Below are 144,179 nucleotides of genomic sequence, written 5' to 3'. Positions count from 1 at the left end.
TATGTATTTGGTAATGGCTGTCCACCGAGGCTCATTGACGTACGTGAGTAGAGTGCAGCTAAAGGCCCAGCGCAAAGAACCTCCGCCATGCTGTTGTTATAAGCACGTCAGTAATGTCAGGTGGAAAAGATGGCTTACTTCCTCTTTCTCTGCCAGGACCCAATTGAGAGAGACAAAGTAGCAAGACAAAGCACATGCTCGGGGTCTCTTAATCATGAAAGTTCCGGAATTAAATTACATATGCATTTCTTCCGCTGTCTTTATTTGTCTGTAAACACAATAACATTTTTTTTTTTATTATCTGTTGTTATGTATGTACTATTTGTTTATTTATTTATTCTTTTATTAATTGATCACATCAAAGCAATATTTTTAGATATATTCTCACTAAAATATGTTTGGTAGTGGACCCCTTTAAAAAAAAAAAAAAAAAAAAAAAAAAAAAAAAAAAAAAACAGCTGCTTTAAGTTTTATTAAACCATGAAGCCTCAACAAATTGCTAGGAGTATCAACATAATCTGGCAGCTATTAAACCCAATATAAACCCAGTTTCCCATGCATTGGGAGTCTAAATAGAGACATATAAATGCATAACTACACTATGAAGTGTTTTACTGCATATTACATTTTTGTTCTTGTTTTATGCCTAAAGCTCGTTTGGTATCTGTTTACAGTGAAACTTTATGTCGGAACTGTGGTTCCTAGCAATACGTGAGGTTAAATACAGGTTCCAGCATTAAAATCTCATTCCAAGCTCGATAAACACAGGCCCATAAACGTCTCCTGCCACATTATAATGAGCGGCAATTTCTGATATTTAAACAGCCATTTATGGGGGGGAGAAATGCCAAATTTACACTCATTCTCTTTGAATCTAAAACATTTAAAAGCGATAATGTAAATTTCAATATTTGCTATAATAATCACATATGTAATTTTTTTTACATTTGGAATAAACCTTGCACTTATTTTAGATTTCTTCCTCTTTTTATTGGATCTCGGTTCTCAAGTGTATACTAGAGATTTCAGTCAGCAATTTTCATGTCCGACAATTAATACTTTTGAATGATTTTTTTATGGTTTTTCAAGAATACTAATCTGCTGTTGCAAAATTGGCAATCCATAACACTCGATTGTTCTTTCTTTTTTATTACTTTATTTTATTTTTCACCGAAAACAAAAAAAAAAAAAAAATCTCGAACAGGTGAATTATCGCATAAACAATATCATGTTCATACAAAGGGAATAAGCCTCAAGGTTCAAGCATGTAGTATATAATCCAAAAAATTCAGGTCAAGAGAATCCAGAGGCAGCAGAATATGTTAATTTGGCAGAATATTAATGTAGCAGTTTTGTTGGAAGCTACCACATTGCTTCAGCCCAAAATTATATAAAAAGAAAAACTTTTTTTTATATATTTTACTCACAATTAAGTCCGGGTGACTCGCACTCCCCGAGTTGAAATAAACCAAGGCTGGCACTGTTGTGGCCATGCCGTGGTGGTCCTCACAGCCAAGCGTTCACCTTAGGCCATACAGAGCGTCCATACATGCGGAGACTGATCTCCACTGAGCAAAGCTCTGCTCTACACTCCTCCTCTAGTCAGACTCAGGAACTGAAACGGAGGCGTACACATCATTCAGAAGTTTGTCTTTGAAAACCACACCCATCCCAGAGCAGAGAGAGGAGGGGAGAGGCTGCCTTTTCCTTAAATAACACCAGAGAGGGGAGGAAACTTATGTTTTCAGCCTCAAAAGATCAGGCAGGAGGCTGTGTTTGAAAAATAAAAAGGAAACAGAAAGTTAGTGATATCTGAGGTCACGTAGGATGTTTCTTTTCAAGAGAGGAATACCCCTCTAAAATGAGGCTGCTTTGGACGATTTACTCATTTCACTTTTTTTTTTTTTCGTTTTTCGTTGACTCCACGCCCATAGGTTTTATTGTCATTTACGTGCAGAAGTTCTCAAGCTATCAATCTACCACACTTGACAGCATATCATGATCATCTCTAATTATTCTGTCTTGTATCATACCTTATTATCATCCAAAATGAGAGCAAAGATTTAAATACGCATGAGTAGTGTTCTTTATGTTTGATGACCGACTTGTGTTTACAGCATAACTGTTTGTGTTGCTAGGTAACTGGCTTCTACGTTATCATCTTAATCCAATCAGTCTCCATCACAGCCCACTAGCACTGAAACTAGAAACCACGTATCCACATCCATCAGTTCTTGTTGTTTAGCTGTGTAAATGATGGCTCGAGTCATCTATAGCAGCGGTTCACAACTGGGCCCAGATTTTTACATTGGACACCATGTGGCGACCCACCAATTTTACCAAAATTAAATTTCAGTGTTTTATGCTCTTGGCAGCCATTTATTCACTGCATAAAGCTCATTGTGGTCGGCACAAAACCATGCTGTCGTTGCAAATTAACCCATGTTTTATGCATTCTGGGTTATGTTGCCTTTTCTTTTCTTTTTTTCCCCTCACTATTCAAGGATAAGAAGGATGTCACGCAACCTGTCCACGTTGACATCTGCCTAATTTGCCTAGTGACAGATGGATTTGCAGAAAAACACAGTATTTTGATTGGAATCACAACAACTATAGGGAAACCTTTTCTTAGAAACTGCTTATTTTATTGTTTGCATCTATCTTTGCTTTTCCCAGAAAATACTGAGACTGCAATGAACCTCTTATAATGCACATATTAAAAAATATTTGCTTTCTAGCACATATCGACCATAGTGGATACTGTACTTTAGTTAGAGCATGGCTTAAATGAACCATGTAAAGAACAACTGATTGGCTCTCACTTAGCTAAATAACGTAACAAACAAACAAACAAACACACACACACACACACACGCACACACACACACACACACACACACACACACACACACACACACACACACACACACACACACAAAGTTTGGTCACTTTTTATTTTAAAGTCCAGTTCTTTCTATTAATAAACCATTAACTATGACTTTTGCCTCAACAAGCTACTAATTTGCTGCTTAATATAAGTTAGTAAGGTAGCTGTTAAATTCAGGTATTGGGATTATTAGAATATGGTCATGCCTAATATGTAATATGTGCAATATGTGCTTTATATGTATTAAAAAAACGAATATGTTAATATCAGGCATGCTAATAAGCATGCAGTTAATAGGGAGAACTGGTCCCTATACTAAAGTGTTACCTTATGATTTTATTTTATTTTTTTGTGTGAAATTGCCAAAAAATGCCTCATGGTTCATTAAGGGAATCATTTACAAACTCAAATAAACTCAATACATCTAAATATATTTTAATTTCAGCAGACTGAGTCTTATTCAAACTTCTAACTAATGAACAAGTTCATGACTGATTCATGTCTTTTGGACTAACAAATTAAAACGCTAATACATAAAAGTAACTTGTGGCTCATTCTGTATTTGTTGTTGCATTATTGAAGCATCGGTGCCTATTCTTGCCTTTTTTCACAAAGTTATCGCAACTAGATATTTTTGTGTCCGATTTTTGACCATAGTAATCATTGTCTGGACACTTGTTTAGTTACCAGGGGCAGCCTTCAGAGATGTTCCTGCAGGTTATGGCTTTGACTAATCAGAGCACTATACCATGGAAGAGGAAATGACACAATTAACAGCACTGTGAAGACTTGCTTACAAAGGAGAGGTCTAGAAACAAAGTATAAAAGTCCTATTTGGTCTGGCCGGTTGCCCGGACAGCAAGTGAAAACAAAGTTTGCTCACACACTCCCTATCGGGGACTTCAGACAGCCAGACAGCCAGACCTTCATGAACACTTTCACCTGTAACTCCCTGAAAAGGAAATCTACTGTAGCAAAAAAAAAAAAAAAAAAAAAAAAAAAAAACCTGTTCATGTCTATGTGTGTGTGTGTGAGTGTATGCATGTATTAAGTTTGTGTATGTATGAGTCATACTGTATGGGAGACTCCACCCTGCGTAGGAGGGCAATTGAGCCTGTCACTTACTCTGTCCTGGGAAGAACTGCCCAGACAACAGCTCTCTTTGTTCAAATGTCAGTTAAACTTGGGTAATGATGAGATCTTTCCAGCTGTCCAATCCCAAAGCTATTTCGCTTGCTTTATACAAATTGACCAATGTCGTAAAAGTATAGCAAACTCAGAAAATTGAATGTTTATCCTGTATGTTCTCCTTTTTTTTAAATTAGAATTTTAAAAAAATTATCAAGAGATATTTTGAGACTGCACTTAAAAATGTCCATTCGATTCTTATCTGTAGCTTCTCTATTTTAGCACATTTATAGCTTCCCTTTGCAGTCACGCAACCTTAAATTACACTTGTAAGAAACATAATTATTTTGGTTTGTGAATGTGTGTTTATGTGTGTTGCCTAATTTTGGAGTAGAAGGGAATCCAGGACATGGAAAGTTTCTGGGTTCACCGTCCTGTCTGATTAAGTCTATGAGCAAGGCAAAGTTTAGCAGAGCACTACTTCACTAACCAAATGTAAGCAAATGTGTGACATTGTCCATGTTAATTCCTTTGCACAAAATGTTGGATGATCTTGCTTCCATTAAAGCTTCAAAAATTCTTGATATTTTATATTTTCTAAATGAATTAAAAATATTGCAAATTAAATCATATTTGTGCAAAATTTTTATTTCTTTTTATAGTTCCATTATGAAAGCCATTTTTTGTCCAAAAATATTTTTTTAACCTTGCAATTTAGACATTGATTCTCACAATTCAAAGTTTGTATTATACTTTTTTCTTGAAATTATGAGAATGTATATTTCACATTAATTGAAATGTTTTCTTAATTCCAAGTATGCATCTTGCAATTCTGACTTTTTTCTTTTTTACATTTTACAGTTGTGAATTATGGGCTTGGATCTTGAGTTTATATCTCACAATTTCTTTAGTTTATATCAGTCAAAAAATCTGAATTATTTATATTGGCTATTTTTTTCTTTCTGTGGCAAAAAAGACAAATCATTTGTTTAATATTATTTGGCTATATATATATATATATATATATATATATATATATATATATATATATATATATATATATATATATATATATATATATATATATATATATATATACTATTTACAAAATGTACTATTGAAAATATATGGTGCTAGTTTATATTAGTCAAAAAATCTGATTTATTCATATTAACTTTTTATGTTTTGGCTATTTTTTTTATTTTATTTTATTTTTTGTTTCTGTGGCAAAAAAGACAAATCATTTGTTTAATATTATTTTGCTATTTTGAAAATAGTAGAATTGAAAATTACACTTTTTTCCCCTCAAAAAATAAAATAAACAAATTATTTTATTTATATGTATATATATATATATATATGTATATATATATATATATATATATATATGTATATATATATATATATATATATATATATATATATATATATATATATATATATATATGTATATATATATATATATATATATATATATAATTATTATTATTATTATTATTATTATTTTTTTTTAAAGTGTGATTTTCAATTCTTCTATTTTTAAAATGGTGCCTTGGTCACTAAATGACCCCTGTTCCTCTGAGTCTCTGTACATAGATCTGTTAACTGCATGAATCAAAATTAATCCTGTATTCAATTTAAAATGAATCTGAGAGAAATAATACTCTGATATTTGCTTTGAAGTCTCTGAACACTAGGTAACTTTAAGTCTGAGCTGTAGCAAAAGAAAATAAGGCCCATGTGGTCATGTGTGCCACTTAATAGGGGACATTGGGTTTTGCTCTATAATCTGCCAGCTAGCTGGAAAGCCAAAATCAAATATTTTGTTTGCTTGCAGCTCGGTCCAAATAAAGCATGTCTTCGCCCTGCCGCCTGCATCGCCTTCCCACAGCAATGGGTTTGTTTGCACCAATTAAGAATCATTCATGTTGAAATCTGTTCGCCATTTCATTCAATGTGGCTCTTGGGGTTTTTGATCCTGTTACGATGCACAACATTTGAAACATATAATTCATGCAACATGTATATAACATGCAAACAAACTATTTATGCATTACCTTTCATAATCACTGATTGACATTACACCTCACTGATGTATTCGAGTTGGGTGTGGGAACAAGGGGGTTTTGTTTCGAAGGGAACTGTAAAGTAGGAATGGCGTCTGGAAGCACTTATCCGGGGGCCTGACTGATTATGCCAGGGAGAGACTCCATGTGCGCTGTGTAGTTTTATTTAGCGCGACAATTAACTAATCACTACGGCCTTGAAGCAGGTGATTATGCTTCATCTCATTCATTCATACGTGCCCCCTCTGTTCATACGCTCCGAATGTTGTTTTGCAAACTTTGTCTTCTTTAACCATGTGCAGTGCAATAATACTTGCTTTTGTAATGGCGATTTTGTTGTTTTATGTGATATGAAGACCAGTCATCACTGAAGTACATCTATTGATGAGTGATTAATTCTTCCTTTTGGTCGGTTGGAAATAGGCTAACTATTATCTAAAGCTTGCCCATCACCACATCTGTATTAGTGAATAAACCGACCCACTTCATAGAGCGGTTTTGCCCCTCGTACATGCAAAACTAGCACCTGGAGGCATCCATTAAGGGATTTTATTTGCTCATTTAACAAGATCTGACTGTACGACTTCATATAATAGGCATGTACGTTGCTATCTCTGGCAAGTTCTGACAGTCTGACAATGAAACGTAGGTTCAGATGGATTTGGACACACCCAATGTTAGTCTCTTTATCTGTTCAGTGGCTGGTGTTTCTTTCATTCAGCGGGAGAAGAAAAACAGCTACGGAAGCGTGCAAACAGTGCATATCAAGCTGCTAAAGAAAAAAAAAAAAGCTAAAAGCTAAGTCAAATGAACTCCAGCAAAGGTCAGCAGCAGTGAGCCATTTGGTCTTGTCTAGTTGAAACTGTAATTTAATATATGCTGTAGTAGTGCATCAAAGACAATCTCCAGGGGAAGTGACTTACAGGGCAACAAGATGTGTGCTAGTGCATGTTAAAAAAGGGTGTTTTCACAGCGATGCCATAGAAGAACTGTTTTGCGTTTCCCCAAACAGTTCCTAAAGCCCCTTCACTCGAAGAATGATAACTATATTAGCATCCGCACTAATGGACGGTAATGGCTTTTTCATTATAAGCATGCTGCTTGAGCGCTTGAAAGCAGAATGGATGCTGATTGGCTGTCAATGTTTTTATCGATCATCAGCTGAAAAAAAAATAAAACACAGCAAAACAAAAAGCTCTGAAAGTGACTCCAATAATTTTGTTCCTCTGTGCAGTTATTCATGGTATAGACTCTTTTACATAGGGCCAGATTTACTAACATATTGCGTCAGCGCAAACCATCTTTTGGCTTTAAAATAGTATTGTCAGGATTTACTAAAGACACGCAGTGAAGAATTAGAACTGAAAAGGCGTGAACACAGTTATTATTTATTTATTTATTTATTTATTTTTACTAATGTTTACACCCATCAAATTACTGGTTCTTGCATCATTACTAAACGCCCCCAAAAATACATGTCTTAAACCAGTTATTGTGTCATACTGATTGCGATTATATTTGGCCCTTTGACCTGAAGGGTTTAACCACCTTGCACACATGCTTCTGCTCAAAGTTACACCCAGAAAAGTGTGCAGCATAATTAAAACCATAAGATGTGAAGATACTCTGGCATATTGTTGTGCATTTGTGGCTGATTGGGAAAGCGGCAGACAGAGTCATCTGCTTTTCTCAGCGCCCTGCGTCTTCAGTCCTCTAATCACTGTGACCTCACTCATCAAAGACCTGAGGACTAAAACAAGAGCTAAAAAAAGTTATTTAAAAAAAAAAAAAAAACTGAAGAGAAATGGCTAATTCTGTTTGTTTTATTATTATTATTATTATTATTATTCTTTGTTATCATATTTTTATATACTTCTCTTTTAAACATGACACTTAATAAAAAATAATAAGAATAAGAATAATTCTACAGTCTGAGACTGATAGACAGCCTCATATTGTGACCAGACCTGTTTGTTTTCATTTAGATTAAATCATATTTCGGAGCTCCATAAACAGTTTAGCTCTGATCTCCAGATGAACTTCTGACAGGATCCACTGGTTCTAATTTCAGGGCAAAAGGCAGAGAACGTTAGAGCGCACTTTGTTTGTAATGCATCTTCTTTAGTCCCCTGAAAACTCCAGAGCGTTTATTAAAACACCTATGTGTAATAATAATATCACAAGAAAAATCAGGTGTGCATGCATGACAAATATTCCTGCTACACTTCAATTTACAAATTCAATTTACAAATGAAATGATAAAATCAGTTTGTTAATATAATTAATGTTCAATCAGGCAGTCTTCCTTGATGAGCATGTTCAACTACATAAAAATAACTGTTATTTATTATATACAAAACCTAGAATCATTGTGTGTTTGTACCGATTATATTTAAGTAACCATATGTATGAATTGTTTTCTTTTTCAAAAGTGCTTTTATACTAAATAGCAATAAATAATTAAATGAATTAAATCATGAAGAAATAGAATAGAAATAGCATGACCATTTTGATGATGACATAACTTTCATTTTGCCCAGATTATGACAATGTACATTTAATTATTGTGATTTAATTTGTCACTGGATATGAGTATTCATTTAGCCGTTCTTTGAGAAATCTTTGGGCAAAATTGAATTGAGATAGAATTTACTTTAAAGAAGCAAAACCTAATTTTGTGCTAAACAGTAGAGGACATACTTAAATGCAATAACAAAAAGCATCTCCGTTAAATTTGTTCTTACTGGCTGCAGATGTTCGATGTTTTATTTTGCATAAATTGTTGAAATTGTTATTTGTTTCACTGGAGGGCCATGCTGTCCTATTCAATTCTAACATGCGTTTGCTGTGTTTTACCAGTGAGGGCTTGCCACATAGCTGTAGTATTAGAGAGCCGCTTTAATAAATATGTCTTTAATCTTAGTACAAGAACACCTTGTGTTCCCGACAGTACTGCAATGCTTTTACATGATGACATGATTCCTTTTTTTCCCTTTTTTCCTCATGACGACATTTTTCATGACCTACTTTTAAGGTTCATGCACTTTCTTGCTCGTTTCTATCACATATATCTGAATTATAAAGAAAGAAAAAAAGAATGTGAATATACAATGGTCTACGAAAGTCTAATTTAATTCGTGAAATGTTTCTTTTTAGCATTAAACCATTTATTTGTGATGATTATTTTTATCAGCATTACATTTTTTATTTAAAACTGAATTATAAGTCAATATAAATTTCAGAAATCCTTTCTACAGTACTTTATTTTCTCTCTCTCTTTAGCAACAGCAGCATTCAAGCCGACCTAAAGCCTACTTATCAGAAAAATAATCCAAAGAGCATCTTACACATCAGTGGAAAAAAACCCGACCTTTTATACAAAGAAATTCATGATCAGTGTCATAACATTTAGTTTATTTGCTTATTAAACAAGAAATGTCTTGTATTGATAGTTGTATCTAAAAATCCCAAAACATGCAGTTTTTTTTCTCCAGGTTTCAGTTAGATTTAGAAGATTTTAACTGTGAACTTCTGAACCCGACTGAGCGTGGTTGTTACATTGAGCAGACTGAATAACAGTGCTGATTTAACACGAGGATATAGATTCCTTTTCTTGTTCTCACAGTTTTTCTCAGTAACTGTAAAATTAGGTAATTATTTGCATATTTAATTCAGCGCAGAGCGTTTTGTTTGTGTTTTTAATTTGTTGATGTTCAAAGCAGGTTTTTCAGGACTCCTTAAGGTAATCAAGTAATCTCAGGTTGACACTTTGAAATTCAATACAAATGGATTTGTCTGGGTCAGACCCTGATGGGGGAACAGTCAACATGAGTGCCATCAAAGCATGTGTTTCTGGCTATCTTGCGCCATCTGGATCCAATTATCGCCTTTCGCTCTGTCGCAAAAGCGAAGGGAAGCTTTTGCCATGAGTCACTGCCCTGAGGCACTCTGTTCGGTGGCTAGCCGTGTACACGGGAACCAGTTGTAAAGCAGCCATTGTAATCTCCTCTCCTCTGAACACAAACCCAAGAACTGGCCTGAAGTTGGGGCCGTGTCTCTTTCCCACAGTTGCTGCAGCAGTCTGGCTTGGGTGAGACAGACAGCTGGAGCTTACTGTTAACATGCCTCTCTCTATCTCTCTCTCTCTCTCGCTCATGCGCTGATAACCACCAGATGGTCGATAGTGAGTCTAGGATCCACTCTTGGTCTTTACCTCATTTGTCCTCTCCAGAGGTGCTCTGATGTATTTTAAGGAGCACTGAGAACACTCTTCAGATGCCAGTTACATAGAGTGGAAAGCATTTATTGTGCTGCCTGCCTTTACATGTGTTACAAGGAAGATCATCGTCATTGCTTAAAAAATAATAATAAAAATGATGTAGATTGCGATTCAATATTGCCACTCATACTGAACATATTTTATTTTATGTTCCACAGAACGAAGAAAGTCATAAAGGTTTGCCATAATATGAAAGTTAGTTTTTTATTTTATTTGTGGAGCTTTAAAATAACTTGCTTTATAAATTAAGTGGTAGGTTGCAAATTAACTTATACATTAAATTCATTTTAATTGAAGAAGTTATTTAATGTAAATTAAAAATGAATAAATAGCCAGTTAATATACTTTTAAGACCTTTTCCACACACAAAAAAATATATATATAACTTCAGTATCAATGACTACACAGATGTTTCATGCCCATTTAAATGATCTGTCTTAGATCTTTGTATTTTGCAGTTACTGTGCATTAAAACTGTTTGTTGCAGAAATGTCCACCTATTTCACACCCATGTACATGTCTAAGTCCTTCCGCAGCTCATTTGCTTCAAACTGACAATTCTGTCAACATTTACCCTCCCTTATATTGAGTGAAACTTGTATTTTCCCATGGAACACAAAGGGAAGTCAACAGGCTCATATTTTCCATACAATGAGAACGTTAAATAATTGTTGAATTTATTTATTTTTTAATTATGAGGATTTACAGATTCTAAGCAACTAATTTCTTTTGGTCACGTCTTCCAATCCATGTCTTTACCCAAATCATTTAATTCAATTCAGATATTGCAACACAGTTCATTAACATTTATTTAATTCTGGGTTTAAGATGTTTATTACTCCATTTGGTGGAGATTACAAGAATAATTTTTGCTTGTCCTAACTCGTTGTGAAAAAATAAAAAATAAATAATGTTGGAAATGGTTTGAGCGTAATTTTTAATCTAACATTGTCCATTTACATAGTGTATTAAACTAATACTCTAAATTAAGATATGGCTATGTCTTTATTTCCTGTTGGGGCTTTAAGGCTTAAGACGTGCATAATGAATGATTTTCTGTAAAACTGCTTTAAATGACGAATATTGTGAAATCTTGATACGGAATGACGTGAAATGATTTGTCATATCCAAAATATTATGCTATTTTGGTAGAAATCCTTCAATTGTATGAATGCATTAAAAATTGTAGCAGAAAATATTGTGGTAAATGTCTTAACTGTGCTTTTTAAAAGTTATTAAATTAGAGAGATTTCATCAGCAGGGTTTAGGCACTGCATGTGGTGTTTGTGTGTGTGTGTGTGTGTGTGTTTCAAATTCCGCTGGCTCATTCTTATTTTCATTGCATAACTAAATGCACTCAAGTTAGAACACCAATTAGAACAAATCTATTCAAACTAATTATTTTTGCTACAAAGTCTTAATCTAATTGTGTAGAAAAGTTTCATTTAATCTATTTTTTTTTCCTTGATTAAAAAAGAAAGCAAGTCATGCTGGTTTTGAGCGCCATCAGGGTGTAAATAATGACATATTTTTTTTTACCTTTTTTTAAAAAAAAAGTTATGTAACAACTGTTCACTACACTTTTTTTAAATCACTCCCTTCCCCCTGTTTTACTTAATGGTTTCCACTTCCAAAACTGCCTTTGAAAATCATTTGTTAATTTGCTAAATCAAATAATTATAATTTCACTCTTTAACATTTAATAATAATATTTGTTTTGACAGGATCCTGGTGGCCTTGCTGTTATGTTTCAGTTGTGTTTGGGTTCTCTCTCTCTCTCTCTCTCTCTCTCTCTCTCTCTCACCCCAGTAGCGGTGTGCCGAGGGACTAAATGTAGCTGTAGGACCTAAGTGTGAAAACAGCTCCATTTTCATTGCCTGTCTGTTTTCCTCTCTTTCTTTAGTAATAATGGCTGCCTGACTGGTGTTGAAAACCTCTGGTGTGTTGAGAGTAACTGTGTGTTCAGGCCTCTCTGCATTTCTGTCCACATCTCTGGAAATGACCTCATTAGTTTTCACATCCTATGCATTGTGAGTGATGGAGAGGGTAGTGATTGAGACTATGGATTTAGCTCACATGGAGGGTGATGTGGTTCCTCCATTTCCTGTTTGGATGTTTAGCGATGTGGGGTTTTGATAGTTGCTAATAACAATGAGTCATTTCAAAATAAACCCTTCATACCACAGAGGGGCACGTTAGTCTGAGGACTGCAAAAACCTGCTCATCTTTTAATCTGGGGTTATGTTATATACGACTAAATAGTATATATTTATTAAATAGTATGGTTCTGATAATTTTACACAACATGATATCCGTATTTTTGAAAAAAAGGTGAATTAAAGTGATTAATTAAAATTACATTTGGTCCATAAATAGTAAATGTTTTAATAAATAATACATTTTGACTTTTTGGACTCTATCCACTAATTTTACAGACACTTCCACATACCATAAAACAAAACACAGTGAAGTGCATAAATATACAGGTGAATCATCTATAATAATAAATAAATACAGAAATAAATACAGAAAATTCCTTGATATCAATATAGTGTATTGTGCCCTATTGTTTTTAGATTTTTTTTTTACAGTGTGTGTGTGTGTGTCTGTATGTATTATATATACTATATATTATATATAATAAGTAATGTTACTATATTACTAGCACTTGTTATATACTGTATGACAAATATTTATTGGTATTATTGTTATTGTTATTTTCCATGACTCTCTTTATGTTTGTTTTGAAATGACTCATTGTTAGTAGCAACTAAATCCAACATCACTATACCAAAACAGAAAGAAAATAAGAAAGAAAAGAAAGAAAGAAAGAAAGAAAGAAAGAAAGAAAGAAAGAAAGAAAGAAAGAAAGAAAGAAAGAGAAAGAAACAAAAGAATTGGAACAACATGAGACTAAATGATGTCAGAATTATTCTTATTCTTATAAATACTTCTTTTTTAAAAAAAATCAGAAAATGTTTTTGGAAGAATATCCTCTCTTTTCAATATAATAAAAAATAAACGAGGGCTTAAAAAACAGTTTTACACTTTTTTCACTCAAATTATCATATGGCATTTTTGAAGTACACACAAGTAAAATGTACTTCTTTAATATTACTTTAATAGTGCTTTAGCATGCACCTTTGAAGCTTGACAGCGTCTATTCACATTCACTTTCATTATACTGAAATAGTGGCAAGGATATTCTTCAAAAATTCTTCTTTTGTGTTCCACAAAAGAAGAAAAAATCATACAGGCTTTGGGCCGGTATGAAAGTGAGTAAAGACTGACAGGATTAGAATTTCTGGGTGAACTATTCCTTTAAGCAATGGGAAAAAACAACATTAAAAAGACAAGTTCAGTCAAACCACCATGCACATTTGACAACTGTGCATGGTTTATTATTTTAGGCTGCTTAAGTCTTTCTGATTCCCTCCTCCATTCACTTCATTTGGGTTAATGTCCTCCTCTGATTTCCATATGAGTCATTTTGTGGTTTGGAAACAGGTCAGTATCTGACTGGAGCTCCCACTAGAGAGTGGAAATAGAGTTAGGGTAGAGGCTGGCGGGTTATGGGTGGGCAGGGGGAAGTGCACACAGTAGCCTTGATGCATCTGTGCTCACGGTTGAACTCAGGGGTGGTTCCTGCGTGTTCCCGGCTGGGGCACTGGGGGTGGATGTGATGATAGATAACAAAAAACAAGAGAGTCCGTCTCAGGTGAATGATAGCCTCATTTGCCCTTTTGCTGAGAGCTGGATTTATTGAGATCTGCTTTTCCAGCCACTGCTCTCCTCTAAGAAGCTTTTGTTCTTCTGGAACATGATCATTAATCTTTGATCATCTAAGAAAACAATTCTAAGAAAAAGATCCATTGCAGATGGACATCAGGCATTAAGTTTCTTTCTTCGCAAAGCATTAAATGATTTAAAGAGAAGTTTCAGTTTCGATATTGAAGTAGCAAAGAGACATTCATATAAAATAATATAAATATTAACATTAAAATATATAAATAAACAAAATATAATCAAAATATATTATTATATAAATGTGAACTAAAGGATTTTTTTTTTCTTGGGCACTGTTTCTTTTTTGGTTTTCAAAAAGTGCCTTTTTTTTCTTATTACTTTCAGACAGAGTGGTATACGGTGGTCTAGTAAGCTGCTTTATCTGGGATGGATCACTGTCATCATTACCACTCAATCCTGGCAGCCACTGTACTCCGGAGACTCATTCATTTCCTCCTAATTGGGGATTCAAGGTGGGTGCCATGTGGAGATGCAGGGTACTGTTTTTTTTTTTTTTTTTTTTTTTTTGGATGTGCATCAATAAACACTCCCTCATACAATATTGCGAGCTAACAGAAACCAGGACGTGATGCTACTTTCTATGCCAGTGATTATTACTGTAAGTTCACTAGAGCCTCTCCAGACTCCCCTTGCAATTGCATTCTTGTTTCGCACAGAATAGCATGATGGCATTTCTTTTCTTTTTTCTTTTTTCTTTCTTTTTTGTGATGGTAGAAATCATATATACCATACTGAATGTCTGAGTTGTTTTTTTTTAATCTGTCCTTGTTGCATTTTATTTTATTTTATTTTTCTAAATAAAATGAAACATTTATAAAATATAATTATATTTAATATTTTATTTTGAATTTATTTAGTTTTACTTTTATATATGTGAATCAATAATAATAATGAAATATATTAAAATGTTAATCATTTAAAGTAACATGTTTTGGTCTTTATTTTTGTTTTGTTTTTGACCAGTACTGCTCTATGATTTTGGTAACCACTTCAAACAGGTGTCAATGACGCATATGGGGACATTCTGTCCCCATTTAAACCTCGGAAACGGTAATTGTTCCCAGAACATTAGGGAATAACTGTGTGTCGGTGCGTGCAAGGAAGAGAGGAAAGTTGGAATCAGCCTTCAATATTAGGCTTTGGCAGCACTCATGTCTCTCTCTCTCTCTCTCTTGCTTTTTCTCTTCCTGCACTTCTCTCTGGCCTATGTGGAATAAATTATGTTCAGCTTTGGTATGGGTTACCCAGTCCTGATGAATCATAAGCTTGTGATTTCAAAAAGTAAAAATATCACAAAGAGCTACATTGTTTGAACAGGCAACCCCCACTTCACGGACAGCAATTTTCTTTTCTTTATTTTGTCTATCATTTCTCTCTCCATGTAGTAAATCAATGCTGGTGAATGTAAATCAGTTTAGAAGTCACATGTTATTAAACCTATGAAAATGTCATATTATTCCGCTCAGATTTATGTCAGCTGTAAATCGTGTTGTGTATATATGCCAGTGAACAGTTAATTATTTAGTTGACCAGTGCACAGAGTTCTGAACTCTTTACGATTTTGCTGTGTAATCAGAAGTGCGATTAAGAAAATGAAATCAACTCCTTTGTCAGGCGCCATCCGCACCCATAGTTTCTTCATCACTTGGCCATTTCCCCGCACAACTCTCTAGATGGCAATGAGACTGGGATGCCAGGCTGGGCTGGAGAAGCCATCAGACTGCATGTTTAATCCAGAATGGTGTAAAGTTTATTATTTTAATGTCCAATTGTATGGAGAATGAAGTGAACAACCCGCTGTACCTTTTAAAGTTTACAGACACAGCCAAGTTTACCATTCCCATTCTCAGCCCTTCCAGTCATTATGGGATACCTGAAGGCAGGGGCTGATCAAGGCAACGCTGCATTATGTTGCAGACATGGCTTCCCGCTCTGAGAAACTTTGATATTAGTCACTGACCGGATGACTGTGTCTCTGGAGAAAACTAGTTTTAGTTTCCCAGATTTTCTGGGTATTTATTGACAAAAGTTTAAAAATGACTTTGTTTAGACCATGAAATGTAATGCTTTGGGAATGTTTTTTTTATTTTATTTTATTTATCAATGTGATGCTAAAGTGATGTTGAATCACATGTTTAGATGCACTGTTCATGCAGATTTAGATTTAGATATGTATTCTTCTGTTTGTGGAAAGTCTAAATTAGAACAAGGATGAAAACAATCTGATATTAATTTCTTTCCCCCTATGTTGTTAATTGTTTTTTGTTGTTGTTGTTTTTTACTCCCCTCGTCATTGTTACAGGTTTCTGAGAATCATTACAACCAAATGCTGTTTGCATTACTTTACTAAACAGGGAAAGCAAAACTTTATACATTCTATACATAAATAAACAAATGTGTGTTTGACTACATTTATTTTTTTCTTTAAAACACACACACACACATTTATATATGTGTGTGGGTGCGTGTGTGTGTGCGTGTTATGAATAATATGTATTTCTTTAATAAAGACAACAGGAATATTGTGTTTTATAATAATGTATTTTATTAATGTTATTCCTGTGATGGCTAAGCTTAAATTTAAGCAGCTATTACTCAGCTATTACAATCTTCAGTGTCACAGGATCCTTCAGAAATAAATGTATGTATGCATCTATTTATTTCTGAAGGATCCTGTGACACTGAAGATTGTAATAGCTGAGTAATAACTGCTGACATTTAACGCTGTTAAATGTATATATATATTTCCTCAGAGACTGTATTTCACAACTAGGTTATTATTCAACCATGGTGACCCTTCCCTCTAAATATCTGTCTATTCCTACAAAGCCATGTAACTCAGCACCTGCAAAATCTTCACAGACGTGTAATCACAAACAATTAACTGATTATTTATATCATCAGGTCTTATGAAACTTAATTTATCCATCAGTGATTTGATTAAAAGGCATCATCTTTCTTTTAATGACTCCTCTTTTAGAGCACAGAAAAATTAGGTTTGACATCATACACATAATGTATGCCGGGGAAAGTGCATTTTCTACACCCGGACTAAAAGCATTATCAGTGGGATCAGCGCTCTGTCTGAGGGAAGAAGAGAGGGTGTTTTCAGATGCATGTTTCTGGAGATTAGACGATTAGTCTCTGAATCTCCCGCTAAGGTACAAGGTTGATGAGCGCTATTTTCCCTCATGTCCATTTCTAATTTCCCATTCTGCAAAATAGCCTTTCAACATGCATCAAGAGGATGTATTGTATTAGATGACATTCCTTCTTTTTAAACTTGTGTGCACGTGTTCAACCGCAGCCAGTGAGTTGAAACTACTTTTAGCTCCAACCAGTTTTCTTTGTGTACAGAACTAACAGGATTTGCCATTTAATTTTCTCAAATGTTGTTTTATTCCCTGAGAAAATAGTTTCTAGAGAAAAAGAGTTGGGGTGTGGAAATATAGTTGCAGCAGCATCAAACTGCTGCAGAGAAACTGGTTGAGTTACTGTTGCCGAGGGTGCAATCTTGATGACTTGTCAAGGGGTGTAACCTCAGTGACTCAGATGTGAAGTATGTTCCCATTCAAGGTGAATGAGTCACTGGGTAACAAGAATACTCCTCCTTAAGTCAGCACGGCTCTTATTCTTCCATGCTTTTTTACTCTAATGTGAAGTTTCAGAGGATAACTAATTATTTATGAAGGAGCTTTGGGCCAAAATATTGCAGTATGGATTTGTTTATTTATGAATAAGTTTTCATCTGCAGGCACATTATGCCTAAACAAATATGTAGGATGTGTGTAAGAATATAGTGTGCAGGTGTGAAGCTGAAATGATTATATATTGAACAATGTGTGCAGCTGCATGAGTGATGAAACTATCAGAGCAGTAAATAGTAACCAAGGCATTCAGGGTTTTTTTTTTTTTTAAAGCACAGCACTGCTTCGGAAAAGGTACTTCCTATTTTATGCATTTTCATACAATGAAAATTATATATATATATATATATATATATATATATATATATATATATATATATATATATATATATATATATATATATATATATATATATATATATATAAAATCATTATTATTTCTTTTTTTTTTTTGGAGTGGGTCGCCTCATGAGGGATGTCATAACAGAATGCAATAAATGAATCATAATGACTGTGGATAGCGCATTTCTATAATGACTTTGTATATGAAACCTTTTATTTGTGCATGATGCCTAAAGTGCAATTCCGTCAGTTCTATACAAATACAAATTGAATGCTTGGTGGAGACTAAATAATGCATCAACTGGGCAAAAATCATTGTGGTTCACTTAATCCAGAGGGCACAAGTCAGGCAGCTCATAATGAGACTCCATAGTGAAGTACAATAATTCTACACAATGACTCACACAGGAAGGAACAAACAATGATCCATGAAGAATGACTCCCCTCCATTCCACAGCATGAATTCAACCAGCAAATGTCTCAAAACAACAATCTGTGGATTATCATGCAAAAAGCAAGAAGCAGCAGTAGGTCTGATTTCAACCAAGCTGGGCTCAGGAGGACACTGTGCAAAATACGAGTCCTTATATGAAGTTATACATGAATTTGATCTCCACTGCCATAAGAAACTCAATTACATGAAAATGTGTCTGTGCGTGTGCGTGTGCGAGAGTTCGTTATTGATGTGAAGAGGAGTGTCGTTTTCAGCGATATGAGACTTGCCTTTCTTAAGTCTGCCTGACAAACATGATTAATCATTCCCCGCATTTAAACCCTATTGTCCTTAGCATGTGAAACAGTTGGAGGCTGTTAAATGTCAGCCGCTGTGGCACCTTTAAATAGTGTGCTTAAGAATTAGAATAATTAGGAGGGTATGTACTGGTTGAATAAATAGGTTTTATGTGCACATCAGGCAGCTGTCTCTGTTCTCCGTTTAGGCGCCTGACTTCCTCCTCCTCTCTACTGGTGCTCGGCATATACAGAAATCCGCTTATATCCGTATGCATACTGTAGGAGCTAATAATATCCACTTCACAGCCATATAAAATGAATGAAAAGTGTGTAAACAAATAAAAAGGTGTTTTAATCTAACTCAAGTTCAGAAATTGGCTTTATATAATAAGATGTAAAAAGCTTGTGCAAGCATATAAATAGAAAATATATATATTAAATGTTATTATTATTATTGGCTATATTGTATAAAATGTTATTATAAATTTGCAATTTGTATTTAAATTATTACATTTTTTCATTAATTCGTTTTTTTTTTTTTATTCAGTCATTTTATTCAGTCATTTTTTTTTATCCAGTTCTTTAGAAATGTTTATATTCTCCAAACCTGTAGATCTTACAGTACACTTCTCAAAAAATATCATTTAAATGAGCCTTGAAATGTCAACAGCAATTTTAGAAGGTACTTTCATCAAGCAAACAGGTAAAATTTCTGTTGTTGCGTTAACCTCGATTTGAGTTTACGGAATGAATTGTTTCTCCGTGTTTAATGACTCGTAACCGTACAAAAGTTGCTTTTGTTCAACCCTGCTCCTGCGAGAGAAGCTGTTTTGAAAATATATTGGGCCTGTTTTTGAAATGTAAATTATATTAACTTGATTTCTTGGAAGAGGATATAGAAAAAGGGACCCTCAAAGCATCTGTTTATTAATGAAAAATAAAGACGGCCAATCTGCAGTACTCTCCCCTTCCCCGTTTTTCAAATATAATTATCTGATATAATCACAAAACAGCTGAATGTTTTTTTCCCCTCTTGGTTTCATACAATAGAAATAACAGATAAAATGAATATACATTTTTTATGTGTGTTTTATGTTTGCCTTTGTTTTAATCAAGTAAGAAGCCTTTATTCTTTATTAATTTAAAGCTTTCTCAGTTTACAGTATATGCCTATGTAGATTTGTTCAGTATAAAATAGGCAAAATTATATATATATATATATATATATATATATATATATATATATATACACATAAAGCATTTTGCATCTAGTACAGATTTTTTTTTTTTAATTAACATAAATTTAAGTCCACAAAAACAGGTGTGTGCCGTTGTTCTCAGTACACCCAGATGGAAATCTGATTCTGGAGTAATTTTTATATGATCAAAAATAGTGGCTGAAGTGCTATTTGTCATCTCAACAAGTAATCAAACATGGTTATTTAGCTGTATTATTTATTTGCCGTCTTCTCTTATGATTATGCCTCTATTCTTTTATAAATGGTCACTGCTGACCTCTTAGTGACTTTGAAAAGATTAAAGCTTCACAAAATGTTGCTACCTGGGCTGTACCCATAGCAGAGTGTTTTTTTCCACGCACTACCCGTATTCCAATGCCATGTTTGTTTTTACTGGAGATGGAGGTGGTGTTGTTCTGAAAAGGCGGCCAGGCAAAGTTTAAGCTGAATGGAAGGGGTCACTGGAGAACATCTCTCCAGCTCTGAGAGGAAATCCACTGCCATAGTAAATCTGTTCACCATTCACTGTTAAATCTGGCCTCGGTGCGAGTCCAGCTGCATTGTCACATCTTTTAGAGCGCTGTTTAATTTCACGACTCAAAAACTTCTGTAGAGAAAATTCTGCTGGCAAGGAAATGTTACATTTGCAGCAGACTACTATAATTACTCTACTCCTACAGATGCTTGGCAATGAGTTTGAGTCTTGCTTTTGTGAATTATTAGCATCCAAGGTTAACTTCTGACGATTGTGATAGACAGCCATTTTTATGTCATCTTTTTCAAAGGGAGTGTCGTAAAGGATGACAATCAGAAAATCCAACGCCCACTCAACAGCCTCATCCATCCCCCATTCTTTTCTGTGGCAGGCAGTTGTCCGTGTCTGACGAGTGCCTAGACGAGCGTGTTTGTGCTAGACTGAACGACTGCACTTTAAGTGTCTCTTGGCAGACACACAGCAAATAGCTGCGCCAGGTGGATCGGCAACCCTAACAGACATGCACGTGCAGCTCAGGTGCCACTGCAAGCCCTACAATTCCTAAACGGTCAGCATGGAAAGAGGATAATAGCCTAGGGTTAAAATAGGGTTGCAACTAGTGATTGTTTTGCACTGAAGCACTAAATATTTTTGACGGAATGACCGTGCTCTCTTTTTTCCACACTCAATCTGACTGACGGGCAGCCTCATGCTTGTTCAGTGTGAAAACACTACTTTCTTAAAAAAAAAAGGGTTTTTGCAAAGTGAGGCCATAGTAAAATCATGTAAGAACCCTTCAGTCAACAGTTCTTAAAAGAGCCATTTTTTTCCTTAATGTGAAGAAAATTTCAGTATTCTAAAGAACCTTTATCCACCTTTATCCATATAAATGCTTGTGTTAATTTCTAAATTTTACAGTTTATTGCAAAAAGTGTAAAAAGTGACTGTTTTACTGTAAATTGACTGCTGGATATTTTCCATGCACAGCGCACAAACCTAATTCATTATTTTTATTATCGATGGACTCCATGCACAATTAATTTAATGTTTAGCCCTCATTGCAAGCACACACTAGGACAATTTTGAGAAGTAGATTTCCACAGCAGGGAAAAGGCTATTCAGTGTCTGGAACTCATTACTAAATCATTACATGTAATATACTAAATTGTTATGTTTACTGTAGTTGACTGACAAATTTAAGGGCAGAGTTCAGTTAGCAACTACCACGGTTTACTTGGCGAGAATTTTAAAAGCTCACTATAAAAATGAGGCTCAAAGCACTGCATTAATATTAAAAATTTCTATTTTCACAGGTGTTTCACTGTCTTTTGAGTGAGTGGTATGTTTTAAGGTTAAAGCAAATATCTGTAACTGCAAGATAAAAATTACCAATACCTTATCCATTTTTATACAGATTTCTTTTTGTTTACGAGTTATTTCTAATGCAGGTAAATGTGCATCCCCCAGCAACTTTTTAATGCTACTAATAACAATAAAGAAAGTACTTAATATGGTAAGTTAGACAGTAGTAATGGAATTGTGCCTTCAGGGGGCGCACTATTAATTTTACTGCAAATAAACTTGCAGAAAGAAAAAAAAAACCTCCTTCTTGCCATATGTACATATCCTTACGTTTGAGACCATATGGGTGAGTTTATTTTTAGTTGGGTGCACTATTGGGTTTCATTAAGGCTGCTGTGAGGGTCCCAGACGGCCCGCCTGGGTAAAGACCACGCAGTGGTTTCCTGCCTGTGTTGTGACGCAAAGCGGTGGAGCACACATGCTTACATACACACCATCTCTCTCACACACAAAGAGCATGTAGAATGGGTTCTTTGTGCTGCTGTGGTGCCATGTCTGTGTGCTGACAACATTTTTCCCCTTCAAAGACCAAATCCAACACGACTCCAGCCGCCCCAGCTCATTCCATCTGTCTCTTCAGGCGGGCGAAAAAAGGGTCATGAGTGACGGAGAACCGTGCCATTCTTAAACACTTTACTTCAAATTGTCTACTCTGCCAAAACGGTAGCTTGTGATTAGGCACCGCAGGGTGTTCTTATACACACAGGTCCCCACGGGTGTCAGGTACGGGTTAGAGGTTTTCCAGACCAGCTGTTTCAAAGCTTGGGAAATTAAACATCTCTAACGTTCTTGTCCGTTACCACCATTAAAAAAAAAATTCCCTACTGGGTGAAAGCAATTATAAGTAAATAAAGATGAAAAAGCTCCTCCATGTAGACGTTTCTTTTCATTTATCTCCCTTAGTAATGTTTGCATTTTATTTTTAGGCGTCTCTGACTCTCTGCTTCCCTCTTAGGGCACAGAATGGAATTGCAGAGCTGGTTCTTCAGTGCATTTGCAATTCATTGCTGCTGACAGATCTCTGTCAGTGAACAGCTGTCGTTATGCCGTTATGCTTCAGAATAGAGCAAATAGTTAAAAAGATTGAAATAGAATATGGAATGTGGCAGATTATAGACATATCCATTTAATACATAAAATGCCAAATCTATGAATGTTTTACTATTACTTGAGTCATTATGCACCAGAAAGAGTTTTATTGGTCGAATGTGCTCATATACAGAGGTAACTTCTATTATAACTTTTTTTTTTAGGTTAGATTTATGATATTTGTAAAATTTGTGTGTGTGTGTGTGTGTGTGTGTGTATAGTATACAGTCCTATAATCTTAATGATTTAAGTCATTTTGACCCGTACAGTGTATTTTTGGCTATTGCTAAAAATATACCCAGTGATTTAAGACTTAAGATTAGTTGTGTGCTATGAAGAATAATATATTCATAACAGTACTGTAGAACTAAAATGGAAATGTCAATATCAAATAAGATATAAAAAGATTGTGTATATCACACAGACAGAAGTGTTAGTAAATGACAAAAATTATTTGACACATTTCACTGGAAATGAATGTGTTATACTGTCAAGAAACCTTAGTGGGGACTATAAAATAATAGAGATTGCCTGTGCAAAAAACGGTCGATGGAAAAGATGATTTTGCCTGCCGTTTTCTCACTCTGGAAGTGAACAAGGACAGGCAGGGAAGCACTAATAATCTTTTTTCTCAGTCTTCTTGATTGTCTGTTGTAAGCCTATTTTTGTCTGATTTGGTCACTGAGACAAATGAGACAGCTATAGACGTGCACAGTCTCAGTGCTTACTGAGTAGAACTGTATCAGAAGCTCCTGTGGCACGTTTATCTTTCTCAGCTGCTGAAGGAAATACATGCGATGTTGAAGCTTTTAACATCACTATAAGTCTCCCACAGGCTCAGGGAGATGGAACCCAGAAACCTGAAAGACGCTGCTAGACCGTGATGGAGTTGGCATTGGAGTGTTGAAATCCAGTATTATCTCTACATCCATTTGGTAATAATAATTTATGATTTAATAATAAAAACTGCATTGCTCTTCATAAATTCAGAGGAAATATGCTGTAAAAAAGTGAAGAAAAGTTTGAAAGCAATTTTTTCTCAGCAGAGCCAAATTTTTTTCTCTGCAAGCAATATGTTTTCATTTCTTCTGCAATGCAAATGAATCAACACCAAATTCCAAACACACTCAAACACACACACACACACTTCAGTGACAAGTGAGTGCACTGGAGAGTGATTACAGAGGCAGTCTCTCTGTGCTCACTGAGATGTCGAACCTTTGAATTGATGCATTGAAAAAGAAAGAGTGTTTACCCCCATGCAAGTGGACAACCTCAGCATGTCTGACATTAATATATATATATATATAAATTCAAAAAATGTGACATATGCCTAGGTAATACATAGTTTTAGTAATGATCAACACGTGATCATCTGAATTTTGTATATATATATATATATATATATATATATATATATATATATATATATATATATATATATATATATATATATATATATATATATATATATGTGTGTGTGTGTGTGTGTGTGTGTGTGTGTGTGTGTTGTTTTCATTTTTACTCACTATAGCTGTTACAGTAGATGCAAATGAGGGCTAGGTTTAAAATTACTGTAATATTTGGTCCAATATTCTTACTCATTTACGATTTTTTAAATTATTTATTTCATGTAGTCTTTCATATATATTTCATATATAACATTTTCACTGATTGTTGGATTTATGTCATACCACTGTTGATTTGACAGAATCTGTGTTAGGATTGTAACCTTTATGTACTTTTAGTTTATTTGTATTCCACATTTTATTTTATTTCAATTAAAATTATCATTTTAATGGACACTGAAAACTGCTGGTGACATTTAAAAGATGTCTGAGGCGAAATTTCAATGGTTTAGGGCAGGCTAATTATTTTCTGAATAAATTCGATCGTTTCTTTATGAGTGTAATATAATGAATAGAATGACTCATTGCATCTCACAGTTTTAAAGTGAATTGAACTATTGCAGTGCCTCTGCTCTGTTTACTGACCTTAGGCCAAGAAGAGGACAGATGCTAGTTTAGTGCTTTGAAATAGCAGGACTGATTAAGCATTTCCGGCCCCTTTTCCACTGATCAAGATAATAATTGGCTGCCTGTGTAGGTGGCATCATGGGGTTATTTCCATGCTATTAGTCCATCAGTCCAACTGCTTGATTTTGCCTTGCCATTTCTGGGAGCAATACACTCTGCATGGTAATTAAAGACGCATTATGCAGTGAATATCAAATATCTGTTTGATGTCACTGGAACAAGTCGAAGAATTATTAATAGATTTGGCTAATTTATTTTTGCAAATTCCCATTCACTTGATAAGTACTGAAAGTTCAATGATGATCCATTTGAAAACTCTGATCATACATTCGTAGATAAAAACATTTCTAAATGCAAAGAGTATATGCACTGGAATTGATTATAAGATTCTTTAACAGACAGGACATTTTAGACAGAAACCTGTGTATATGTATTCTACAAAACCATAACTAACTAAATCAATTCTTCCTAAAAAGACGAAGGAATATAGAAATAAAAAAGGCAAAAAAGGAAGAAGACAAACGAAGCTACTCAAGTCCAGTCAGATTTGAATTCATTAAGGCATTTAAAGAGCTAACAGGACCATGCTTGAAGAATACTGAATCATTTATTAATGCCAAGGTTAAACCGACAGCACTTCAAGAAAAGCTTTTAGCTGCTAAAACATTTCACAAATGCTAATGATAAGACATCTATTTCTGCTTTGGGCAAAAGTAATTAAGCAAGCTTTGCGGTAGCACATGCTAGCAAAACAAATCACACTTAATTCCCCTTTGAATTCCTTCTCACTTAGCATGGTAAATAAATCTACCCTGTAGATGTGTTGTATTGCCATTTGTGCATGAAGGAGTCATTTTACAGCAATTATTACATCAAAATGATGGGCACATTTCAGAAATCCTTGGAGGATGCTGTTCATTTACCAAATCCAAAACACTAAATATGTAAGTGACAGTTCATGTGGAATGCATTTTTGCGCTCCACTTCCTTGTTTAGGGCCATTTTAACAGAACAAATTTTTGCATTTCACTAATTTTCAGTTGCTTTTCTATGTGAACATGCACAAGAGGGATGTGTTGAACCGTCATGCTTTTACGCTGTCTATAACAGATGACAGCGTTTTAAAAACATGGTGCTCAAGTTAAACATTTTTTTCTTTTTCCCTTTTCTCAGATTCCACTGCTTGTGTCTTGCCATTTTCAACACAAAAACTCATTCTATGTGAATGGCCCCTTAGAAAAACATGACTGACCCACTGTGTTGTGCTTCTTTTTCAGTGTTTTCAAGATAAAGACAACTTAAGGGCCATTCACACAGAAAGCATTTTTGCATTTCACCTTTCAAAATTGATTTGTTTAATTGTAATCTTGTTAGGACATATTTCACCATTCCACTCATTAAAAAAGGTTAAATTAAAAAAAAAAAAAAATGTGCCTCTTGAGCTGTTTCGTATTTTTCAACATACAAAAAAAAAAATGCTTTCTGTTTAATTCACCTCTCAGAAAAAAATATATACATATCTTGCACACAAGTGTTGCATTTTTACAACAACATATCAAGGGGCTTTTCACACAAAAAACGTTGCTGCATTCCAATGCACTTCTTTTCCTTTGTCAAAATGCACTACTCTAGTAAAAATAAAAAAATACACTAAAATATATTTGAAATAAATGTATTTAATTCTAAATATACTACAAATAAATTGACATATTGTACTTAATTAAAATATTAAGTATACTAAACTAGAATACTTAAAATCTGCTAAATTGAAACAACTTATTTTGTACTTTAATTGTGTGGAAGTAGTGCTAAAGTCCAACTAAAGATACACGGAAGTATATTTGATTGTGTATTTGAAAGTATCACTTTAAATATCTTGCATTTAAAGACCTTTATTATTTAAAGATCACACAATCCTGATCAAGTGATATTAAAACACATTGTAGGCTTAATATTAAGAAATGTGCATTGCGCACAAGTAATACTCCATATAAAGTTTAATTTTTAGTTTTTACATCAATAAGTCTTGAACGGATAAATATGCTAATAGATTTGAACAATACTTCATTTTAAATAAATGTAATTACTTTTTTTACTAGGGTAGATGGACATATTTGACCATTGTATGCCCATCCAGCATTTTTAGCAGCAACTTGTTTTTTTTTTTTTTTTTTTTCCTTGCTTTTTTTCTCACATTACTAAACGCAAAAACAAATTCTACGTGGATCATTCCTTGAAAATGCTCATTATGCGGTATCCTATTTTTTAAAATGCAATAAATCTTAAATTTAACACATTAATGATATTATTTTTATCATCTTCAATTTCATTTAACCTTGTTAACCCTCAGTGTCTATCCTACAGTAATCTCAATTGCCTTGCTGGTAGTTCCAGCATAATTTGCATGCTTTGAGCAACATTCGTTCATTCTTGAGAAGGGGTGTGCTTTGAGAGAGTCTATACCTTGTGAGTACACCTCTTCAGCTTGAGTCATGTGGTAGAATGCTCAGAATATATAAATACAACCGATGAAGGGCAGTTTGGAGTGGTGTTTCATGAGGAAGTGTGCACAGGGAGGTGTCGTGTATATGTCAAACACAATAGATGAGTCAACAGTTGCCATGTTTGATTTAGTCAACATCCTCTCAGGCAAGCTCCTACACATCTCCGCTGGCAGAACATCCGTTTGGTTCCCCATCCGTGAACTTACGCCCTGTAAAATTAGCTTTCCATAAAACATTTTTCAAAAATGCAAGCTCTCGTAACATAGCCAGGCCAGTCATAAGAGTTGTCGGATGCCAGTATTAAATAATACTACTAAACTCCAGCTGTAATTATAAACTGTAATAATTTATGTGCACTTTTGCAGTTATTTGCCTTCTAAATGGCCTTTTGCACCACATTAGAATTTTTTCACATCTCAGCGAACTGAATATAATCCCTATTTATGGGGGAAGCCTGCGCTTCGGCGACTAGACAGTTGGCATGGATTCATGGTTGAGGTGTCATCCGCTCTCATTTCCTCTCAGTGTTGCTCTCCTCCGTTGCTACGAACTTTATTTCTGCATTGGCCGTGCGGGAGGCGACACTGCTGTCTCTCACTTTGTGTCTGAAGAGGAAGGGAAAGGTCTTCCTGAAGGACTTGCGGAAGCTGGCGCCCATAAAACCGTAGACAATAGGGTTGATAGAGGAGTTGGCATAGGACATGCAGTTGGCCCATGTCTTGATCTTATATGTTGCGTAGTTGGCTTTGAAGCTGGGATAGAAAGACTGGAACAGGACAAAGATCTGAATGGGACCCCAGCAGATGGTGAAGAGAACAACAATGACCACTACCATTTTGGAAATCTTACTCCTAATGGAGATAGTTCTCTCTGAGAGCAGGTGGACCTGAAATAAAAAAAGGTTTTGATATGATTGTAGCAGGCAAAGGGTCTGACATGATTTTACAAAAATAAATAAATAAATTCATGTTGATCAGTGATATTTTAAAGAAAATTCCACTGATTTTTTTTTGTTATATATTAAGCAATAGCATTCTGCAAAATTATTAAGAATTTCAGTCATTCTAATGAAGTTGTACACTGAAATGCAGTTCTTTGTAATTTTAATGCAATTAAATCTGACAAGAAAAGAAACAAAAATTGTTTCTGTCTGTTTCTGTCTATGTTATTAACAAATATTTAAAAATTAGTTGAATACACTTCTTTTTGATGAAAACGTTTTCAGTTTCTAAATGAAACTAACTTTGATATTTTTCATTGGGGTTAAAGTAAAAAAATAAGTAAAAAAAAAAGTAATTAAAAGTTTCATAAAAAAAGTCATATTGACTTAAATAGTTTGCATAAACTTTCATTCATATTTACATATTTAAAATATATTTTGTTTTAAAATGTGACTAATATTAGTTATGCGACAGAAAAGAAAGTTACATAATTTTTTTTTTTACATTTTTGAACATTTTAATGAAAAATTAAGGCAAGTTAGGTTAAGACAAGGGATTTGTTTTCATATATTATATTATAGATGGATTTTAATATATTTTAATATATTTTAAGATAATGAGTAAGATGTGTTTATAAGAATATTCAAGGTCTATATATATTTTTTTTGCATATTTTATTTTATAATTGTTTTTTTGTTTTTTGTTTTTGTTTTGTTTTTTTAAGTAAAGCAACATTAATTCAATGACTATGTTTCATCAGTTTAGATATCCTTATTTATCACTGACTCTTAAATATTCCCACAATACAAAACTACAATATACTGTTGTAACTATACCCAGATAAATAAAACACTCACAATTTCTGCTGTAAAAACAGTTGAGTTTGATTTCTGAATTACTAAATTAGCCAGCATATTTTCTGGATTAAGATCCCACAGCTTCTTCATTATTCATGTTGTAAATCTGTTGGCTTCGAAAAATGAACAGTACAGACCATGGCCAAGAATTTACAATGAAGATAAGAAGATAATATGAAACAAAAGCATTTATTGGGAAAAGGGTACTAAGCAAAGTCCAAATGTGATTTTGCAGCACTGTTGCATCAGTTATTCATTCCTCAAAAAAACTCACTACAAAAAAAGAAAAAGACCTTTAAGACACTGTAAGTATCTGCTGGAGCTGAACTCAGCTCTCGTGTGGGAGTTCATTTTTTTTCAGATAAGATATAGTTTTTAGCAGCTTTTAGTCTGATATTCAAAGTTAATATGTGGCAAAGCTATACTGCTCATGTATCAAAAAGTAACTATATTTACAGAGAAGTGTGGTGGTGGCAGAATCAAGCTGTGAGGTGGCTTTTCATTATCAGGGACTTCTTGTCAAAGAGAAAATACTGCAATTCGAAGTCTAATATAGAATTTGTGCCACTGCTTGAAAATTGTGAAGCATAGGTATAGTATGAACCTAAACCCTGTAACAAAGAAAAATAAGGGCCCAAATCACGTGTGAATGTTTCAGCTGTCTGACGTGTCCAAGGCACATCTGAAACTAGTGTATGCGTAAATTCAACTGATCTGTTCAGGTTAGTTTGGTTTTTGTAGGCAGCATATGGTCAGTTCAGCAGTTGATAAAAAAAAAAAAAAAGAATAAAGCAGTTTCTGAAGTAGTGAAAGTATATCTAAAGTAAATCTATTTAAGTAAATGTCTGTTTATTTCAACATATGGTTCCATTTTTATAAAAAAAAAAAAAAATGCTTATCTTCATAGCTTATATGGGGGAAACTTCATACACAAAATGCTACCTGTAAAGTCATGACTTCAGGTTTCAGACGACGCCTACTGGACCACACCTACACCAGATGACCTAATGCTGTTTTTGTTTTGAAAATTATATTACAAAATATAAAAAATCAGGAATAAACACTCAACGTTTTTATTTAAAGTACTTAATATTAACATAGTTAATTTTAATTGTATTTAATTTTATTTCCATTTAAGTGTAGTATGTACAAAATCAAGCTCTCTATTTATTTATTTATTTTTTACAAGGTGCTACATACTGTATATTATTTTGCCCATAGATTATTTTTAATTTTACCTTGTTAAATAAAGGTTACTACCACAACTCCTTTATTTCTTTACTTTTGAAGAGAAGAAAAGGATCCAAGATGTTTCACAACCTCTCGGAAGGATATAAACCTGAATAATAGATTAAAGCACACATAGCCTTTCATATCCATTCAATGGAGTGTCATCACTGATTGCTGTTACCCACGATCATACCTGATGGTTGTTATCCACTGGTTCCACAGAGGCTTGTCCCACTCTCTTCAGCATGAAGGAATAACAGAAGGAGATGGTAATGACAGGCAGTAGATATACGGCTATGAACTGATAGAGGATGAAAGCTTTCTCGTGGGTCTTTGATGGAAACCTCTCCATGCAGTATTTTCTTGGTCCATACCAAAAGCCATCCTCAAGCCTCTGGTACAGGAAGATTGGTATGGAAAGGATGAAGGAACCTTGTTGCATAAGAAAAGGGATAAGGAGTATTTTAATTTAATAGGAGTATTCTGGGTTAAATGCAGTTAGGTATTGTCATGCAGTTACATGGAAGTGGACATGTTTAAAAGAATAAATGTGAAGCATGAATTTCTAGTAAAGCATTTACATAAATTCTTCAGGGGAAAAAAGTTCTAGAAATGTTTTTTTGAATTGTCTAAACCTAGTGAGTGTCACGATTGCTACAGAGAGGAGTTAGGAATGCAGAGATGAGGGATAATCATAAACAACAGTCTTTAAAAATCCAAACACAGGGCAGGCTGTATATACATGTAGCACATCAAGACTAACACCAGACAAAGAACATAGGGCTGACAGCATTTTAAATACAGGACTAAACTAGGTAATTAACGAGACAGATCTGAACCAAATGAGACAAACTGGGAGAAACTGGGTCTCTGGGAGCACCTGGGGAGGAAAACACACGCAGACAGTCCATGGGCGTGACATATATCCCACCTCGCGGAAGGCTCACACGGTAGAAACAACATAGGGAGGGATGGGTGGGAACTTGGCAGGAGGCTCAGGAGGAAGACTAGCACCAAGGAGGGGCCGGCAGACAGAGTCCATGGTTCAGCCCACAGGGGGAGGAGCCAGGTAAGAGACAGGAGGAGCCAGTGCGAACCAGATGGAAACAGGAAGGGCTTGGTGCAGATAGAGCCAGGTGGTACCCAGGCCACAGCCATGAAGGCAACTCACAGTGGATCCAATGGAAGGAGAAGCCAAGGTGGAGGAAGGACTGGCGATTGTCCCACTCTCTTCAGCATGAAGGAATAACAGAAGGAGATGGTAATGACAGGCAGTAGATATACGGCTATGAACTGATAGAGGATGAAAGCTTTCTCGTGGGTCTTTGATGGAAACCTCTCCATGCAGTATTTTCTTGGTCCATACCAAAAGCCTGGCGAAGGACTGGCGATTTCAGTGGGGTGGCCGATGGCGGTGGAGGAGCCCGAGGCGGAGATGGAGAGTCGATGAGCCAGGGTAATGGGGAGGATCCTGAGGGCCAATATGGAGCAGATGGCTCAGGCAACCGAGGCGGAGGCAGGGATCCGGAAGGCCACGGTGGAGCCAGAGTGATAGGGAGGACCAAGGAGGAGCTGAAGGGAAGGAGGAACCTGACAGAGTCGGAGGGACAAGGCACAGAAAGAGGAATAGACTCCCGAGGTGACGGATGGATGATGACAGACCAAGGAGGGTGTGGAAGCCCTCTCTGGGCCATATTCAGGAAAAGGAACCCTCTCCAGACTAAACTCGGGAACTGAGGCCCTCCTTGTGTCATACTTCATACAGGAGCCCTCCTTGGGCTAGACTCAGGATCTGTGGCCATCCCTGGGTCATACGTGGGAACCACAGCCCTCTCTGAGCTTGACTCAGAATCTGATCCCCTCCCTGGTTGGACGCAGGAAGTCCAGCCTTCTATGAGCTCTGGTCAAGTGCTGGAGCCATCACTTAACTCTGGTCAGGGGCTAAAGCCATCTCTCAACTCTGGTCAGGGGCTTGAGCCATCTCTCAACTCTGGTCAGGGGCTCGAGCCATCACTCATCTCTGGTCAGGGGATATAGCCATCTCTCAACTCTGGTCAGGGGCTAAAGCCATCTCTCAACTCTGGTCAGAGGCTCGAGCCATCTCTCCACTCTGGTCTGGGGCTAAAGCTATCTCTCAACTCTGGTCAATGGCTTGAGCCATCTCTTAACTCTGGTCAGGGGCTAAAGCCATCTCTCAACTCTGGTCAGGGGCTATAGCCATCTCTCCACTCTGGTCAGGGGCTCGATCCATCACTCAACTCTGGTCAGAGGCTAAAGCCATCTCTCAACTCTGGTCAGGGGCTATAGCCATCTCTCCACTCTGGTCAGGGGCTCGATCCATCACTCAACTCTGGTCAGAGGCTAAAGCCATCTCTCAACTCTGGTCAGGGGCGTGAGTCATCTCTCCACTCTGGTCAGGGGCTAAAGCCATCTCTCCACTCTGGTCAGGGGCTTGAGCCATCTCTCCACTCTGGTCAGGGGCTAAAGCCATCTCTCCACTCTGGTCAGGGGCTTGAGCCATCTCTCCACTCTGGTCAGGGGCTAAAGCCATCTCTCAACTCTGGTCAGGGGCTTGAGCCATCTCTCGACTCTGGTCAGGGGCTAAAGCCAACAGTCTTTTCCTCCTCATTCTCCTCTTTTGGGCTGAGGTTAAGGAGATTGCTGCTGTCATCATAGGGCTTGGGAGTGAATCGGCCGGTGGGCCGGACATGGGAATGGAACTGACAGAATGCTCTGAATAAGGACAGGGGGTAGGTCGGCTCATAAATCCAATTTGGGACCCCCCTCAGTGTACCACAGTCCCAGATGCAAAAGGGGAAGGTCCTTATGGGCTAGGGAGATGACCAAAGCTGCGAGGGGATCCATGGGGAAACAATGAAAAAAAAATTAACAAAACACAGAAACAAAATGGGGGAAAACATGCCAATAAACTTTTCGCTGGCCCAGTATTCGGTCATGATTACTACAGAGAGGAGCAAGTAATGTGGAGAAGCGAGATAATCATAAACAGCGGTCTTTAATAATCCAAAAGCAGGGAAACTCAGGGTAGGCTGGAGACACACGTATAATATCAAGATGTTTAACACCAGACAAGGGAACATAGGGCAGACAACACTTTAAATAAAGGACTAACTGAATAATTAACAAGACACATCTGAACCAAATATGACAATCACAGATGGGACAATCTGGGCCATGGGGAGCACATAGGGAGAAAAAAACCCACAGACAGTCCATGGACATGACAGTGGGACTACTTTTATATATTAGATAGACCTCTGGTAATTGCATGTTTTGATCTATACAATATTACAATATATACAAAAATAAAATATAAAAATAAATAACATAAAAAAAATATTATAGTAAATATATTGCAGTTCTAAATAAAATACATACAATTAGTTAATATATATTACTATTTTATTTATGCTATATTTATATTTGGTCCCATTTTATGTGGCCTTAACGAAGTACTTACATAAAAAAATAAGTATAATGTACTTATTGTTTTCATATTGTATTGCAATGGGTAAAGTTGGGGACAGGTTTGTTGGTATTGGAAAATTTAGAGGTGGGTTAAGGTGTAAGGGATGGGTCAACAGTGTAATTATACATTTAATTACAGAAATTAATTACAGATATAATTACGTACAGGTTTTTTAAATATATGTACAATGTAAAAACACATATGTACAAAATAAGTGCATTGTTTCAACTGATTAATTTAAATGTTAATACATAGTAGTTAAGGACTAATATAAAGCCTAATATAAACTGTGTGTGTGTATAAATGCTGTGTATGAATACTTATGAGATCAGGCTGAGATAATAGACAAACAACGTTGGAAGGAATATAGAGATTCTATGGACTGGTTCACACAGAGTGCATTTCTGCAGTCTTGTTCTGACAGTTGTGCCATGTCTGGCTGCATCTTGTGCATGAGTGCCATGTTTTTTAATACACTGTGTCAAAGAATTTTTGCATCTCGAGGCGCTGTATTATTTTTCACTGCTTTTGTCTCACGTAGAGAACATTTTCTGTATGAATGGCCCCATCACGCATTTACATTTGCATCACTGTTCCACACAGAACACATTTTGCATCTAAAAACAGAAAACAATGAAATGAAATATTTAGATGCTGTCCATCTAGTGCAAGCATACAAAAATGTAAAAGCAACATGGTGAATTACAAAAATGTTTTTTTCACATCTGGAACATCAGTAGTTGAAGCTATAGAGATTATGGTTTAAAAAGTTTTAAATATGGATATATTTTTTCTTCACTTCGGAAAGCCTTTATTAACCCCCTGGATCTGTGTGGAGTACTTTTATGATAGATGGATGCACTTTTTTGGGCTTCAAATCTTGACTCCCGCTCACTGCCAGTATAAAGCTTGGAAGAGCCAGAACATTTTTTAAAGGGATAGTTCTCCCAAAACTGAAAATTACTTCATAATTCATTCACCCTCAATCCATCCTAGGTGTATATGACTTTGTTCTTTCAAAAGAATCCAATCGGAGTTACATTTAAAAAAAATCCTGGCTCTTCCATGCTTTATAATGGTAGTGGGTGGGGGTTAATTTTCAAAAAGTCTAAATACAGTCCAATTTAGCATAGCCATCCATAATTAAACATGTCCCACATGGCTCTGGGAGGGTGAGGATGACATAGGACACCAGCGTAACATAATACAACTCTGATTGTACTTGTTTGAATAAAGAAAGTCAGATACACCTAGGATGCCTTAAGGGTGAGTAAATCATGGGGTAATTTTCATTTTTGGGTGAACTATCCATTAATTACATTATAACAAAATTATCTTTCTTTATGTTTTGTGTACGTGATATATAATTGTACTAAATGACTTACCGATCCAGATACAGATGCTAACAATCATTGCGACACGAGGGGTTCGGTGGTGCAGGGATTTCAGAGGATACACAGTCACATAGCAACGGTCTCCACTCATTGCCGTAAGAGTGATGCACGTCGCCTGTACGGTCACCTACACATTGCCAAACCCTCTGTTATCATGTGTTCATATCATTATCAGGACATGCAAGACAGACATGCTCCAGAGCACTGGAGTAAACATGAAAATTGGATTTAACTAATCTAAAATCTAACACATCAAAGACACATCTGCATAATGCTTTCAGTACAGGCCAGTCTTTAGCTCATCGCCTTTTGAATTAATTCTAGAAACACAAAAAATAGCCCCATTCACTTGTGGTTTTGTCTGGTGAATTAATTGAACTGAAGTGCCTGATTGCACATCTTAAATTAAAAGAATCAGGTAGGAGGAGAGGCTTTAGAGAATAAATTCAATCATTGCGCCGAGTGTTTTTATGCAAGCTTAACTATCCCTTAGCTCTCTGATGCAACAGGTGTGAACAAAGAGCTGTTCCATTTCATCGTCTTTTGTGCAAGGTATCTTATTAAACAAAAAATATGTGCTTAGTCTCAATCTGAGGAGGCCTGTGTGTCCGACAAGATAAGCTTCTCAGTGCTTTTGGACCAAACCTGTATGAAGAAAACAGGATTAGTTAAGAGCAAAAACACAGCTGGATTTATGCAGTTACTCCTCCCACAGCGATTGTTTGGTGTTTGTATAAGCTGTTCATTTGTTCAGTAATTAAATACAAATGAGAAAGACGACTTGTATATTAACAGCAAACTGGTACTGTACAAGTTACATTTTATTTAGTTCCAACTGCCCTGAAATATTGTTTATTTAAGAATTTGCTTCAAAGTATAGCATGAAACGAGTGTCTAGTCATATATTTGACAGGATGGCATATCTCTTTGGAAACAAGGGTAGTTTTCTTTTCCCTTTGCTATGTTTTACACGCTAGCTTTTATAAACATACTGTGTCCTACTTATTTTGTTTGGCCGATGCAGTCTCTCACAAGGCTATGAATAAGATTGACTCACTCATCTTCTATAATCTACATGAAATGAGGGATGAATCATAATGTTGAAATGTCATACAAAAAGAAGTTCTTCCCTTATGTACACCCAAATGTAAAAAAAAAAAAAATGAATAAAATAAAATGGTATTCCTAAGAGATTTTCTGTTCAGTGGTGGTTTTCTGTTTTGATGTATATTTTGTATAGTTGTTGTAAATGGAACTGTTTGAGTTCTCAGAAGATTATTCTTTTATGTACCACTGCAGAGAGAACACTGTTGTTGGGAAAGCTTTGAAGACTGTCAAGCTACAAGTTACAGTTTTAAAGTGTAGCTATACTATAATAGCTTGTTATCCTTTCAGAAGAAGAAGTTAGATTACTACATTGAGGCTACAGTATGTCAATCTGAAATTCAGAACAAATACTTTATATCATGGTAGCCTATCATCTAATCAGAGCTAAATTTGTCCAGCCCAAATCCAAGGTACTGAAAAAAAAAAATAAAATTCTAGAGAACATAAACTATTGAGCCTTTCAATTGTATTTCATTATAATGTAATTGACTGCCTTGTGAATAATGACCAATCAGGTATTACGATATGGGGGGGGGGGTGAAGAACAAGAAAAAGGAGAAGATAGTATGAGTGAAAGAAAGGAGATGTTAGCTAAATATCTCCCTGTATATGTGTTTTTCGTTAGAAATACCAACATTGTAGTCCATCTTAAGGATATTAGAGTGGACTCTGAGTAAGTGGACTTTTTGAGTTACTGTGACTGCGAAGTTTCTGACTAATTTAAAGTATTGATGGGCAAATTAAGTCTCATGAAGCAATAAGGTCTTCCTCTGACTGTCGATGCATTCCTAATGGGATATATCTCCCTCTGAAGGGTACTTCGGAGTGAAAAAAAATCATGGCCGCCATATGCTCAAAACCGGCTACTTCAAAGGGAATGAAGGATTTAGAAGTGTACAACTGATGGAAACTTCGGGCTCCCATGATCCTTTGCACAGATTCTTTACATGATGATGGTGTGTGAGCATGGAGACGCCCTTCAAGGGCACTTCAAGAAACAGTTGTTTGGTCCCCAACACCCTACAACCCTTCGAAGCTCTCACTGCTGTGATGTGGACTGTAGTGACTTGATTGCTGTCTACTGCTGACCAGAGTTCATAGGATTCAGGTATCGTCCGGTATCGTAATCACAGGTACCTGACCAGGTTGTTGTTTTTTTTTTTTTTTTCTGGCTCGGGATTTGAACAGATTCATTCAGTTTTTACAGTGTTTGACATATTATTTCACTGTAAAAAGATGCTAAACTATGCAATACCTACTGTCTTGCTATTTAAAAATGTAGTAAAGTAGTTTTGCTTCTATTAGTTACTTACCTTGAAACACTAGGAATGCTAGCACTTTTAGCCCATGTAATTTTATCATAAAAAGAAAAGAAAAAAAGACATACATATGGAGCTTGTTATGTGCTTGTTATTAATTTATTATAGCTTGTTATTTTTGGAGTTTAGCAGAAATGTAGGCAAATGCATGTTTTTCCAAAGAGTCTAGGTTGTTTTTTACCTTTTTGTCTAATCGCAGTTCCATGACCAGCATTATCGCAAGTCAAACATTTGGTCATGAATATGAAATAAGTAACATGGCTTAAGCAAATTCATTTCACAGCCATATAGCGATGTCACAATGTGCCCATCTTGAGCTGCCCTCGATTCTAAAACTCATTCTGTCATCACTGCCCAAAACTTGATTTTCTAGTAAGAATAGAGACTATATTATAGGTCTTAGTGTACAGATCCATTTATTGCTACTGGGTGACACTGTTGGCTACTGTACCGAAGTCCAGAATCCTAGCAGGATTGATCTTTACACATTTATTCCTCTTACTTTTCATTTCAAAGTGATTTTGCCGGTATGGCCATTGTGCTCAAAATAATCTGAGATGAAACATTTACACCACAAAAAAGAAAAATAGCGTATTGCAGTGTTGTTCCCTGAGGTGCTCTGCTTACCTGTTGGAGAAAAGCAACAAATTTGCACATGAAGTCCCCAAATATCCAGCCAGGCAGAGGGTAGAGGGTAGCAGTGAACGGCACGCAGCACAGCAGGAAAATGATGTCAGTGGCAGCCAAGTTAGCTGAGGGATTAAATATATGTGAAATGAGCGATCTGTTTCATTTGATTAGAAGGTATGGAAAAAGATGATGTGTAATGTGAGGTGACACTGTTTGTATTAATGTTATCTCCAAGGGGTACCGGGTTTCTGTCAGTGCTTGAAATATTGTGAAGTCTAAAATAATTGGAGACAGAAACGATGGAAATGTGAGCTGAAAATGCACTGAATTAAATGTGAGCTCTGACAGCGACACTGAAAATCAATTTGACAAACTGTGGACCATCTGACTTTATTCTCTTTCATGCACAGACTGATACAATTCACATATAAGGTAACAAATAAGGTAACATTACAACATGCCAACATTTAGTCATAAATTCAATTCAATTCAATTCAAGTTTATTTGTATAGCGCTAGAGACTATGACTTTTTTTGATTGAGTACTTCATTCAAGTTCCATCAGTTTTAAGGAATTTCCTAATCTCACAATCTTGCTCAAGAGGTCCTTGTGCAGTATTCCTTCAGGGAATGCAATCATTTTTATGGTTACATGACAGTACATTATTCTGTGACTAATGAATAATTCACCACAAATATACCGACACGGTTAGTAAGAGCCTTAACTCCAGTTTGCCTCCTGTCACTGCAATGCCTGTGCAAAATTAGATTCATCCGACTTATGGCAAAGTACATCGAAAAAAGAGACTAAAATATATTATTCAGACACTAAGAATTGTTTTAGAAGCTTTTTAAAGGAGCTTGTGTAATGTGGTAAAAGGCTCCAAAGCTTTTGTGCAGAAAAAAGGGAATTGGCTGCAACTCACCAATGTAAAAGTTAGTGGCGGTCCTCATCTGTCTGTGCTTGGAGATGACATAGATCACCAGTGAGTTTCCGATCAGCCCCACTAGCATGATGAGGGAGAAGAAAAGGGGCACCAGCCAAGCATCCGTCAGGAAGGGGTGCTCCTCGTCCTCCGTGTCCTCCATAGAGGAGTTTCCAATGGAGCTGTTAAGCAGCTCACTTGAGTTCCAATCTTCACTTGGAAACATATTTTTAGACTTGGCAGAGACCTTGAAACAGGATGAAAAAAGTCAAGTTTCTTCTTTCTGGCAATGACAAAGTCCTCATGCCCACCAATCCAATTAATTTAAAGAATACGCCTTTAGAATCTGGTGTTTTTTCATAAAATTCATGTTAGTCTCTGAGGCAGTTTTTTGGACAGACGGGTGTCTGAGGGAGACGATTACCGCAATTTCTCTTCAGCTCTTTGAAAAAGGAGCCCTGCGAGCACTATCCAGTCAAAGGCAGAGTGGATTCGCTCCCATTGGCTTTATACGCAGCCTGCACACACGTGGGCAAAAAAATGATTGTAGAATGAAGAACTGATGTCGGGTCGCCTAGCAACACTTTTAGGGCTCTCTCGCTCTCTCATTCCACCGCTCTGTGTGTGCACAGAAAGCAAAATATAAATGTGGTATTTACCCTGCAATATTCACATAGCCTAAAGATACACAAACCTGTGCAATCAAAGAGATCAATGTATTTCAATATGTTCTACTATCGCACCTCATATTTCTAACCTAGAAATTACTGGCCACAGCATTGAAAAACACAATTACCGCTTCTCAGGACTGCACTTTGCATCCTGGCAAATTGCCATATGGGATCTCCTTTGTTGAGTTCAGGTTACTTTTTTCTTACTGAAGGCTGTATATGCTCTCTTGGAGCAAATGGAAACAATTTCAGACTATGAATGAGCAATTCAATAAGACCTAAGGTCTGGGAGAAGGAGCTCACAATCATGGTTGAATCACACACGGACTGCTCTGATAACAGCACAGTGGTCTAGTTGAACACTGATGAAGACATGGAGACCGAACACTCCCATAATTTCTGTTCACTAAAATTCAACACTTCAGTTTGCCTGCTCTTCATTGCATTTTTGACCCCTATGCAATGAAACCTTTAACTGCACACATTTAATGCATGAAATGGTTGTTATAATCTGAATTTTGTTTGTTTGGAAAAGTTTATCAATAATTTTTCTAATTTAATGTATGTATTAAATTATATATTAAATATATATAATATTATATAATATATAATATTATATATTATATTTATATATTATATAATATATATAATATATAATATGTATATATTAAAATATATATTAAATTATAAAGTGCATTCATATCGGAAAGTTTGTATTTATGAATTGAATGTACATGAACGGGACCATAAGTCTTATACAAGTAGAAAACTCTGAACTTTCTTTAAGCCCAGAGTTTGTGAGTTGGAGACAATGGGTGCAGAATCTTTAATGATGGTAAATTTGTTGAAAAAAAGTTGCATGCACAAAATATGATGATGTATTGTACAATTACAGTATAAAAATATAACAATTTACAAAATCAATAAATTGGATAAAAAACATTAAAAAAACAAAACACTGATGCAATTTTTTTCAATAATTTTCTAGATGCAGAGTTTTAAAATCTTGCCATTTTAGATTAGATTTGCAGGAAAGGTACATCAGATTCGGCATCATCCACTGACCAGAGTGACTTGAACACACTTTATGTCAAAATTACAAATGTCATATTCTTAAATATAAACTAACTGTGTTAAACTTGTTAGTGACAATGACCAGCGGATTGCCGTATCTTCCACACTTTTTATTTGAATTATTATTAAAAATACTAGAGTACATTTTTCACCAAAATATTATATTAAATAGTTAATAAACTTAAAATAATGTTTTTTTGTTTTTGTTTTTTTTTTGTCTACAATGGTTTAATAAATGTATTACCTGCTTGGGAAGCATCCACATTGGGAATTTGATATTACAATATTTCACACATTCAAATCTTCAAAAAAAAAAAAAAAGAAAGACAAAAAACTTTTTTTTTCTCATGCATGTGTTTTAAAAGTGTATATACAGTTTTTCTGAAACCTTTACCACACACACTCAGACTCTCATTGAAAATCAAATGTATCGTTCATGTGATCAGTCAGTTAATACTTTAATCACTCTTGAACAGAACATGACAGAATGGCACACCTTACAGCACTAGAAGTTTAGTTGAACAATCAAGCTTTAAAGCTCAGTATGCCTGTCTGGTGGTTTTGAAGGTCGTAGAAAACCATAAATTTGTATTCTGCCGCTGGCATTCTCCGAGTCTCTGGAGACCGAAGCCTGCTTCAGCTCAGCATTCAGATGTACTGGACAGCTCAGATTCAAATGTGTCATGTCAACGGGTCTTGTTCACAAAACTCCTGGGAGGCCAACCTTCAACAAGGTGGACATCATATCTGTTTCTCCGCAGGGATGGAGTGTATTATTTGTAAGCACTTTACCACAGAAATAATTGGCACAGGTTTCACTGCATAGATACAGTTTTTAGCTATCCAGTCATGAAATATGTATGCCCTGCAGCAAGCAAGACAATCAAAATATTTCAAGAGAACATACAGAGCGGAGCCTAAGGCTGGAAATGTGCCCAAAGCACATTTTAAAATCGAATTATCTTGCAAATGGGCATTATATTTTAGTATTTTTTTCTTTGCTTTTATTTTTTAACCTTTGTGGGAAAGAGCATTGCTTTGACCTTTTCTCAGTAGTCACAATCTGCCAGTGGAATCTAATCTAAAATGTGCCAGGGGATATAACAGCTGTGGAAATACAGACACTCTCCATTCTGCTTTGTGCCATTGCATAAACACTATATTTCATTTCTCCATCCTGCAGTTCGCCCGGCGTGGCACAGATGTTGGAAGGAAGTCACTTAGCTAAGACTTCGCATGGGATTGGTTTCAATTTGTCATTCAGAGAAGCCTGTGGTCATGGTTCATGGGACAAAACAATTAAGAAAACTGAGGGGGAAAGTAATTGATGCTCCACAACTTTTTCATTTTATAAAAACCGTATGTGTTGGCACTGATAGGATGCCAAATATTTGCATAGTGGTAACTGAAGCAAGGGAAAAAAAACAAATTCCTAAAGGCTATTTAAAATGTTACATTTCATAAGCATATATCTGCTAAAAAAAATAATAATTTTGTCATATCTTGTAGTATGTTATATACACAGATGGCCTCAAAGGTAATACACATGAGCTAAAATACAGAAAACTATTATTTTGTTTAAGCATTTTAACAGGCTTGAAGAAATATAGTGGACAAATAAAGTGGTAGAAATAAAGAAAGGGAAGGTGGAATAAACACAATATTGATAAATGAAAAGTGTGTGTGTGCGTGTGTGTTTGTGTGTGTGTATGTGTGTTAATAAGTTTAAGTGTGCTATTTATAAGTTTTTACTAAAAAATGGTAATATTGAGAAATATAATTACATTTTAAAAATAACGTTTCTATGGCAAAGCTGAATTTTCAGCATCATTACTCGAGTCTTCAGAGTCACATGATCCTTTAGAAATCATTCTAATTTGCTGTTTTGGTGCTTACGAAACATTTCTCATTTTGAAAACAGTTGTGAAAATAGAAATCGAAAATAGAAATCGAAAATTTAAATAGAAATCTTTTATAACTTAAGTTGATAATACATTTAATATCACTGTCTTGGTCTTTTAGCGTGTCTTGGTTATAAAATCTTAATGGCAGCACTGAAGGACTGGAAGGGCAAAAAAAAATTATATATATATATATATATATATATATATATATATATATGTTGCTTAATATAGGTGTATAAATTGTGGCCATTATGGTCACTTAGAACCAGGTAAATATACCAGGGGTGTCAAACTCAATTCCTGGAGCGCCAGAGCCCTGCAGAGTTTTGTTCCAACCCTGCTCCAACATACATACCATGTAGTTTTCATATAAACCTGAAGCACTTGTTTAGTTGAATCAGGTGTGTTTAATTAGGGTTTAATCTAAACTCTTCTCCAGCCCTTCAGGGATTGAGTTTGACACCCCTGATATATACCATATGGGTCAATCTTTATTAACACAGCTCTGCAAGAGTTTACACATCCCTCATAATATTTTTTATCCCTCCGTTATGTTTTTTTTTTCTGATATGGTGAGATGGCAGCTGCCAAAGTCACTTTTAAAAATGTGTCACCCTATGGAGTTTCCTCTGTAATGATTGTTTGGAGAAGACAAAAACATCAGCACCCCAGGCAACAGCAATACTGCCAGCTACTATTCCTTAGTGAGTCTCGCTTCAATCTCAAAGCCTATGCCAAAAGAAAATCTATCCACCCCATTAAGGCTAAACCCTCGCTTCCAGCCTTTCCTAAACTTATTCATCAGCATCTCCACATGCATCCCACTGAATTCAATCAAGCCGTTCATGATGAGCCGAGCAGACTGTTGGCATATCTGTGGGACTTGTGCAGCCAACACCATGAGTGCAGTGTGCTGATGGATGAGGTGATTCAGTGCTTTTTACATTCTTCTGACTGTTGTGGCATAAGGATTGGTGAGAAAATATGCAGGGAGGAAAGGTGATCTCACCCGAGTGACACATCACCAACATATGTGCATAATTCAAATGACAAACTTAATACCTATTAAAACCTAATAGATTACACGTATTTTCCAAGGTTAATGTTATACACTTTCTTAGAGTATCACATAAAATATTTCAAATGAATGATTGTTTTTATATCCAGTATGTAAAACACATAACGTAAGCCGAATCATTTTTTGAAGTTTCTTTCGAGGGCAGCTTTAAAAAAAAGAAAAGAAAAAAAAAAAGATGGTTTGAAGTGTGCAAGCAGCATTGTATGGCAAACACCAAAAAAGCACATCTGCCTTCAGAGAAACACTTTCTTTAGATGTTAATACATCTAATATAAGTGCTGTCTGATGTTTATGAAATATTTTACAGCCTTGTCATATGGTTTTCTCTGATGACAAGTGACGATGTGGCTCTTTCAGGTGATAACGGTTGAAAAGAGCACTTCACTGTAATTATTACTGAGAATTCTTTCATACTGAAATGCTTTGATGAGCTCACCGACGCACTTACCTGTGTGAATCAGACCTTCGGGAAAGGTGTGCGGTAGATTTGGAACTGACTGGGAGTGTTGATGATTACAGAGCTTGCTAATTGGCGATGAAGTGGTTCCAAATTAAAATGCACAAAACTAGCTTTTCTGTCCAAATGAATTAAGCTGAGTTTGAAATGACATTGCTCAAAATGTCTTGTGGTCTCTTGACGGTAGATGGGCTTGAAGAGGCCATGAATCCTGGTGTGTGAGTACCTAAATGTCCTGCGGTTTCAGCAGCAGCATGCATTTGATCACAGTCCTCTGTGGTTTGTTTGAGATGAAGAGATGCTGATTATAGAAACTAGAGAGACTATTAGACCTTGAAGTGGAAAAAATGGCTTGTTTAAAAGCTAAAACCAAGATGATTTTTTTACGTCTTTTCACACTGTTGGTAACCAAGGGAGATGGTGTTCTCACCTATATGGCAGGCTAAATTAGGCTTCTTTCAGATTTGTGAAGAGTTAGATAATTAGTGATGATTTTCTAAAATGGTCAGTGGTAATGTGCTAAAAGCATTGGTGATATATAGGATGAAGTAAGCAGAATGTTGTATATGAAGACACGAAGTTCAATCTTCCCTGAGTACTTTTTTCTCTCCGAAATTACAGGCTTTGGTCCTCTCAGTCAATGTTCCAGTGGAAAATCAGTGATGAGCTTGTAAAATGGGGGAAAGAGTTGAACCAAGGATTCATTTGACGTAAGAAAAAATCGGTGGCATTGTTTGTCACTTTCCCCGTCATTCGAATCCATGACTAACCAGCTTTTCTTCTGTGGAATGCCTAACTTATTTTGAATATTGTAGGTTATGTGGGTTTTGTCCATGCAATACAAAATTAATGGGGGTCCAAAATTTTTTTTTTGAAATTGGGATAAATAAAGTCATGCAGGTTTAGAATGACATGATTCTAGAATATTCATTTTGGGGTGGACTAGCCCTTTAAAGTGGTTTCTTCAAGGTATCTGTGATATTACGGTTCTAAATATGACTTGGGTCCCTCCTTCAGGGGCTTTTTTTTTTTCTCTTGTTTTATCATGCACCAACTGTAAAACACAAATTTAGAAAATTAATCAAATCACTGATTCTAATTATGAGCTATAGTAATAGTGATGCTTGCTGTAGTACCCACCATGAATAATACATCAGATTTTGGAGCCCATTTTTCCCCATTAAACACAGGCTGTGAATATCATTATTCATAACAGCAATGTGCATATTTAATGAATATGCTAATGAAATTACTTTTTTTGTTATATTTGCAATAAAGTGACAGTCTGTGGGTAATGTTTTCTGGGTCTTGATTAAAGCATGTGGCTGACTGCTATCTCACCAATTTTGCACATCTTTGATTTCTGTATAAGTTAATTTCGAGCACTCAACACATCTTGTTCTGTGTGCTTTTCTTTATTAATGACATCAAAGACTGTATAATGCATAAAACATCATGCAGGAGAGCAGAGCCTGCTAAATATGTTTAAAAGATATCTTCTAAAAGAAATACCTCCTTTCATTTGATTACAGTCCAGTGAGCTCATAACAGACAGTGCGCTTGAGGAAGCTGTGGACCTGAGGCTGGTAACCATGCCAACATTTTCTATTTCATTAAACCACCCAAACGCATTTTAAAATAATAAAGAATTAAGCACACAGTATCTGCTTCAGCATGTTTTCCCTCAACTACAGAACATTTAGGGAGTAACATCATACGTCCTATGAGAATTGCTTTTTAACAAAATATTTTAAGTTCAAATATAACTAGCTCGGCTAGAGTTGATTTGAAAAAAAATAATAATAATAAAAAATACACATTTCAGTTTGCATATACAAGACACGGATGGTGTAGCGGGTTTTATAATACGAAAACTAAATAAATTGGTCAATCATGTCACCATGTCCACATATTTATTTAGTGTGCAGCTTTTAATAAGTGCTTTGCATTGGGATCTTGGTTATATTTTACAATAATAACCTCTCGCTATATTATTCCACATAGCATAAATAGGAAAAAGCAAGTAAGTGATTAATCGTGCTCCAACATAATTGCAGATACATTGTGTCCTTCATGATTTGGTGCACAGATACTGAGGTCACCGGAGACATAATGTTTGTTGTATCTGCCAGTTCAATTATAAACCATTCAACATTCATTCCGCAGTTGCAAACAAAATTACCTCTTAATCATCGCTAATGACTAGTATTCAGTATTTAGACAAAAAGCACTCTTGTTGTTGCGTGAATGGTTCGACCTGTCAACTTCCATTCATCTGCATACTCACACATCACTTTGTTGAGGTATGTTTATGTGGATTCTGTAAACACGGCACAATAGCAACGTATTTTTCATTGCCAAATCTTTGTTTTCTCCAAAGGGCACATGATTAAAAGATTTTGAGCTATTATGCAACCCCACTTTCAGTTTCTGTTCAATAGTGACAGGACTGACAGTTGTTTGTAAGTTATTTGAATTGGGGATTTCTATACCATTCATGTGCAGTTATGCATACTGTTATATTTCAGCATGCTATGGATATATATGCAGCTCGAAGCTATCTGTTTCCAGTAGCAATGAACCCTTGTAGTGGTTTCTCAGGCTCTTTGTCCACAGCAAAGCTGATTTATTTCAGGCATCGCTTCTGTTTGCTTGTTAAGAGTTTTTCCGTTTCCATTCACTGCAGGACTGTTTCTTTAAATTTAACATAAAAGGACAGCTCAGAATCTGAAAATGGAAATAGAGTGCTTTACACAAGCAAGGAAAAGCTCTGCATCTAGGGGAGTGCACATGGAAATTCAGACGACTTTGATGTTGTTCTTTTCTGTACAAACATAGCAGATCTTGAAATTCTGTGGTTCATTTCCATCAGTGATCTAAAATCTAATAATGGTGGAGGCATATGCATTTCTCTTTTCAACAAAGTAATCTAAAAAAAAATCTATTTGTCTTTAGCAGCAGGAGATGTTTTCTCTAATGCGAGAAACATGATCTGCTTTGGAAAAGCAATCAGTGGACCTGTGACAAATAACTCAGTTGAGATGTTCAATCTACACTCTCATTATAGGTTTTTGCTCAACTGTTGCAAATACTATGTTGTGGAGCCCAGTTTTCTCTCTGCTTTTCCCCCTAAAGCGACAGTGAAATAATTGCAAGGAGCTTCTTGTAGCAGCTCAGACTGTGATCTCTCTGTTCTCCAGATGGGTCACTCACATACTTGGGACTGAATCCACAGCCTTTCAGTTAGCAGCCAGGATCCTTATTCATCGTGAACACCGCACCCCGTTTAAAAACATGAGGCAGCTGCGCTGGCTCCGTTTACCTGTAACGCTGCAAGAAAAATGTCTGTCTGGTGTAATGAGGGGGTTAAGCTGGTTTTGTTTGTCATAAAACTGTTACTGGAAAAAGCTGGCCGGCCATTTGAGGTTCTCATTCAAGGACATGTCAAAATGCAAATCACATTCCTGGTTGAAATTCTTTTCTTCTTTCTGCATGGGTGAAAAAGGTTCACAGTTTGTGTTTAAAAAGGCTATTTTCACGTGTCCTTCATTTTAATGTGTTATCAAAATCTCATTCTCCTCCAACATCATGATGTATTGAATCTTGATTCTGTTATTGGATATTTTTTGTTGTTGTTTAGCTTTTTATTCCTTAATATTAAGGAATTGTGTGTTTTTTTTTTTTTTTTTTTACACAACTACTGTTCCTTTTATACCTTCCATGGCTGAAACAAAAGGCAGAATCACAAGATGTAGGCTCAGAATTGTAAGAAAATTCTGAACAGAAAAAAATAAAAAATAATAATTCTGAGTTTATCTTGCAATTTTTCCCAGAGTTGTGAGTTAATATCTCCTAAATCTGTTTAAATTCTGAATTACGAGAAAAAAAGTAAGAAATGTGAGATATATGTCTTATATTTGTATTCATTTTTCTCAAAGAAACTATCTAGAACATGTCAGAAGCTTTTAAGTATTGGGATTTAAGATCAATGCTGGACTTATGAGCCCAGTTTAATTAAAACTTGACGTACAGCTCATTATAGCAAGACGTTTTCTTAATTAATCTAGCACGTAAAGCCGAGGTATTGCGTCTCTTGGTAACATTGTGCCCTGACACTGAGAACACATGGGGCCATATGCACCATCCACTCAGCTCAGAACGCAGAGATGTGACACATGATAACACTTCCGGATGAGCTGGAATAGAGCGTCAGGTTTGCATCATTCAGCCTTTTATTAATCTGCCACTCTGGGCCTGCTGATATCGTACATATGTTCCTTTCAGGCAAGCAATGTTAAAATGATCATACATCATGTGCTCTCAGATGCACCCTCGTTTTGAGACTTTCGCTCACATATGCTTCACAGGCTTTGACACTCATTAAGTCCTATTTACTAAAGCTGAAAAGCTTTTTGCTCTCTGGGTTTTGGCTGTGGAGATGTGCCTAGAATGAATAAAACACACTTAGGACATTGATTTGGTTACACTGTTGTTTGCACTTCAATTTCCCTCACTTAACCCAGGGACATATTTCCTTTAAATTATCTCTCGTCCCCCATTCAGCTATGTAATGTTTTAAACTGTGAGATGACTCAGTGACTGTCTTAAGGACAAATGCAATCTTTGGGTTGGATGGAAGTCAGTGTAAACTTACATAATCGCACAGCTTGCATTGGTTTGTATGAGAAAGGAACACAATAGTAGAGCAATAATAGAGAATGAATCATAAATCTTTTTTCATGCCTTGAAGATTTGGAAAATTAACATGCATTCAATAATAGGAGAATAACCTTATTTGCTGTCTATTCTATCTTTATTCTAGACAACCTTGTATATGCACAATGGTTTTTCATAATTCATAATTTATCATTTATAATTAAATGTTATGTGTGCAGTGTACGTTTTTCTTTTTAGGAATACCAGGCATAAAATGGTTGACTATTAGTTGACTGATGTTAATACTATATATACAGTACAGACCAAAAGTTTGGAGACACCTTCTCATTCAAAGAGTTTACTTTATTTTCACACTGAAGGCATCAAGGGCTATTTGACCAAGAAAGAGAGTGATGGGGTGCTGCGCCGGATGACCTGGCCTCCACAGTCACCGGACCTGAACCCGATCGAGATGGTTTAGGGGTGAGCTGGACCACAGACAGAAGTCAAAAGGGCCAACAAGTGCTAAGCATCTCTCGGGGAACTCCTTCAAGAATGTAGGAAGACCATTTCAGGTGACTACCTCTTGAAGCTCATCAAGAGAATGCCAAGAGTGTGCAAAGCAGTAATCAAAGCAAAAGGTGGCTACTTTGAAGATCCTAAAATATGACATATATACAGACCAAAAGTTTGATTTTGACCTTCTCATTCAAAGAGTATTCTTTATTTTCATGACTATGAAAATTGTAGATTCACACTGAAGGCATCAAAACTATGAATTAACACATGTGGAATTATATACATAACAAAAAAGTGTGAAAGAACTGAAAATATGTCATATTTTAGGTATTTTAGGTATATATATATATATATATATAGTATTTATTAACATTTTTAAGTACCTTTAATTTTAATATTTTTGGTTTTGATTTTAATTTAATTTACATCTAAGTAATTTTGTTATGTGGTTTTTTAATTTTTATTAGTTATTTATATTTATGTTTAGCTTGATTTTTTTATTGCAGTTGTAATAACTTTAGTACCTAAATAATATATTTATTAAATAATTAAATAATATATAATATATGTATATTTTAATGTATTATTTTATTTTTGTAATAGAATATTTAATGTTTTATTTCAGCTGTATTTCAGTACATCTTTCTCTGAGACAGCCAGCTTTGCACACACACACACACAAACACACACACACACAAAAGGCCATGACTTTTTTTTCCAAAACAAAACACTCTTTGCTTCGCTGCCTTGGACGTGTTCAGGTTTGTTGATCTGTCTTTGGGGGGCTGGATTGTTCAGACAACGTCTGATTAGCAAAGTAGCTGTAATCTCTTACAGCACCTTTAATAGCTCATTAATAGCTCTGATTAAAAAACAAACACACTTAATTAGAAACTGAGGGCTGTGGCTCAATGATATGTAACATTTCCATTGCAAAAATGTGAACTGCATAAATGGGACTGGGCTTAAATGACTTCAAAAGTCTGTTGAAATAGGAGTCATATTTCAGCATATGAAATGTTTATTACAATATTGGACAACCTATGTAGACTGATGGAGTGATTTCAGGCAGCCCAACATGAATCTGGTACACTATCAATAGTAAATGAAAAAGCCTGACTTTGCCACAAGGAAAGAAAGCTAATGAAAGCCTGGCCATAGATTCGACTGTTTGCTAAAGTGATGAATTTCTCAGGGACAGACAGGGAAGAGAAGAAATTGCTGTGAATCACAGCATCCTCTTCATAGCTCTAAAAAAAGAGATTCCTGTGTGGTGCCTATATGCATTGACCATTTGTGGAACTGATAAGCTTATATCAGCGTGTGGCTGATAAATCATCTGCATACAAAACTATTTTGAGTAACACATATTTTACCTGTTCACCCACCATCTCACAATAATTCACAGTTCAGAGGGCACACATATCAGTTTCTGAAAAACATACTGCCCTTTTGTCAGAAATTACATTTGCACCTCCAGTTAATCATCATTAATCAGACTAAATTGTGTTTTAACTGAATTTTCCCCCCTCAGGTTTAGAATGATGAGGCAAGCCAGCATTGGCTTTTCTCATGACATAAGCCTGAATATAGATTTTTCTCATTATTGGGAATTTACTGCCATCGTTTGGTTGAAACACGAACTACAATAAATTGTACAATTATTTTATACTTTTTCCCCCAGACAGTTATAAAAATATTGTTCATTATTTTTTCTTCTTCTCTCTGTTTACAATCAGCTTTCTACTTTCTAATATGACCTGATCGGAGATCAGCGCTTCAGATTACTGAAGGAAGCGTGACGTCTTGAGTCACGTGCACAGCTCGAGCTCGTCACATGATCAGCTGATGACCCCTTCCCTTCTGATGGATGCAGGATTTCCAGCCTTCACCGCTTCGAAGGGCTCGCAGGAACCAATTTCTCTTCAAATTACAATCATCTAACAGAAAATAACATCACAGTAGCTTTAGGTGTGTTCTCGGGAAAACCTTTAGATAGCAAAACTGGCTCTGCTGTTGGAGTGGATGATGAACGGGCACGCAATTTTATACACCGGGGTCACTTTGGCCTTCTGGACGACCATCCTGATCGTCGGTGAGTGCTAATGAGACCAGCTGCCATATGGACATGATTAACCCATGCATCGTATTAGAGTCATGCTTACTTGATTTGTACACAGTTATCTTTCTAATTCTTGACTGTTTCTCATGTCTCTTTGGCCGGATAGCCATTTTCGGCTCCTCTTAACAGACGTTAGCTGTCATACGCTAGCACGACTACGACAAACACCATTTAAATATCGTTTTAATTGTATTGAACGCTTTTATCGTCAAACGTTGGCGTAAACCGTTGAAAAGCGAGCTATGGAGATAGTACCAAACATTTTAAGTTGATACAGAGTAGTTGGACAGGGTTTTATGATCAAATGAGGAAGACAGCTCTCACATGACTGTGAGCTTTCACAAATATCCTCTATGATTCTTCAGAAAAAGTATTCTGTATTATGTCGTTTATTAAGATTATGCCACTGTTTTTTTCCTTTTTCTTTTTTGTTCTCTAATACAAACTTTTTCAGTGTTTTTATTTATTTTTTAAGGTTTATTTGAAAATTCTGTCACTTTTATACTTTAAAATGTCTGGTTAACCTTAAACGCTTAACTTAAACCGTACTAATCTAATAATTTATTTTTCTTCACAGGTATTTGCTATACGATATTTGACCTTGGGTTTCGATTTGATGTAGCATGGTATGTGTTCCATAAGACTAGTTTTTGAAACTTTAATGTAGTAGGACTTGTTTTGTGGACAACAGTTACATTTCTGATATCCAGAAGACCTAATTTAAGACTTGAGATGAATGAAATGCTCCCGATGAAGTCTACATAACCTAACCTTTTCTGTTGCAGGTTTTTAACAGAGACTTCTCCATTTATGTGGGCTAATCTTGGAATTGGCCTGGCCATCTCTCTCTCTGTTGTTGGAGCTGCCTGGTAAGACTGTCTGTTTCCTCTTTTTTTGTGTGTCTTACAGAAGTTGACAGTGCAGTTGTAGTGCAGTTTTCCATATCCTCTTCTGCTCTGTTTAAAAGAGCTCCATAAATTAATGCCTTCAACTCTGTATCTCTATCAATAGCTCAGTCACCAAAATGAATATTGTATGTTTCTTTTGCATTATTTGACTTTATTATGCAAAATATATAAACAAACAGTAAATAACATGTATGTGACTCTGCAGGGGGATTTATATCACTGGATCCAGCATCATTGGTGGTGGAGTCAAAGCCCCTAGAATCAAGACCAAAAATCTTGTCAGGTATATGCAGTTTACTTAAAGGGTTAGTTCACTCGAGAATAAAACATCTGTCCATCTTCTACCCTTGAATCATGCTAGGTGTGTGTGACTTTCTTCTTTCAGAATAATCCAATCGGAGTTATATAAAAAAAAATTGTCCTTGCTCTTCTAAGCCTTTAAATGGGGTAAAGCGGGTGTTTATTGTCAACAGTTCAGAAGACGTGAAATAAAGTGTTTATTATGTTTGAAATCTGGATATTTATCTTACAAAAACACATGGATTCGCTACACGGGGGACTTTATTCACTTCCCACAGCCGTGTGAGGGGGAGTTTTATTATAGATGCGCACACTTTATTTCACATCTTCTGAACTGTTGACAGTAAACACCTGCTTACCCCAGTGTAAGGCTTAGAAGAGCAAGGACAATTTTTAATGTAACTCTGATTGGATTATTCTGAAAGAAGAAAGTCACACACACCTAGGATGATTCGAGGGTGAGTAGAACAAGGACAAATTTTCATTCTTAGTTGAACTAACCCTTTAATAGTTTAAAGGTGTTTTTTTTTTTTTTTTTTTTTTTTGCTGCCACATTTGGTGTTCAGATTTTTCTTATATAGGCCTACATATAAAATATTGTATTTGTCGTATTTTTTATTTTGGTATCTTAACACTAGTTACAGTAACACACAGTTGTCCTGCAAATGTCTTATTAAAAACGCTGAACTTGGATGAAGTCTAATTAAAGGCAAAACGTAAAAAAAAATATATTAATGTTACTTTTGTCTGATATGAAAACAAAAACCATTGTTTTTGTATACGATTCCACATGTGTAGTAACGGTCCGGTATTATGTGCTTAAGGTTTTTTTTCAGATCACAGTGGCACTTGTGGTGACATTGAATTTCTTTTTTCTTCTAGCATTATCTTTTGTGAAGCTGTTGCCATTTATGGGATCATCATGGCAATTGTCATTAGCAATTTGGCAGAGGTAAGTTAAAACTGATTGACCCATTTCTTTGAATGCTTTGGTTTTTTTGAGCGAGTCGTACTTAAAGAGATTTTTAGATATTTGTGTCTTTTAAGAACTGATGTTTTTTTTTTTCTTGACAACATTTACATTCTGCATTACATTCTTTTTCATACATAATGTTTTTTTTTCTTTCTTTTTTTTTCTCCCCATTTCCTGTTATTTAGAACTTTTCTGGTACGACTCCAGAGACTATTGGGGCAAAGAACTACCAAGCAGGTAAATTTAGCTTCTGAATCGTAATTTCTTCTGCCTCTGTTAAGCGACTGGATGACACATTGGTTCTGTTTTTTTCAGGCTTCTCCATGTTTGGTGCTGGACTCACTGTTGGCTTTTCAAACCTCTTCTGTGGCATCTGTGTTGGCATTGTGGGCAGTGGAGCTGCCCTCGCTGATGCTCAGAATGCCAGCCTCTTTGTCAAGATCCTCATTGTTGAAATTTTCGGCAGTGCCATTGGACTGTTTGGAGTGATTGTAGCCATCTTGCAGGCAAGTGGTTTTCTAAAATCGATGTTTTTATATATATAAAATGTATGTTTTGAAAATGTTTACTTTGAATACATTTAAAATCAAATCATATGCCAGACACATTAATGTCAAGATTTTATTACCAGTCATTCACTTTTCAGCAGCAAATCATGGAATTGTTAGCATGACCTCATTAGATTTAGTAAATTGATATCTAGTGACAAGAGGAATATATTAAGTGTAAGACTTTTGAGGTTTTCAGTTATTTAAAACATTTTGAAATCTATGAGATGCTACTTTACTGTAGTAAATTGCGGTTTTTAATTATACATGTATTTCAAAATAATAAATCATCTTAGTCTTAAGGCCTTTTTCATGGCAAGAGTTAATATTTGTTGTTGTTTGATATTGCAAGCAAGAATCAGTTGTGTAATGCAGAGAGTAAAATCTTTTTTGTTTAATGGATTGTATCTTGCATTTAAGCATGTTTTTTTTATTATTATTTTGCTCTTTATCTGAATCAGCCTTTTGTTTCACTTCTTCATTTCATTATTTGTGTGAACAGGCCTTTAGTTTACCTAAGCATATTCTTCCCCATCTGATTTCCAGCAGAATGCTCTTGTTATTAATATCCATCTAGCTACTTATGACCACACTCTGGAAAATGACTATTTTATCACCTTTTCCAGTCCCACTCTTTAAATCGATCTGACATGCACACTTGAATTCATATTGAGATTTTTGCACCACACAAGAGCAGCTCATATTAAAACACATCGCTTCATGTAGGTTCTGTAGTTGGAGTAAGAAGTTTGATATCTTTATGGTTTTCCATTCAGTCTATTCAGGAAAATATTTTTTACATCATATTGTGATTTTTTTTTTTTTTTTTTTTTTTTTTTTTGGACCTGTATAATCATTAACATTGTTTTGTATTTTTCTCTCTTCAGACATCGAAAGTAAAAATGGGAGATTAGAAGACTACACAACCTACAGATCAAAGATGCTGTGTTGCTGAGGCAAACAGGAGGTGTAAATACATAGTAAATTATTTAAATGTATTTTCCTTTTGTGTCTGTTTTTAACCATCATTTCCTGAAGATTTAAATATGTGCACCAATTTGTCTTAAAAGAGTGCATGATGATGTCAAAAGCAGATCTTTGACGACTTTGACACTTAGTTTGGCACCTCATAATTCTGAAAAGGAAAAGATCACTTCATGTTTTTGCCCATACCTCCATGATGTAATAATATCAAATTTAAGAATTTATAGAATTGTTCTTTTTTTAAATCAAAAGGTATTTTATTTATTAAAATGGCCTAATAATATAAACGGTGATTCTGCATATGGTGACAGAACAGACTGTCCATAGACCCAGTGTTGGGGTCTGTTCGTAATCATCTCAAACTCCAATATATAGTTTGCTGTGATTGTTCTGTACAGTACAAGAAAAGTGATAAATTGCATTAGTGTGGTTCTGTGCATTGGATGGGTGTAAATCGTGATGTATTCTCTTGATCACTGTATGCTGAATGCTGTTGTATTTGCGTGATGACACCTGGTGTATCCGGTGTGCTTGACCTGATCTCACTCTCACTTGTTGTGTTTTTTCAAGTAGCTACTGAATTTAAGTAAATGCTATCTTTGAGAATACCGTTATACCAAAACTTTTAAAAAAAGAATAATACCAGTCATCTCCAATTGTATTTCTACCAGTGTAGACTCGACCCACACTTTGTAGGGCTCTCTTTAGTCCTGGTTGGTTAAAAATGAAAGGATATAATAATCTGATGTGTGTACATATTAAAAGCAGTTTGTTTTTTGTGAAGCATGAGGGTGTTTGCCATTCCGTATTTCCTAGTTGTCTTGTAATGATTTTTATTGTTCTTTTTTTTTTTTTTTTGAAAAGCAAGAAGTGGTCTTTATCTCCCAGGACACAGTGGTAAAGCTCGATTCCACCATGGGTTTAAAATAAAAAAAGTTAATTTCGACAAAAGTCATAATTGTGAAACCTTTTTTCTCAAAACTTTGAGCTTACATCTCGCAATTCTGAGTTTATATAATTTTTTTTCTTTCTTTTTCTCAGAATTCAGAGTTTACATCTTTTAATTCTATTCATATATGTAGCAATTGTGACTTTTGTTCTCATAATTGCAAGAAAAAGTCAGACTTGTGAGGTCTAATTGTAAATCCAAATTGTGTGAGAATGTACTTATTTTTATTTTTTTAAACCCATAGTGGGATCAAGTTTCTATAAGTTACTGTAAACGCTGAACAATATGTAAAAATGTCTTTGCTGGTCACATCAGTTATTCCTGAAAACCATCACCTAAAAGCAAGTTCATAGCAGAACAGCACTGCAAACAGTGCGAGCTGGACTTGAATTGGCCACAGACCTGAGATTCTAGATTTAAACCAATCAAAATGAGGCTGTAGATTTTACTGTATAATAAGATCTCATCTTCACCACCAGAATTTCTGTTCTCTTGAAATGTTTTAGGAAGATGTATTTTCAGAGTTGCATCAGCTGAAATGTTTAAAGGGACAGTCTATTTATCCCTCACAGCTTCATTTTCATTCTTGTTAAATTAAATCAGATGTTTTCCCTTAACTAAGGTTATCTATCAAACTTGTAAGATCAGTTGGCCTTCCTTTAGCTCTACTGAAGTACTTTACTATCCATAATGTTTTTGTGAAGTGGAGGTACATACGAAACATGATTTTACTAACTCCTGAATGTCCAGAATCAACTTCTGTTAAATGTCTGTTGATATGGTTTATATTGTATTAATGATCAATCAAATCACATACTCCATCTGTAAAGCACTATGGTCTTGTGAATCATTTCCAGTCTAGTGACCATGATCATCTGTTTTCTTTCACTGGATCTGTGTAGAGATCTATTTTTCTTTCTTTTTTTTTTTCTTCTTTTGTTACATGGATAAGTGTTAATTTGAAAACATTCCAGCTTGGATCCCACTGTGAGGCTGCTTTATGTCTCATAATTGTGGAGCTTTCAGGACCTGGATCAGCTGTCTGTGGTTTAGTGGTTCAGGAGTTGTGTGGGAAAGATGAACTCTTAACCATTTCTTCTGTTTCAATGATTGTTAAGTATGTTAATGTGGTGATTCCATTGTTTTGATGTGTACAAGTGGATCCTCTAGACGTAATAATTGTCCTTGGAGAAATAAAAAGAAATGTGAAAAACTAATTGATTGTTGTTTTTATAGATGCCAGTATCATCATAGGTTAACTCAAACACTAGGTTATCAGATGGCTAATTATTCTGATGGAGGAATGGAAATGCAGCTCCATGATCCTTCAGCCAAAAGGAGTAAACCGATCACCCCCTCATTACCATATTGCATGATGAAAAATAATCTTTCAAATGTTTCTGAAATAAGTCTCACCACTAAAGCTGCATAAAAAAATAAAAAAAAAAGTACAGTAGTACTTCAGCAGAAACTCATCAGAAAACATCCTAAAATGCTTATTTGGAGCTCAAGAAACATTTCTTACTATCAATGTGGAAAAAGAATTATGCTAAATATTTGATATATATATATATATATATATATATATCATTCAAGGGAAACTCCTGATGTAGACAACGATGTGCATTATTTTACTGAAGGTTATTCACGATGTTGATTGATCAGGTGACAGCTTTAAACATCCACCAGATGGCGCTGAAGGACGCAACACTTTTCACATCGCTTTCAGGCATCGCCTGTTTAGCAGGTGCATCGCTTGTCACGGCAGCTGCTTGATGCTATATATTTATATACAAAATTCAAATAAACAATCGTAAATATAACCCTTTAAGAAGCACGAATCTACACTGAGCGTCGCCTGCCATTCGTGACAGCCGTAATGTGCATTTCATTGTTGACTGAACTGCAGAGATCAAACATTTGGCCAAAGAATGGACCACTATGGATGTTTGTTTCCCTTGCGCTCAATCCTGCTCGTGTGAAACTCAAACTGCATAACAATTGGAAAAGAGCTGATACTGAAATGTTTAAAACCAGAAATACCAAAACAAAACAAGACATCGAGGCGATATAAACTGCGCCCTCCTGCGGCTAACAAGCGACCTCCGTTTGAGCCCTCCGAGTCTCCGTACTAAAGAAAACCTGCCTCCCTATGCCTTTATTCGCACACCCATCATCTCTCCTCGCCAAAAAACACAGAACGGACAGATGAAAATACACGGCAAAATATTTAGTATCATCACTGGAGTGTACGCTGCTGTCAAGGGCTCTCAACAACATGGAGATATATAATATTCCTGCGATATGGCATAATCCTTTCATCAGTGTGCATTTCTTTGCGAAAAATGAATTAATCGGCGTTGTCTGCAGAAAGAAATAACGCTATCCTTCAAGTAACTCCCTCGTTCTTTACCCATATTATGATACAACTAACTGTATTTAACACAGATGACACATTTACAGTTCTTCTGAAATAGACAGTCAGCTGAAGTGAATACAACAAAGATGATTCCCTTATAGAGGAGCTCCCTAGCTTTCAAAGGATCAAGGTAAGAAATGGCATGTTTTTGTTCATGGTTTGCAAAAAAAAAAAAAAAAATCTTTGCATGACTTCATTTGAGGGATGCTCTTTGTTGTTTTTCTGTTATATCACATGCTATCTTTATTGCCTGCCATCTTGATCAAGGCGGAGAGATATTCTACGTACTAGAGATGCTTCCTATACAGTCGCAACTCTTGGCCAGATCGCAATACCACAAAATAGGCTTTATTTCATCGACATGAAAAGATTTCAGCTCCTCCCAGCAGAGTCGAGTACATGGATGCTGCTGCTGTGTAATGGTACCCACAGCATCCATGGACAGCATCTTGCCCAGTGTCTCGAGATAGTAAGCTGACAGGACATGTGTGACTTTGTTGCCGAAGATCTATGAGCATGGAGACGAATTCAGATTAACACTTTTTATCCGTATAATCAATGCATTTCAAATGTTTTTGAAAGCATTCATGAAATGCATCTTTTAATCACATATTCTTATTAATTACAAACAATATTATAATACCTATTTATAAATTGAAAGACTGACTTAAAACATGCTTAAAACCATATTGCATGGCTATACTCTTTCTTAAGAACGACAAGGAACATTTTAAAATCTTATCTTTGGTTAATATTTTTATGAACATTTTTGAATCCATTATGTTTGCAGACTTAATGGAAAGTGTTACTGAATATTGTGTGGTACAGTGTAAGCTTTCTAGAGGTGGTTTATGAATCAAGCCTGGAAGAACTCGAAATTTGTTGAATATTTACAAAAGTTTGGCACATAATATTTCCTATTAACCTTTTGGTTAGTAAATTATCGATGAGAGCACATCATGGCACATTATGGGGTCCATTTAACGTGCAGCTGTTCTCCCTATTTATTTAATTGGTGATTGCAGTATTTCTTGTTAATTGCACTTATTGTAACAGTGCATTTTTAAATAAATATCAGTTTTGTTTATTGTAAGCTCATGCAGTATATGGCACTGAGGCACTCTTTTTCTTTTTTGATGTTTTAAGGGCTTTTAGGATTGTTTTTTTTTTTTTCACTTGTAAAACAAACCATTTTTCTTTCTTTAATATACCTTTCAGAATCCTTTACTGAGTCTGTTTCTGCCGAACAGTCCCAGTCCCTAACAATAACACACACTTGTCAGTACGCATTGACTCTTTCAATTCTGTTTAAATAGGTTTAAGTAAACTAGCATTATTTCCAATTATTCTGATTCGGCTTAAAGGCTATTCCAGTTGTTTTACACTACTGTAACAGTGTTTTGATGGTGAATCTAAATATACGCATATCACTGACAGGATGGAAAGTTAAAGTGGGAGTTTGTTGTTTCAGCTCGACTCATTTGCAGTCAGTCACTTTTGCAGTCTTATATGCGCTCCATGATCCTCTAAATGACTTTCTCTCAGCATCTGTATCTGTTCCTCTCTTTCACCCACACAATCTGCTTTTTAAGCTCTCTTTCTACAGCACAATACTCGAGAGCCCAAGGGCGGATTGTCCATTGGTCCATTTTACAGTTTGTTTTAAACAGGAGCAGCTCTGTTTGGCTAATCTACCTCCATCCACCAGAAATAAAAGACCTTTTGAGTTTGCAGCGATCCCTTTTCTTGCTTGATGGGAATGGTTTTGATTGGAAATCATGTGCAAATGTATGTTGTTTTATTGGACACTGCTAATTCATTGGTCATACAGTTGAGAAATCATTGGGCGTTGGGATTTGTTGTCATGGGAACAGTAAGACCCCGTGAAACAAAGGTGGTGTGAGTTGGACTGCTTTGTTTTGAACACCTGCTTTGTTTGATTTTTGTCTCTTCCTCAAAGTTGAAAGTAAATTTGTCTGCACTCATGAGCATAAAAATAATTAATTCTCAATGATATCAGACCAAGTATAGTTGCGTGTGGAAGTACATAATGTGTTTGTAGTTTATTTCTTAGGGGGGAGTTGCAAGAGTATTTAGGTGAATGGGGATAATCATGTCTAAGTCTATCCAGATGCCAACCTAGAGGTCCGTCCAAACGAAGGCTTCAGCTGTGGCGGTTTAATTTGTCTCTTGGCTCGGAGTAGAGTGAGCAGCTGGACTTGAGGCAGGCAAAAGCTGGGGCCACGGTCTGTGGAGCTTACAAGCTAACAGAGCTGGAGCGCAGCCACCCAAGACTTCCTTCTGCTTGTTTGTGTGCTGTGATATAGACTGTGTATAGAGACAATGCTGTCTCATAATTAGCCCTTCGGATTTACACTTACCCTTGTGATATTCTGGATTAGATACATTTCAAACCCTGAAAGGACTCGATTATGTAACTGTTTAGTGTTCATGTAAGGTAGCCGAAACTATGTGAAGCTTGAGTTAGAATATTCCACAAGTTGAGCTCCGTCGACTGCGTTTGGGATATAATATTAAAAATAATTCAGAGATTCTGTCTCATCTCACATTTTCTTATGGTTACGGTTTTTGGAGGATTTGAAAGCAGAAATGTGACGCTGCATTGTTACTGTTAAACTAAAACTAGCAAAATGATTTCTCTCTCTCTCTCTCTCTCTCTCTCTCTATATATATATATATGGAAAAACTTAGCTAAAATGGACATTTGAAAAGTTACATTTGAAACTGACAGATGCTGACATTAAAAGTTGAAATACTACTAAAATCGAAAATACATTAAAGCTAAATAGAAATATTGAAATACTAATAAAACATTTAAAAAAAAAAACATAAATACTGAAACTCAATTTTTTTTTGAATGAACACTAAAAATATGAATCAAATATAATATTGATAAATATTACAATAGTATATAAATAATGCAAACAAAAATGATGTGAAGCGCTTAGATTAATTCCTGTGTATTATTTCATCTATAAACGGATTGGCTCCAATTACCTCCATTACAAGTTCCTGGCTGTAACCCAATATTTTACTTGTTTTGTTGTTGTTTTCAAGAAAAAAGAGGCACAGATTGAACCTTTTTTTTTGTAGCAATTAACTTAGCTTGTTTTGAGCATGGAATATTTATTTACTTTTGTTCAGCTGCAATGATGAAATATTACACGGTTTTAACTGCAGTATTAATGACATATTAGTATCATATTATTTAAATTTTCCAGACCTCTCATATTCTCGCATAGTCAAGCTATTGTAGACAGGTAACACAACACAACACATGATCTTTTAAGTGATGTTTACATCACAGGAGTGAGTTGAATGTGTTTTGAAAAGTGTAGGCTACACTCGTGGTGAGATTGAAAGCGTAGCTGAGTGGGTCTTCAAGCGGAGTACCATTCAGTTTAATCTGAAATGGATGTCACGTTTGCATCCCACTGAACAGGTGCTGGCCACAGATTTCCAGCCAGAGGAGGATGGAAGCCTGCAGGCAGAAAAGCACACTTTTAATGTGGAAGGATCGTCTTAGGTTAAGGAATTTTGGGTGGATATTTTCAAGATGTGGGCTCTTAGCTGCCTCCCACTCAATATGAAGCATCTAATTAAGCTCATTTGAATCTTTAGCGATTAGTGGGTGGGGTTTTCTTCTGGGATGTTTTGCTGAGTCTGACTTTGTCACCCAATAACGAATCTTGACAGCTTTAACTAGAGTATTGCCAAAGCTGTTTGAAGCTTATGCAAAACAACTTATGCCTGTATTATCTTTCTTTTGAAAGAAAATGTATTAAGGGTTCCTCAGTGATTTTAATTTCTGTGTTTTAGTAGTACCTGTGAACGATGCTTTGTTCTGTTGTGTATTTTTTCCTCTAGCCTCTAGTGCAGTTAATATAAAAAAGACTAGAAATGTAAAGCAGGCAGTTTTTTGTTTGGAGAGTGTAGATATTTTTCCTAAGCACGCCGCCTGTCTGCCATTGGTCAGTGAAACAGAAACCCGCCCCCAAACTCACACCATTGGTTGAGAGGTGTTGACTTGATCAGATGCTCAAATTAATATATCTGTGTAACACCCAATGTTAGACTTTAGATAGAAGCAATCATTTTGAAATGAAACAAATAATAACATAATCGTAAATTGCAGAACACTTTAGGCTGTTATACAATTTTACTTGTCAATACGGAGTAATATACACAACTCATATTAGTGGCAAACTGGCAACATGCCAATAACCTTGATTAACAAAGGTCTTTATGTCCCAGATCCATATATTTCTGAAGCGAATATCAATATCTCAGTCTGATTCATTAAGATTTTATTAAGAGTCAAATTAAAAGTCGTAAAAAGTCAACCTCCTCTGTTTTTAACACCTCTCCAGATATGAACAGGATGAAACGCTCTTTACATTAATAGAAGTGTATGTGTTTTATGAAGTGGCATGCAGTGTATGTTGTTTGTAGAGGTTTAGGGATGTGTGCCAGTGTGAGGTGAGTGGTGTCATGTCCACAGGGAAGCTGGGATTCAGAATAATGAAATGATAGCCAGAGGCCAGAGGCCAGTGACTCTCAGCTCGACTCTCATCACTTCTGCCATGAGTGTTTATCAACTCTTTAGTCCTGCAAGGGTATGACATGTCATGCCACTGACCCCTCTATCTTCCCTCACATCCATGTGGCAGTGCTGGGAAGAGAGTGAGTGGATGCCATTCCCCTTTTTTGTTACTAGTTTGTGAAAGTGAACATTTTTGTTGGCCTTCCACACACACACAAAGAATAAATATAAATAGATGAATAAACATAATAAAAAATTGCAGTATATAATACAGTCTATAATTATAAATAAGACCATAGTGTGACTAATTTTATTTGTTTATAGTGTGACATGCCAAATATGTGTATCATATTATACTCCTGGTGTAATGTCACACCGTATTATATTGCATGCTGTTGGAACAGTCTGTAGCCTAATTGAAATCAACTACCATTCTTGTAGCATGTCCACTTTCATAGAGCAACAATGCTATGTTTCAACACAGAGAGGGTAGAACCATGTCTTTATGTTTATTTCGAAAATCTCAATAGAAATGTATGAACCTTTAGGGGAATATCAGTATCAGATAAAAATCCTAAAGCTTTCTGAGCGTCCATAGACAGCAACACAACTACTAAACGTTCAAGGCTCAGAAAGATAGTGAGGACATTGTTACAAAAGTCTTAGGTCTTGGGTCTAGTCTTAGCTCTACAATATGTCCTGTGGGTTTGGAACAATATGAAGGGAACAATTTGGAACAATTATTTTTGGGTGAACTAACCTTTTAAAATTCAGATGGAATACTTTTTTGTGTATTATTCTCAAATATGCATAAAAATGTGTTGAACATACAAATGGTAAATTATATATATCTTTATAAAATGATCTGCCAATATCTGGCAGCTATAGGATTTGGAGCAAAGCAATAGAGATTTTCAGGAGAAACAACTATAATGCAATTAGTTATATTCACTCTTCACTAGTTCATACATGCCTTCAAGTGTGATAGGTTTCACACTCTTTGGTGTGAGATATTGCTTGGCTTGTTGCTGGGCTCAGAGTAAATTTCAGACTCTAAAAAAGTGTGTATGCTAGTGTTAAGAGGAAATGAGTGACTGCCATTCCTTACAAATATATATTGTTTGAATATTCACACATTTATGGTGTAAATGTCAATTCATTTGTAGAATTTATAGCTAATTGACAATGGATGTTTGACGGGGTGCCAGTAAATACTGTTTTCAGTATACTCAACTTTCTATTAAAAATTTGTTTAATTTTGTTTGTAGGGAATTTACTCGTGAACTTTGCACATAGCAGTTATTGTATGAAATTAGCTGTTTTTTTTGTTTTGTTTTTTGTGACAGTCCATAAATGTTTTCTGTTATTAAGTCACTGGGTTTTGAGCTCAAATTTCAGTCTGTGAAGAAACGATCTGTCTTGACGGAGTCATCTACTCAAGTCTAAATCAATTTACAAATAATGCCACTCAAGTTAAACTTAACCCACAGTTCTCGTATCGACATCCCCAATAAATATCATTTTGTGTGGTGGCAGTTCTCCTAATGTAAGATCATTTCAAAATGATTGTAAAAGCCAAAATGTGCAATGATTGTATTTCTCTATTTTCAGATAAAATATGCTCATATAACCCTACTTATTTCTTTGGATTTATAATTTGCGTAGTTTTCCAGAAGTAAAGCATTGGAGAAATCCCTTTTCAGTCATTTTGCCCTTGATACGGAGCTGATGATTTACACTGATCATAGTGCAGCTGACAGTCGCAGTCCCTCACACATGTATGATGAAGTTTCCTGTCTGTTGAGTGTCTCACTTGGTGCTGCCACCCTATTAAACATGCTCTTGCTTTTAAACATCAAAGTCAGGGCCTGATTGGCATCTAATTAATTTCTCTTAGGAGGAGCTGGATGAGTCGAATCCCCTCATGTCAAGTCTTAGCATGTTGTTTGAAAATGAGCCTGATAAGAGAACGGGAGTTTTTCCATCATGAGGATGAAAAGAGCTCCGAGGTGAATTGTGTTTTCATCTACTGTATTTTGAATAAGAGCAGGAGGGTGGCTATAGGGCTTTTTAATCTTGGAGAGAGACCAAGATGGAAAATGCTTCCAGTAAATAAAGTCACAGCTTGTTGGGTTGGGCCCAGTTTATTATTATTTTATTTTATATTTTTTGCATTGTTAAAACACTAAAAAAAATTTGTTTGAAAGTTTTTGATTGTAAATAGGTTGGTCTTCAATTAAGAAACCATTACTGTATCTTAGGTTGAGTTTAAAAAGGAAATGGTTGAAAAATATTCAGTTCAGTTTTTCACTTTAATAATTTTTTTTTTTTTGTATTAAAATTGTCTACAAGCAGTCTTGGAGTCTAATGTTTTAGCTTTCCTTTCACAGTTTGTTTATAAAAGGTTATTAAAATTAGGAAACTAGTTTGCACTTTCTCTAAGAAAATAAATAAATTTGAATTGACATCACCTCCAGCATTTCGGAGACCAATTACATTTTTTACAAAAAATACATTTGGTTTTGATGAAAATTAGAAGCAACAGAGGAGCACATGAGGATCAGAAAAGTAACTGTACTTTTTTTATTTCATTGGATATTTGTTATTATTTTAGAATTAATTCAGTTTTTATAGATTTAAAACCGAACTGACTGCTAGCTAACTTGTTCAAGGCCTATTTCTCCAAAATTCCAAGACGTGTGACCTTTCAAAGAGTTCCCAATTCAAGAAAATCACCCAAATGCATTATGGCACATTAGTGTTAATCAAATATAGCTCTCAATACAATCTGTTGTCTGACCAGAACCAGAATCTCTGGTTCCCGAGCCATTAAATCTCAAATTTTTGCCTCCATCTAGCTAGGCAGTTTGTAAACAGATGACTGATGAGTCTTTTGTGTACCGCAGCCATTAATGTCTTTTTGAATTATGAAGAAACTGGAGAGGCTGCCCACCTAAATCTTCCAGGACTCTGCAGATTGTCCATTTTAATGTCACAATCACGCATGGAAGTTAAAACTGTGTGTGAAAGAGAGCACGAGAGAGTGATTAATACATTGTTGGGAAGTGCTTTATGCTGTGGGAGATGGCTGGATCTGTCATTTCCTGATGCAGATGTGCTTTTTGAAGCACAAGAAAACCCTCCCACTCCACCAGATGTTGCTTTATTGAGTCACTCATGCTGTGCTTCACCTGTTTCTTTTCCCATTCTAGCTGTTGCTTTGTCGCTTTGTCTTCAGGAAGGACACGGTACAATTGCCACAAATTATTTTCCTTCGAATCATGAATAACAGCCTTGAATGACTATTCAGTGTTTAATTGGTGGCCTTCAAGCTGTCCTTCTGCTCCCATAAAACTGTTTATGAAAACTAGACTATGGTGCAAAATGACACACTCAAACGTTTGGGGTTGGTTTTCTATTTTAATACATTTAAATATATATGAAACTACTCTATACACTACTCCAGTCAGTGTCATATGATCGTTCAGAAGTCATTCTAATATGCTGCTTTGCTGCTTGAGAAACATTGCTTGTTATTATCCAGTTTTGGTGATTAATACTTTTGTGTACACCGTGACTTTTCAGGATTCTTTGATGAATAGAATGTGTTAAAATAACATTTATTTGAAATAGAAATCTTTAATTATGCCGTAATGTCCTTGTTGTCACTTTTGATTTAATGCATCTTTACCAAATAAGTATATATATATATATATATATATATATATATATATATATATATATATATATATATATATATATATATATTTGCCATTATATCATAATGTAGTAAAATAATAAAAATATGCTCCGTGAAATATTTTGACTGTCATTTAAGCATAGATCGTTATAATATAGCTCAGCAAACTTGCTAAATAACACTGTAAGTTCAATTTAAAATAAATGTTTTATACCCATGTACTGCAAAAACTACAAAATCTCTTCTTTTTGCTGTTTAGTTTACATTTGATTATTTAGTGAATGTTATGTTGAAGGCCAACATGAATAATGCAAACCAAGAAAGTGCCCCTGTTCGGTTTGTTGGTTATAAAAAATTAAGCATATAGAAGTTGTTGCCAGTTTATTTGATGGATTCCTTTGTGTCGATGTAAAACCTTGCTTTTTTTCCCCCCATTAGTTTATGACATAGGTGGGATGTAAAATATTCATTAGCCTCTATTTCTGGCTAATTCTGTTATGGGTCAGCCTGAGCAGCTTGAGTTTGTGCTATAGTATCAGTATTTTAGTTTATTAAGTTTGTGTAATGTGGGAAAGTATGTGATTCAGGGGTTTGGCTTATTATTGATCCTGACTTTATTGAGACCAAATTGCTAACTTCTGGAGTGTTCAAAAATATAACCTCATTAACATTGGCTTTGAGAACCAGTGCATGCATAGTAAGTCCCTCTTTGAGAGCATGAATAATATTACAGTGAAGTGGATATACTAAATTAATGAGCACAGTCCTGTGGAAATTATTTTAGGGTATCTGGAAGTGTTCTATTAACTGAGGAATTGATTAGATAGCATTTGAAAAGAGTAGCTGGTTTGATATCGCCTTATTAATTAATTTTTTTGTCATTCTATATTGCTTTTTTTCCCAAAATGACAGTTGAAATTTATTTATAAAGTGCTTTGATAAAAAGCTTTGTACTGTCTGATGGCTAAGAAGTGACACTAAGGAAATGATGTGTGGTAAGAACTTCGGAGAAAGTCTTTTTGCTCAAAATTTTTGCCACAGGGGTCTTCTTCTTCTACAAGGCCTTGGAGCTGTGATGAATATTTTAGGAGCCTTTGTATTGGGACTTCGGCATACAATATATTCTTTGAGAAAAACTTCTAGCTCATAGAAGAGAGTAAAGTTTAAGAAGGAACTGATGACAGCAAAAGCAAAGGCAAGGAGTTTGCAAATGCGATTTTGAGAGAAGACCATATTTCAGTGGAGTAACAACTTAGAGTGACCTCCGTCTTATTGGGTTAGTGTTATATTGATGTCCTATATTAAGGACCATTACTGTGCTGAAACATCCACCCACAGCTCCAGCTCCAGAAAAAGATACACACTGCAGGATTTGCAGCCTCCATTGGTTTTCCATGGCAGTCAACCTGAATAATCACAGGAAATGTGATAATTAGAGGGAACCATGAGTGAGGCTGAGAGACTGATTTCAGGCCAACAATAACTGAATGATGTACTGATGGGAGTGTGCAACCACTGGACACTTTCTGTTCCATAAGGCCACGGGAGATGAAAAGACACAAATGCACAGAATTACGACCTAGGTGGCTCTTTTTAAGTGTAAATTCTATATATATAGTAATGATGCTGAAAATTCAGCTTTGCCATATAAATAAATACAAATTTTTAATATATCAAAGCAGCAAACAGTTCTTTTCAATTGTAATAATATTTCACAATAGTACTGTTTTTACTATATTTTTTTTATCAAATAATTACAACCTTGGTACACAAGAGACAAAACATTGCCTACCCTAAACTTTTGAACGGTGTCTAGGAATGTATTTGTATTACTCACCTGCAAGAAATGGACATTTTGTAGATTTGTGACAGGATGTGTAACAGTAAATAATTAATGATGTTAGATGTTGGAATCTATAGATATAGTGGCAACTTGTTCTTTATCGAGCCCTGTCACCTTTAGAATGGAGCTAAACAAACCCTGGTTACCATAGTTATCCATTCATTTTTTATGAGGAAAACAAAAAGAAATGAGTGGGCATTTGCAGAAAGGCTGAATATGCCTGAAAGTGGTTCAGTATATATTTTTTAAAATATAATGAATACACTACATTTTAAAAGTGGATGGTATTAAACGAGTAGTTCACCCAAAAATGAAAATTATGTGATTAATTACTCGCCCTCCTGTCGTTCCAAACCTGTAAGACCTTCATACAACTTCAGAAGACAAATGAATATATTTTTAAAGAAATCTGAGACCATTCTGATGCAGCATAGACACCACCGCGGCTGACAGAGAAGAGAAAAAATAGTTGAATAAAATCGTACATTTTGTTTTCTTTCCGTACAAAAAGTATTCTTGTAACCACTAATGTCACATGGACGATTTTAAAAGTTAGAGTGTTTCCAGCATGTTTATTATTATATAAAAATTTGGCATGCATCAAACAATAATCGACAGTCATGATTTTTGTCATAATTGTGCAGTCCTAAGTTTAAGCCTCATATACACGCTGACAATCTGGGGAAGTCATGGCCTAATGGATAGAGAGTCGGACTAGTAACCCAAATGTTGTGGGTTCGAGGCTCGACCGGCATGGATTGTAGGTGGGGGGAGTGAATGTACATTGCTCTCTCCCACTTTTAATACCATGAATGAAGTGCACTTGAGCAAGGCACCAAATCCCCAACTGCTCCCCGGGCGCCAAAGCAAAAAATGGCTGAACACTGCTCTGTGTGTGTGTTCACAGTGTGTGTGTGCACTAATTTAGAGTATGGGTTACCATACTTGGTTACGTCACTTTGTTTAAAATCTAAAAAACATTAGCAGTCCAGAAGTAGGCTCTTCATCTATTTCAATGAAGTACAGGAATTCAGATGCTTCTTTACAGTCTCTCTCTTTGCTGTTGTTGTCTCCCTTCTCTCTCTTGACTCCTTGCACCTCATTTCTCTTTTTGTGACATACCCCCCACCCCCACACACACACACTTCGGTCATCTCTTATTCTTATTTAGTATCTTACCTCTTCTCCCACCTCTCGGTAGCAGTATTTTTGGCTTGTTCCTGTGTCTGTGACTGCCGGTGTGATTCATTATGGGGGTTGGTGAGTGTTGAGTGATTTCCTAAAGGAGCTCAAACTAGGCTGAGCCGTGTGAATTGTGTCAGACAGTGTATTTTTCTCCCTGGTGCTGATGATGGGTATTGCAGAGGAGGCACACGTTACGGTGGGCAGTGGACGAGAGTGCAGGCCAGGTGTAGTTACAGGCCCAGTCTCTGCAGGTGTTGTGAAATTCCAATATCCTATACTTCCTCCTCCACACGGTCAGCCTGTGAGTTAGCGCTTACAAGCTGCCGAACTGCCGCCAGGGAGCTTTCAACAGCTGGCCATGTGTGAAATCAAGAGGCTTTCCCATCCAGTTTCATCCAGCGATCACGCCAGGAGAGAGTGAAAGGGAGAAATTAGCCGCAGGTCTCTGACTTCAGGCTGTAGTCTGTTGATTCGTAAACTTCCTTGCCTTTGGCCTCTTACACTTAGGGTTGATTGGAAAATCCTGTCAACATTTTAATTGGGCACAGCAAGACTTGGATAGCTATTAAGTGTTTTCTAGTTTATCCCAATTAAACCTGGAGAAAGCCGGAGTTATATTATTGCTGTGTAAATTACATCGTCTTGAATAGGTTTTTCTTACATTCATTTTTTCTTCACATGGTTAATGGGGCTTTGAAAGTAACTTCAGACTTTCTTTATCAATATTATGCAGAACAATGATGTGAAAAAGACATTTTATGGTAAAGATCATCTTCAGAGTTAATTGTATTATTTTTTAAATGCGAATGAATAATAATTGCCGTACAAAGCAAAGTCTTATTCTATAATTAAAGTGTGGCATAACCCTAGTGTCAGTCAAACTTGCATAATGTACTCACGAATGCTATTGTTCGTTTGAGAAGTTGATTTATGATTAAAACCGGTGTTTCACAGCTGGTGGGTCTCTTCCAGCTGTGAACAGCAAGAAAAAGAAATTCATGCGAATAATGAAATGCAGCTAACTATATAGCAACATATCACTAAAATAGCAAAATCAATCTGTTTTCCAAAATGTTTATTGACAAATAATCTGTTAATATTAGTGTTTGACCAAATACATTTGTGTTCAAAACTTCGAAAGTTTAGCGTTAGAGAAATGTTGTCTATTTTTAAAATATAATGTATCACTGTTTTACAGTTATTAAAGTCTAAATAATTCTGCTCATTTTGTGTTGAAAATAGCTTTTTTTTTTTTTTTTTTACTTTTGATAAACATAAAGCATCCTAGCAAAATAAACAATAAATAAATACAAATAAAAATGTATATTAATAAAAAATATAATTAATAAAGAAAAAAAACTTTTGAACAGTAGTGTAGCATGTTGCATTATAGAATCTGGGTGCTAAGCACATCCAGGATTTCTAAGTTATGCAAATGCTATAAATGAATTAGGCTATGTTACATTTAATAAGCGCACAAATTATTATCACATCTACTTTGCCGTTTTAGCACAGTTGTAGGGAAGCTGCTCTGACATTGTATTAACATAATTAGTGTTTGATTAAACATTAATTAATCGTCTGCTGCAATAGAGAGCATTTACACCTAACAATACACAATGCTTTAGTTTAAAGCTTTTTCTGCATTTGGAATTCTGCTTTGTCTTTATGCCTGATGAGCATCTGAAATTTGATCTCACCAGTGAAATCAAAAATGCACAGGAGTCTAATATAACTCCCCTCCTTTTTGTTTCCGTAGGTGATATTAGTAAATTGCAGTCCGGGAGGTTTCAGCGGTGTGGAGAGGTGACGTTGACCGGATGTGTGTAGCGGAGCGTGCCGTGTGGCTTTGACCATGAGCCGGCTGATGTTGGGCCGGACCCTGGAGCGGATCTGCAAGGCTGTGCTGTTGCTCTGCCTGGTGCACTTCCTCATCATGATGATCCTCTACTTCGATGTCTACAGCCAGCGCTTCGACATCTTCAGCCGTTTCAACAACGGCCGTGGAGCGAACAGCTCACGAGGACCACACCACTACTACTATAATTTCTCCAGCGGAAGGCCCAACACTACCTTTGCAAGCTACCTGGCTACAGCTGACCATCTTCTGCCCAGCACCAAGCCAGAGGTCAACCACACACCGCCGACCCCTAAGCCATTACCACCATGTCCGGAAGCACCTCCTGGCCTGGGTAAGTTGTTGTGGGCTGCACATTGACTCTAAATAGAATCAAAATTGTGACAAAATTTTGGCTATTAAACTACACACTACAACTCAAAATTTTGCCATATGTTTTCTACCAAAGTGAGGATATAATTGAACCACCCACATATACAGTATTGTTCAAAATAATAGCAGTACAATGTGACTAACCAGAATAATCAAGGTTTTTCGTATATTTTTTTATTGCTACGTGGCAAACAAGTTACCAGTAGGTTCAGTAGATTCTCAGAAAACAAATGAGACCCAGCATTCATGATATGCACGCTCTTAAGGCTGTGCAATTGGGCAATTAGTTGAATTAGTTGAAAGGGGTGTGTTCAAAAAAATAGCAGTGTGGCATTCAATCACTGAGGTCATCAATTTTGTGAAGAAACAGGTGTGAATCAGGTGGCCCCTATTTAAGGATGAAGCCAACACTTGTTGAACATGCATTTGAAAGCTGAGGAAAATGGGTCGTTCAAGACATTGTTCAGAAGAACAGCGTACTTTGATTAAAAAGTTGATTAGAGAGGGGAAAACCTAAAAAGAGGTGCAAAAAATGATAGGCTGTTCAGCTAAAATGATCTCCAATGCCTTAAAATGGAGAGCAAAACCAGAGAGACGTGGAAGAAAACGGAAGACAACCATCAAAATTGATAGAAGAATAACCAGAATGGCAAAGGCTCAGCCAATGATCACCTCCAGGATGATCAAAGACAGTCTGGAGTTACCTGTAAGTACTGTGACAGTTAGAAGACGTCTGTGTGAAGCTAATCTATTTTCAAGAATCCCCCGCAAAGTCCCTCTGTTAAAAAAAAGGCATGTGCAGAAGAGGTTACAATTTGCCAAAGAACACATCAACTGGCCTAAAGAGAAATGGAGGAACATTTTGTGGACTGATGAGAGTAAAATTGTTCTTTTTGGGTCCAAGGGCCACAGGCAGTTTGTGAGACGACCCCCAAACTCTGAATTCAAGCCACAGTACACAGTGAAGACAGTGAAGCATGGAGGTGCAAGCATCATGATATGGGCATGTTTCTCCTACTATGGTGTTGGGCCTATTTATCGCATACCAGGGATCATGGATCAGTTTGCATATGTTAAAATACTTGAAGAGGTCATGTTGCCCTATGCTGAAGAGGACATGCCCTTGAAATGGTTGTTTCAACAAGACAATGACCCAAAACACACTAGTAAACGGGCAAAGTCTTGGTTCCAAACCAACAAAATTAATGTTATGGAGTGGCCAGCCCAATCTCCAGACCTTAATCCAATTGAGAACTTGTGGGGTGATATCAAAAATGCTGTTTCTGAAGCAAAACCAAGAAATGTGAATGAATTGTGGAATGTTGTTAAAGAATCATGGAGTGGAATAACAGCTGAGAGGTGCCACAAGTTGGTTGACTCCATGCCACACAGATGTCAAGCAGTTTTAAAAAACTGTGGTCATACAACTAAATATTAGTTTAGTGATTCACAGGATTGCTAAATCCCAGAAAAAAAAAAAATGTTTGTACAAAATAGTTTTGAGTTTGTACAGTCAAAGGTAGACACTGCTATTTTTTTGAACACACCCCTTTCAACTAATTGCCCAATTGCACAGCCTTAAGAGCGTGCATATCATGAATGCTGGGTCTTGTTTGTTTTCTGACAATCTACTGAACCTACTGGTAACTTGTTTGCCACGTAGCAATAAAAAATATTCTAAAAACCTTGATTATTCTGGTTAGTCACATTGTACTGCTATTATTTTGAACAATACTGTATGTGAAAGTGAAAAAATTGTCAAAATATTATAATAAAAACTTAATAAATATTTGATAGTTAGTGTCATAATAATAATATTAGTAAGAATAATGAGAATGTCTCTTTATAAAATAAGAAAAAAAAAAATATTTTCATATCAATTGAAACTCTGCTGTAGATTCCTTAGGCCTTATAGCTCTGATTGTGATTTGAAAAAAATAAAATAAATAGAGATATTGGAATTTTGCATATATCCTTATGTTTCGAAAACAACAACAATTCTCTCCAGTGCAGAGATTATAAAAAAATAAATATATTACACACTAATGAATAAATCTTTATACAGGGTATACAGTTATTTAGCCTTATTTACAAGCGGCATGTTTGTGATTTTTATTCATGTAAGCTATAGCTTCTGACTTTTAACAAAACTTACTTATGATTTTATGACATTAATCACTGCCTTATTTATGCAATTTTACTATTTTACTATTATTGTGTCTTGCATAGACATATGCTCAGCCCTTTTGAGGACTTATAAGACACCATCAATTTACTAAACAAAAAAACAGTTGCCAAACAGTTGGTACAATTTACAGAAATGAATACACATTTATCTGAATAAATAAGTCTGCCGTTTGCTCCAGGTTTTAAAGACAAAAGTAACTAACTTATACGCATTGAAATTAAACAAACATTTCATCTTATCATCATCCGTGCTCCAGAACAATTCAGGATTTTGAGCAAACATCTCATTAAACACAGGAATTCTGAATTCATCATATAAAGTACAACACAACAGAAAATGACTTTCACTTTCACTGTACGCAGCTGAGCAATAAGAGATCTTTGATTTCTAGTTAAATTGCTCCAACATAAAATTAAGTCTTAAACTGCTCTTTTATCTGAATATAGATCCGTAGCTTTGGTTTTGCCACTATGCCATTCTGCCAGTTTTCTTAAAATATTGTCTTTAATTTTATTTAGATTTTGTTAACGCTGTATGTTAATCATTATGAAACATATATCTTCATTTGTGTCTGTTTTTATAAATAAACCATGGATTTGAGTTTTAAACAAATACATTCTCATCTGAAATATTTTTAAAACTACATTTCATGACATAATAACAGTAATATTTGTAAAAAAGGATGTAGATATATGGTGGTTGAAATACAATGCTGAATGAACTCAACCAATCAGCATGTTCAGTTCCCAAGTCTCACCCCCGAAAGTTCCGGCCCTTTGAAAAAGTACTAATTTGCAACAGAGAAAATTTATAGGAGGCATGCCACTTCCTCAATCCTCAATACAACTATATAAGGAAAACCCGTAACGGCAAAGATGGCGGTTGTATACACGTCATGCCCCTCCCTCTGGAAAGCCAATCATCTGCTTTTAACAGCCAAGACGGGAAACATTCATGTGTAGGAAAAGTATAACATGTGGGGAAGAAGACATTTTAAACCTTATTTTGGGGCAAAGTCATCAACATTTTCCAGCGATATTTAGTATATTTTACTGATGTTTCCATACATGTAGTTTTTATGTCCCAGTGACCAGTGATAGTGCAGTTCTGACTCTATGCCCATTCATTTAGATAGGAGCCTGGTCTTGTTAGTCTGAAATAGCTGTCCGTAGGCGTCACCAAGATGGCGGCTGAATGGCACGACTTGCCTAAAAGGACTTTGCTTGCAAGCAGGGACTTTCTGAGGGGCAAATTTTTACCCGGTACTTTATTTAGATCCTGGTTCCTGGCCCAAAGTCCCTAGTTCCTGGGGAAAGTTCCTTCAGTGGAAACTTGTGGAGATTTGGACAAGAACCTCTTGGCAGGGTTCTAGATCAGGCTTCCTTGTTAGAACTTCTTAAGTAAGAACAAAATCCCTTAATTACTACAGTGATTGAGCATTCAGTTGTGCAAAGAAAAAATTATAATATGAATAATATGACACAGTAACACATGGAAGGCACTCAAACCTCAAAACTCTCAATTAGTGGTCTGAACAGTTGAAATCTAGCAAGCAGAAGTTCACTGGTGTGTTATAAGAGATGTGGGCAGGACCCCAGCCACTGTTCCCCATCTCAGAGCCATAATGGATTCTCTGCAGACTCCAATTACTGTAAAAGCCGTTGTCTCGCTCTGTTTTCTGAACTGACTGGAGAGTTAAAATGGATTTAACATCAGCATGTACTTCAGCGCACTTATATTTCATCTGCCGATCCGCTTTATTACCAGTCTCTTACGCAGTGCGTGACGTGTTCAGAGAAAATGACCTGTGTGCATGACTAACAGGACTGTACCAATTTACTGTCTCATTACTGTGTCAATCTATCCTTGTTCACTTAAAAATATATATATGGAGAAAGGTACAGAACTACCTTATGGCACGTCTTCCTAAGTATGATTATTATGCAACAGGAAGTCAGAGCCCTGTGCGTTAGGCGAAATACCTCTTCCAGAGTAATATACCTCATCTGCATGAAAAAAAAAAAAACCTCTCATTAATTACAATGTCATTGCACTGCATTTTCTAGCTCATAATAGGGCAAACCTTCATAATGAATGTGCAGCAGCGCTATTTGATATGCCTGCAAGCAGCGGGCCTTTGCCACCCATATCCTTCTAATGAGTTTAAAGCAGAACTCTGGAGGGAGTTGAGCTGTGTCATATGACTCGTCTAGGCTGCTCAGGGGTCTCTCTTCCTTCGTTTTTATACATTTCCATGCCTACCATCTGGAGCAATGACAGAAACCCAAGATGGCCATCTCAAAACTTGTTATTTTTACACTCAGGGAGAATTTGATCGATGTCTTTGGGGGATCTTCGTGAAATCCGATTTTGCCTCATCCGTGAGGCAGTGTAGAATCTGTCATTGACTGAAACTTTGACAGGAAGTGTTCAAATGAAAACGCTCTGCTGTTTCCACAGCTTTTTTGCGCCCCTTTTCCTGTCCTCTAGCTGCTGGAAGTACAAAGGACCCTCTGTCGACCACCGTTTTCAAAGAAATCCATTGTTTTCAGACGCTTCAGCTGTTAAAGTGTGGAACAGGCTGTTTACGAGACCATCCCAGCCTCTGGAGTTGAAAGCCACATTTTAGTTTGTCATTGGCAATGCTGCTTAGTCTTCAGTATGCCTCTGTAATGCAAATTTGATGTTTGCTGTCAAGCCAAGACAAGTGCGTCTACATAAACGCTTGCTCTTTGGCGATTAGAAAACTGTAAACGTTTTGAAAAATCGCCTTGATTGAGATGGCATTAAGCCGTTATTAGCCCAAAGAGATTTTGCAAATGAACATTGATTGGATTTGGTGCACCCTTTCCATCATCCTGTTTACAAGAGCTGACCTGTTAATGTTAGTTTCGAGAGACTCTAATGTAATTGAGGCGTGTAAGAAGCAGACTTTTCCTGAAAGATTTTCTATGCTGGTCCCAGGTGCGTGTAGAACACGGATCTTATTGTGGCAGAGGCCTGCGGGGAAAACCCAAGATCTGTGGTAGATTGCATCCCAGCTGGCAGGTGTGGTTTGTGGCTGGTGATGACTCACTGGTGCTGTCTTCCTGGAGGGGAGCTGTGTCAGCATGGCAGCCACCACATTAACGGCAGGAGGCTTTCCGCGTTATAATCACTCACGTGCAATTAAATCATTAAAAATAGCCAACAACATGGTATTACCGCAAATAAAAGCCGTCGTCTGTATGCATGTACAAATAATTAACTGCACTTGAAGCTTTCATAAAAATAAAAATTAAACCGTATATGGCATCATCACGAAGACAAACTATATGTTTATATGTGAAATTCTAGAGTCGTATGGCGTCACGTGGGTATGTAATGACGTGCCATTAAACGATCTTTGTACTGTGACATGTAAAGATCTTTGTTCTGTGACATGTAAAAAGGGAACATGAAAATAATATTCTAAAAGCAACTCATGCAAACACTTTAATCATAATATTGTCTTATTTAGGCCATGAGTCCTTCCTTCTTCTCTTTAAAAAAAGAATCTCCATCCACAACACAAACGCATGCTATGATGCGCTATCAAGAACATGCCAAGCCAACAGGTGACGATATAATCTCAGTTTAAAAAGTTTGGAGTAAGTCGAGTAAAAGTTTCCAGTAGGCAGAGATAACAGTGCTGTATTCGATATCACAAGCCAAAAACACTGGTTTCGCTGTCTACACGATAACACTGCAACCGGAGTTTTTGAAAATCTTCACCCTGGCAGGAGTTTTCAAAGATGTTCGGTTCCGGTGAGCTGGCACTGCATTTGCATGTGCAGAATGCATAGAAAAAGCAGCGGTTTTAAAAATAGCCACGTTCCTGTGGACAGGGCGTAAGAATAAGGTAAATAATTAGATTACTGATGTCCAGGTAAATGTAGTCAGTGTTAATTTAAGACCCGACAAACTCCACAGACACCAATTCAAATAGACAGACCAAACAAGGATAATTAATAAGTCACAGCTGAACCTAATGATGAAATCAAATCAATAATCATGACAACGGGAAAAGATCATCAAAATAAGTGCACCTGCCAAAGTGAATAGTTCAGTCAGTATCTCATTTAAGCGAATAGAGCTGATGTGTTGGGATGCTGTAGCCTGTGGCATTCTGTCCCTCACTGTACTCGAATGAAACACGGCCTGGCTCCTCTTCTCTCTGTTGAATCAGTTGCTTGCTAGTTGTGTTGTCAGAAGGCCACGTGTTAATATTTTAAAATAAAGTAATACCAGACATATGTATGTCAATAACTTTAAAAGTGCTTAGAAAGCAAATTGTTTGACATAGAGACAATATACATTTTACTATTTTGTGAAGTTCGGGAATAGTATCAGGGAGACACAGCTGCAGCTTAATTTTCTGTGCTTTGTTAGTAGTTAGTAGTTAATTTTTATATTTGTATTTTTTGGCAAGCAGACTATTTTCTTTCACCAGGGCATGCAGTATTTCTCTTGGTGTTTCAAGCTGCACTGCTTCTGCACCAGTTGTTATAAATATTTCAGTAAGGGCAACCTCAGTCGAGAATCAGTCATGTGTGTAAGATGTGTATATGAAGAGTTCAGATGCAAAAGCCTCTAAATGCCATCTGAAATTTTCATCTGAAATTAGGAATTTTTTCAGGCTCCTATATTTATGTTCAGTTATTTCACTTTAATAGCCTGGAAAAGGACCTGCACATTGCCATTACAGTAAAATGACTCAACCTAAGCATAGGCGCTTGATAAAAATCCTTATTTTAGATGAAAATTTCAGATGGCATTTAGAGGTTTTTGCATCTGAACTCTTCATATAGACAAATGTATAAAATTATCTTTTTACAGGTACCTTTAAGCAGTATTTGAATTGCTGTCCCACAGTTACCCCATTCAAGATCTTTAAAAATCCACATGTATTAAATTATAAAATGAGTTCTGAGGTTTTTTTAAGGTGATGCTGTAAGATTTATTGGAACACTACGGCTAAACCTTCTTTTAAAGAATCTCGGTTCGGTGACTCGGTCCCTTATGGTTAGTCCTCTAACCACCCTCCTGGCATTTGATCGGTCTCTTTTAATTGAAGTTCATATTCAGATCTCCCTAATGAAAAAATGTCTAGAAAAAGACTTGCTATGAAGTAGTTAAACATCAGCATTTTCCTCTCTAACTTTGCAGCAGTTGTATAATCTTATAGAAAATTCAATATATAACTTTGACTGAGAAGCAAAATTGTAATAATCTTATGAAGTTGAAGTTTCCATCTACTCTCTATTTTACAAGATAGAGTTCTTTAAAGCTTTAGCAAGGACACAATGCGCTTTTATTCATCCATTTCAGCCTTGTTTTAAGATGCTTCTTGGGATCTCTCTCATGAATTATTTATGACCATTCTTTGGGCTTTTACTGGATTTCTTATGCCCTAGTTATAGTTAAACAGCTTTTTTAGTGTTTTTCTAATACTTTCTTGTCTTTGCACGGGCACCCCAGGGTCTGTAGGGTTCTCTGCTTGAGCAGAAGGTATAAATAGCTCTTTGGCATCACCCTGCCGGGGCCAGGTTCCGCCCCTCACCTTCCCTGAATCGCCTGCCTGCTTCCGCCAAAACGCTCTCTGAATATTTCGTTTAAGTGTAAGGACACTTAATGTTCCTTGTCTTACAAGAAGAATACCTTCATATATTACTTCTTAATGGCACATTTTTATCCGCAGTTGTGCAGTGGCCTTTATGTATGTGCATTTAAAACAGGCAAAATTGTACAAGGTGGCATTTTTGCAGCTTTGATATGCAAGAGTGAAATATTCAGTGGTATTTTGTCCACTGATTTCATCTCTTGATTCATCACTGTTGACTGCACATTCATCACAGAATAGGATTCGCTCATATGATCACATCTTATATGTCTCATCAAAAGCTAATTGCTTTCAGCAAGATTGTGTTTTCTCAGATATTTAAGTGACTATTTTTTCTCATGCATTTGAAGTGGAGGAAATTGAAATGGAAAAACATTGATAATTCAGCCACAATTTGCATGATCAGCCTAATTGTATTCTAGAGTCCTCAAAGAGACACAAAACGGTTAAGGTGGAGAAAAGCAAGACATAAATCTATTTTAAGGCGAAAGATTTGATGTAATGAGATGCGTAATTTTCTTATGTGATGCAACAGCTTCTCAACACTTAACCACAAAGTGCTCTGGATAGGGAAACCTGTGTTTAAATGTTTTGTATACTCAGTGTTGTTTTAGTATTATATATTTAACTAATAATATTTTGAATTCACTTTTATTTTTGTATTTGCAGTTTTTAAGTTTTGAGTTTTCAAATTTTTTGAAGTTTAAGTTTTTAATCTAATATTTAGATTTTATTTCAGCTTAATTTCAGTTGCTGATTTTTTAATGATTTGGAATATTTTTAGTTTTAGTTAACAATAACAATGCCGCTCTATGGCATGTTTTTCAGACACATTTTTTGTTCTGATTAACTGCTGGCCTGTTTGGACGCTCAGTGAATCCTCAAAATATGATAGTTAATGGGGCAGCTGTATTAAGATTGTCACATCGGTTCAGTGTCTGAGAAGAAGATTGTAGACACAGAATCAATGAATGCCAAATGTGAACTCAAGGAGCTAAGGCGGCAAGCGCTATGGCAGGCAGAGAAAATTGCATCCATCCCCGCCATAACACCCGGGAAGCCATTAAGATGTTGGTCCCTAAACTAGACGAGCAGCAAGCTTTCCCAAATGATAAATGACAAAACAGAGGACTAATATTGTCATCTGTAAGAGGATTACAAAATTGTTGGTTTCATTTATTTCTTTATTTTTTGCTGTGATCGCTGTGATGGAAAGCTTTGCACAGAGAGTGTGACTGTCTGGAGATATATATTTATTATAGGATGGATACGTGACTAAATTTAAAATGTAGATGTAGATGTAGATGCAATGGTTTCATTTCACTCCTCATAAACCCCTCTCAATAAAGCTGTTTATAATATGAAACCTCAGAAATGGAGAACTGAATGTCATCGTTATTAGTTATTTTTTTATTTGTTTCCAACTGGTTTAATTAGACAGTTTTTTTAGTAGTATGTCAGTTTCTGTTGATTTATTCAGAAGCGTTTGCTTATTTATTAACACTGTTTATTCATGCATTATGTTTCATGCAAGTTTTCCTGGGATTATGTAAGGAAAGCCAGCTCTGGGAGATCAGGGGTATGTCCTAAAAGAGATCAAAGGATTTGATGCACACATATTGGATTAGGCCAAGCCCTGTTAATACAATAAGATTAAACTGATGGCTATTATTGCACTAACAGGATAAGTGACCTCTCATCCTGTCTGGTTTAACCAGTGGACACAGGTTAGATCAATACAAGGTCTCGCAGCAGCCTGTCGCTAATGTCACGTTCATGCCAACTGGAGAGACTCCAGTTCTCTTTTCAAAACGTTTGAAGCTCTGAGAATATGATGATGAATCTCATTGGCATCAAGCTTTTGGCAGAAGTACCTTATTGACTTATATTTATTTATTTTTGAACACAGATTGAAATTTGACTGAATTCGTAGATTTGGTAGATATCCAAATCTGAAAAAAAAAAAAAAAAAAGTTTTCTATTCGGTGTTCCAGCAAGTAAAAAAAGCAAACAACAGTGGTATAAACTTATACATTTTGGGACTCGTACAATTTTTTGTCCTTGAGTGGCCCAGCCAGAGCCTGAGCTTGAACCCGATCAAATATTTCTGGAGAAACCCAATATGCATCTGCCCTCATCGAACCTGGTAGAGCTTGAGAAGTGAACAGGTGAGGAGAATAATGGCAGATAATTGGAATGCTTTTTGCATCAAACAAAAAAGACCTGAGACTGTAAAGGTGCTTCAGCTTAATATTTAGTTAAGGGTATGAATACTTATTAAATTTACTTATTTTAGTTTTTATTTATGTATATACAATTGCAATCAAAAATTTTACCCTTGACCTGCAAGAAATTATTCTTTGGAAAACAACATTTTATGAAATCAATTTAACAAAAGCATCAGTAAAGTATTAGAGAAAGTTTGTTAATACACTTTTGAGTGATTCTGAGAATGAAACATTGATGAATCATGATGAAATTCAAATTGGCTCTAAGCATTCATGTTCAAAATGATTCAATTCCCTTTGTGCAGAATATTTTATTCTTTAAAATCACCAATGAATGCTGTATGTAAGTGTTTAAGCTTCTGTCACCTTTCTGTCAAAATGGCCTGATACTTCAAAGTATCCATGATGTCCTTCATACAGTCATGACTTCCACTTCCTGCTACAGTAAAGAAACCCCAACAGGACTGATCCACCTCCAAGTTTGTTAATGGATATGGTGTTCTTCTGCTCATGAGCTTTGCCTGTTTTGCAGCTGACATAGTGCTGATCCATGGGTCCAAAAAGTTCTAGTTTGGTCACATCACTCCATAAAACATTCCTCCAGAGCTCCACAAGTCTACACAAATGAAATTTATCAAGTTCAAGATGGCCTTTTGTTCTTCTTGATCAAGAGTGGTATTCATCAAGATGTCTCAACATGAAGGTTATACTTGTCTTGTGTTCTTCTTACACACTGCACTGAAATTGTTTTCCTCCTTTCATCGGGTCATCTTGCTAGTCTTTGGCTGTACATTGCAGGTTTTTCTCAGTTGCTCTGATTAAACATTTTATGATATTGTGCTTTTTCTTCAACACCCTCAAATGTTTTCTGGTAAAACACACTTTAAGCTACAGAATAAGGCTGAGAACTGTGTCTCTAGGAACTTTCCAATGTCTTGGAAATATAGCCTTAGCCTTTCTAAAGTAATACAATATTTATTTTCTTTAGCTTTTGTGAGATCTCTGTTGACATTTTTGCTGCACAACTTCAACACATGCATGGGGTAACTGTATGTATGTGGAACAGCTCAAGCTAATTCTGTTTTTAATAGAGTTTCTAAAGCTTAATTGTGTTTTGAGACTGTTTTATTCCCCACCATGCAAATAAGTGATTTAAAAACAGCAATGTTGAATAGGGGTTGAATAATTATGACATAATTATAACTAAAAAATATTACATTTATATATTGACAATTTCACTTTTAATATGCCAGTGAACTGTTATAGATGCAATTTTTATTTTATCCTGGATCTTCAGAAAATCTTGTATTTGTAAAGTATTGCAGTCTCTGAGGGGTTGAGTATTTTGATTGCAACTGTATTTTAAATACATTTATGAAGTTGTGACAGTTCTGTTTCGGGTGTATGGTGTATATTGATGTGGGCAAAAAAGTAATTTAAAGCAGTTTAACTTAAGGCAGCAACATAACAAAATGTGAAAAAAAAAACTTTCAAAAGGCACTGAATATGTTTGCCCTGTTGGGGATACACTACCTTTAAAAATAAATAATGCTCCTCTGAAATATGAGATATTTCTATGAAATATGTAAAAACATTCACTGCAAATTACATAATCTAAGAAGTTGCATAATCTTACAAAACAGTACAAAAATGTATAAGAAATCAGGACATAAAAACATCTGTCATAAAAATTGAAATATGTCATATCATAGTTGAAAATGTTTAGTGCTAAATTAGCCTTAAAGCTAAAAGTTGAGAAACAAAAAAATATTTTCCCATGCCTGTAGTGTCTTGCCTTCCAAAAAAATTCTGTAAAAATTATAAAAGGATGCAAAATAAAATATAAATACAGTTTATTTAAAAAAAAATATGTTTATTATGTAATTTTTAATACTCCAAATATTGTAATGAAAAAAATATGCTAGATCTATCCTCTTTTGATATTTGTCCTCAGCTACACTGAGAAGGATTGCTAAATGGAAGGGCTCACATCGCCTACAATTGTGTGTGAAACATGGGCACAAAAATGCGAGAAGAGCCTTGAGAATGTCTCAGCTGCCCCCACAGTGACATTAGACTGGTCAGATGGAAGGCAGTGTTGAGGGGGCCGGAGTCTCTCTGAATACCTGCCAGTGGCATCGCATGTCACATTTGATTCCTGACAAATGGATGTTGTGCTTTATGTCATTAAGAATAGCTGTCGACCACTTTTGTCACAAAAAAAGTTTCTACAGATTTTAGTTTAAGCTGCGATCACAAAGTTGTCTGTTTACTGCGGCAATAGTGAGAGTTTCCATTTCACCTTTCAAGAATGAAGGGCAGCGTAATGAACGAGAGAGAGTGAGCTCTACCATTGAACAACTACATGCCACAGTAATTGATTTTTTAAAAGAGGAATGTAATCCTTAAGCTCTGGCAAATTCCTTTCTGGCAGAAGGTCTTTTCAAGTTTTCTGTGCTACTTTCGAACTGTTTTTAGGAACAGAGAAAGAGACAGAGGGCCCTATTTTAACGATCTGAAATGCAAGTGTCAAAGCGCGAAGCGCAAGTAACTTTGTGGGCGGGTCTCGGCGCTGTTGCTATTTTCCCGGCGGGATAAATGGCTCTTGCTCCCGGCGCAAATCTAAAATGGGTTGGTCTGAAGTAGCTTCATTATTCATAGGTGTGGTTTGGGCATAACGTGAAATAAACCAATCAGAGCGTCATCCAACATTCCCTTTAAAAGCAGGTGCGCAAGTTCCATTATGGATTGCTATTATTATGGCGTATTTACCAGGCGCACGCCAGGAGCGGTTCACAGGCGAGGAGACTGATGTTCTTGTAAGAGCAGTGAAAGGCAGAGAAGTTGTGTTGTATGGGGATGGGAGAATAATTAGCCTGAATAATTTGTAAGCTAGATTTATGCCTATTTTTTCACATCTTCGTGGCACACCACAATGATTTCCGTCATCTCATGTGTTAATATTTTTTTAGTGTAACAATTTATGATTTGCAAAAATAACTGTTGCATCTGTGTAGATTACATGAGCAAAGTGTATGCGCGTTGTGCACGCTATAAATTATGGTCAAGCATGCGCCCTTAAAATAGCATAATGAACAACGTGCAGCACGCCACTGACTTTAGACTAGGTTTTTTCTGGTCAGTGGCGCAATTGTTTAATGGAATAAAGAAGTGAAGTCTGCACACTGAGAACTACTGCTCCAGAAGAATTTAATTAAGCTCAATTAATTAATTTAATTAAGCTCAAACTTCTTTATTTGATTATATTATTCAGTTGTCTTGCACCTGCATTTTATTTGGATGTTTGGGATGTGCACACCATTTGTGTGTTATTATGCAATTGTTTAATGGAACAGCAAAATAGCACCAGGAATTGTTTGCGCCGGAACACGCCTCCTTTTTTGCGCTGAACCGCCCAGGGAGTGCAAGTTCATTCACTAGTTTAGCGACGTGCTTCTGTGGAGGGAAAAGCGCGCTTTGCGCAGGTGCAATATAGGAATGACACATGCATCGGTGTACAAAGTCAGTTGCGCTGGGTGCAAGATAGGGCCCAGAGACAGAGAAAGCAGGATACCTGGTAAATTTTGCTTGCTGGTTAAATGGCATACTGGTTCCTAATGTGTTCTTTTACTTCATGCACTGTAAAAAGATCAATCTTCGATCGATCAAAGAATGCTGAAAAGTTCTTTATTGTGAGCATTCATGTGATCAAGTGCATTGGGATCAATGATTTGTAAATTTGTATTCAAGACATGGAATAACAAACATTTATATCCATGTAAACAATGAGAACAGTTTTAATATTACATTACATTAACATTTAGCAGACACTTTCATCCAAAACGACTTACAGTTCATTCAGGCTAACATTTTTTACCTTACATGTGGTCCCTGGGATTCGAACCCACAACCTTGCGCTGCTAAGCAATGCTCTACCACTTGAGCCACAGGAGCACTAAATTACACAGGAACACTGTTAAAATTGTCATATAGAGTTACACAATTCTAACAATGACGGCGGATTTTAAATCATGACAACTTGAAGTTTCATTTTTACTTTTCATTTTGTTAATTAATAAACTGAACCATGAGCCATGCAAAATATTTCCTTGAGTTTATTAGAGTTCTTCAGACACAATTAAATAATAATTAAGCTTAAACTTCAATTAGTTTATTTTGAATGTACAGTAAGTTGAAGTGCATATGACAAGGTCAGTAAGTTCCTTGACCTGTATCCTGAGTGAACAAAACAAAAAGCAGCACTCCGTTTTGTTAAATTCTTGTTAAATTGAAAATATGGAAGCAGTATCAACAAGATACCTGCTGAGAGCTTGCAGTTGTTTATGACAATAGTAATAGCTGCTTGAATACTACAGCAATTGAACCTTATGGTATTGTAATGCATTTCATAGATGGTGTATTTTTTTTTTACACTTACTGTATAACACAGAAAAGGCATTGTTAAACTTCAAAACAACTTTGATTGAATTGGTATCAAAAAGAGATCTTCTGTGGTGTTTCATGAAAGTTTTGTAGTGTTTGTTTAGTTCTTTGATGCATATCGATTGTTGCGGTGAAAACAGAGAAAATAGCAGTTTTTTTTTTTTTTTTGAATTGACATTTTGTTCTATTTAAACAGTTTAGAGCAGAACTATTTGTCCTTGTTTACCCCTGGCAGGTTTTTCCTCAATATTATCGTCCTGTTCCATCAGCCAAATCCCAAAGCCGAGGGAAAAAGTGTTGAAAACTCAAGTGTTCGGTATAGTCGTTGTCAGTGGTAGTTAATGTCAGCCACAGATGAATGGCTTCTATTAATTCGATTTAAAGACAATACGCAGCGACATCCAATAGTAAGTGGGCTGCTCATAAATCATGAGGACTTTAGGTGCAGCATAATGAAGCTGATGAAAGTTTGGCTGCAACATAGTATTAATGGCTCGGCATACTAACTAAGAAGTGAACAGCAGATGTTTTACAACTTGTAAATGTTGCGGTTCAAATATGTTGTCACCTAATTATGAGACAAGGTTTGAGCACATGGTGTTTTGTTTCACAGCAGCTGTAAAAGATAATGATATTGAGTTTGACAAGTAAATCAAATATTGGCTTGGTATTAACTGTTACATTTTTTTTTTTTTTTGTTAGAAATGGTGTGTATTTATGCTGCACCTTGATTAATATCTGTATACAAGGCCACATGGACTCTCTTGAGTCAGTATATCTCTCTGTGATTTTGCCACACAAACACTTTAAGGTGTTTTGGTCCACTTGCCGGGTGAAATGGCTGAAGCGTATATCCAGTAAATCGCTTGTACCTCGAGGAAGTAGGTCACCACTGTAAATATCCCGGCAGTAAGGGTTCCTGCCGTTGTAACTGTATTGATCATGCAGCCGCGGCCTCTGGAGATCTGCCTCAAAGGTTTTGTTTCCCCACACTAAATAAGAGAAACGAATTGTGCAGCACTGATGCACTAGTTACAGATACTTCTAGCTCTAGCTTCAGAAAAGTCTGTTGGTGGGAAGAAAACGTGTCTGACCTGCAGTTTTCTCCTCGTCATTATTGGATGGGCACATTTAATAGCAGTGTGGAATGTCTGTCAATGCAAGGGCTATGAACAATGATTGACTTGGTGTTCTCTGTATTCTCAGAAGTCTTTTTAATCTTCCTCTGTTCTGATAGCTGTCATATCACAGTATGCCATTATGAGCTTTCAGACTTTTTTCTCAACTTGAAAAAAAAAAAAGATGCATGTGAATGTAGTTTTTAACCTTTTTTTTTAGAACTTTAGCTTTGTCGTAAGCTTTGTCTGAACATATTAATAACATTGTATTGATAATGTATATATGTTTAATATAAATCTTTTTACTAAATGTTTGATATCAAACAACAACAAAAACAGTACATTAATTTATCCATAATTTTTATTTTTATATAAATATATTTTTCACACTTTTTTTGTCAGTTTCTCCACATATTGTATATTTTTTCAACATTTTTAAATAAGGTTGTACATTCTGTCTAAATAGAATTTCACCTTACAAGGACCTTGTGAGCAATGTAAAAATAAAAAAAAATTAACTCACACTGGAAGATATAAAGTTGGAATTATGCATGTGTGTGTGTGTCTGTGTGTTTGTGTGCGTGTAAAGATACTCTAGATAGATAGATAGATAGATAGAAAACTTTTACATTGTTTCAAAAAAGTATATTCCAAATAAGTGCTGTGGTTTTAAGCTTAATTTAAGCTTTGTCATCACAGGAATAAAGTATACATTTGTAAATAAAGGTATTTTATCAGTAAATAAACAGTAAATAAGAAAAGTACAGCCAGAAATCACTAATGATCATCAATTTAAACAAAATGTGTTAAAGTGTACCCGAGTGTAATTCTGTTGATGAATTCATTAAAAGTGTATAAGCTACATAAGGGACGCATAAAAAATATTGTCTTGTGCATGTAAAAGACAAAACATTGTTCTTTTCCTTTCTAGCACATAATGTGTTGCCTGTGTGTTGATTTCTGTTCCAGTGGACTGTCAGTTCGGCTGAATCAGCTAAAAATGATTTTTATTCTCTCTCTGTCTCGCTGTCTCTTTCAGCTCTTTGTAAAAAAAACATTTTTTTGGACTTAATTCAGAACTGATGGTCAGAACCAAGAGTCTGCTTTGGAGCTTTCAATCAAAATCATTTTCTGCTATAGGCCTTCTGCTCAGATATCTCTCCAGCTGGCAGTGGAGAGGGGTGTATGTGGCCCAGTTAAACCCCAGGCTTTGCTGCGGCCACAGAATGATAAGGCCGAGCCAGTAACAAGCCCTCAAACCGCTTGGCCCAAACTCCAATTACACTGGAACCCTGCTCTGAGTTCTCAGCATGGACATGAAAGCCAGTTTAGTGAGGTATAATTTCACTGTGGCCATCAAAACTGCCCAAGGCTTCTTCTGGGTCATATTTATGGCTCGTTCAAGGAAAAGGGACCAAATATATAGCAGCTTCATGGTCTCCCCCTTTGACCATCGGCACATTCATGTACAGTATATTACTAGATGAGTTTTGAGAATTTCTCCTTCATTTGAGAAACTGTCTGAGGATTTCTAAAGTTTTGCAATCGACTGCTAAATTCCTGAACAAAGACAGCACTCGTTTTCCATAGAAAGGACGTGCAGTGTTCAATGACAAAGCTGGAGGAAGTGATCACAGTACCTTCTGGGATCTAGGATTAGAGCTGTTCAGAAAAGGCTTGCCAAGCTGAAATCTCACTAATTATTAATTACATATCCAAGCACTTGGCTCAGGGGCATGGCATATTTTCTGGAAATATGTTGTTCTCTGAAGGCAAAATACAGCATTTTACCCTACTAAGTACTGACGGCCTCTGATACTGCCATCTTACGTTCAGCAAACTGCCAGATAAGGACTTTTGGTTGTAAAAGACTGTCAAGCAGATAAAAATGAAACCGCACAATGCAAATGTGCTCTGGAGCGTAATTGCTGTCTCATAGTCTCAGCCTCTGTTAAGAGGTTATTAACTCAAAACAATCAGCTGAAATCATTGACCTCAAACAGTAACACTCTGTAGTGATTAGCAAACTTATCTAACGGCTTATTTAGAATTATTTAACGTTTAAATGCAATTACCACTCTTTCAAAAGGGCTTCAAGTTGTTGTTTTTTTAAACTCTAAATATTAACTTTAATTATGCTAGTGATTTTGTTTGCTTTATAGCAAAGGTTCTCAACTTTGACCTCATGCAAGGTTGCCGGAGATGTGCAAATTTATTTCTCTGAGCTTTGTGGTATATTTTTCAAGCATCAGTATATAACATTATGTTTGTAATAATTACATATTTCAAGCATATAGACCTATTAGATATGCAGGAGAAATATGGAATATGTAAAGCATCAAAGAAAAAGGAAACCCCCAAAACTTTGATTATTACAAACTCATTGGATTTAAACAGAAGACATGTTTCGGTTTAGAGAGAAGCAGGTGTTTTACTCTGTTCCACTTCATTGAATGTTGTAATCAGTTACATCATTATAACCTGGATGTCTGGGTGAAGTATCAGTCATTGGAAAACTTTATACTAAGTTCATTGATCATTTACTAAATTAACTGCATCTCGTAGTTAATTCTGGATATCCATGAAATAAAATAAGCTGTATAGTATCACTGCGTCGGTATGTGAGCAATAGTTGATGTTTAACTAAGTTTTAAACTATTTAAATGAATAAGTGATTTTAGAATTTAATATTTAGTAAATAAATTATAAATTTAATATACATTTGCCACACATTCAGTTCTTTTTTTTCAGTATTTAAGTGAATAAAACTAATTAACAGGCCAGAAAAGGGTTTTTACAGTTCTAAAGATACAATGCTCTCGGTGAATTAGTGCTCGCTCTGCAAAAGCAAAATCCTGTAGGAACACTGCATTGTTTTATTTTTACCTTTTTTGCTTTACCTTGTATTGGCCTTGAAGTATAAAGTGAAAAGGGATTGGCGCATTGAAAGGTGTTTCAAAAGCAGTGTGCGGAAACAGCACAATTTCACAGCAGTTTGCTTCTATCTGGGAATAGAACATTGAGAAGAGAGATTGCAAGAATGAAGATAAATTGTTTCATATTGCTAAACTATACAAACAATAGTATAGTTGTTTCAGCTCTGCTATTGATAGGCCTGGTTTCATGGCACCCTTAGCAGAGCTTGGCAGAAGTGTTTGTTCCCAGCTCTAGGGTGGTGCTTCCGGCTTCTGCTCATTACCTATGGAGGTAGTGGTGTGAGATTGCCTTCCCCTCTTGTTGGCCCAGCTTCTGTGGTTTCACATGAAAGGCCCGGTTTGACTGCGGGTGATGGCAGCTGGGAGCCCGAAACAAAAGGATCCTTTCTGTCTCCTGTCTGTGTCGCTCTCAGCTGGCCCTTTTATTGCCAGGACTCTAGCCTGTTTGGAAGTCAAATCTGTTGCATGGGCAGTGAGGAAGATGGAATCCGGTTGCCTGGGTTGAGCAGGGCACAAATGGGAAAACTCCAAAAACACACTGGGGAAACCATTTCCAGAGCTCCCCGGAATGCACCTGACATCCAGCACTGCTCCAGCCTTTTGTCTACTGCTAGTTAATCTTTCTGTGCATTTCTAAACACCACTGGAATCTTCAATTGGAGAACCATCTAGTTACTTGTGTATCAATTGTCAATCTTTACTCACTGTTATGTCTTTCTAAACCATTATGACAAAACATAATTGTATTGTAATGTTTTTTTTTTTTACTTTAATGTAATGAATGTCACTGCAGTCCAAAGATTCTTCCAAATATCTTCTTCAGTGTTCAACAGAGAAAAATATGTGTTACAGGTTTGGAATAGAATGAGAGTCAGTCATTTTTCAATTGTTAACTTCTTAAATAAACCCACTGTGCTACTCAGATTAGTATGTTATTCACTATTCATTTACCATATTCACTGTGGGCGTATAAATGTTTCTGCGCATGTATTCATCAAACAGATCACTCAAGTCAAGGCTCATAAAATTTTTATTTGCTCTCTTTTTTATTTTGATCCCATTAGGCCCTTTTCACACCTCAAACTGAAGCAGCACTTTTATTCCATCGCCCCTAAAAACAGGTTACAGTTTTCACATTGCCTGCATAAATGCACTGCTTATGCAGACAGAAACGCTGTCAGTATTAAAGCACAATATGATGTTGTTGCAGTTAAGCTGCTTCTTCGCCTTTTACAGTTCATTTATACCACTGAACCAGAGTCATATGTTTATGTTTATGCTTCACTTTTGACATAAATTGCTGTTCAAAATTCTTCACACATCTTAAGGTGCCCGTTTGTTATCCATCTCTTTGTGGTGGATTGAATTCGTGAAAGTGCAGGGCTACAAGAAACGATCATGTAATTCAAATGAGAATTACAGGAAGATTCCTCTCTTGCCACATGATCATTAGTCAAAACAGCAAGAAATAGGAATGAGTCATCATTAATGGCTTCTGCCATCTTTCCGTTATTTCAGATGCCAGTGAGCTACTAGTACTTGATGATGTTAAGTAGGGATGCATTGATCCGATACTCAGGATCGGAATCGGCTCCGATACACGAATTTTCTGCGGATTGGGTATCAGTCAGACGAGACCAATCCAAATTCGATATTGTGCGTATAATAGTGTTATTTTTGAGCCCAACGAAAGGCATAAAAACATTATAAAGCACCAAAATGTTTTCGTGGACATATTTCAAGTGTCCTGAAGCTGTACCATAGTTCAATGTGAGGTACAGATATTGAAGTCGCTAAATTCAGTTCACATAAACTCTTCTTTCCACTGCGGCTGTATGTCATCCTCCATTCAGCAATCAAACTGTGTGTGGAATTCGGTTAAAGTCAAAACGATGAAACTCTCTTCAGCGCACAGTAACTGAGGTTTAAAACTGTTCAAAGAAAAGGCTCAATAATATAACGCACAGATTTAATACACTACATATAAATATCTCTTTCCTTTGTAGTGATACCCGGCTATTCTTAGTGAACCGGTTGAACAAGTTCACCGAATCGGACTGAATCGTTTGAACCGGTTCACCGGTCTTGAGTAATATTTAATCCACTAATTATTTACTTTTTTTTTACTAATAAGTAATTTACTTTTTTAACGTGGCTAACACTCCCTCTGAGTTGAAATGAACCAATATCCCAGAGTAATTCATTTACTCAAACAGTACACTGACTGAACTGCTGTGAAGAGAGAACTGAAGATGAACACGAGCCGAGCTGCTTGTGTGTTGTACTAACTCTTCTATGCGGACTCGGAGGGCTGTGCAGCCTGCACACTGTGACTCCAGTATGCGCATAAGCTCTGTGTCGCTCTATATTTTCATCAAAGTTAAGTTGTGTGTATGTAGTAGATTGTGATTAATACAAAAGAGTGATGATCAGGTCAACACAAAGAAGTATAGAAATTCTACATTGATTTAAGAAAACTGTGCTGGTATCGGATTGGATTAGTATCGGCAGATACTCAGAAATTTCTGGATCGGATCGGATCGGTTCTGAAAAAATGGTATCGTTGCATCCCTAGTGTTAAGTACATTCAGTGTTTACACTTATAAAAGTTGCTGAGTGGGCCTTCGATGTGTGAGAGGATGCTTGGCAGTGCCTGAAAAGGATGTTTTCGTGTATTGAACAAAAGATGTGGTGTATGTGAAGTGAGTCTTACGATTCACTTAGAGAAGACAGTGAATATGGCACCTTTTCATTACAGAAATAGTGCTGGTGGTAAGTGATGATTGACATCAACTGAAGCTGTATGGCTGCTTCTGTGAGAAATGGCTCAGCACACTGCAGTGTAAGGGATAATATACAGTCAGCTGCTTCCCTTTGTCGTTTATTTTGCAGTGATGACCGGCTGACTGCACAATGTCCTGCTATTATAGGGCTACTCAACCATAAATATGTGGATGTGAAGTTTGAGTTTGAATTATTGTATCACTTTTATACCTGTATGCTGTTGCAAAGCAAAGAAAAAACATTGTTTCTAATTTAATTAAAAATGTTTATTACGTAAATTATTTTATGATATTGTGTTATGTATGTTATCCCAAATCTTCTGTCAAGAAAAAACTAGTCCATAGCACTATGTACAAAATAATCGTTCAAGCATTAAAATGACCATTATTCGCACATAAAATTAATAGTGTTATATTAATACTGATTTAGATTCTGTTTCCCTACACTCTCAAACTACTTAAAATGTGATCTGTATGTATACTATGCATGTTGTGCAATAAATACAATATCAGTCTTCCAAATAGTCTTTCCTTTTTGCAAAATTGACCATTGACATTGAAATACTGTTGGCTATTGACATGATTTGTCTAAATCTGATGATTTTTGTAAAATCATTTGATTTTGACTCACCCCTTTTATTTAAAAAAATTATAGTTTAAAGTCTGAAATGTTAAGTTTCTAAATTTTTTTTACTTTATTTTGTCAACTTTATATTACATTGTCACAATAGATGTTGTTCTTGTTTCAGAATGACATTGCAACCTAAAATACATATACTTATATTCTAATATCAGAATTTCAGCTGCTGATTTTAGAAAAAAAAAAAATTTCATTGGTCCGGAGTTTGCAGGTGTGAATTTTTTCCTATATAAAATGAACATCTTTGAATCAGTAGTTAGATTTCTCCATTGTCTTTTGGTCAGTATTCAAATCCTTTTTTTTCCTTCAAATCTAAGTTTGTAATGTTGTAATTCACCTCATAGCTGGTCTGTCTGTTTCATGTCATACAACTCTTAAATGAAAACATTTTTTGAAAAAAAAAAAAAATATATATATATATATATATATATATATATATATATATATATATATATATATATATATATATATATATATATATATATATACTTCCAGAACCAAGGCCACTGAAAAAAAGGTGGATGCTCAATAAGTAAAATCAAAACTAAACAGCATCAAAACACCATGAGTAAGTATCAGGAAAAAGCAGCCGGTCAGTATGGCTCTATTTTTTAAACATTATCATAATGTCTGACATGATTTGTAAGCGATTCCAAAATGTCAGATGTTCTAGTATGTCGATTGTTTGATAAGAGAGATCTTATTAATATCACCTTTCATCTCCTTAATGGGTAATCATGCTGTTATCAGTGTGCCTCCCCAGTTATTTAGCATGCCTATTAGTATGTTAATATTTGAAAGCTATCATTTTTAAGCACCTGCTTTGACTTGACGCTGTGTCCCGGTCACAACATAGTTTGCTAGCATTCATCACTCTCAATGTTCCCCAGTGTCTGCTTTACCTATGGATGGCTGACACCAGCACTGAAGGAGCTGCTCCATCAAAGGACTCAGGACTCCAGGATCTGTCAGTGGGTCACCCAAGTCGCTCTGTGAAATGCCAATCGAGTAGCATGACACGTCCGAGGACCAGTCCATTTAGGTTGGCACATGCCAAATAGAGTAGTGAAAGGTAAAACCTTACCCTCTGTGAAAGGTTAATCGCCTCATCTCTGTCCTCCCTTTTGAAGTCGTGCTGCTCTAAACAATGTGTTATTGAGCAGGATGTACTTCTAGAGAGCCATGGACTGTGTTGATCTGCTGCTGAGGGCAGACTATGAATTATTGAATCCTGGGACGATAGATGCATTTGGATGCCCTATTGTGTCGGTCTGTGTGAAATTTAAAATGTGATGGTCAGATAGAGGGAAGCAGAGCTCAAATACTTTACGCTACGAAAAATGTTACGAAAGAGATCTGTAAAGGACAGCACTGGCTGGGACTCCCACAATCCCACTCCATTGAGGGCCTACAATTTAAAGGCCTGTTCATGCCAAGAACTATATTTAATAATTATCTGTTTATTTTAAGCATGCACTGCTTTAAATGCTCAAGTTTTCATTGGTTATCAATTTTATATTTGTCATTATAGTTTTAGTTCTGGGTGTGAATGACCTTAGCTTAATCTGAGTGCAAAAAATGTGACTTGAAACCTGTTCACATTGTCAGATTATGCCTGTTGTATCATCTGCCGTTTAAATGCTTGAGTTCTTTGAAGTCAGGTGGATTCTGATTGGGAATTCTTTATTATTTTATCATTCATTAACTGGGAAAAAAAATAATTCTGAAAGTGATTCCAAAGATATAATTTCTCTGTGTAATTATCATTGTAAGTTGTGGTGTGGACTTCCCTGTTCTCGCACAATTAGAGGGATTATTAAAAATGTATAGTTATCATCCTCGTGAACAGCTTTAAGATTTGTAGGCAGTTGTTTTGAGCGATAACTTGACTCCCATGTAAAGAATTGTAAGCAACAGATGTTAAGGGCTGTTAAAAAATTTTGTGCACTGAAAATCACAAAACTCTTTAGATAGAAGAAAACAGCCACTTGTGTGGTCACTGTTTTTCTGGTGAAAATTGTCCACATCAGTGCTTTTCTAGTGAATTTATACTGATAATATACATTAAAAAACGAATAAATAATATCTAATTGTTCTACATTGTTTGTAAAGCATATAGAATTATATAGAATATAGAACTTGAGACTTGATTTTTTTGTATTAAAATAATGGCAAAAAGGCTGATTGGCCTGAATGTTTCTTCACACCATGACTTTGAACTAGCACCTGCTGAGGTTTAATTAAACATCTGATATGTACAGAGCTGAGTGTAGCTTTGAGAACTGCTCTGCCCTGTAGCAGTTGGTTTTCTGCATGAAAGAGGTGTGTGGAACAGCTGGTCTGCTACAGTCTGGTGTTTCCAGACTGTAGCAGGCATCAACCGAGATGGTGTTTCAAGCATCTGATGGAAATGTTACGCCCCTCGACATATGCTGTTATGGCGTGTTCCAGTCAGAACACCGGCATGACAGGACAAAAACTATAAAACCCATTACAAGCGAGGCTTGTATTTTATTTTGCATCCAGTGGGGACATACCGTATTGTCCCAAATATAAGACAATGTTTTTTTCTTGGAAATATATCTGAAAAAACCTGGTCGTCTTATATTCAGGGTCTAGATTTTGAATTGTCAATAATACAACCACAACAATATGTGGCGCCAAAAAACGCATAAAAAGAGTGTGCCATGAGTTATGTAATGGAATGTGTGTTGTAAAGATCGCGAGTGAAAACAGAGTGAAAATTATAGAAAAAGAAAATTATTTCTGCCGCATGAGTCGTGACCATCATTATTAGCCTTATGGGACCAAAACATTCTCTGTAAGTTATTTAAAACATTAGACAGTACCCAGATTGGAAGACTACAATAAGATTTGACTTCTACTGTTAATAAAATTTTGGTAGGCTAATATGAGATACATTTTACCAGTAGGCTATTTACCATACTTTCAAAACAAAAATTACAATAGGAAAAATATGCAATATGAAAATTATTTAAGAAAAAAATATGTTTTACAGAGAGAGAGAGAGAGAGAGAGAGAGAGAAAGCAAGATTTGGATTTCAAAAGCCTTTTTCCAAAAGGTACATCTGAAAAAAGGGGGGTCGCCTTATAATCAGGGTCTTCTAACATTCGGGTCAATACGGTAATTACTGATTATAATGACTTATACTGTCTTTTTACGCGTTGCATTCGAGTGGCAACCTCCCGCTCTCTCTCGTGAGGCCAATAAGGAAGTGACTAAAACTTCAATTCATCGACTGGCCACTTGAGGCTGGCTGCAAAAGGGAGTCAGTCCCATAGACTCCCCAAGTTAAAATGCCCAACTTTACAGCAGAAAAAAAAACATGTTTACAGCCTGGTTCAAAAAATGATTTTGGTCTATATTGCTAATTTTGCCCTTCATGACAACTGTGAGGGGGGTGAATTTTTTTAAAACTCATCCGTTTTAATTATATTAAGCCTTAAAGTTCTGCATAATTAAGGGGGTGGCCACTTGAGTGACAGGTGGATTGCCGCTGCTGACAATGCCGTCGCACTAGGTGGGCGTGGCTTCTGCAATCAGCTCCCGCCTTTTTGCCAATTTCGATTATCCGGGAGAGTCGCACGGTGACGCGCTGCCAAGATGGCGACGGCCCGCTCTACACACTTTAGGCTTCGAAACCGCTAATGAGGAGTCTATGGGTGACGTCAAGGACACTACGTCCATATTTTTTACAGTCTATGGTTGCGTTGCATATCGCGCAGCGTAAACCTAAAACCATGTCTGCATTTTTGATTGAAGAAATGACAAATAAAAAGTGCCTACTCTACTCTGCTCAAAACTCACATTTGAATCATCAGTGGCAAATCCTTAACATATGTAAACCTACTTACACACCATGAGTCAGAAGTGCCAGACTGTCCTTGCAACGAGTGAGGAACGGCCAGTGGCTTGAGTGAGTGGCAGCCAGTAGCTATAATGAGGAACGGCCGGCGGATTCGACGAAGGAGCGGCCGGGGGTTTGGCAACCACATGTGATGACCCTAGGCTGGACTCTGCTTCCTCCACAGTGAAAGCCATTCACTGTGCGAAGTTAAAATATTTCCTCAGTGACCAGCAGGGATCAGCTCCAGGCATGACGAAGTGATATTGTGCTCTTTTGGAAGGCCAAACAAAGTAGTTTCACCTGCACAATGACCACGTCATCTTCTCCAAAAAATGACGGCGGCAACAGTGAGAATAAATGGTATGCCTTCTTTCTTTGCGTTAACATTTGGGTGGCGTTTTGCAAATCTTTACACATAGTGACGTAGAGATGTGGGGGCGTGTTTAAATGAACCATTTTAGGGGGGTGTAGACATGTCTTAACTTTGATAAAGAATATCTCTTTGGATTTGAGATTTGGAAATTTACAGATATTCTTTACACACCAAGAGCTTGTAACACTCCGAAGAAAAAGGAAAAATTGAAATTGCTTCATATGACCCCTTTAAAATGTCTATTGGAAGGCATGAAATAAAGGAAAAATGTCTTTAAAAAAAAAAACTAATTTTTATTCGTAAATACACGAGGCTGCTTTTATTTAGTCAAATATAAGTAAAAGCAGTAATATTGTGAAGTATTATAACAATTTAATAACTGGTTATATTTTACTATATATATATATATATATTAAAATTTAATTTATTCTTGTGATGGCAAAGCTGTCTTCAAAGCCAGTATATCATATTTTTTTTTTTAAATCATTCTTGACTTGGTGCTCAATAAACATAGTTTATTATGTTTATATTTAATGTTTATGCCATTCATAAATGTATTTACTTTTGATCAGTTTGCTGAATATAAGGCAAGGCTATTTGTATAGAAAATTTCATACACAGTGGTAATTCAGAAATAAAATACAGTGATTAACAGAAATAAAATAAAAGATAGTAATCATAGATTGTTTCATAAGAAATATAAATATTAAAAAAGTGTGAAGTAAAAATGTAAAAAAAAACAAACAAAAAAACTTTCTGATGTTTCATAATATGTTTAATCCAAATTTGTATCCAAATTCATTAATTCATTGTTACAAAAAGAATAATAATTTGTAAAAAAAAAAAAAAAAATCATCACTGTTAATACATTGCTAAATATTCTATATATCTTCTAGCTCAAGTGGCATCTCAAATTTTGGAGACATTCATTATAGCTGTCTCCTGCTTCCAACTCCCCCTTAGTCATGTTCCCTCAGCCCATTTCTCTGTGTCTTTCTCTCTTTTTTTGTCTCTCCAACTATTCGCCTCCAGTTCTGTCCTCCCACTTTCTCTCTGTCATTCCTCCCCACCTTCAATCTTTCTACTGCTTTACTTCTCATGGCTCTCAGCATGCAGTGTTATGCTCAGTGACTCCTCCATCTGTTCCTCTTTTCCTCTTCCTCTCCCTCTCTCTCTCTCTCTTCTGCTTCAGTGGTCACTTGCAGCCACGTGGCTCTGCTGTGTAGTTCACAGGGCGGCCAACACTCTATCACCATATAGCTGGAGACAGCCATAGAACACGGGAATGACCCAGGGTGTCTTAAAAACATTTGCTGTGACTAATCTCACTTTTCATCCACTCTTGACTAAATGGCCCCCACAAAAACACACCATGGTCCAGTGATGATATCAGATGGAAAACTCTGATACTTTGATATATTTTGAAAGTTTAAATGACTAAATGATACCATGTTAAAGTCTAGGGGTTTTCACGATGAATTACATAAACATAAACATCTTTTAAACTCGCACTAGCAGAATAAATGAATCATGGCTGATTGATAGTATTAGGATGGTACTGTACTTGTCAAAAACAATGTTACTTTGTGTTATCGGTTGTTGGATTCAGTCCATTTTATATTCCACTTTTTGAATTTAAAGGGATAGTTTACCAAAAATTATTTACTTTCATCTTGTTCCAAACCTGTATGGCATTTATCTTTCTGCATAACACAAGATAAAGTAATTTCAAGAGTGTTTCAACTTCTGTCTTTACAATGAAAGTCCGTCTGGTCCAAAACAACACTGGACACCACCAACTTGTATTGTATGTAAAAATAAATATTATATATATATATATATAAAAAAAGGAAAATCATAATTTGAAACGAAAAGGCAAAGCACTCTCACTGCAATGCATACTCCCCCCTCTTTGATCAGAGTTTTTAGTGTCTGGCTAAAAGCCCTGTGCTAAAGGTTACAGCTGGTGGAGGATGTTCTCACTGTTTGGATTTGAGCATCACAGCAAGTGTCAAAGTAAAGAGAAATAATTGGATTGTGCTTGAACCCCGTTTAAATTAAGTAGATTTTACAGAATCTACAAATCTCCTGTCTGAACAGGAAAAAGCCTGACCTTGCCTCCAACTATGACTCAGTGGGTGACATTTGTGTGCTGGTGAAGTAGTGCTTTGGACAGGATTTGTTTCTCTTACTCCCTTCCTCTCAGTACTGTTCGTTACTCTCCATTCTTTTTTGCCTCTCTCTCCCTTTCTCCCATTCTCCAGCTGCCTACAGTATTATTTGTGGTGATGTTGCGTAACTTTGTTGGCAGTTGGCCTGAGAGCCATGATAGAGCTCTGCAGGGGTCAGGAGAAATTGTGATGGAAATAGAGAGAATTAGAGAGAGAAAACCAATAAGCGAGTGTGTGTGGCCAAGAGATCCAGGTAATAAACCCTTTGTGCTTTGAGGCACCTACAGTACAGTATATTACAGTTTCATTGGGTTTATCCCTCATGGTGGCCTGGCTTATATTATATAATGGCTTGTTGGATGCACTTAATCAAAGTCCCTCTAAGGCAGGCCTTGGCGGCCATCTTGGTAATGTGGTTTTCAATAGGTTTGGGAATTGGGAAAAACCAAAGACCTGTGTGGTGTGTGACGGTAGTGTTCCAATCATATATTTGAAATCAGCAATAGTGTAAATCATAGTAAATAATAATACTAAAACTAATAATATTGTAATATAATTATTTATTGTTTTCAGTTGAGCATTATAATTAATAAAGTCCTAATAATAAATATACTGTAAATATACTTTTTCCTAAGGTATACATTCCAAGTAATTTCAGATACTTTCACATTCAAAAGAAGAAGAATAATAAACCCCAAATATTTAAAGACTAATAATAAAGCCATACCTTGATCCTTGTAAAAATCTCTTTACCCTGACTCTTGGAAATTGACTGAAGCTGAGACTACGCTGCAACAAGAATGTTATGAGGAGGCAGCAGAAGAACCGGTTGTTGTTTACCTCCCCCAGTCTTATCAATGGCCTCAGTCATTTGCGATCAGAGTGGATGGAACACTCTGCATGAGAGCAGGTGTTCAGATCGCAACGTATTCATTGCTCTAGACCATTTTCTCTCCTCCACACATGCCACTTGACTGCTTGCCTTACTCATATACAGCACACTGCTAATTAGAAGTAGCTGGATCCAATGAACCTTTGTAGAGATCACTTCAAAGAGACCTTTGGAGAGATAGAGGGGATTGGCACACAGTGACGCCAGGAGCTTGCAATTAGGTTGGTGGCTGCATCTCATAAAAAGTGGAAACAGCAAGCCTTTTTTTCTTCCGTTCTATCTCTCTGTGTCCGTGAGGAGCAGTCAATTACAGCTTATTTATGGAATCAATCCAAGTGAGCTCAGGATGATGATGATAGCAGAACACCACAAAAGCGTAATGTCATTATAAACATCGTCGTGGTCAACATATCTGATTGAATGAATGCTAGAAATAAACACACTGATCTTGCATTCAGAAGGTTCTCTAAGGGCAAGTACCTTTATCCCCGGATGTCTCAATTACATCCGCAAACAGCCGTGCTGTACCCTGCTGACCTGCTGCTGCTTAGTTTAATAATGTGGCTGATAGGAAAACGAGCACAGGTGCAGCAATAGGCCTTGCATAAAATCAACTATAAATGTATTTTTAACCGGACCTGTCCTCTGCCTCCCGAAATAGAGTACCAGACTGTGAGATGTTTACACAAAGCTGCTGTTCTTTGCATCTAAATTGATGTGACGGTACCTGAATAGCTGCTGTTGCTGCCAAGGTCAGCTCAATTACTATAAGTTCCATCACTTCCAGGAGTCGAGGGGTCAGATTTCACTGTGGTGCTTGATGTGTGTCTTTTATAACTGCTGTCCGTGACCTATCTATACTTTACATTTACATTTATTAATTTAGCTGACGCTTTTATCCAAAGCGACTTACAATTGCTATATATGTCTGAGGTCGCACGCCTCTGGAGCAACTAGGGGTTAAGTGTTTTGTCCCTCCTTCAGGGACACATTGTTGTCTCACAGTGGATTCGAACCCAGGTCTCTCACACCAAAGGCATGTGTCTTATCCACTGCGCCAACACATATTTGGTTTGGATCAAAATAATGAGAGCTGTGCTTCTCAAATGTTGTAGAGTGACAATACTCTTTGTGGATTTTTTTCTTTTCTTTTTTTAAATAGTAGCGACATACTAATATATAAATTATTGCATATGCAGAAAAGGTGATAAGTGCAGTTTCATGTATTTTCATGATTGATAAACAGTACATGGTAATATTTTATTTAAATAAATTATAAAATAAAGTCTTTTTAAAATGCTTCAGGAGAATTGACATCACAACACTGTAACATGTTTAAAAATATTGCTCACTCAAGGCCGCAGTGTGTGACGCTGTTTCGTTGAGAAAGCAAAACTAATTTGTTTGGCTTTCCAAAAGAGGACACGACTAGAAATCATGTTAATATCATGTTTATAATGGGTTTTATGTTTATGTCTCGTCGCTCCGGCCAGACAGGGTGTCACAATATGTTAAGGGGTGTAACATTTCCATCAGAGCATACCTCGCTTTTCAGACCGATGAGCCTTGTAAAAATCGACACGTTTCAGAAGGGGGGGGGGGGTGCATAGAGGAGAAACAATAATGTACAGTATGTGGAAAATAATGTTTTTTAACCTTTAAACTGCATAAACACATTTCATTACACCAATTAATTTTCTTTTTAGCAGCATCATATGACCTATTTAGGAACTTGCCTTGATTTGATTTCTTAACAAGTTTAATTATTTGGTCAATTTAGCTTTGTTTTCTACCCTCAGCTATTAGCCAGTCAGCCTTCAGACCACTTGAAATCCTTTAAGGACCCCAGTTTAGGAACGTTTGCTGATTTACAGATAATGGATAAAGCTTGCTTGAGAAAATAATAAATGGAATCTTCCTTGAAAGTTAGCACAGTTGTGTGAATTCTAGAATTGTTTATCTTATATTTTCCTTCATTACCATATTTGATTTAGTAACATAGCTGATTTGCTATGCGTTAGATTTTTCTAGACATACTGAATTTTTATGATCAGATGAGAAAACGTCATGCTGTTTCCTAAAAATGGCCCTCCATACATATTCAGTAGCAGCACAGACTCCTTCGCTAATGAGTGTTGTAGAAGTCCCTGCGGCCAAAACTACGTCAGTTCACAAGCAAACAGGGATTAGATCATGGCTAGGTGTAGACGCGAAATCTTTTACTGCTAAGACTCCTTCAAAGACTTTGTGTGAACATGTAATCAAGCCTCAGTCTGCTTTATTTGACTGGTTTTCTCAACTTAAGATGTTAGGATTAATGAAGAGGTATAGAGACTCTAAGAGTTTTTTTGCACTCCCTGTGCTGGACAGACAGTTAGTGGTGATTATATTGTTATTGTAATGATCTAACTGTAACAACCATTCTCAAATTCACTCTGCTTCAAGGAATGCTGTTGAAACTTCTCATAAAGTCTCACTACCCCTCTTTTCTGCTTTGCAGTGGGACGTCTCCTCATTGAATTCAGCTCCCTGATAACCCTCGAGCGGGTGCAGAGAGAGAACCCTAATGTGACAGAAGGGGGTAAATACACTCCTCCGGACTGCCGGCCAAGACAAAAGGTGGCCATCATCGTCCCATTCAGACACAGAGACAACCACCTTAAATATTGGCTTCACTACCTGCACCCAGTCCTGCGCAGACAGAAGATCGACTATGGGATCTTTATCATCAACCAGGTTTGTGTCCATATGTGTGTTTGTGTAGGACACTTTCACACTACAGCTTTTAGTTATAAAAGTTTAGCCAAAAATGAAAATTCTGTCATTAATTATTGATTCTCATATTGATCCAAACCCGTAAGACCATTAAAGTTAAGGTTGAACCAATGATGGACTATTTTAACTATGTCATAACTACATTTCTGGGCCTTGAACATGTCAGGTGCGATTCTGTTTATGCAGCATCTGAAAGCTTTCAGATTTCACCAAAAATATCTTAATTTGTGATAAACAAAGGACTTACGGATTTGAAATTACATGAGGGTGAGTAATTAATGACAATTTTCCAATAATGCAGACATGGCTGTTGATATTTACTTCAACATCTGGCAAAATACTACAAGACGAGCAACATGTGTGGGTTGGGCGTGGTGGTCAGGATTGAACTCTGATTTGCACCGAGCAATCGAAGCATTTGTGTAAACAGCTGGAAGCTTTGCTGCTCTTCCACCTCCCCCTCTTACATCAGTCTGTTGTTCTATCTGTGGAGTGACCCTGGAGGGGCGGCGGAGATGTTCAAGGCCATGAGAAATCATTAGCCTGCTTGCCACATTGTTGTCTGTATAGGCCGGTTGTTTGGGTTAATGAGAGAGATCAAAAGTTTGCAGCTATCCATCTTCAAAGTTTGCAGAGTAATGATGTGAGCTGTCGAGCAGTGAGTGCTGAGAGATCTGTCTATGGAGTAACAAACCAGGCCAAAGGGTCTGTAATGGATGGAGCATCGGCTGAACTCTGGCCTGAGGTTACCTTCCTTTCTTAGAGGCATCACATCACTAAATGCAGGTTAAATAAGCAACAGATTGATGTTTGACTTATGAACTTTTTTATCTTTGAGATTTAAAACCACTGAACAGAGACAATAAAACTACCCTTTTTAACTGCAGTCTTTGCTATCCATGTGACAGTTGGAGTTAATTTAAAATGCAAAGCAAATGGATCTTCCTCAGACTCAGCTTTATAGATTACTGCAAATGATTTTAGCTAGCACTGTCAATCGATTACAAATTACAAACAAATTAATTGCAGGATATGCTGATTAGTTAGTAAATTACTCACAATAAACATCATAAATTAATATTTGCTAAATATTTGCAAAATTTAAAAAAGCCCCCAGATGAGAATGTCATAATACATAAATTATGTTGTGTACTGTTGAATAATTAAAAAATGGTTAAGTCAGTATGTTTTATTTACATATAATTGAACATACAGTAAGAATACCACTGGCTTGCCATCCGCAGAAGTCCATTGTGTTATTAATTTTGTCAGTATATCTAAGGAAGACTTGCATTTCCTCTGTACTTCTTTTGAAAAAGTTGGTCTATACCAAAGAGGTAACATATACACAACCACTCAATAGTTGGGAGTCTGTCAATTTTTTTATTTATTTTTTCTCTTATTCTCACCTAGCCTGCATTTATTTGATATAAAACACAATAAAAACAGTAAAATTGTTAAATACTAATTTAAAATAACGGTTTGTTACTTTAAGATTTTTAAATGTTATTTATTCCTAAAATTGCTTAAAATAATGAATTAAGAGTTCAAAAGAATAGCCGTTATTTTAAATCTTTTTTTGTACCATTGTCTTTATTGCTTTTATTTTTTTATTTTTTTTGATCAATTTAATACATTAACATTTTTTATTCTCTTTAACCTTTGCAATTCATAATCCTTGAGAGGTATAACTACAATGCATTATTAAATTAAATAGTGTTAAATTACCAATTAAATTGTGCAGTCTAGTGCTTTTTTTAAATTTCTATTTATTTTCTATTTTCTAATTTTTGTTTTTCATTTTTAATTTGAATGTTTTAAAATGTAAGTTTTTTTAACTTTCCATTTTAATTATTTCAGCTTTTGAAAAGTATTGACAATTTAAAAGAACAATAATGACACTTAGGTGTGCAAATGCTATTTATATCATTAACTTAATGTGTTATAGTCTAATGTTTATTAAAACATTTACTTAAAAAAAGTTTTTCTGTAAAACTCATTGTATTTTTTGAAGCCTGTCTCATATCAAACAAATCTCTTCTTCTGACTCAACACTTGTAAACTCAGGCCTTAAAAAACTTATGCTAACATTCATGGAAAGGTGTTGTTTGCAGGTCTGTTTTGTTTGCTCAAGCAGTGCTGCCAAATTGTGTTGAGAGGGTCTCATCAAAAATGTAAAATGTGTAGCTAGTTATTTGCACTGTCAGAGCTGAGAAGTGAGGAACACACACCATCTGCACATACACTCTCAGTAGTGACATTAAGCGCTCTGCGTTTTCATTACGCAAGCAGTAACAGGAAATTTCCTCGCTCAGCTCTGTGTATCTGAACAAAATGATCTATAAGGCTAGTGTTTTTCTCATTGCTCAGTACAAGCTGTTTGCTAAGTGAGGGCATTTCTGTATGTTGGAGTAGATGGTACTGTACATCCAGGGGACACACAAACCACAAGACCCTTTTGATTGTGAAAGAACTGCATGCATTATACAACAAAAAATTGTTTCTCTCCATTTTGACTTTGTTTCTCTCCATTTTGACTTGGGGAAGTCGTGGCCTAGTGGTTAGAGAGTTTAACTCTAGTCTCGGGCCAGCAAAACCACGACTTAGGTGCTCTTGAGCAAGGCACTGAACCCCCAACTGCCCCCCCGGGCGCCGCAGCATAAATGGCTGCACACTGCTCCGGGTGTGTGTGTTCACGGTGTGTGTTCAATGCTGCGTGTTCACTTCAGATGGGTTAAATGCAGAGCATGAATTCTGAGTATGGGTCACCATACTTGGCTGTATGTCACGTCACATTACTGACTTGAAGTGCCATTTAAAAATCCATTGGGTTTATAATTTAACACATAACATGATACATTCTATTTCAGCTGAAGAAAGCCTTTTTCAAACAGTTACTTTATAATACATCATCTAAGACATTTTAGTTTACCTAAAATGAAATCTGCCAAGTAAAGTCTGCCTCAGACATATTCAGATGGCCAATTCCACAAGCATTTCTTATCACGTTGTTGCTAAAGAATCCATGGCAATCTTCCTTGAGCATCTTTTATTCAACTGGCTGGCAGATTAGAAAAATAATTTCTGAATTTTTAAAAATTATTTGAACAAGTACAAAAAAAAAAAAAAACTGTTTATTGCCCGTTTGTCATTTTGCCATAGCTATATCCATTTTTTTTCAACTTTCTCTTCCTATAAAAAAGTTTTATTTCCTTTTGAAAACATAATAAAACTGACCAAATTGTACTGTTCTCCCAAAAATGATCATTTTGTCATCATTCACTCATTCTTGTGTAACTCTAAACACATTTGAATATTTTCTTTTGTGAAACACAAAATATTTTTATTTAATTTTATTTTTTAAATGTTAAAACATCACCGGACCCTACTGACTTTCACTGTATAGACAAAAGTAGTTCTTTAAAATATCTTGTTTTTGACAGAAGAAAGAAACTCATGGGTTACTTTTCTAAACTTGAAAGATGGTATAAAATCACAACTTTATGAAAATGTGTTTCTATTAAATTCCTCAGGCATTGCGTTTTAATGACAATCCTCCTTTTTACCACATCATTAAGGAACTGGAGGTGTATAGAAATCTTTATTTCTTTTTTCTTGCGCTTGATTCACAGCTTATAAAATACGGTCTCATTAGATTGAAGAATTATTTTAAAATTGCCCTTTACGGCAATAGTTTTCCCCTTTAAACATTCACATGTTCAAATGCGATTTGGATTACCACAGAGAGGCTGCCATGCATACTCCTTCGCTTTAAGCAGCTAAAGTTACAGATCAGTGCATCTTATGAGGACGATGCATCATTGCCGTGACCTCTGCTGCTTGCTGTTAAACTCAAATTGCTTGAATCTCGCCGGATCTCATCCACTTAATTCAAAGGACAAACACTGAGTTCAGCCAGGTTTTCTCTTAAAGATTTACACACACGTGCTACCTACAGTATGTCAAGTCATTCCTCATCAGTTTCACCCACTAGAAAGCACACTGTATAATAAAAAATAAAAAGCATATAAGGCAGGTCAGTAAGGACTCTTTCGTCTCGCCCCCCCTCCTCTTCCACTCTCACAATTTCCACAGGATGACAGTTGGGAGTACTTCATGTATCATGCTCACTAGAGTGTTAAATGATTTTAAGTGTGGCCGTTTTACCAGGGACTGGGGGAGGCGTGCTAATTCCTCAGATCTTTGGGCTGCCGGATAAGTGCTGCCAAGTCCCAAGGGTGTTGTATTGGTGGGTTTGGAAGGATGTAGCAGTGGGACAATCCTATTTCTTATCTCAGTCAAAGAGGTTTGACACACTGACTTAAGTTTAAGGTAGTTTGCTTGTGCATAAATCAGTTTTTTATTCACCTTAAGCATCACAGAAGATGAAAACATGACGTTCTTTGGCTGTTGAATAGAGAGTATGACTAGTTCATTTACAAACTAGACTATAGACAAACTAGACTGTAGACTGTACCTGTCAATTGGAGAAGTTGCGTATCATTTTATTATCTGTAAATCTTTTGTCTTTAGATTTTAATGAGGGATGTTTTTATTGAGGATCTCAGACAAACTCTGTGAGAAAAAATGTGACTCAAATTTATTGCCTGAAAAGCATTGCTTCTTCAGCAGCACCGCCTTCAACAGTAAATTTAAAGACAATTACCGCTGTACTTCAGATCACCTGCTGGGAGCAATATTCTCATTGTAAGCATAATCCTTATAACTCCCTTGTGTGAACTCTTTGTGATTTTGTGCAATTAAAGAAACGTATGTATCTGAAATGATAGATATTTTGTCTTTTTGAATATGTGCCAGCTACCATAATAAAGGGCTGCAATGCTATTTTTGAGTTATTTGACTATGTGCAGACTGACTTTTTTGGCAGTTTTCCTTTCTTTGGGCAGTTTTTAAAAGTGTCTGAGTGGGATCTGGTGACCCTAAACAAACAATAATCTGTAAATTGTCATTTGATCGTGCAAATATAGTTCTGATAAATATTCTATATCTGTGATATCTATTCAAAAGTTTGGGGTCTCCGATTTTTGTGTGTGTGTGTTTTTGAATATTCTTCTGCTCACCAAGGCTGAATTAATTAGATAAAAAATACAGTAAAAAATATTAATTTTGTGAAATATTATTACAAATTAAAATACCATTTAAGTACATGTTAAATGATATATGTTTTCATTTTAATATGTTTTAAAATGTAATTTATTGCTTTGAAGTTTTAGTTTTTCTTTTAAGTCCAATAATCATAAAAATCATTATAATTCTAAAAAACGTACAAAAGAGAGAATAAAATAAATAAGCCTACTTCATAAAAAAACAACACTAACCTCAAATATTTGAACAGCATTTCATAAAATTATAGATTGATAAATAGTGTCTCCTGAATGCAGCTTCATGTTCAATTTATATAAACGAATCCTTATATTTTCAACAGTATCATTCAAATGAATCATTTTATTTCCGACTGTATCATTTAAACCTATAGGGCACGACTCATTATTCAGTCTCAAAAGGTTCCCCTTGAATGCAATAAATATTCAAGCCTGCCTGTTCTTTCTTTCTCAACCTTCAGACATCCTCCAACTCTCTTTCAGCGCACATAGGGGGCCTCTAGCCGCCTCCTCCTGCTTCACAAGCTGATTGTTGCCATGTCTGGTTATGATAGCTCTGCGCTGGGTAGGACGAAGACTGTGTCTCGGTAGGGATTGCCAGGGACACAGGCCAATGTTTCCCTGCCTCCCATCATGCAGATAGTGTTCACTGGACAACTTCCCAGATGCACAGAAAAAGTTAATAACTGTAAACCTGTACTCAATAATACAACACGATGGGCGTCTGTTCATTTGAAGAGATGATTTAGCACAACTTAGTTTGATGATTTTTACAGATGTCCATGTACAAATTACCCTCTTTGAGCCCTGAGTTGCAATTTACTTCATGTTTCATGTATCGACAAGAACGTTTAAAGTCTGTATTAATGTTAATATTATGCTAATAACAAACATGCATTATGCAGAAAGATATTTAGTGTAAAAACACAAAACTTTTACAAGAAACTTAATGCATTAACGCTTAAAAATGACAAAATTATTCACAAATTTTTGATATATAGCTAGTCCTAGTTTAATTTCATCAGTTGCATAAGGCTTTTTATTTTATAAATGCAGTGATACCAAAGGCTGTAACAAAGCCAACATTCAGGTATCGATACAAACCTCTGCAGGATTTAATGTGTCCTATCAAGTTCATGTTTTTCAGTTATGCATTTATCATGCAGGATTGATTGATCCTAAGGGCATTTGGGGATGTGGGATATTTATGATGTGGCACTGCCGTCAGCACCGACCTTTCAGATGCCGTGTCATCACAGCAGCATACCAGCGTGTCATTTCCTGCTCTGTTCTTTTTCTCCACCTGCCTGCCTCTTGCTTATGTGGGGATAAATAAGGACTGAGAGTGTATTTCTCATTATTTGTTTGCAGAGAGGGAAAATCCAGCTCAGACGGATTGGATGTTCAAGCCAGTGTTGAGCCAACAGGGAAATAGCTGAACATGTTATTGCATGTCACTCACTTGGCAACAGCAGGCCCTCTTCCTGTTGTGTTTGTGTCATTGTTTTGTGCTGTCTGTTGTTCTAGTGTCGGGGTGAGTGCAGTATTGTATGCTGTCATTTTAATGAGATTAGATGCAATTTCTAAGATTTTCAGTCAAACGGCTGCCAGCTTGGTAGATCCGTGAGGAGGGAGAAGAGTGCTTGGTTTGAGTTTGACATGGACGCGTTGTGTCTAATCTTCTGTTGTGATTAAAGTCCAGTTCCCATGGCCACTACAGATCTCAGACACTCCTACACTGCACTGTTTGTTGAAGACAGGCAATCTATGATTCAGTCTATTAGATATTGTTCGGATTATAGAAATGCTGATATTTCAGTGAATGTACAGCACTCCTTTATTAAATCGTAGCATTTTAACAGTTAAAGGCAAAACAAAATAAAACATGTATTAGATTTAAAATGAATTTTTTTATCATATGAATCTTATTATTATTATTATTATTATTATTACATTATTTCATACAAAATATGCTGTTGTTTTCAAAAAGTGTATCAGATTTCAACAAAAATATTAAGTATCACAGCTTTTTTAAACATTAATGATAACAAGAAATCTTTCTTGAGCATCAGATTAGCATAATAGTTTTTGAAAGATCATGTGACACTGAAGACAATGTTTGTCTGTTGTTGTTGTTGTTTTTTATTGTAATAATATTTCACAATATTACTATTTTACATGATTTTAAAACAAATTTTGGCTACTCATTTGCTCACTACTACTAATAATAATATATTAATATATTGTTAGAAAAGTTTTTTTTTATTTTGAACAAATGCTATTCTTTTTAACTTCATCATTCTCTTTAAATTCATCAAAGAATCCTGAAAAAAAGTATCACAGGTTCCAGAAACATATTAAGCAGCACAACACTTTCAACACTGAAATACACCAGCATAATTTGTATGATTAAAAAAAAAAAAAAGTTAACGTTTATGTCTCAAAGATCATGTGACAGTAAGGTATCACAGTATTGGATTGATGGCTGATGAAAATTCAGCGCTGCGTCACAGAGATAAATTATATTTTAAAGTATTTTAAATAGAAAACCAATATTAGAAATTGCAATAATATTCCACAATATCAGTGTTGAAAATAAAGACTTGATGAGGATAAAAGACTCCAAAGGTAAAAACTGATCCCAGACTTTTGAATGTATATTCAGCATTCTTGTCAGTGTTATTGGTTGATGAATATTAATGGAATACACCATACAGTAACAGATAGTGGTGTTGAGCTGTATTTAAACTGGATGGTCTAATGCACAAATCTGATATTTTATTTTTGCTCCACCACTTTACGTTCACTTAAGAAAAACACACTTTGTTTACATAATGTATGTAAATATGTGCATTTGACTGTTCTTGCTTGCAGCTGCATTGCCAAGAGCGTTCTTCACAGTGCACATGGTTATACACGTTTAAGTGTTTGAAAACAGTCAAAGAGACTGTATTCAGTGCCACTGAAAATGTAAAATGACTTATATGCTTATATTTTCATAATATAATTTTAGTTTTATTTTGGTTTAATTTAATAGTACAGCACCAGTACTTTAGACATTCCAATCAAAGTAAACTCAGTCCCTTGACCACATTTTCTACCAAAGGCAGATGAAATCTTCATTTTCTTAGGAAGAATATCAAAAAGACAAGTCTGCTTTCATTGAATAACACATTAAAATGTGTCTTCTCTAATATTTCTTCTTAAAAAAGCTCAGAATACCAATTTCACACTCTCTTTCTACCTGCTATTAATAGTAGGACAAGACTGGCTGCTACCCAGTTTCATATAGGTTGTATTGCCCTTTAGAAATGATACATATTTAAATGTTCAGAATTTAAGTATTTATGCCTAGTTTCCTTATACTTTTAGTGATTTTTACAGAACTCTAAGCTAAAACTTAGACTGGACTGTGCACAAACATTATCATCATTGCCAAGCTCAGATAGAGTGAAGTTGAGATCACAACTTCCACTATTTAACCTCTTACAGTAGATATTCATGCTCTAAATAAGTAACTAAAAGCTTGTATTACAAACTCAATTGAAAGAGAATCTAATCTGAGTATATAAAAACTTACAGTATATGGTGAATTTTTAAGTGCCTTGTCAAGAAGGCTTATGAAATAATACAGAAGGAGCACATTTAATTTTCTTTTTCCCTTTGATTCCATTGATCCTCCCTGCCCCCCTTATAGGTGTGAGCTCACACAGGAGATAATTTCCCAGTCTATAGCCTCTCTGTCTTTTATGAAGAACATTTAATGTTTCATTCCTTTAGTCAGAATCAAAGTCCCTGAATGCATGTCATGTGATCTGTAGAGAGGCACAGAGCACATCGGCACAGATCCATACATAAATAAATCTGTTGAACGAAGAGCTTTCTTGCCTTCTAGAGTTAGTGTGGAGCTATTAAGGTTTATCTCTCTTCAGCCAGTCAGAGAGCATCATTTGGGATTGCAGGCAGGCCTGTTAGACACATAGACTTTTTCTTTTACTTAGTGAAGCTAAGCTGGGTTGAGACTGGTCAGCACCTGGATGGGAAATCTGATGGGAAAAGCTAAAAAGTACCTACTTTTAAGGAGTGTTTTATTTTATTATTATTATTATTATTATTATTATTATTATTATTATTATTAATAAAAAGTTAACAAACCATTCCCTATACTCTATATATATAATATTATTATTATTGTTGGTTGCTCTTTCCACAAGTATGGCACACAATACAGCGTGAAACACTTATTTATTTTAAATATATATTTGCCGTTTCATTTTATGTTCATTTTTCAAAATATATAGCTAATATTGTAGAAATTGTAAAATTAGCCAATGGCATAAAATTGCAAGTAAAATGCAAGCTATTAAAGGGATAGTTCACCCAAAAATGAAAAATAGATGTTTATCTGCTTACCCTCAGGGCATCCAAGATGTTGTGGATTTGTTTCTTCAGTAGAACACAAATTATGATTTTTAGCTTCTGTTGTTGCAGTCTCTCAGCCATACAATGCATGGCAAATGGTCAAAATCTAGGAGAGGTTTTTTTATTTTATTTTTTTTACCTCTGACTCATGCAATGTCTGAACTGTTAGAACTCTTGTGAATGCGAAGCATTCTTTTTCTTGCATTATGGTGGAATGCAGACTTATAAGTGCATTACCGCCAACTATCTCTTAAGTGGACCGATGACACTTTATCTACAATCTCAATCAGAAGTGTCAATGGTCCACTTGAGAGATAGTTGGTGGTAATGCACTAATAAGTCTGTGAAAAGTCAAAGTCACCAACATTTTGGATGCCCTGGGGGTAAGTAGATTAACATCAAATTTTCATTTTTGGGTGAACTATCCCTTTAAGAGCTGCTTTGTAATCATTTATACACACATTTCCCAAAGAAATATGTGCACAGTATTGTCATTTTTCATGTGGGCAACAGGGTTAAAAGTTTGACTTGCTCCACATAGTCAAAATAAAATTTTATGTAAAAATTACAAAAATGAAATTAGATTATTTACTTTCAAGAAAGCAGTAAGCACAGTTTTTCCCTCAGCCCTTGCTCTGACACAGCACAGTAATGCTGGTTGTTGATTGCTCGTCACTTGGCCAGATTGAGCTCTCTTGGATCTATTGCCTATGATACTGCTGAGACAGTAATGGTGTACTTTGAGATATAAAAAAATAATAACCGTTTCAGCTGCAACTTTTTCCCTTTCTGTCTTAGTTTTACGTTTCATCTGTGTCTCTGAGTGTAGCAGTTGACCTTGCTGGGAAAGCATCTGCCACAACATGAAAACAAGCCCTGCTGAGAATGATCTGAAAACTGTTGAGTTCACCCGAGAGCTGAAGTCTGCTAACTCTGCTTAATCAAGATTATGTGCTCAGCAGTCACTGCGCCATCCACGCTCAGAGCAGAGAGGGGACTGGCTATTCAGGGTCAGTTAATCAGTGCTGTCATTTTAGGCTGTTGCCCAGATATAATGGAGCGGTATGTTGGGAGGGAATGATGGGTCCTGTTGGTGGCAGTTCCATTGTGCTACTGTTTGCTTTTTTCCCCTGTCCTTCATTTTTAAAAATCTCAGATTTTGTGTATTAATAATAATAATAATAATAATACCTTTTATTTATAAGCGCCTTTCAAGACACTTAAGGATACCGTACAATAAAACAAAACATAAAAAGCAAGCATTATAACAACATATTAAACAACCAAATCATTAAAAGCAATTCTAAACAAATACATTTTTATCTGAGCTTTAAAATGGGAAATTGCTTTGCATAAATGAAAAAATTCTTAATGTGAAATATTCCTAATATGAGAGCCAAACAAAAGCAAACCATCCAGTGTAACCCCTAGACTTTTTATCTGGGTAGAAAATTTGCTCAACAATTATCAGTGAATAAGGTAAAGGATTGATTTTTTTTTTTTAGAAGACAGACCTAGAACCCACAAGGAGGGCTTCTGTCTTATTGGTATTTAACTTTAAAAAGTTAGTAGTCATCCAAATATTAATGTCCTGAAGACATTTATTAAGGTCAGGTGGGGGATGAGAAACATTAGGTGTTACATCAGCGTAAAAATGGAAATTAATACGACCAAGAGGTAGAATATAAATGATGAATAAAAGCGGACCCAACACTGAACCCTGGGGAACGCCATGAGTAACTGAGACAGGATATGAATGTGTATTCTTAATCTGCACAATCTATTTTCTATCACTTAAATTAGAAGATTTACAGAGTAAACTAAAATCCAAACCATCCAAAACATTAAGGTCAATATTTTTGATTTTACGGAATGAAACAGATCGTTAAGGTTTAACTCTAGCTAAAGAAAGGCAAATATTAAAGAATATAGGCTTGTGATCCGAAATGGGAAATTCTGTTGAAGTAAGTTTATAAGGCATAACACCAGAACAGTCTAAAATATGTCCCTTATTATGTGTTGGAAAGTTAACATAATGCAAAAGGTGGGCACTGTCCAGATTTAAAATCATTATATTGAGTGCTAGCAGTATTATCGAAATGAATTGCAGCACCTCCAAACAAAATCTGGAAGTCATACAAAAACTCTTTTTGAAGGTTGTTAGAGTGGATCCTCTCAAAGCTTGTGGGGGATCGTGGGATATAAACATCCTGGTGGAAAAGATTTTAATGATGTAATGTTTCATCCTCACTCTCCAACAGGGTTTTTGGGGTTTTTCAATAGGTAACAGGCCAATGCAATCAATCACTTCATATCTCAATGGTGTGCGATTTTGTTGAATTTAACCACACTAGCTGTTCCACATGCTACTCTGTGTTGGACTGCATTTAAAGAAAATACTGAAGTTGCTAGAAATATATCTCAGCAACAAAAATGAGTTGTTTTCAGCCTGAACCTACCAGCTTGAGTTTCTCTGGAGATACAACTTGAATTACTCACTCGTCTGCTTTCACTTACGGTTCTTCTCAAGGACACGTTTCCCAGACTCTGTTTCAGTTCTGCATCTCGTACAAAATAAAATAAATAAACAAACAAACACACTAGCACATCACAGCTGTTTTGATCTGCGGTGCTTTTCCTTTAATTTCACAGTATCTCTCTTTTTTTATACTTGTGTTAATGTTTACTACTCCCACAATATTTATTCACAGGAAAAGTGTAAGCAACATCCTAGGTTTCTGTAAAGCAAAGGTTCAGGATATTAAATCAGGGCAACCCAGATCTTAGACTAAACTACAACAAAGTTATATTATTATTATTATTATTATTATTATTGTTATTGTGTTTATTTGGAAATTATGCATAATTACAAGTACATTTATTTGATATGTTACAAATATAATTTCATTTTTTTTTAAGTGCTGTTAATTGGACTTTATGCTCATCTAAAAGTGAAATGAGCATGTACTATCCTTTATTGGTCTTTCAATGGTCAAACAAAATATTTCCTGAGCACCAGATCAGCTTATTTGAATGATTCCTGAAGGATTTTGTGAGAATGAAGCCTGAACTGTGAGAATGAAGCTGATGATAATCCAACTTTTTAAAATAGAAAACAGTTCAAATTATAATACAATTGTTTTACTATATTTTTATTCAAATAAATGCAGCCTTGGTGAGCATAAGAAACTTCTTTCAAAAATATACATTTTTACTGACCCCAGATTTTACAAATATATGTATATCTATATAGGCCTACAGTATATCTTATATAACATACATAAGGTAAATAAATAAATGTTAACTGTTTATTTACTCCTCTATTAACAGATAAATGGTGATTGATTGATTGATTGATTGATTGATTCATTCATTCATTCATTCATTCATTCATTCATTCATTCATTGATTGGTTGATTGATTGGTTTTATTTGCTTGATTACTTGTGTATATCTACTAAACTTACTATTTAGAATCTTTTTTTGAAGATTAGTTATGATGAGTTAGGCAATCGGATTGAAGCTTTGCCAGCTCTAGAAAGATTTTTTTCCACTTTGCCGCAATAGGCATCAGACGTTCTGTGGGTGGACTATGCCATCTAAGACTGAGACTATGAGTGGATAGATTGGGCCTCACTGGCACCTTGACCTCTGCTTGAGTGGTTCACCCACCTGCTCATGCGTTTAGCCAAGGCCATGGTGTGAGTGTCAGCATAATCCACCTGCCACACTTCCAATTTAGGCGAGACAGCACTCCTCAACCCTGACCATGTAATAGGCTGTCCTTCAGAGTGGAAACGTCCCATGGGCACTACCCTAAGAGCACACACAGAGAGAGAGAGATGGCATATCACAGCATTGGTCACGAACAGACAGGGCTTTTTGCCTCTAGACCTTGTGGCAGGCCTAATGCATCATTTAAGATGAGAGGCCTTTATTTTACTCCCTCATCTCAGCATTCTCGCTACTGCCAGTTAGTATTTACCTTTTTTAGTGCGTTCACCTTGAATCACCGGCAAACATCAGCTATTTATTACACAAGAGTACGTGTTCCCTTGCCTGTTTTTTTTTTTTTTGCTTTTTGCTTTTTGCTCTTGCAACTATGTGAGGAAGCCCTCAAAAAGTTTCTATGCTTGGCTACTGGGAAATTGTGGTGAATGCACGTATTCTCATAAAATGTTTAATTCTTGGTCTCCATTAATAATAGATCTAGGACGATAACAAGCTGTCTGTGATATAGCGAGGGGTAAAATTACAAACAACAGAGTGTTTCCCTTGTTGTCTTTGAAATATAATAAGATAATCCAGATATTTTACATCCAGTTGAGAATATCAAGGCACATATCCAGCTAATCGTTGTGCACATCACCCACACGTATCCCAAAGGAGGACTGTAAATTGCTGGCTGGCTTGCAAGCCTTCTGAAGGACAAACAGCAAAATGATCAAGCATCTTTTTGGTAATTGGCTCATTTTATTGGGCAAGGGCTTTTAAGTGAAAGTAATGATGTTTCCCCCATATTCAAAGTGGAGTGCTATGGTGGATGTGAGGTAGGGAGTCATGCCATCTGTTTATCAAATTGCCAGTGTAATGCACCGTTTTTAAGACTAATAGGATTTGTAACTAAAGTTAAGCACATAGGCAACACAAATCAAGAAAGCTCTTCCTAAAGCACACTCTCATTTAAATGCACCATTATATTAGCAGCTGCAGACTAAAGACCATCAGAAAAATTAAGGTCTAATTCTTTAATAGCTTGTCCTCCCTATCTGGGGCTGTTTTGACAGCAATTTACTAGGGTCAGTGTTACACTCCAAGGAGCCGACGGATGAGGGAAAAATGTGCTTGCGTAAACCTGGCCCACTGGTATTTGTAGGAAGTTTTATTGTTGATGTGATATTTTCCACATTTAATACACAGTAGCCTTAAAAAAGAAAACCTTTAGATTTTACAATGCACTAGTCAACTCAACAGGCTGCTTTACTGTTTCTGTGTTTACATGGTCCATTAAGTTTGTAGCTGAATAAAAACCAACAGACAGGCAAAAACAATGCTTCGGTAGGTTGTTGTCTGTTTTCTCCTCCTCACAAACAGATCAGCACCATTTTATTTGTCTGTCCTTCAGGGGTTCCTGCTTTAAAGAGTAAGAGTTCACCCAGAAATGTATTTACTCACCTGCATGTCTTTTCAAAAACTGTTATTTTCTTTCTTTCATGAAAAATTGAAATGAGTTGTGTATAGCAGAATGTTATAGCAGCTATTTTTCATATACTGAGAGTGAAGGGTCACCGTGACTGGCCAGTAAAAACAATTTAATGAATAACTTTAATAGCTGTTACTTACTGTAGATGTTCCTCCATATAGCCCACTAGCCAAAATTAATGTAAATTTAATTCATAATTGATTTTTTTTTCTCCCATATCCTCTAGGTTTGTTCTTCATTTCTGTAGATTGCCAGCAAGAGACTAAGGCAGAAAGACATCGTCTCCCTGGAGCCTGACCTTTTAAGTAGTGAGAAATTGAGGTCAGGCATGGAGACAGTCCAATTATGGCTAACCCTAGTTAGATTAGCTGCAGAAGTCCTACACTGTATTCAAGGATTTCAGTCTGGCTGAATTTGATCTGGTTTTAGAGGGGGGCAAATCAACACAGTTCATATGAAATCAATTATGGATAACCTGTGAAATAAGAAGTTGATAACTTTCACTGATGGCTTCTGCTGATGCAGAAGAGTATTTCAGTTAAGAACAGAAACAAAAACAAAAAGAAAAGAGTGAAAAGTGTGTGTGTGTGTGTGTGTGTGTGTGTGTGAGAGAGTGTGCGCGCGTGTGTGTGTGTGAGAGAGATAGCTTTTTTGTATTCACTACTTAACAGTCTTTATTTGAATGATCTTTTTAAATATAACATTATTTACATTTGCTGCATGTATAATAATACACACATCACCCTTTGAAACTTTGGGGTCTGTATTTATTTTATGTTTTTTTTTTTTAAGTTTCTTATTCTCAGCAAGGTTGCATTTATAAAAAAAAAAAAAAAAAAAAAAACATTAAAAACAGTAATAATATTGTAAATAAGTATTACGATTTAAAATATCTGTTTTCAATTTTAAGGCATTTTAAATTGTAATTTATTAATTTGATACAAATTTTAGTGTGTGTGTGTGTGTGTATATATATACACACACACATACACATTTTATGTTGTACATTTACATTTTACATGTTTCCTTTAAATATTAGTAAGTATTCCTATATGTCTCAAATATTCAGAGAATTTTATTAAAAATGAAACTATTCCAGTTTAATTTCCATTCACATCAGTATTCAGGATTTTAGTAGGGATCAAATGATTCCAAGCAGATTCCGGTCAGGCATCAAGATTCCTGTTATTTATTACTATGTGAAACAAGGTTGCTGATGCACATGTGTTTAACGATTCAGGAGAGCGATTCTGAATCATTAATCAAATGGTTCCTCTCTTTTCTGAGTCCCGCAGAGACATGGGGCAGATGTTTAGGCAGATAATAAGGAGGGGTTCAGATTGTGATCGGTTGTGCTCCAGCTGAGCCTCGTGGGGCTGCATGCTTACACACTCTGCCAGAATTTTGATTTGGCATGGCCCTGCAACCATTATAGCTGTGCTAACTCCACTAGATTTCTACAGAGCACATCTGTGTTCCTTGTCTTTTTCATGACATCCTTTTTTTTTTCAGGATTACTTCGGAGTGCAAGCTTAGATGGTCTCTGCCGAACTCCAGACAATGTACAATCAAAGTCTGGTGACAAATAATGGTTCTTCACTTGAAGATTTTCTTTTGAGAAGTCGCACGAGGTACTTCAGTAGGCTACTGCTGCATCTTCAGATCAGTGTGTAACACAATAACAAGGAGGAATCTAAGGACTCAAAAGCATCATAAAAATATCATTAAAGCAGTACATACAGTATGACACAAGTCAAGTCTTCTGAAATGGCAGTAGTTGTGTGTGTGTATTGTTAACTGGATCATTGAATCAGTAAGTTGAACCATTGGCCCATTCATTCAATAAAAGAATGATTTGTTCACAAATCCGACATCTCATGAATCAAAGAAGCTGTTGTAATAGCTTCGGAAGTCTAGGAATATAATGTGTGAGTTTGGGACAGTGAATATAATGTGTGTGTATTATTTAGCTGTTTTTGCAACAACGTAAGATAGGATTTTTTCTCTTTTTTTAAACATTTTTTAGGACCCATTTATTGCAGATTTGAAAAAGTAGTAGTTCCAGTTGTGTTCTGCAGAAGAAAATAAGTCAAATGGGTGACTAAATGATGACCGAATTTTGAACTGTTCTTTTAAATAGACCAACAATAGTACCTCTAGAGATCAAGTGTCTCTCTTTCACTCGTGCACAAAAACATAAATAACCCATTTAGCATGCTCACTGTTGTGGCTACATACTTTGCTTATTGGATTTACAATGGTGGATCAAGGGCTAGCTTTCTGTTACACGTGTTATGAAGAACAATGTAACACATCAGGGGCCACCCTGGAGGGAAACACTTGGAGCTTGGCCAGCGAAGCATATAGAGGAAGGATCATACTCTATCCAGCACGCAGCAGTGGGTTTCTTACAGTAGACTGGTCAGATATTGTACACTGTTAACACTTCAGCTGTAATACCCACTCAGCCAACAGCCCTGGAGCAGAGGTGCTTTACCATTTTTCAGGACTGAGACTAATCTTACTGGTGTCAGGCAGGTCAATCTTCTGCAATCAGTTTGAGTTTTTTTTTTTTTTTTTTTTTTTTTGCTGATGTTTGATTTGGATTGTTAGCATTGAACGTTTTCTGTCCAAATGTCAGTGCAGTGCTTTCGTAATGTGAGCGCCGAGAGCATTTGGGCTTGACCTGCTGTTAGTCTGTAATAAGATTTGGTATTGTCAGTGAGCTCATGAAAACAGTTGAGCCCTACAGAGAGTCTGAATGGCTGACTCGCTCGTGTAGGAAATCAGTTTGGACGATGGCTTACGGCGGTACTTGAAGATTAGGACATAGACTGGGTGAGCAGCATGCCCTGAATATGGACTAAAGCAGACTTTCATTGCCTTAACATCGGCTCTGGAGGGTACCAGGGTCCACAGACTTTCCTTGCTGTTCACAGCCATTCTAGATGGATGAACCCTGCAATTCTCACAGGGGTAAATTAAAACTTGGGAACTTGATTTTTTATTTTATCACTGTGCAAGGATATACAAATTGAAAATATCTCAATTTTTCGCTCATTAGTTTGTGCCCTAGTAAATTATTTAGCATTTATCAAATGCATTTTTTTAATTGTTTGATGTGAATAAACAATAATGAACGTAACAATTTTGTGTATATATATATATATATATATATATATATATATAGTATCCTGTTTGAGCAAAACTTCAAAGTTGTTTTAAAACCAATGTACATTTAATCATCCCATAAATTACAGTAAAGATTCTAGTGCTGTCAAATGATTAATCGCAATAAATTGCATCCAAAATAAAAGATTTTGTTAACATAATGTGTGTGTGTGTGTGTGTGTGCACTGTGTATATTTATTACATATATATAATAGACACATCTATGTATATACTTAAGAAAAATGTTATGTTTATATATTAAATATATTTATATACACCAGTAATCTAAATTATATGATTATAAATATATACATCTAAATAAATGTAAATATTTTCTAAATATATACTGTATGTGTGTGTATTTATATATACATAATAAATACACAGTACACACACATATATTACGTAAATTAAAATGTGGGTCTCCAGGAACGTTGTTGGGAACCACTGCTCTATAATGTGTAAGGATGATTTATTTTCAGTGAAGAACTGTGAGAGTATGACTTAGTCTTGGTTGGATATATCAGTTTCATAAAAAAAAAGAAAAAAAAGATTTTCCATCACAACAAGAAACTTACAGAGGCAGTAGAGATACATTTAATGAAGTTACACAATAAGGACCTTTACATCCCATTGCCTGCCTTCAGCTATGAATACAGCCCAACTGTTAATATGTTTGACATTTTCAGAGCTCACATTGTGTAGTTAAATCAGGTCTGTGAAATTCCCCTTCCCCCTACATCTGAACACTTGCCTGTCAAAGAAGAGCGCTGATGTACCACCCACCTGTCTCCCAGTATTATACTTGTAGCACATTTATTTCAAAAGCCTGATTTATGAAGCTTCTTCATGCTGCACATCTGAATTCTATACAGTTGACAGCTGAGTATATATTAATCACCTGCTGATGTGCAGGGTCTCTTTTATCCTACAAGCCCCAATAGCCGATCCGATTAATGAAAATGAGGCCAGCAATGTAATTGAGTTACATTAGCATGCATCTCATGCTCAACCACATCTCGACTTAACTTCAGTCTTCCTTCATAAAATCTGGTCTGTGGACGTATCCCCCTCAGACATGCTTTTAAGTGTGTTTTAAGGTTTAACTACAATAGAAATAAATAAATAAGAAAATTTGGTAACTTTACAGCAAGTTAAAAAGGTTGGTTCAGGGATCAGTCATAGAATGTACTTGAGTGACCTGTTCAGTCTCCAGGCTTAATTCTTAATTGCAAATAACTGGTTGAATTTAAAGAAAGCAGTGGCACTGCGAAAACCCAATTATAAGTGATCTGGAAGCTTTTTTAGGTGATGAATGGGCCAATACTGTAGAAGAGAGGTGACAGAAGCTTCTAAACACTTACAGACAGTGCTTATTGGTGATTTTAAAGAATAAAAGATTCTGCACAAAGGGGGTTGAATAGTTTTAAACATGAATGCTTAGAGCCAATTAGAATTTCATCAATGTTCCGTTCTCAGAATCACTCAAAAGTGTATTTACAAACTTTCTCTAATACTTTACTGATGCCTTTGCTGAATTGATTTTATAAAATGTTGTTCTCCACAGAAAAATGTCTTGCAGGTCAAGGGGGTTGAACAATTTTGATTGCAACTGTATATAAACTGTGACCAGGAACAGTCTTTGTTTTTCTTAGTCCATTTCCCTAGCATCAGTCTTATTAACCATGAAAGGTGTGTTGTATGCTTTTCCATGGAGGATTTGGAGAAAGAGAGCCAGAGTTTTGTTCACAAAAGTGTTTTGCCGGTTCTTGCCTTGCTTTGCGACACCGATACTGTCATACTTTGTAATTTATCATTTACTTTACAGTCCACAAAACACAGAAGGGAATGAAAATAAGGCTGGACATGCATTTTGTCCCTTGTTAGCGCAGAATGATTAATAGTGCCCCATTGTGCTTTGTGATTTCTTGCATGAGATCCCTGCGGTGGCAGTCTTGCCCGGAACAAATGATAAAAAGAAGAGAGAAACATGGCATGTATCCTAAGCCACTGGACTGATACCAACACATCAAAATCAAATTAGCAAGGCCTAGTTGTTCTGGGTACACAGAGGACCGTAGAGGCCGTTTCTTGAAGAGTTCTCTTCTGCCCGCGAGTGTTACTGAGGACTGCAGTAACTCACTTTAACAGGGGAACTTTCAGCAACTCTCTGGTTTATTAGATGACAGCAGGTGTTCTGATAGCTTTAATGTAAGCTGATTGCTAGCAACACCATGTATGATTCATTTAGTGGCACCCATAGGGAGGTTAAGATCTCCTAAACTGCATGTTCAACCGGACCTGGCCCAACGCTGCTAAAGGAAATGGAGGGTGTGTGTATGGTACATTGTCTTTTATGATGTCAAAAAACCCCGAAATAATCATATTGCAGTGCATTGTGGGATGTGTAATGCAACATTGTGAGTACTTCTGTGTCTGTTTAGCAGATGTATAGTGGATAAGATCGAAGTGATTCTGTCCTTCATTCTTGCAGTAGCTCGACCCAGAATGCCCCAAACTTTCTGTTTTCTCGAAAGCCTGACACTCGGTCGAGAGAAGGTAGGCTTGCGGTTTTTGTGAGTGATTTATTTATAATTAGAAATTCCTAATTCCCTGTGGGCCCTTAGAATATCGTATAGATTTAGTGTCAGTTGGACAGCGAGAGTGCAGGTGTTGTGTACACTAGTAACGCTTGCTCTAATAATCTGCTCCAGGGCTGATGTAGGCCCAGCGATAATCCATATTTAAATGGTGCACTGATAGAACAGCAATAAATCATTGGCCTCTCACTTACAGGAGAGAATAACAATAACCATCTTACCGGTGTATGGTTATTCTCTCTTTTACATTCAAAAATGGTTGATCCTTGACATCTGCCTGGGAGGGTATGAGAGGAAGACAGTCAGAGAAAAAAGAAGTGAAAAAAGGAAGGAAAGAGAGTAAGAAATGGAAAGGACTGAAAGAAAAGAAAAAGGAGAAATTGAGGAAAGACAATTTAGAAGCAAGAGAATGAGCAAGAGATAAAGGCTGAAGGAAAGAATGGACAAGGAAAAAGAGAAATGGAAGAATGGTTGGGGAAAGCATATTTGGAACAAAGTTTAAGAAAGGAAATAACAGAAAAAGAAAGTTAAGAAGAAAAAAAGATGGAGGCAAGATGCAATTAATAGATGGAAAGAAAGAAAGAAAAAGAAAGAAATTAAGATGAAATAAATGGATGGAAGAATGAAGAAGGAAGGAAGGAAGAAAGAAAGGAAGAGGATGGAAAAGGGAAACTGGTGGAAGGAGAAAGCGTTAAAAAGAGAAAAAACTAAAATAAAGAAAGGCAGGTAAGAATGAATAAGGAAGGAAGGAAGAAAGAAAGGAAGGAAGAGGATGGAAAAAAGAAAACCAGAGGAAGAAGGAAGTGGTAAAAAGGAAGGAAGGATGGCAGGCAGGGTAAGTAAGAAAGAAAAATAGGATGGATAAAGAATTTAAACTGGAAGGAGGAAGCAATAAAAATACAGAAGAGGTATAGAAGCTAAATAGGGAGGGAGGAAGGCTAGAAGGAAGAGGAAGTTATGAATATAGGAAATAAAATAATGATAGAAAGGAGAGAGAAAGTTAGGAAAAAGAAAAGAAGTCATTAAGAAAGAAAGGACGAGGAAGGAAAGACAAAGAGGCTGAGAGTGCTCTGATCCAGCCTAATGAATCTCTCTGATAGCAGCAGCTCATATCGTCTGTCTTTTTTTCATACTAATCCTTGTGATGTCAGGCTATTGATGAAATAGAGACAAACTCAAATTGAATTCTCAGAAATTCTCAGAAAGGGTTCGTCTATAAGTTGCCTTTCTTCTGCGCTTCCATTGCCATTGTTTCCTTACTGTAAATTAGTTTGCCTGGCCGGTCGCCGGCGCTGCCTCATCCTGAGACTCAGAGCCTCTCATCCAGCCATCGCGAAGACATGAACGCATGTCTGAAGCATGCTTTTAATTGAGCCCTGCTCGCGCTACAGTAGATGTCAGGTGGCAGTGAGGAACAGTAATGAGGCAACTCTCTCCTAAATCAAAGCAACTTCCAAAACAAGCTAACTGTAATAGCAAAACTTCCAGCAGAGTTCTCTGCCCCAGCAGTTGTTCAACAGTGAGAAACGTCAAAGCTCAACAGCTGTTCTGTAGAGAGCTGTTATTTCCTCTGAGTATTTTAGAAATGGTACTGAGTCTGACTATACAAACCATTTCTATAGTAGCGAGCAGAAAAAAATAGGTTCCAACAAGAGAGCCTGTCAAAACACGGTGCATGTAAAACACTCACAGTAGTGGTCTGTTGACTTCAGCATGCTTGTGCAACATATGGTGTCCTCGTTTAGGTGAGATTGAGTTTCAGGGGATGGCGTGGTGTAGTGGATGTATATAGCAATTCAAATTCACAGCGTATGCAGAGAAAGAGTTTAGCACCTTTCACACATGCAATCTTTACTGGTGAATTACCGGTAAGTTACTATTAAGAGATCATGTGTGTACAGGACCTTTTCAAAAATCCCAGGTAAATTTGTTCTGCCAATCACATCATTCTTATGGAGATCACATGATTACTCTAAGCTATTTACGAAGCTCTGTTGCTTTTTAATTAGTTTTTCTATATAAATACACTTTAGATGGACATCTTTGAGCATTGTGCCTCGCAGCTTTTACATGTTGCACTTCTCCATTTATCAGCGCTGCAATTGGATACTATAGTGTTCATGTTTATAAGAGCAAAAAATTCTGATTGGTTAGTAATTTTAGTTGGGTTGAGACTTAAAGCTGTGTTCCTCTCGTACCATTGGTAGGCAAACTCATAGACTCGAAAATTGTATACATTTTTTTTTTAAATGTAGAATTTTTTTTTCCACTCCTGATTTTTCCTTTTTTTTTCTTTTTTTGTCCCCTCTCCTCTAGCCTTCAGCTCTGGCATCGATAGCATGGTGGATGATATGGTCAGCCTGTTGGGGACTGATAATGCTTACACACACACACATCGCTACACACACGCACACACCTGCAAAGGAAAATGCACAATGCAACCTCTCAGGATGAGCCCTGTTCCTAATCTGTCTCCATAGCGACGGGGTCCGGGTAGGACTCCCCCGGTTGGCCTTGAGTATGCCGCTATAGGGATCCTGCCTCATGAACTAGAGCGAGCATGGGATTGTGATAAACTATCAGCGTGATCATCAGATAATAAAAAATACAGCTAATTGCTTCTCAGAGAGCAAGTATTGAGCAACTGACATGGCTGCGATAAGCTTAGAGAAGGAGAAGAAGACTCTAGCTGGGGGCCGATGTGACTCTCAGACCTCAAGCTAAGTGGTTTAAGTCTGGATTTAGAAACAGAGTCATTGTACTTCTTAGTGTGCAACTGTCTGAAGAGATGAGGGAGGCTGTTTTATTTACTGAGCTCCAGCTGTATGATTTTCCTCTGCCTCATTGACTACAATTAGGAACAACCTTCAGAGTAAATGCTTTTCAGTTCAGGCTGTTTGTAATGGGTTATACTGTATGTCAAACTCACAGACACAGACTCACAGACATAAATGAAGATTTATATAAACATATTCATGTACAGTGTTTTTTACATGGTAGAGAATGCCATAGTATTTCCATGTTCTCATGTCAACCAGAATTTGTAGAATAGAGGTTCTCAATGGCTAATTCACTAATACACTACTAGTCAAAATTACTACAATCAATTTATATATATATATATATATATTGTCACGGGAGGAGCACAAGACAGACACAGTGGGCGTGGCGTCAGGCCTCGGAGAGGCTTTTATTAACAGAAATCATAAAACAAAGGGAATAAAAGTGGCCAAAAGGGGGAAAGTGTCCAAAATAACAGGGAATCTGGTGTCCTCGTTGTGCTGCGGGATTTGTGTAGGTCGGGCAGTGTTCATCAAGGAAGGGTCCAGGCAAGGGGCGGAGTCCGGCGGCCGCACGCGCTCCCCTCCTTGGTCCGGGGCGCGAGGGGCGGCGGCTTCTCCTAGCGGCCGCGTCTCTCTCGTTGGCCGCGGCGCTGGTAGGGGATGGACGGCCCGGCATCCTGGCCCGTCGGCCGTGTATACGGGTGCGGTTCCCATCCGGATCGCGGGTCCGGCAGCTCACGTCTTGGTGGCGCGGGAGTCCCTCAACGCACCCTTCCTGGACCCACGAGGACACCAGTGTGCATGCACGGGGAAGAGACCGGTCTCCTGAGGAGAGGCGCGTTGGGCTTTTAAACAGCGGCGGTAATGAGGCTCCACTTCCTTCAGGTGTGCCCCATCACACGCCGCCAGCCCTGACTCGTCCAGCGCCCCTCCTCTCACACACCCACTCCAGTCGGGAGCCTGGTGAAGGGCGGCGATTTAGGACGGGGTGCCGGTGATAATCAGGGAGGAGGCAGCTGACTCGTCACAATATATATATTTTTTTTTTTTATGTGTAACTCTAGTTGGGAGAATTGATCAAACATGACTATAGAGACATTTAAAATGTTACAGAATATTTGTATTTCAACTGAATTGTCTTCTTTTGGAAATTTTATTCATCAAATAATCTAAAAAAAAAAAATTCCACAAAAATGTTAAGCAGCACTACTATTTAAATAAATTAGTATATATCAGTCTTTCACTAATTTAAGTAGTAACAGAAAAATTAATATCAATACATTTCATTATTTATTGATCACTAGTGTCTTTTTACATTTTATGTAAACAAACATTCATGGTAACACTTTATTTTAAGGTGTCCTTGTTACATGCTACATGTGCTTACTATTATAATACATATAAATTATGCATAATTACATGCAGGTAGCCCTAAGCCAAACCCTAATCATAACACTTTCCATATAATAAGTGCACATAGATAATTAGTATTACTCAGTACTTAAATGTATAATTACACAGTAACAAGGACACCTTAAAATAAAGTACAACCAAATTCACTTACTTACACTGTGCCATGTCCAACAACACCTTTAACCATGATAAAATCACTGTGACACAGCTTGCCATGCTTTAATATATGAATGCAACTGTACACAATATGTCCATCACTCGTGGTTGTTTTGGTAATGTACAACACAAAAATAGGATGATATAACACTCACCAGATGAGCCATTGTCCCTGTTGAGGTTAATGACTTAGAACAGGTGCGAGTAGGCTAATGAGGGAGGGTTCTACACCTGTTTTACAATCAAACCCATGGTGTGTTGAAAAAAACCCCCCGACAAAACAAGCCAAACACCTCACGGCTGAAACTTCAGGATGAATGCTTAGTTCCGATGATCCCTTTTCTAAAAACAATTAGAGTTTTTTCTTCCAAAACCATCTGTTCATGATGTCCACATATCTACTGTTTTGGAGCTGGTTGGTTTCTCGGATGGGAGATGCTAAGTCGCGAGCATGTTCCTGTTATAAATCTGTCATTTTTTTAGCGAGGTGTGTGTTATAACCAGACATCTACTGCTGTGGTTGCCTGAGCTGTCTGCCACCACGCAAGGAATAAATCTTGTTAAACTAGTGATAATGAGCCCAGTTATGTTTAATGAGCACCCTTGCCGATGAAAAAAAAGGTATTTTATAAGATATCTCTTAAAGATATTGCCTTATCTGCCCCCTCTTTCTCTGTTTCTCTCTTATATTGAAGAATCTTTCTCCTCTGGGCCTTTGAGAGAATTGAAGTAAGGATAAATATTGATAGAAGCTAAAAGTCACTCAGTATTAAGTTATTCTCCTTACTGTTTTTAGCACTGGTATCATAAAATGAGGTGCATCTCTTTGCATCCAGTACTGTTCATCACTGTTTACAGATGTGTTGATGGCGTCAAAGCCTCACGTAATATGCATACTTTAATCATTTTGGTAATGCTTTTGTAGTGCACATCCACAGTCATTGTGCTGAAAAGGCTGTAGATGTGTGACGGTACTTCACACCTTTGGATTATTGGGCCAAATCTCAGGTATTACAGGATTACATGGGATTATTGTCACACTGGGTTATTAGTTCAGACACCACACAGTGTTTTGGTGTTACATGGCATCCAATTCAGTGTAAATATAAACCAAATTGGGAATATTTTTACTATTGCCCAATTTCTTTGGGTAATCTTAAATGTATTTTTATGTTGTGTTTCAGCTTGGCGAGGACACCTTCAATCGGGCCAAGCTTCTCAACGTTGGCTACACGGAGGCTCTTAAAGACGCAGAATATGACTGCTTCATTTTCAGTGACGTGGACCTGATCCCTATGGATGACCGGAACCTGTACCACTGTTATGACCAGCCCCGTCATTTTGCCATTGCCATGGACAAATTCGGCTTCAGGTAACATTAATTATTGAGGGAACCACAGAGTGCAGGAGTCTTTTGAAATAACATTTTATCTCACTCCTATAATTCTGGTCCCTTTTGATACATAAATAATCAGAAGCCGCATATAAAGGCTGAAAATGCAATAAAATGAAATCAGTGGCATGTTTTATGTGAATTTAATTTCCTTGTAGAATTGTGGCTTTGCCAGATTTTATTACAGATATGCTGGGCTGCATTTGTTGCTATTTACATACATATTAATAGAGGCCATTTCTGTATTTGTCTTTATTTCTTTGCAGAGAACCGAGTCAGTTAATCAAACAGCCAGAGCTTGAGGGCTGTCTGTCAAAGCCTGCGCTTCTGATGATTAATTGCTTTTTTCCACTAGGGAAGATATATGTCTTATGACGCTTTGTCATCTGGAGCTCTAGAATACAGCTGAATTATTATGTATCAAAAGTTCATTTGTTAGGTGCAGTGCCAGTCTAGACAGACCTGGAGCCTTGACAAGCATATGTATTCATTTTCCAAGGCAGACAATTATTTAGAGGAGACAGACCGGTTTTCTTCAAGTGTAATAGCTTGAGATATTAAAACACTGGTGAAGGTTCACAGTATTAGGTTTTTTTTTTTTCTCCAACTTGAAATGAATTTTGTCTGTCTTCGGTCGGCCTTTGCTCCATGGTGTTTAATTTCCTGTCTTTGTGTGAGGGGCCAAAAGGACCAAGACAATCTTAACTCTCTGCCTTCCTCTGCCGTCCTCAGGGAATTTGTTCAAATCGGCTTCTATCTTAAGATATGAGCAGTGTTGGGAAATTAGCTCAAAAGATAATTGTTTACTAATCAGTTGGTATGTGTAAAACATTTAATGATAGTTACTATAACATAAATTATTGCTATTTACTATTTAAAAATACAAGAATAACATTAATTGTTATTAAATAATTGAAGGTGGTATATATAGTTAATATAATGATTAATTATGTTTTTATTCTATTATATAATTATTATATATTATTTTTAGTAGTAGTACTAATGCATATGTTATATATAATATCTATCTATCTATCTATCTATCTATCTATCTATCTATCTATCTATCTATCTATCTATCTATCTATCTATCTATCTATCTATCTATCTATCTATCTACCTACCTACCTACCTGCTTAGTGCTGTGGTAAAATTTGAACCGTTATTTAATTAGTTTTTTATTTCTCTGTGGAAGGCCAGACAATATGTTGTTAAACGAATGCCACTGACGTTCTCCAAAGTGTGAACTGCCTTTAACTGTCAGTGGGCTAAGAATTGCGTTTCCTCTGTGAGTCATCCGTTGGCGTGCATCTTCAGTCTGAGGAGGCCTTAACGTTGCAGTGTTTAATAAGTGAAGCACCTTTAGAGAATTACACGCTCTCAGACCGTGAGCGTGTGAAGAAACTTCAGCCATACTGTTTCTGTGAAGACTGCTGCTGTAGCAGATGGCCTCATTAATTTTAACTTGTTGTCTCTTAACGTGTGGTTGCGGCGTGCACGAGCGCTTGTTTGTGGATGCGTTTTTGTGTGTGTGTGAGTGCACGTTCAGATAGGTTTTTGCTTCTCTTTTCCCCTTATGTCGCACATTTGTTTGCGTGGGTGGATGTGGTTGCTGTCATTGGAAACATACACTGCGGTAGCCCAAGGCAAACCCCGGGCGGCTACCCATGATGCACCTGCCAGCCCGCAGCCCCGCGGGTCTCTCAGAAGAGGAGACACCGAAACCATGTTTTCATCCGCTTTAAGTGGACTCGATCCTTTTCCATGCTGTATTCATCCAGTAGAGCATTTCTTTAAAGACTTCAAACACTTGCTTGAGATGTAATCACTCTGTGCTTTAAAGGTCAAATATAAGACTTAGTTCTGACAGCCAACAAGGCCTTTTAATTCATCCTTTGACCTGCAATGGAGTATCTATATTTATATCAGCCTTTAATCCTATAGACGATGATTCCTCAGATACTTCTCATCCGACAGTGGCCTCCGGGAACCATCTATGATGAGAAACGGATTCTAAGGTTTATAGTGCACTTAAGCTTTTACAGGGCGTTCTTTGAGTTGTGTAGCTCAACTGAGAGGCCTGAGGGGTAGCAACCAGGAGAAAATGATGAAAAAGATCAGATAGCATTTAAAAATGTTGGATCCCCTTTGGGAGGACCTTGTGGCTCTCTAGAATCCCTCATATGAGATGCAATTTTGTTAAATTCAAATGCTTGAGTTGACTGACTAAAGGCCTCAGTTCAGAGAGGGCTTGCAAAAAGGATATTTCACTCTAGAAGCTAATGGGAATCCAAAGCCCTGTACATTCCAAATGGACGTAGGCTGGAATATACTGTTTGAGATAATGCTATTGTATAAAATGTTATTGATGATTAAAGGGTGATTAGAGGTTTTATATTTAAAATGTGTGTCAACTGAATAAGAATGATTGGGGTCTGTTCCCTCTTGCAGGCTACCTTATGCGGGGTACTTTGGAGGGGTGTCCGGCCTTAGCAAAAAACAGTTCCTCAAAATCAATGGCTTCCCTAATGAGTACTGGGGTTGGGGAGGTGAAGATGATGACATTTACAACAGGTAAGACTATAATTATGCTGTTTTTCTCTTTTATAAATGTCCGAGGTCTGGTCCTTTAGAATTGGGATCAAATGGGACTAGGGTCAGATCTTTTTTTCTTTTGTAGTATGACGTATCGTGAGTGTAAAAAAAAATATGCAGGGCTGAGATGTGGGAGTTGCACTTTTTTGAAACCAAAAATGGATGAATGTGAACTTGAATACGACATACAACAGCAGAGAAGTATGTCGTATCGCCTGAAGATCAGGGCAGTTTGACTGAAGGTTATGAGGTCAAAGAATATGTAAAAAATAAAACGCAGGCATTGATGAATCGTTTGCAATAAAATCAGTAACATGCATTTAAAAAATTGATAGTTGAATTTTTATTTTCAAATTACGGCTTTCAAACTTGTGAGGGATTTTTTACAAATTAGTCAAATTTATTGTTATTTTAGATATTTATTGAAAGTGGTCCCTCACTTTCTTTAGCAGGAAATCTTTAGCGGGAAAAAGCTTAAAAACCTCTACTTAATCATTTTATAATTAATAGTTCAGTTGTTTGGGTGGTTACTAAAATACAGCATCACAGTTTCAGGAACATGGGCAGCAAAGGAGAAGCTTTTAAAAGGGAGAAAGGCTTCAAAGGTTTTATTTCAATTATGTATTGGTCTAAGCTCTTTGCTTAAGTTAAAAGGAAAGAATTAAAAGTAGGTTTTAATGTAAATGTTACTTTGACTAGTGGTTCTTTCATGTGGTACTAGAAGAAAACATTTTAAAGATGACTGATATGCTGGCAAATGGCTGTTTTCAAACATGAATTGCACATATTTTGAGTTATTTATGATTGCTGTAATTGCTGTTATGCCAAAAATGTGTCACTGCGATCCTCAATAACAGACTACACATGTTTTAACTATTTGTCAAATGTCATTTGTGACACATTAACAGCTTCGGTGAAAAACCGCAATATTCAAATACATTTAAGAGAATAAATGGCCCTTTTTTTCTCTTGAATTAAATGAATCACCTCTGTAGATGCACTGCTTGTAGACCTTTGCAAACTTTGACCGGCTTTCTGGGATGTCATTTTGTTTTGAGGTCTGGTAGACAGGCTTTTAAAAAAGTCATAAGTAAGCATGCGTCATCAAAGACAGTCGCTTTGTCTCTGAACAGTTTCCTTGTGCTGATTTTACCTCTTTTTCTTTCTCTGGCATATGCAGCTCTGCAGGGAGCAGCTGTATATTCGCTCGCCACTCACAAATCTACACCATGTCCAGACAGAAACGTATGAATAGATGACGCTCTGCTGTCTGATGCCTGTCTCTTCAGATAATGAATAGCTGCGTGTTCACTAGCTATCATTTTCCCCGCAGAGGTGATGAGATAGAAAAACCTGCAGTATATCAGGGCACATGCGCTCTTGCAACAGCGATAACATTCGTGGAGATATGTCCCATATGTCACTCTTTTCAGTTGTTTGGGGTTCCTTTGACAGTAGAAAAAAGTGGAAACTGGATAGTGTGATAAAACACACCTCTCACATTATCTTTTCCTGCCTTAGCCCACTGCTTTTTTTGGAATGATTAATAGATTATATAAGTAAAAGTAAGCTTTATAGCCTGATATCCACAAAAAAAAAGCATCAGTCTCCCTTGAGATCTCGTTCTGAACGAGAACTGAAACGGAGTTGTTTATTTTTGGGAGAATTTAAAAAGCTTGATGTTGTTTTGAAGGAGTTCTAATTATGTATTTTGCATGCATATTTATTGCACATTTATATGCGCATTAACTGTTGATCTTTTTTGGATTTTCTTACTGCTCATTTGATTGTTTAGTTGTGTTGAAATAAGGCTGCATTTATTTGGTCAAAAACACTGTAAAGTTGTACATACTGTAGTAAAGTTATGAAATATCATAAAAACTGTACACACACATAAATATCCTATAAACTATATACATATATACAATACATATAAACTTTGTGTTGCGGTGGAAAAGTTGTATTTTCAGCTGCCATTACTGCAGTCTTACCTGAAGAAAAAAAAAACGAATTAATTAAATGTATTCAAAAAATAAATATTTAAGGTACTGTAAGTGGTTGAAATAAATTTATTTTAGCTACATTTAAATAAAAAAATTTGGATGACAAATTTTCAAATATATATATATATATATATATATATATATATATATATATATATATATAAAATTTAAATGTAACTAAAATAAATAGTTTTTTTTTTTTTCAATTTTCAGTGTCACATTATCCTTCAGAAATTTAGGAAACAGATTAATTTTTTTTCTACAATTATTTTTTAGTATCCTTAAGTGGCCATGCATTCATTTTTCTTTCTTGTCTTCTCATGAGCTACAGTAAATATAACAAAATTAGTTTTCTTGTGATCTCAGAGTCGTTATAGTTTATCTTCAATAACAAAGTTGGTGCCCCCTTCTCAAAAGAGAATTTCTCATAAATGTGTTCATCTATAATGCAGACATTGCCAAGAAAGCAACAAGAGACAAAAACAAGAGAAAACTACTTTGAAGTCAGGGTCTTAAGAAAACTGCTTTTGTTAAATTGAGATCATTGGAAAATGTCGTAATTATGAGCAAATTGTAATGACAAAAATGCAAACCATTAACTGTTGCCTCTTTCCTTTTAATACATAGAATAATACATAAAGCAAAACATTTCATTTAAAATAATAATTAATATTGTGTAAAATATTAGATTTTTTTTTTAAGTATACTGTTTAAATAGAAGACAGTCTGGACACTTTCTAGTTTTCAAACTGAATGTTATGAACTGCAGGTATGCAATACACTTGTAACTAGAACTTGACTTCACAAATTTAATACAAAATTATTTTGGTCCAGTAACTACAAAAATGCTTCTCACAAATTAGTTCTACCAAATACTTCTTGAGGCTACTGTAGTTGACTAGATCTACAGTATAGCTTTAATGAACAAGTTCTTGCTTAAAAGACAGTGTGGCAAAATAGTGGCCTAAAGTGCAGTCAGCTTTGAGCAGTCGTTCAAAGTCAAGATGTAAGAGTAAATGGCATGTGGACCCAGCTGTGCGTACTGCTTCATATTCCCCATCTGACTGGTGGACATACACGCACAGACTCTGACGCTCACCCATTTAGGTCCTCTGGGTGGAAGTTTACTTGAACATACTGTCACTTCTCTGGAGCCAGTTTGCTGGGGCTCCAGGGATTCCCAGTGCCTGTCAGAACAACTTCCTCTCTTCCCTTATCTTTGAAGGTCACTGGTCTGACAGCGTGAGCCCAAGTGCCAATGGACATTCTCCTGTGCAAACTCAAAATTCTGCAGCCTGGCTTCTTAAAATTTGTCAGTCTTGGCGGATGTGCTGCTTTAGAAGAGAAGTGATGTTTGTATCTCTGTTGACTGGGTTTTTAGATTGTGTTTGTGAAGTGCAGCTGTTATTAAAGTGCAGAATCTTTGTTTCTTGCTGTAGTTGATCCTGCAGTAGTACACTTGTTCCTGTACTGTACATTCTAGCCATAAGGAAGAACTAGTGGCAGTCCTGCTCAAAGATACTAGAGTACACTGATACGGAGAAGCTATGGTCAGCCACTATTGACGAGAAGCCAGTGTAACCATGTATTATATTTATAAACTTAAGGCAGTTTCCTTCTAAAATGTTCTTAAATTTTTTTCTATTTTTTTTTTTTTTATATATAGTTAATGAAAATGAAGTATATATCAACATTTTATATTACCATTCTAAAGTTTGGGGCCAGTGCGACTTTTTTTTAAAGAAGAAAAAAACATTGATCAAAACTATAATTTTTTTCTATTTTAATAGATTTGTAAACATAATTTTTAACTTCCGGTGGTAGAGAGTTTTCAGCAGCCATTACTGTAATTACTGTCTGCAGCGTCACATGATTCTTCAGAAATCATTATAATATTCTGATTCGGTGCTCAATAATTTTCTTATTATTTCCTAAATTGAAAAGATTTGAAAACCTTGGTTACTTTTTTAGGATCCTTTGATGAATAGATACAAAAATATATTTTTATTTCAATAGATTTTTTTTAAGCAATGTCTTCTTTATAGTCTTTTTTATCAATTTAATGTGTTGAATAAAAGTAATGTATATATATAAAAAAAGAAATCTTATTAAAAAAAATTTTTGAAACCAAACTTTTGAATAGTTTTTTTATATATATGTATTAAAATAGCATATATATATTTAGTTCACAATTTTAATACAGTTTAGAATTCTTTATAAATGCATTACTTATCAACTTTAGTGTGTTGTTGCAAAAAGAGCATATTTACAAAGTATTTAGGAAGTAAATTAACTGAGCTTCATTTGAGCTTCCACATGAAGTTTTCTTTGTACATACAATTTTATAGTTTACTGTTGTAACTTCACATCAAAGACAAAGTAAATTGAACTCATCCTTTGCTTAATTTTTCTGCATATCTCTCTTTATGATCATTATCTAGACGGCAATACAGTATCAAACTCCAGATGTGGACAATCCTTTGCATTTGATGTCAAGAGGTAGTTTTATTTTTTCAGATTTATTTATGGGCTTTTTATGCCTTTATTTGGAAAGGACAGTGTAGAGTAGACAGAGAGGACCATGAGTCGGGATTAGAACTGGGATCGCCGTGAACGCAGTTGTGCTGTATGTCGGCACACTATTGGCTATTGGCACCAAGAAGTAGTTTATTTTATGCCAGCTCCACAATAACAATCCTATTTTAAATAATAAGTCACCATAAGAGGCATTATCCATAAAATGGAAAGTACAGCCACTATCATGCTTTGCAAGCTGGCCAGAAGGTCATCGCTGCATGCATTGGAAGAGTGAAGTCATTGTGGATAGAAATAGCCCAGAGGGATGTGTGTGAGGGAGGATAGTGGACTCAGATGACTGTGTCCTGGCCTCATGCACAGCAAATGTTCCATCCGACTGGCTTGAAACAAAAAGCGAAGTCAAAAAAGCTTTTGGAGAGTTTTGCTCTCCCCTCTGGCCATGTGGACAGAGAAATAGCCCATCATTCTTTCATTGATTTTCAACATTTGTGTAGTTGGAAAAGATGGAAGCCCTGGAGGGACATTTCCCTTTACAATTCAGTAAGAACGAGAAAGTGGAAGGCAGTAGACAGGTGTGTTTTACTGTGGATTTTAAGTTGAAATTGAATAGTTATGAACTATTCTTAGGAAGACTGGGCTGAAATGAAGAGCCTGTCTTTGACAGCGTTCACCAATCCCTGTTCGAGTCTGTGCAACTCAATGGACATGTGGAGATGCATGACTTCAGCATCAGGAGTACACATTAAAATGTTTTGATGGTGTTTCATACTGTAGTATAATTTTTACAGCAGACAAAATGTCAGTAAAATGCTGAACAGTGGCTGTCTTGTTGGGTCAATCAATAAAACATTTTAATCAGATCAATCATATCCTTTTTTGTGTGATTAAATTGCGATTAATCGCACACTATGAAATTAAGCATAGACAATTTATCTTGTTTCAAATGTTTATTTTGTCATCATTTGATATATCCAGCAAAGTAAACCAAACGATTAAAGGGTGATTCTCAAAAATCTGTATTTTCTGCAAGCTTTTTTCAAGATAAATTTAGACTTACAAACTCCAAAAAGACACCAAAGGAGCCTATATAAGCACGTATGAATTTGTTAATTTAAAAAAAAAAAAAAAAATCATGTGTGTACAGTGCAACAGCAAAGAGCCTTTTTACATTTTAGAAAAGTCAAGTTGCGATTTCGAACAGGACTGCATGAAAAATAAATAAATAAATGAAAACAACTGCCTGCTGAGTGTGTGAATGTGTGTGGAAACAACGTGAATGTATTATTATAAACGTTTTATTAATACGTTAAGGAGAGTGTGTTTGGAGAGGGCTGTAATGGAAGAAGAGCGCCAGACAAGGTCAGTCTGTCTGCCATATTGTATGACCACTCCTCTGTCCCTCCCTTCTTCTCTCACTCTTCCCTTACTTCCCTCACCTTCTGTCTCTCCCTCTATGTCTGACTTGTCTTTTTTCTGCTCCTCTCTCATTTCTGCTCTGCCAGCAAGCCATGAAGTAATAGTAATGATTCCAATTCTCCCCCACTCCGAGAGTCTAATGCAATTAAATGAACTGCAGGGAGGAAGAACGGAAGGACATGTAGAAAAATTCTCACTTAATCCAATTAGAAACTACAGGCCAAAACAGGTCTTCAGTCAACGTTATGAATTTTTACGTCAGCATTCAGACAAACATTCTCTTAATCACAAAATTGTCTTGTTGACTAATAGAAACACTGTGAGTTATTATGGTACAATAGTGATGCTGTTTGCTTTTGTTTTGTATGAGTAATGAGTGTTCCCCCACCTGTTTTCCACTTTTGCTGTCTTCCTGAAAGTGTTTTAATGCATTTTTTTGCCTCCAAGGCTGAGGTTAATTTAGTAGCATCCTTTGTTTGTTCCTAACATAAAAATAAACTCATTTTTCTATGTGGTGGCAAGGAAGTCACAAAACTTTCAGATATTTGGCATAGATTTTCAAGGTCTTCAACGGCACAGCATTTTGCTTTTTCCCCCGAATCAGACGACTCTCAAAACGTGGCAGCCCCAGAGTAATCACAGCTGTCTAAATCAAGCGTTAAAGGCCAAAGAGTTCAAGGGACACTGCTGTGAATAAATCGTCCAGTAGGATGTGAAAATGCTCGGCGAATGAATACAGTAATATGTGTGTATAATGTGCATAATAATGAACACAAATCCGGCTCCAAGGCATTTAACCCTCATCTCACTTGAGGCTCATGGCTGTTTAGCCAAATTATTGCAGGTGACCATGAACATGAGCCAACCAAACAGTAATTACCAATATGGACACAGTTATCAGAGCTTTTGTTTGTTGTTGTTGTTGTCTTTTTATTGCCTTTCTCAGATTGAATTAATCAGTTGATTAAAATCATCCTCACACCCAGAAATGAGGAATTTCACAATAAGGCAGGGTTCTTACACTGCAAAATACAGTGTTCATAATCCATATTTTTGTACTGTAAAATATCTAAACTCTAAAAGATATCTATAATCGTTGACATACCTAATTGTACTTGTTGTCCAGTGAAATATCTGAAAAACATCGAAAACCAGTTTTCAGAACATTCTTAATGCCTGTTCATAGCAAAAATGATAACTATAAAGATAACTATATATTGTCCATTTATTGTAAATGCACTCTTGTCTGCCGCTTTAAATTCTCTATCTTGTTTCAGCAGGATTGATTCCAATTGGCTGTCCGTGTTTTTTCGTTCATCAGTTGAAAAAAATTTTTTTTGAAAGTGATTCCAGTGATATTGTTTCTCTGTGCCTTCAAGTTGTGGTGTAGACCCTGCTATTCTTTAATATTGAGAACAATTATTGTTATCTTTATAGTTATCTTTCTTGCCATAAAGGGGTTCTTAAGAATACTTATTTTCAATTGTTGTTGTTTTTTCAACATTTTGAATACAATTTTATTTTTAAGAATTGTTTTATGAACCTCAAGAAGTTTAGCTAGAATTGTGTTTAAACCATGAAACACAGAGAAGTAATAAAAGCACGAGAAACTGTTTGCCAGCAAACTGTTTATATTTTTTAATGGACAGCAAGACAGCAAAAAAATAAAAATTGTATGAGCTGCATTTGCTTAACCAATTACATGACTTTGGGGGCGGGACTATGAGTATGGTGCCAATAGTAGCACAGCAATTACCTTCAAACACTCTGTAATTAAAATTTGAATTAGTAAAATATGTTTATTTGGTTATTTAGCATGTTAATATGTCAGTACTGATATCATACAAATGCCATAGAATATATAAATATGAAAACCTTTGGTGTAGGATTTACTTTTCACTCAAACATTGCTAGTTAATTAACAAAAAGAAAACCTATTCCTTTAATCTTTTATTTACAACTAAATTACAGTGTAATTAGTACCTTACAGTGTAAATAGTACCTTCACTCTAAATAGTGCTTTTTTAAAGATGAGGTACTTTCTATGGTCCTTAATGTACCATCTTGTTGATTTAATATTTAGATAAAAAATTAGTAAATAAATGTGTATGTAAATGTGGTCACTTTCATGCATACAGTTTCGTCCTCAGTGAAATTTCTAAATCCACTCTCTTGTGCGTTGTCCATTGATAACATTGTCTTTTCTGTTATTATAATCTCAGGCCTTCTGAAATCTCCTTTGCTTTCTGGGTCAAGAATTCCCAAAGATTACTTTCAATCCTCCGAGCTGCATTATTTATGACAAAGGCCTTGCTCTTGTATTATTAGGATGAGGTCTATAAAATATTAAACAAAATCATAAAAGCCCACACAAACACACACAAATAGGCATGCCCTTATTCTCTTCGGAAGGATTTCCATCTAATCAAATACTTACTACTTAAGAGAGGCGTTGTTCCTCAGAAATGCAGCGTGAGGCTCAAAGCTCGAACGACACGATGCTCACATGACAAACATAAGATTTGCACTAATGCCAAGACCTGGAGCCAAGCAGGGAGATTAGAATGGTTGGATTGTTCGCTCTAAGCTGTAGTTACTCAAACAAATGGGATTGTACTCCAGGCTGGGTGTGTGTGGAGCTGCCTGGTCTGGCTGCTCTCTTAAGCAAACGTTGCCGACACAGTTCTCAGCTACTGACTTTTATTTCGTTTTTTTTCATTCTGCCTTGTTTCCTGCTCATTTGACATTTTCTGGTATTCGTATGGGTTAGCGAGTCTTTGATAAGCTGTAGCTGCTTGAAGTTCATTGTTTGTTAATTAGTGAAAGCCCCAAAGTCACTGATAGTAATGTCAACTACTGTCTTCTTCGACAGTAACTAAATGATCTTTTGAGTGCACACAATATCTGAATATATGTGTCTGAATATGCATATACTACGTATAATGGTAAAAAAATTAATATAAAATATCAAAATGTAGTTTGTTAAAGCAGTAAGGTATGCAAAAAAAAATAATAGTTTATTATTATTATCAACATTTCTAAATTGTTATAAAAAGTATGCAACAATAATAATGATAATAACTAAAACAATGTTAATAATAATAATAATAATAATAATAATAATAATAATTAAAGCTGCAAGCAGCATTTACCGGGGTTCAAGCACATTAAGGCCTCTGAGGTGGTCTGAGCCAACCTGGATGCATGGATGACAGTTAAACACATCCAAAATGGAGAACAGGCTAACAGACAGACACACACACTGAAAGTAAATGATTAGACTAATATATGTATACTCTATAAGCATATGCACACACACACACACACACACACACACACACACACACACAGAAAGACACACATATACATGCACAAACATTTTGTTGCAGATATAGGTATTTGAAATAAGTGATAGGTGACAATAAACTTATTGCAAGTCTTCTCCTTTTAAGAGTTTAGATGTCGTTTTCAGGTTAAACTGTAATCACAATGTGGCAAAATAGTAAAAACTGATATATCTGTAAGAACAAAATGGAAAACATTGACTCAATGAGATTTAAAATGTTATAACAGTTACATTTTTAATGTTTTGGGATGAATTCATGAGTCATTTCAACAGTACTGTTCAACTTAACTGAATGAGCCCATTAGTGGTCTTCCACTGCCATCTAGAGGTTATAAATTGCATTTACTCAAGCAACACTGTGTTTTTAAACATAACTGTTATAGTTTTGTTTTTTGTTTTTTTGCCCAATCTCTCTTAAATATTGCGTGCTTGTTTAGAATGAAATTATGCATTATTTTACACAGTTTTAATAATTTGTGGGCTTTCTGTTTGTATTAATAGGCCTTTGTGTACACTATGCAAATAACATATTATAAAATTACTGGTTTATAATTGTCCAAATGCAATTGTTCAACATGTTTTTGATAATTATTGACCTTCAGAGTCTAGAGAATTGTACTTCAGTGGTTTTATTGATTTTCATTTTAAACCCTATCACAAGTATGCCAAAGTAACTTTTTTAAATAATCTTGAACATTTAATTAACAGCTTTATTGACAACATTGGTCCCAGAGGCAAAGTTGTTCAGAATGAGGAGATTTATCATATGATATGAAGATTTAGTGTTTTTGAGTGAATATATGAGCATTTTCAAACAATTTGGGGCCATTTACCATATAAATCTTGTGTTTTGAGACCTGTTGTACTGTTATAGCGCCACCTATGGTCTGATCTCCATGAAACTTTGCATGCTTGTTAAGAGTCACCTGTTACATGTTCTCACTGAGTTTCATAAAGTTTTGAGTTTTCGTTTAGGTTTTATAGGCTTTGGGGTATGTTTGGCCACACCCCTTTTTCTAAATTATCCCTTTACAGCTAACCAAAGGACAAAATTCAACATTTTTTTTAATAATTATTGATCTAGTGAGTCCACAGAATATTACTGCAGTGGTTTGGTTCCGATCGGACAAAAAACCTAGGACTAGTTCGCAAAAGTAGGTTTTTAACATATTTGTGAATAACAATTGAACGATTTGATTGACAGCAATGGTTCTTGAGGCAAAGTTGTGCATCATGAGGAGATCTATCAAATGATATGCATATTGTGTTGATATGTGAAACACCACGTGATTACAGAGCCATAAAACTCGTTAGCGCCAACTAGTGGCTGATTTCTTTCAAAATTCTTACAGACCTTAAGGTTCATGAGTCGAACGTACCCAGCGAGTTTCG

The 144,179-nt window shown here is 36.1% G+C and overlaps 3 protein-coding genes across 3 annotated transcripts; 2 read left to right on the top strand and 1 right to left on the bottom strand.

The window, feature by feature from the left end:
• Window positions 1-27,289: 27,289 nt before the first annotated feature.
• Window positions 27,290-39,952, bottom strand: kiss1ra (KISS1 receptor a). The gene is made up of 5 exons (XM_026205945.1): window positions 39,486-39,952; window positions 38,558-38,682; window positions 35,496-35,631; window positions 30,814-31,052; window positions 27,290-28,478 (listed from the first exon to the last, which is right to left on the bottom strand). Exons 1-5 carry the CDS (start codon window positions 39,709-39,711, stop codon window positions 28,104-28,106), a joined length of 1,101 nt encoding a protein of 366 aa, XP_026061730.1. The 5' UTR covers window positions 39,712-39,952; the 3' UTR covers window positions 27,290-28,103.
• An 11,715-nt stretch (window positions 39,953-51,667) lies between these two features.
• atp6v0b (ATPase H+ transporting V0 subunit b) lies at window positions 51,668-57,845 on the top strand. The gene is made up of 8 exons (XM_026205944.1): window positions 51,668-51,939; window positions 52,544-52,592; window positions 52,752-52,835; window positions 53,080-53,157; window positions 54,057-54,126; window positions 54,333-54,384; window positions 54,463-54,653; window positions 55,583-57,845. Exons 1-8 carry the CDS (start codon window positions 51,870-51,872, stop codon window positions 55,607-55,609), a joined length of 621 nt encoding a protein of 206 aa, XP_026061729.1. The 5' UTR covers window positions 51,668-51,869; the 3' UTR covers window positions 55,610-57,845.
• A 385-nt stretch (window positions 57,846-58,230) lies between these two features.
• LOC113045530 (beta-1,4-galactosyltransferase 2-like) lies at window positions 58,231-133,467 on the top strand. Its single transcript, XM_026205943.1, has 5 exons — window positions 58,231-59,177; window positions 72,099-72,531; window positions 104,352-104,587; window positions 130,681-130,868; window positions 133,341-133,467. Exons 2-5 carry the CDS (start codon window positions 72,195-72,197, stop codon window positions 133,465-133,467), a joined length of 888 nt encoding a protein of 295 aa, XP_026061728.1. The 5' UTR covers window positions 58,231-59,177; window positions 72,099-72,194.
• Window positions 133,468-144,179: the final 10,712 nt, after the last annotated feature.

Source organism: Carassius auratus, chromosome 27 (genome assembly GCF_003368295.1).
Source record: "Carassius auratus strain Wakin chromosome 27, ASM336829v1, whole genome shotgun sequence".
NCBI classification, from domain to species: Eukaryota; Metazoa; Chordata; class Actinopteri; order Cypriniformes; family Cyprinidae; genus Carassius; species Carassius auratus.
The sequence above is the reverse complement of the archived record's forward strand: the minus strand, read 5'-3'. Positions and strand labels throughout refer to the sequence as shown.

Bases quoted from the DNA above. Each gene is read 5' to 3' on its own strand.
- atp6v0b (XM_026205944.1), top strand. From the start codon at position 51,870: ATGATGAACGGGCACGCAATTTTATACACCGGGGTCACTTTGGCCTTC. The intron at 51,940-52,543 runs GTGAGTGCTAAT...TTTTCTTCACAG, and splicing joins GACGACCATCCTGATCGTCG to GTATTTGCTATACGATATTT. The intron at 53,158-54,056 runs GTATATGCAGTT...TTTTTCTTCTAG, and splicing joins AAGACCAAAAATCTTGTCAG to CATTATCTTTTGTGAAGCTG.
- LOC113045530 (XM_026205943.1), top strand. From the start codon at position 72,195: ATGAGCCGGCTGATGTTGGGCCGGACCCTGGAGCGGATCTGCAAGGCT. The intron at 72,532-104,351 runs GTAAGTTGTTGT...TCTGCTTTGCAG, and splicing joins GGAAGCACCTCCTGGCCTGG to TGGGACGTCTCCTCATTGAA. The intron at 130,869-133,340 runs GTAACATTAATT...TCCCTCTTGCAG, and splicing joins ATGGACAAATTCGGCTTCAG to GCTACCTTATGCGGGGTACT.
- kiss1ra (XM_026205945.1), bottom strand. From the start codon at position 39,711: ATGTTTCCAAGTGAAGATTGGAACTCAAGTGAGCTGCTTAACAGCTCC. The intron at 38,683-39,485 runs GTGAGTTGCAGC...TTAATCCCTCAG, and splicing joins CGCCACTAACTTTTACATTG to CTAACTTGGCTGCCACTGAC. The intron at 31,053-35,495 runs GTAAGTCATTTA...TTATGCAACAAG, and splicing joins TAGCATCTGTATCTGGATCG to GTTCCTTCATCCTTTCCATA.